General features: G+C 39.4%; 4 protein-coding genes and 2 long non-coding RNA genes across 12 annotated transcripts in view; 3 read left to right on the forward strand and 3 right to left on the reverse strand.

Moving 5' to 3' along the window:
- Positions 1-19336: 19336 nt before the first annotated feature.
- On the forward strand, positions 19337-39341 carry LOC124276216. Of its 2 annotated transcripts, none has more exons than XM_046711878.1 (2): positions 19337-19458; positions 37700-39341. In XM_046711878.1, exon 2 carries the CDS (start codon positions 37729-37731, stop codon positions 38944-38946), a length of 1218 nt encoding a protein of 405 aa, XP_046567834.1. In that variant the 5' UTR covers positions 19337-19458; positions 37700-37728; the 3' UTR covers positions 38947-39341. The 2 variants fall into 2 exon arrangements, with proteins under 2 accessions (XP_046567834.1, XP_046567833.1); XM_046711877.1 differs by lacking the exon at positions 19337-19458 and adding an exon at positions 25836-25962.
- A 6436-nt stretch (positions 39342-45777) lies between these two features.
- On the reverse strand, positions 45778-59924 carry LOC124276217 (DNA-directed RNA polymerase III subunit RPC10-like). The gene is made up of 3 exons (XM_046711880.1): positions 59726-59924; positions 55974-56061; positions 45778-46514 (listed from the first exon to the last, which is right to left on the reverse strand). The coding sequence occupies exons 1-3, from the start codon at positions 59834-59836 to the stop codon at positions 46387-46389; spliced, it is 327 nt and encodes a 108-aa protein (XP_046567836.1). The 5' UTR covers positions 59837-59924; the 3' UTR covers positions 45778-46386.
- Positions 59925-60157: 233 nt separating this feature from the next.
- LOC124276218 lies at positions 60158-81679 on the forward strand. Of its 2 annotated transcripts, XM_046711882.1 has the most exons (8): positions 60158-60301; positions 61860-62036; positions 68488-68597; positions 70409-70465; positions 72219-72329; positions 72865-73032; positions 76791-76831; positions 79800-81679. In XM_046711882.1, exons 2-7 carry the CDS (start codon positions 61877-61879, stop codon positions 76815-76817), a joined length of 633 nt encoding a protein of 210 aa, XP_046567838.1. In that variant the 5' UTR covers positions 60158-60301; positions 61860-61876; the 3' UTR covers positions 76818-76831; positions 79800-81679. The 2 variants fall into 2 exon arrangements, with proteins under 2 accessions (XP_046567838.1, XP_046567837.1); XM_046711881.1 differs by lacking the exon at positions 76791-76831.
- Positions 81680-88382: 6703 nt separating this feature from the next.
- LOC124276219 lies at positions 88383-93775 on the reverse strand. The gene is made up of 2 exons (XR_006898451.1): positions 93490-93775; positions 88383-90302 (listed from the first exon to the last, which is right to left on the reverse strand). It is a non-coding gene; the product is annotated as an uncharacterized LOC124276219 (long non-coding RNA).
- Positions 93776-104972: 11197 nt separating this feature from the next.
- On the reverse strand, positions 104973-109030 carry LOC124276220. Its single transcript, XR_006898452.1, has 2 exons — positions 108829-109030; positions 104973-106129 (listed from the first exon to the last, which is right to left on the reverse strand). It is a non-coding gene; the product is annotated as an uncharacterized LOC124276220 (long non-coding RNA).
- Positions 109031-138259: 29229 nt separating this feature from the next.
- The window catches only part of LOC124276221 (rhodopsin, GQ-coupled-like), a 21765-nt gene continuing 15845 nt past the window's right edge, over positions 138260-144179 (forward strand). For 2 of the 5 annotated variants that reach the window (XM_046711885.1, XM_046711884.1), the window contains exon 1: positions 138266-138495. The gene's annotated coding sequence lies outside the window, so the exon portion shown is untranslated. Of the gene's footprint in view, positions 138496-144179 lie in introns of all 5 variants that reach the window. The other 3 variants (XR_006898453.1, XR_006898454.1, XM_046711883.1) reach the window with 3 other exon arrangements.

The raw sequence follows: 144179 nt of genomic DNA on the forward strand, positions 1-144179 counted from the left end.
TTTCTAGGCTAGAGAAGTTCCACTATTGGGACAGAAGAACTTCAAATGATTCATATGCTAACCATGCCAATGGCCTAATTCATTACAGAGCCACAGTGTAATACAATATGTTTTCTTAACGATATTTTTTTGGGCATTAAAGTTTCAAAGCATATATACATGAGATATTCTACCTGTCAAACTGCATATTACACGGAGCATGGTTTTGTCGCGCCCCAGTGACCAACGTATGTAAACACAGACAGGTTTATCTTCAATGATCTATGTACAAGAATTCTAGCGTTTCTAAGACTCTTAAGGAGCTAACGCGTTCAAGTGGACAATCAGTCAAAAATCAATCAGTTTGATAATTAGTATACAGCGTGGTTCTAGACGAGCCATGACAGCTGATCAATCATTGGTGTTCAATACGGATCAAGGGGCCATCTCATAACGAAAAGGTAACCTTATGACAGCGTGAATTGTCAAGTTAAAAAGTAGTTTGAAATGCATTTGGCGAATTGGGATATTCCTTTGTCTCCACAAACAAACAACGTACAATGTTAGGTAACTGAGTCCTATTGAATTGATACATAACGTGGCTTATGTTGATGACTCAGCCAACATACTATTTTGAAATGTGTCTATATGTTATTGATGAAAAAGATACTATACGTTATCTCACGCCCATCAGGTTAAACAGGTGTTTTCAAGATCAAAGTACGTCTGAAACAGTTGTTTATCTCGCTCAAAGGTTCCTAAAACCTTTTTTCTGAGAAATACGACACAATAATTATGTAACAATGGAATAAGGTGCAACCAAAATTATAAAAGACTTCTTTTATCCAAATCTAATCACGTAACATTATGAAGCTTGTTGGCGAGTTACGCCCTATATGAGATTACGACAATACCTAAAGTGTAACTGTCGTGTCGTGATAACAAGCTGCGTAACTAACGCGCAAATAGAGTGTATTCACCCAGTGGATTTGAGACCATGTTGTCTATCCCGACTTTTAGATCCTATCTGCGATTACGGTCCTAGAGTGACACATGAGTATAGAACGTGACTGGGTAACGCAGGTTGCATAGTCGACCGTAGCGAGTCTAATGACAATAAACTGTATCACGAGTCCACAAACGAGTCACAAAGCTGTACGGTTGTAATGTCCGTTGGAAGGTGCAGATTGAACTGCGGTACACTGGAGCTTGCGTGTTGTCGAGCTATGTAAGAGGGTGTGTATGCGATCAGATGGTGTGCCTGTTATGTAATTAAGGCAATTAAAAATACATTAATTTGTTTTGAAGACTAGTTTTGAGTGACTATATGCCTGTGTGTATGTAATACCTACCTGGCCGAATTACTTAACAGCCATGTGTACTGGCGGTTAAAAGAAACGCTATTTCAAACTGCGGTTGGAATATATTTGTTTTGCATTCGTTGCTTAAAGATAACCGCTGGCCTGACTATTATAAGCGACTAATCCTCAAATGACATGATCAAACACATTTTTGCAATTACAATTAATTACGACATCAAGCTGCAACAACATCTAGTTTCAGTCATGATGGAATTCCGGGTTCCAATAGACTGCACTGGACAGATTCAAAGTTAACATTAAACTTGCCTTTTAAAAATCAAGGTTTGACAACACGTGTTTAAATTTATCAAAACCTGAGACAGGAACAAGGAGCGCCTAATCCCAAAGCGGAAACGATTTATCCCGACGCCACTTCTCGACCTGGCCGCTCTTTCCAGGGATAAAGAAACGCTCTATAGTTTATACCTCAGATTAACGACTTCCGGTTGATGCTAAAAGTGGGATTTCTGGTCGAAATTAGGGAGCTTTGTTGCACACTTACTTCACGTCAATCATTCCTGTCTCAGATCGTTGTCAATTGATTAATTGAATCAATGGTATAACGGCAAGACCTTTGTGCTTGCTTTCAATAAGAGGTTAATGATGTTATTCTTTTATTATAATGATGATGTGTCTCATTCAAATTACGGGGCTGAAAGTGCATATGTTCGGTTCATCTCAGTGACAGATTGTATGAAACATTACCTTTGAGGGTACGGTTGGCACACACGTCTTAGACGCCATAATTCACTGTGGAGAATTTCGACCCTTAGTTGAGCCCCAAACCTTTTGTCGGGGGTTCGAATCTCAAACTATTTTCATGTGTCCAGGGCCCCGTTCCTCAAAACGAGTGGTGCTACGACAGTCGTAAGTCTATGTTAAAGTATGGGAGTTACGATCATCTTTGAGGAACGGGACCCTGGTTTTTCAGTAACGGCCCTAGGAGTTTATCGATGTAACGTCTTGTTGGAAAGCTGATGATTTCCACGGTTATTTCTTTCATCGACATTTTAAAGATGACTTTCCCGTAGACATCTTCAAGAAACGGCACCGTTCAAATCCCATGTCGGGCTCTGTTTTGTGTAGGAACATGGGTAAACCTTCAGGGCTGGTCTAAGCGCTCATCTGATTTGCCCCGTAACATACACTCCGGATTATTTTGCAAACGTGTCCTTCAAATAGATTCCTTACTACTAGATTCCAATAATCTTATGGCAAAGGCATAAACTCCGAATCTCCATCTTTACTTTCGTTTGATTAAGCCGGTCCCGAGTTGGTCTTCATTACGTGCATGAGTGAGTTTAGTTTTACGCCGCACTGAGCAATATTCCACCTTTATGGCGGCGGTCTGTAGTGAGTGGGTGAGTGAGTTTGGTTTTACGCCGCTTTTTGCAATATTCCAGCAATATCACGGCGGGGGACACCAGAAATGGGCTTCACACATTGTACAATCCAATGATCAACAGCATGAGCATCTTACTAAGCAATTGGGATACGATGACATGTGTCAACCAAGTCAGCGAGTCGCCTGACCACGGGTTACTGAAGATCAATTCTAACCCGTTGGTCGTCCTCTCACGACAAGCACGGGTTACTGAAGATCAATTCTAAACCCGGATCTTGATCGGGTCGGTCTTCATTACAGAACGCAACATCTGATCACAATGACAAGGATGCACCAGTGTTGCACAATCCCCTCTTTTTGTTAGCGGACAGATACAACTGCTAACATCGTCGAAATATTTGTAACACACAAATGTACGGGAACTATTGATCTGTTGAAATACTCTTAACCACTGATCCAATTGCGCTAAGCACATGCTAACAAAGCCCCGAGACAGTATCTCTATAAAGACACCAAATAATGAATTGTGAATACGATAAAGTATAGGGGGCGTCAGTATTCCAAGTTTCTCACCAGTGAAGATCCGGGTTAGAATTGGTCTTCAGCAACCCATGCTTGTCGTGAGAGGTGACTAACGGTGGTCAGACTCGCTGACTTGGTTGACACATGTCATCGTATCCCAATTGCGTAGAAAGATGATCATGATGTTGATCACTGATCACTCAATCATTTACAGACCGCCTCCTTATAGCTTGGATATTGCTGAGTGCTGCCTTAAACAACATACCTACCAACTAACCCAAGGTCAAAAGTGTAATTTCTCCACAATGGTACCATCAAACGGGAGTGGTTGCAATGAGACATGGCAGGTAAACAAATCCAGACAAGATCGTCTCATTAAGTAAATGCACTACGCAGTAGAGTTTAATATGTCCTCATTATCAAAATCAGTCTAAGTAAACTTAGGCTCAGTATTATTCGTTACACTGCTATACTCAGGGATTGTAACGAATAATACTGAGTCTAAGTTTACTTAGACTGTTATAAAATTATAGTTCCGTACAATAATGGGAAGGTGAATTTCAACGGCTGTTGTTCAGCACCAGCTTTATGCAGAAAGTTTCACCAGAAAGGTGACAATGTAAGACCACATCGTGTCCTGGGCGCCACCGACTATCTGCGGTGAGAACGAACTGACGGATACAACGAACTGTTTTGTGTTGTTTTGTCCCGACCAACTTGCTGTTACGTTTATAACACGCTTATAGCAAACTGAAGGAAACAACGAACTGTTTTGTGTTGTTTTGTCCCGACCAACTGCTGTTACGTTTATAACACGCTTATAACAAACTGAAGGAAACAACGAACTGTTTTGTGTTGTTTTGTCCCGACCAACTTGCTGTTACGTTTATAACACCCTTATAACAAACTGAAGGAAACAACGAACTGTTTTGTGTTGTTTTGTCCCGACCAACTTGCTGTTACGTTTATAACACCCTTATAACAAATTGAAGGAAACAACGAACTGCTTTGTGTTGTTCTGTATCGAAAACTTGCTTTATATTAAGTCGAAGTACAATAAACTACGATATAACGAACAACGGTTATAACGAACTAACATCAGTAGTCCCTTTGTGTTTGCTATAGCCGTAGTACGTGACGTCGAAATAGGGGATTATGATCCTTGGCGTGTACATAAGTCACATCAGTTGTAGAATTACTGATATTCCCCAATAGAACTGAGTAGATGGCACGCTGTAGTGCCCATAACTCTCGTCCATGTTTGCCCGCGATGACAGCTGGCCGGGACAGTGTGTACCTTGTCCTCATGCGGCGTAATATTGGGTCAAATTCACAAACGTATAACGGTGGTTGGCGGACCTTCTACTTGATACGACACGGGACAAGAAGGCTGTTGTGGATACGAGTACCAGAGGGCACTTCACAGGAATCAAACTGAGAATTGTTCGTAGATGACGTCTCAATTACGCACAGAATGGATTTGCCTTATTGTCAATGTATCGTTATTTATGGGTGTGCTACTTCTGGAATACTTTTAAGAGCGTGTACATTATCTGACGCTTTCACTCTGAGAACATTTTAGTCAGACTGAATTGGTTTTGGTGGTTCACATCACAAATGACATCCAAATGCACAAGCAGTGGTTGAAAATAGTGTAACCCAGATAATAAAATATTTCATAATAAAAAAATATCAATAATTACAACATATATACTTTAAGAACAATGTTCGTAAAATATCGTTTAGGTTTGTTATCTTTAATGATTAATGAGAGTAGAAAATCCTCTGTCGAGAGAGAAAGTCAATACTGTCCTTGTGTTTATGAAATTCATTTTACTCTGATATGTCCTTGTTATCACGAATTAAGACAGTAATATATACCAGACCATTTTCTTGCAATACAACCTCTATCCCGCCGCCCCGAAAACTGCAGTGAGATGTAATCTGTCACAGATATGACTTTCGCACTTACACCCAACCAACACCCAACCAACCCTGTATTCATAGTTAAGTTTGAACGTGGGAAACAGATATGTCAGATGATAAATCGATGACTATTTAGTATCAACGTCCTTGCACATTGTTGTGGAGCTGATGATACATTACGAAGATTGAAACATGGGAAACAGATATGTCAGATAGATAAATCGATGACTATTTAGTATCAACGTCCTTGCACATTGTTGTGGAGCTGATGATACATTACGAAGATTGAAACATGGGAAACAGATATGTCAGACCGATAAATCGATGACTATTTAGTATCAACGTCCTTGCACATTGTTGTGGAGCTGATGATACATTACGAAGATTGAAACATGGGAAACAGATATGTCAGACCGATAAATCGATGACTATTTAGTATCAACGTCCTTGCACATTGTTGTGGAGCTGATGATACATTACGAAGATTGAAACATGGGAAACAGATATGTCAGACAGATAAATCGATGACTATTTAGTATCAACGTCCACAGTGCACATTGTTGTGGAGCTGATGATACATTACGAAGATTGAAACATGGGAAACAGATATGTCAGACCGATAAATCGATGACTATTTAGTATCAACGTCCTTGCACATTGTTGTGGAGCTGATGATACATTACGAAGATTGAAACATGGGAAACAGATATGTCAGACAGATAAATCGATGACTATTTAGTATCAACGTCCTTGCACATTGTTGTGGAGCTGATGATACATTACGAAGATTGAAACATGGGAAACAGATATGTCAGACCGATAAATCGATGACTATTTAGTATCAACGTCCTTGCACATTGTTGTGGAGCTGATGATACATTACGAAGATTGAAACATGGGAAACAGATATGTCAGACAGATAAATTGATGACTATTTAGTATCAACGTCCTTGCACATTGTTGTGGAGCTGATGATACATTACGAAGATTGAAACATGGGAAACAGATATGTCAGACAGATAAATCGATGACTATTTAGTATCAACGTCCTTGCACATTGTTGTGGAGCTGATGATACATTACGAAGATTGAAACATGGGAAACAGATATGTCAGACCGATAAATCGATGACTATTTAGTATCAACGTCCTTGCACATTGTTGTGGAGCTGATGATACATTACGAAGATTGAAACATGGGAAACAGATATGTCAGACCGATAAATCGATGACTATTTAGTATCAACGTCCCTTGCACATTGTTGTGGAGCTGATGATACATTACGAAGATTGAAACATGGGAAACAGATATGTCAGACCGATAAATCGATGACTATTTAGTATCAACGTCCTTGCACATTGTTGTGGAGCTGATGATACATTACGAAGATTGAAACATGGGAAACAGATATGTCAGACCGATAAATCGATGACTATTTAGTATCAACGTCCTTGCACATTGTTGTGGAGCTGATGATACATTACGAAGATTGAAACATGGGAAACAGATATGTCAGACCGATAAATCGATGACTATTTAGTATCAACGTCCTTGCACATTGTTGTGGAGCTGATGATACATTACGAAGATTGAAACATGGGAAACAGATATGTCAGACAGATAAATCGATGACTATTTAGTATCAACGTCCTTGCACATTGTTGTGGAGCTGATGATACATTACGAAGATTGAAACATGGGAAACAGATATGTCAGACCGATAAATCGATGACTATTTAGTATCAACGTCCTTGCACATTGTTGTGGAGCTGATGATACATTACGAAGATTGAAACATGGGAAACAGATATGTCAGACCGATAAATCGATGACTATTTAGTATCAACGTCCTTGCACATTGTTGTGGAGCTGATGATACATTACAAAGATTGAAACATGGGAAACAGACCTGTCAGATCGATAAATCGATGACTATTTAGTATCAACGTCCACAGTGCACATTGTTGTGTCCCTTGGACGTTGCAGCATCCTATAATCGAACTCACTCTCGACCTGGAGCTGAAATTACATGATCGGACAGACCCAGGTGATAGCTCATGTTTAATACACAGACCTCAAACAGACACAGTAGAGGGATATATTCACCGACATTAGACAGATTCTGTGAACTGATATATTCACCGACATAAGACAGATTCAGTGGACTGATATATTCACCGACATAAGTCAGATTCTGTGGACTGATCTATTCACCGACATTAGACAGACTCAGTGGATTGATATATTCACCGACATTAGACAGATCCAGTGGACTGATAGATTCACCGACATTAGACAGATTCTGTGGACTGATCTATTCACCGACATTAGACAGATTCAGCGGACTGATATATTCACCGATATTAGACAGATTCAGTGGACTGATATATTCACTGACATTAGACAGATTCAGTGGACTGATATATTCACCGACATTAGACAGATTCAGTGGATTGATATATTCACCAACATGAGACAGATCCAGTGGACTGATATATTTACCGATATTAGACAGATTCAGTAGACTGATATATTCACCGATATTAGACACATCAGGTGGATAGATATATTCACCAACATTAGACAGATTGAGTGGATTGATATATTCACCAACATTAGACAGATTCAGTGGATTGATATATACACCAACATTAGACTGATTCAGTGGACTGATATATTCACCAACATTAGACAGATTGAGTGGACTGATATATTCACCAACATTAGACAGATTCAGTGGATTGATATATTCACCGACATTAGACAGATTCAGTAGACTGATATCTTCACCAACATTAGACAGATCCAGTGGACTGATAGATTCACCGACATTAGACAGATTCAGTACACTGATATATTCACCGATATTAGACAGATTCAGTGGACTGATATATTCACTGACATTAGACAGATTCAGTGGACTGATATATTCACCGACATTAGACAGATTCAGTGGATTGATATATTCACCAACATTAGACAGATTCAGTGGACTGATATATTCACCGACATTAGACAGATTCAGTGGACTGATATATTCACCGACATTAGACAGATTCAGTGGACTGATATATTCACCGACATTAGACAGATTCAGTGGACTGATATATTCACCGACATTAGACAGATTCAGTGGACTGATATATTCACCGACATTAGACAGATTCAGTGGACTGATATATTCACCAACATTAGAAAGATTCAGTGGACTGATATATATACCAACATTAGACAGATTCAGTGGACTGATATATACACCACCATTTGACAGGAGAAGACTTGTTTCTCTCTCATCAGTTTGAGAAGATTATCGTCATGCCACTGCCCACGTGTTACATGGGAATATATACTGTGACACGTTTTCCACTCAGGCGCTCATTTATATGTATTCTGTCACCCTGTATTGAAAGAAAATGACTTCTGTTCGTCAATAGCAACAATTTGAAAAGTATCAAGCACGGTTCAGTGACGTCTCCGACTATGCTAACAGAGCTGATATGCACGGTGCCCACCTGTGAACAAACGTGCGTAAAATTAACATCTGTACTTCACATCTACGACTCCAGTCACACCATTGAAAACATTCCTGGACACCGTTTTGACGTTACTGTCATTTAACGCGCCCCCTGTCACGTGATTGTATGACGTTGGGCCGCCATGTTGCTAGGATGAAATAAAGATCTGATTACAACTTCTTGATACAAGGCCTTTTGCTTTTGACTGCTCCGGGAAATAAATCCACAGACCTTTGATAGGTGTTATCTTTTGGTCAATACACACCCGCTACTATCACTAAACAAACTCCCTCAAGTCACTTACGCCAATTTATATTTTTCCAATCTAGACACAAACATTAGGCAAGGAAGAAAGTGACTTGTTTGAGATTCCATTGGTCTCTAAACTGCAGATAACGAAGCGAAAGAAGTGTATTTCTGAAATACCTTAACGGCCCTAAGATTTATTTAGGCTTTGCTACTTCATGGCAATGACAAGTGGTTTCGGTAAAAGATTTTGTGTATTAACATTTAGCAGGGTGGACTGTCATCAAGACAGCCAAATCATAAGATTCGGAGAAAGAAATTTGAGGATCGAAATCAGGGTGTAAACATTTGCCCTTTTAGATTTACGACGTGGATGCAAGCTTGACCAAGTGTTAAGGAAAGCAGGACGTTTCATCATCGGGGAACTTGTGTTTATTTCTTTATAATGTTTGAAAACCAGGACGTTTTTGATATTGTAACTATGGATTCATTTCAATATCGACCCGAAGAGGAAAGGTAAAAAGTCCTACCAAGAACAGCTGGCATGAAGGTCGATGATTCAAAATATAAAGTCAAGGATCTTTTCGTAATGTTTGACGGCATTCATAGTCAACTGATAAGTATATCTCGAAGGTAACTTCAAGGAGATTTGCATACTGAAGGTAAGCTGAAAAAATATTATCTAATGCTTCTAAGGAGTTTCAATAGCACTCAGTCAGAATGGCTTGTTACTACGCATGAAGGGTATAATGGTGGTGACTTTCTGTAAAACTACATTTATCTTGTATTGCAAATGGTCTTTTATTGATCAGATTAGGAAACTGTCATGAGCATGTTACAGACATGAGTAATAACACCACAAGAAATTTAATAAATCTCCTGACAATAGCTGATTCCTTGTGAATCTGACACTGATGGAATATCAATTTTCTTGGTAGTGTACCTACTTTGAATGGCATTCTGCTAAACTGGTTATTTTTGTGTTGAACGAACTGACCCTTCATTTATCGGGTCTTTGTTTAACAGGTTTTCGTGTAGAGGGATATTGAAAGCGTATCCGAGAGAAACTCAATAGGTTTAGCTTTGAAGTGTGTAGATGTTATCGTAGAGAGAGGAAAGTAAGACTAGTTAAATAGTTACAAGTTTATTGCTATTGTCTTCAGGGTACTATTGCCAAGAGTTAAACTTTGTGGTTTTAATCATCCGGGTATATATTAAATCTAATAGTGTAGTGTGGTGTGATGTGGTGTGATATATAATAGTAAAGAAGGGGTGATGGTATGATAGAGTATGTATGGGCAGTTCAGGTGCAGGTGCGGTGCGGTCCTGTACGGTGCGGTGCGGTTCGGTGCGGTGCAGTTCGGTTCGGTTCGGTGCGGTTCGGTATAACAGATCACAGGATAATAAAGTGCCAGCTAAAATGAAGTATACTCCTGTGTTTGGCGGTGACTATAAATGACACAAACAAGGAATAATTATTTTCATGATACGGTAGTGTATTTGATATATGTATCACAGCTGTTTTGTGAACATCAAGCTTGTAGAGTTTAGTGGATGTTTTATTTTACCTTTGTAATCTTTGGGTAAATCCAATTTACACCTTATAGGTCATGGTCGGCATTCTGGGAAAGAAAAGATTACCAGTGACTTGTTTGTTGTAAGAGGCGAGTACATGGTTGGTTGGTCGAACAGCACAGCACAGCACAGCACAGCACAGCACAGCACAGCACACAGCACAGCACAGCACAGCACCGCACAGCACCGCAACACACCGCACAGCACCACACCGCACCGCACCGCACCGCACAGCACAGCACAGCGTACCCTACCCTACCCTACCCTACAACACAACTGGCGACCTGTTTTATATTGCATCGTCTTGAAAAGTATAATAGTTTTACATAGATTTACATGCTAGTTTTAAACACCATCTGTGATACTCTAGTTATATTTTACAATCCTTTCATTGCTGGATTTTTAACAACTTGCATTCATTACGTATGCAAAACCTTGCTCGTCACTATATGGCTGAAACATTGCCGAGGATGTTAAATTGTAATTCACTCACTCACTCTGGACTAAACTGTCACATCACACTCATGATCATACGCATTATTCATCTCCATTATTATCATGTAAACCACACGAAATACCATACAATGTACAGGCTTATAGCGAACTAAATCCCTTGTATATATGAGTCAGTGTGACTCCTCACAGCTCACTCACACGTACAGTCAAGGTATTTTCACACCTGCTCTGTATATCACAATAGGTGTTTTCTGCGGGTCATGGGCTGGTGTGGTACTGGGATCTGTGTCTGTGTGTCACCGACTATAATCTCTCTCGTGTAATACACTGCACAAGCTTGGAGATTATAGAATGCGTAATCTCTGTCGCCTAATCTCTGTATTCACGTCATAAGCCGTAGGTTACAAATTACAGGTGTCGTGCGTGACCTCTCGGACTGGAACGGGGACATAAACAAAGTAGTATTGATCTTATGAATGTAAGAGAAAAGCCGTTTTTCGATATACGTTCTGAAGAATTTGTTGAGCTGTATTTCATTGGCGATTAACGATATTAACTACTCCTAACTGCTGAGAATAAGAAATTCGGTGCTTGAAAACAGGTAATTTTGTACGGTTCACTTTTGCAAGCGCCTTCTATATATACTCATGGAAACAAATAAGGGAACACATAAAAGTACAAGTTTTCCTTTATTTATTTCCAGAATGTCACCTTGTGAAGAAACTTGGAAAAGAATAAAGGAACACTTGAACTTTCATGTGTTCCCTTATTTCTTTCCATGAGTATATTTTAAATATAGCTGTTGTTTGCCGTTTGCGCTCAGTGGAACCAGTTTCGGAGGATAATCGATACTCCTGGAGTTGTCATAATTTCCATAGGTACTTGGAATATATCTTTTAAAGAAACAACGAAAATGCGTGTTAACATAGGCATTCACAAGTACACAAAATATTTCCGAAAACACTTAAAGGACGAGTAGTGATACGATCCACAAAAACATATGTGTGTCTGGGCTGCGTTAGTTGCGCCCCTTAGTTGTACCAAAATCCGCTGGCTTTAAATCCAGCAACCGAGCTGACTATGACTCTTGATTCTGAGTCTAGGTCAAAAGCCCCTTGGTACAAAAGCCCCTCGACCAAAAATCCCTCTGGACAACAGCCCCTCGGAAAATGACCAAAAGCAGTGTATGAAATAAGGCCCGTCCGACCGCCATGAGACTGGCAAGATTTCTGTCGGATGGTCTGAATTTACAGCAATCCAGCCCGATGGTCTGGTAAACATTTTAGATGTTCCATACATCTGAGTAAATTCATCATATTTGGTCTGGTTAAATCTAATTTGGGCTGGTAATATTTTGAAGTTACCAGCCCTGATGTCTGGCTGGATTTTTGGCTTATTTCATACACTGCCAAAAGCCCCTCACTTTATGTATTACTGGGAAAGAAAGAGTAAAGACAAGAAATGAGTAATCATATGAACAATTTTATTGCTTCATAATTTAATGATTCTAAATAATATGGGAAAGTCGGAGTTTGGCTGTGAGAAATGTTTGTTTTGCAAAATACCAATTCAAGTATAGGATTTCTCCATTACCTTTATACTGATGAGATAAAATACTTAAAATACTTTATAAAATATATTAAGAGCAATGAGAAAAGTTCATTATACTTTTGAAAATATAAAATACCTTTTCCTACTTAAATACTTTATAAAATATATAAGCGTAGTGAGAAGTTTTCATTATTTTATGAAATACATGAATCGAGGGGCTCTTGACAGGGGTGCTCAAATAAGCGAGCGGCCTTTGGTCGAGGGACTTTTGTACCAAGGGGCTTTTGTCCTGCAGGGCCTTTGGTCGGTACCCTTGATGTTTTTATGGAAAACAACCGTACTTCCTCCCTCACTTTGTGCTTTTCACCCACGTGAAGCAGAGACATCGGACAATAACGAAAATAAACTGCCTGAAAAAGAGACCATTTCACTTGAAAATTTGATCAGGCCCAAAAAAAGTATAACCATTAGTAGAACGTCGCTTGAGTGAATCACTGTAAACCGAAACGCAAATTTAAAACACCACTGTTATATCAGTATCGAAAACCATTGAGTACCCAATTCTTCATTTTGTTTATTAAACACGTCACAATTTAATTCTGGACTGACAAAAGTCCAGAAACTCTCCGCACTGTGGGCACTTTCTAACAAGGGATTCAACAAAATTAAACATGCAGTTGTTATGAATATGTGCTAAGAATGAAAAAATGAAAAAATGTTTTTCGAAAACTCAAAATTTAAACTCGCTCGCCCATGGGCGATAATGTTTAATTTCGCTCAGAATTCATGTTTTGGAGCTTGTAAATAAATGAGTGTATGCTTAAAAGCATCATGACACAAATTTCAACTCATTTTGACTTAATTCGGCTAATTGAGAGCGATATTAAAAAAGCTCGCCCATGTGCGAAACACATTTTGGCCCATGGGCGAGAATATTTACCTTTACTCAAAATACTTGTTTTTCCAAGTTTTGAAGGTTGTAAATGAATGAGTGTATGTTTATAAGCATCATGACACAAAATTCAAGTTTTCACTTTTACCTCCAACAAACATGGGCGTATAATATCTTTAAACAACATTTCAACTTGTCTCTAAACTCCACTGAGCGAATGTTGGAGGATGGTGTTACGAAGCTTTGTGCAATATTACAGCAAAATCTCGGCGTGGAATACCAGAAATGGGTTTCACACGTTGATTCCATGTAGATACCCAACCCGGAACTTTGGCGGGACGAGCAAACGCTTTAACCACTCAGCTACCTATCACCGCTCCTCACTCACTCATGGAGTAACGAGCGGTCGCTGTTGAGAAACAGGATGTTACCTACGGCATGTACGGGGCACAAGAGGTGCTACAACAGCCAACTATTGGCTTTCACCGTACTCACAACCCGCGTTACGTGACGTCGTATGATACCCTCACATGTCACCCCAGAGCTGAGTGCACTCAACAGCTGTTGTAGTAAAGCAAGACGCAGACAAGGGGGACATTATATTTGCTCTGACATTAATCATTACTGCCGGGCCCTATTATGTAGCCTTCATGACCCCTGTCCTCAATTTGGGGACAAGTCGTGATAGTATCAGGCTGTCGACGAATTACATCGAAACTGTCCTGCAATTTCAGATCAAAGATTTCTTTGAATTTCTAATACCCTTACGATATCAATAGTGGCTAAATTCGGGTAGAGTTTACTGTAGGCTAGATACATGCTTATCTTGTTATAATGAAAGCTACATAGACACAAATATATAGATTAAATATGAGACTGTTATTTCATTAACCATGTCCTACTATTGTTCGTATCATGCCAGTTTTCAGTATAGGGATTTCTTCTGAGACACCTAAGTAACCTTTCTCCTGAGACACCACAGTAACTTTTCGTCTGAGACACTACAGTAACTTTTCTTCTGAGACACATCAGTAACCTTTCTTCTGAGACACCGCAGTAACCTTTCTTCTGAGACACCCCAGTAACCTTTCTTCTGAGACACATCAGTAACCTTTCTTCTGAGGCACCGCAGTAACCTTTCTTCTGAGACACCACAGTAATCTTTCTTCTGAGACACCACAGTAATCTTTCTTCTGAGACACCACAGTAACCTTTCTTCTGAGACACATCAGTAACCTTTCTTCTGAGAAACATCAGTAACCTTTCTTCTGAGAGACACCGCAGTAACCTTTCTTCAGTAATAACCTTTCTTCTGAGACACCACAGTAACCTTTCTTCTGAGACATCACAGTAACCTTTCTTCTGAGACATCACAGTAATCTTTCTTCTGAGGCTCATCAGTAAACTTTCTTCTGAGACATCACAGTCACCTTTCTTCTGAGACATCACAGTAACCTTTCTTCTGAGGCTCATCAGTAATCTTTCTTCTGAGACATCACAGTAACCTTTCTTCTGAGACATCACAGTAACCTTTCTTCTGAGACACATCAGTAACCTTTCTTCTGAGACACCGCAGTAACCTTTCTTCTGAGACACCACAGTAACCTTTCTTCTGAGACACCACAGTAACCTTTCTTCTGAGACATCACAGTAACCTTTCTTCTGAGACATCACAGTAACCTTTCTTCTGAGACATCACAGTAACCTTTCTTCTGAGACACCACAGTAACCTTTCTTCTGAGACATCACAGTAACCTTTCTTCTGAGACATCACAGTAACCTTTCTTCTGAGACACATCAGTAACCTTTCTTCTGAGACACCGCAGTAACTATTCTTCTGAGACACCGCAGTAACTATTCTTCTGAGACACCACAGTAACCTTTCTTCTGAGACATCACAGTAACCTTTCTTCTGAGACACCACAGTAACCTTTCTTCTGAGACACATCAGTAACCTTTCTTCTGAGACACCACAGTAACCTTTCTTCTGAGACACCACAGTAACCTTTCTTCTGAGACACCACAGTAACCTTTCTTCTGAGACACCACAGTAACCTTTCTTCTGAGACACCACAGTAACCTTTCTTCTGAGACACCACAGTAACCTTTCTTCTGAGACACCACAGTAACCTTTCTTCTGAGACACCACAGTAACCTTTCTTCTGAGACACCACAGTAACCTTTCTTCTGAGACACCACAGTAACCTTTCTTCTGAGACACCACAGTAACCTTTCTTCTGAGACACATCAGTAACCTTTCTTCTGAGACACCACAGTAACCTTTCTTCTGAGACACCACAGTAACCTTTCTTCTGAGACACCACAGTAACCTTTCTTCTGAGACACCACAGTAACCTTTCTTCTGAGACACCACAGTAACCTTTCTTCTGAGACACCACAGTAACCTTTCTTCTGAGACACCACAGTAACCTTTCTTCTGAGACACCACAGTAACCTTTCTTCTGAGAGATCACAGTAACCTTTCTTCTGAGACACCGCAGTAACCTTTCTTCTGAGACACCACAGTAACCTTTCTTCTGAGACATCACAGTAACCTTTCTTCTGAGACATCACAGTAACAATTCTTCTGAGGCACCGCAGTAACCTGTCTTCTGAGACACCCCAGTAACCTTTCTTCTGAGACACATCAGTAACCTTTCTTCTGAGGCACCGCAGTAACCTTTCTTCTGAGACACCACAGTAACCTTTTTTCTGAGACACCCCAGTAACCTTTCTTCTGAGACATCACAGTAACCTTTCTTCTGAGGCACCGCAGTAACCTTTCTTCTGAGGCACCGCAGTAACCTTTTTTCTGAGACACATCAATAACCTTTCTTCTGAGGCACCGCAGTAACCTTTCTTCTGAGACACCGCAGTAACCTTTCTTCTGAGACACCGCAGTAACCTTTCTTCTGAGACACCACAGTAACCTATCTTCTGAGGCTCATCAGTAATCTTTCTTCTGAGACACCACAGTAACCTTTCTTCTGAGGCACCGCAGTAACCTTTCTTCTGAGACACCGCAGTAACCTTTCTTCTGAGACACCGCAGTAACCTTTCTTCTGAGACACCGCAGTAACCTTTCTTCTGAGACACCGCAGTAACCTTTCTTCTGAGACATCACAGTAATCTTTCTTCTGAGGCTCATCAGTAATCTTTCTTCTGAGACACCACAGTAACCTTTCTTCTGAGGCACCGCAGTAACCTTTCTTCTGAGACACCGCAGTAACCTTTCTTCTGAGACACCGCAGTAACCTTTCTTCTGAGACACCCCAGTAACCTTTCCTCTGAGACTCCACTGTAAATTTTCTTCTGAGACACCACAGTAACTATTCTTCTGAGACACCACAGTAACTATTCTTCTGAGACACATCGGTAACCTTTCTTCTGAGGCACCGCAGTAACCTTTCTTCTGAGACACCGCAGTAACCTTTCTTCTGAGACACCACAGTAACTTTTCTTCTGAGACACATCAGTAACTTTTCTTCTGAGACACCACAGTAACCTTTCTTCTGAGGCACCGCAGTAACCTTTCTTCTGAGACACCACAGTAACCTTTCTTCTGAGACACCCCAGTAACCTTTCTTCTGAGACATCACAGTAACCTTTTCTTCTGAGACACCAACAGTAACCTTTCTTTCTGAGACACCACAGTAACCTTTTTCTGAGACACATCAGTAACCTTTCTTCTGAGACACCGCAGTAACCTTTCTTCTGAGACACCACAGTAACCTTTCTTCTGAGACACCCGCAGTAACCTTTCTTCTGAGACACCACAGTAACCTTTCTTCTGAGACACCACAGTAACCTTTCTTCTGAGACACCGCAGTAACCTTTCTTCTGAGACACCGCAGTAACCTTTCTTCTGCAGTAACCTTTTCCAGAGGCTCATCAGTAACCTTTTCTTCTGAGACACCACAGTAACCTTTCTTCTGAGACACCACAGTAACTTTTCTTCTGAGACACCGCAGTAACCTTTCTTTTCTGAGACACCGCAGTAACCTTTCTTCTGAGACACCGCAGTAACCTTTCTTCTTCTGAGACACCGCAGTAACCTTTCTTCTGAGACATCACAGTAATCTTTCTTCTGAGGCTCATCAGTAATCTTTTTCTTCTGAGACACCACAGTAACCTTTCTTCTGAGGCACCGCAGTAACCTTTCTTCTGAGACACCGCAGTAACCTTTCTTCTGAGACACCGCAGTAACCTTTCTTCTGAGACACCGCAGTAACCTTTCTTCTGAGACTCCACAGTAACTTTTCTTCTGAGACACCACAGTAACTTTTCTTCTGAGACACCACAGTAACTATTCTTCTGAGACACATCAGTAACCTTTCTTCTGAGGCACCGCAGTAACCTTGCTTCTGAGACACCTCAGTAACCTTTCTTCTGAGACACCACAGTAACTTTTCTTCTGAGACACCACAGTAACTTTTCTTCTGAGACACATCAGTAACTATTCTTCTGAGACACATCAGGAACTTTTCTTCTTAAGCAGTACAGTAACCTTTCTTCTGAGACATCACAGTAACCTTTCTTCTGAGACACCTCAGTAACCTTTCTTCTGAGACATATCAGTAACCTTTCTTCTGAGACACCATAGTAACCTTTCTTCTGAGACATCACAGTATTCTTTCTTCTGAGACAACACAGTAACTATTCTTCTGAGACACCGCAGTAACCATTCTTCTGAGACACCGCAGTAACCATTCTTCTGAGACACCGCAGTAGCCTTTCTTCTGAGACACCACAGTAACCTTTCTTCTGAGACACCACAGTAACCATTCTTCTGAGACACTGCAGTAACCTCTCTTCTGAGACACATCAGTATCCTCTCTTCTCAGACACCAGTGTAACGTTTCTTTTGAGACACCTCAGTGACAAGTTTAACTGAGACACCGCAGTAACTTTCCTCCTCGGGCACTACAGTAACCTTTCTGCAAACACAGCAGTCAATACCTAACACTTTGCAGTTACATGTTTTCTCAGCCACTGCAGTAACCTTCTTCTGAGACACTACAGTCAGTTTCTAAGATACTGCTGTTACGTTTGTTCTCAGATACTGCAACACCTTTCGTCTCAGACACTTTAAGCATAAAACCGATGACAGCTAACCTATTATAATAATAAATAAACAGATTGATTGTTGTAGGTTGAAGAGATAATTAGAAACATATTGCTTGCAGCAATGCGAAATAGTACAGTGCCACGAGGCAGCCATACAGATAACTTAACACAGGTCTAGGTTAGCGATACGGCTTATACCAATCGATCTCCGTAATTGATCGCGTTAACTCGGTCAAATGCCACTTAAACACATGGTAAGGAAACAAGTGTTTTGATGGAAGATAAGGCTTTTATATACTTTCGTTTCCATGTAACAATGCACAGCACTAAGAGAACGTTAGCCAGAGATTATATCCCTGAGAGTGTCAAGCTGATTTCAAACTCCAAGTGGAACAGGTGGTTGAAGGTTGTCACGGGTTCCAACCATTTACTGTTATACGCAGATATCGTGACGGAAAATGAAAATAATGTCAACAAAAGTTTAAAATATGACTTCCTATAAATATCATTCCTTATCAAGACGACAAGCTTAAATATCCATGCGCACACAGATAAGAACTCGAACGTCCTATGGTTGTATTCTAAAACCGGATTTAGCTACACGGCTATGTATATATAAATGATAGCACATTTTAAAAGAAACATATCGGAGTTTTCCTTTCCACGACCAACAATACTACTTTGATTTAACATGTATTATAATATAACACAACATTGTACAGCAGTATCTGTGACTACCTGGTGCTGTGCTGGTATCTTTCTATATTCTAAAGCTGGTTTTGCACGGTCGTTTAACGATCAAAGGCCTTCGCGCATACGGCCCTACCTATTGTAGTATTGTAAGAGTGTGCCGTCACTTTCTCCAGTTGACTCGGCAAATATTGCTCGCCTTGACTTCAACACGAAATATATAAGGACTTTTGTATACATGGTTGGACTACAACTCGGCGTATCAATGCTTGCATTCTTACAAGACGTAGGTTCTATCATGGACGCGAGAATAGCGGCAGCACACACTTGTGGGTAGGTAGGACGTATTTTGTTAAATGTGTGTCTTGTGTTATCGATTTGTTTGCATATTGAATACATATTTATCTTCTGTTCATGTATTTAATTTAAAATATTGGCTTATAAAGTATGGTGTATTTACGTCCTGTTGCCAAATGCCTTGAGGAACACGATACCACGTTATGAATGCTATATCATTACTGGATGTAACGATATTATGGTTATTATCTAAATGTCGTGAAATGGAAGCATATGAACACAGTGAGGGTGATTGTGTGCAAGTATTCATGAGTACCTCAATTGGTATAATCCTAAGGTATTTAAACTAGCAGGATCAAAATGAATGACGAGGTAACGCAACACGGGACATGTGGATGACATGTTGATATGAATCAATTCAAGCCAGTTAAATTATTAGTGTTTCTCTCTCTCTCTCTCTCTCTCTCTCTCTCTCTCTCTCTCTCTCTCTCTCTCTCTCTCTCTCTCTCTCTCTCTCTCTCTCTCTCTGTATGCCTATATGTATGTATGCAATTGTGTGTGTGTGTGTGTGTGTGTGTGTGTGCGTGCTTTTCTACCTCATTTGCCTTTAAGCCTTATAAAAATACCTTTAACAGAGAGTTTCAGATTTAGTCTGAATCTATACAGAGCCTAATATTCAACTTTGAGCTGTTTATGTCACGATCGCTTCTTCTCCAGTGAAAACCGCCATATCATTGCTAACACATGTCTATTATCTACACACAGGAGTGTCATTGTTGTCCAATACAACCCTGGCACACAATACAAGGTGTGTACAATGCTTAAATCGTGTCAATGCATACAATTTACAATCTCTATATACGGCCAACATGTAATGTTAATGACATATATTTTTAGCAAATACATGTACTCGTTACACTTTGTGTCGCGTTGTTACCGTCACGTAATATAATATTCAAACAGCGTTTTACGAGTTGCGCGTTCATATTTATCTGATTCCTAGCTTGATCGTATAAACACGAAAACCAAGCCATTTCACTGTGGAGTGTTTGACATTGAGACCGGTACATTACGACATCAAAGTCAAGCTGTTTGTTGAGGTTATACCCCTGATATAGGTTATATTGATATAAGTAAATAGTTACTTTGTTCACCTAGAGCCCTTATTATGCACGATTTATAGGATTACGTTAAGTGCTTTCTGATAAACTAGCATATATCGGAGTTTGAACAGACAGCGAGTAAATATAATTTTCAATAACAGCTTTTGACTGGCACATAAAATATTAATGGGTACTTCAAAAGGCGTATACTTTATAGATAAATACTCCTGGTCATTTCACTTTAAAAAACGTGGGTGAGGCAGGAACGAGTTCGTTGACAACAGTAATTATGATGAAACATCAACTGATGTTCTCCATAACAACGGGAGTTACAACCAAGTGCTGATAAGAGACTGCAGAGGTACAGATAAGCTGCGTATCTGCGTAAACTACGCAAATATTTATGTGAAAACTCAATTCCTCCTAAGTCCATTGCGTACAAGTACGCATGAATTTGTGCAAATACCCAATAAATGTGATCTTACATGTGTACACACAAAAATGTCAAATCTTAGCCTATGTACCGGTGGATAGATAAAATAGTTGAAGTATATTGAGAGGTTCTATTTCAGGGCATGAACTTGACAACTTGCAGTCTTTCGGATCGTTTCTCATATTACAGATCAAATGTAAATCACAAACACTAACATTTAAACTTTATTACATTTTTACGGTTAATGGTAAATAGCAAATACCCAATTGAGCTTGAGTGCGGTGAGTACAATTTGTTTGCTTACTCAAAGGAAAACTAGGACTGACTGACTGACTGACTGAGTTTGGTTTTACGCCGCTTTTAGCAATATTCCAGCAATATCACGGCGGGGGACACCAGAAATGGACTTCACTCATTGTACCCATGTGGGGATTCGAACCCGGGTCTTCGGCGTGACGAGCCAACGCTTTAACCACTAGGCTACCCCACCGCCCCGGAAAACTAGGATACCCAATTGAGATCAACATAAGAAAGTACATAACTCAATTATCCCAAAAGTTATTTGTGGTTCTGATGAGATCATTGTTTGATATCAATACAAAAAGCGACTAAACACTTTCGACCAACATAAGAAATTTCTGCTAGAAGTAGCATCAGTTGTACAATTCCGATGATATAATATTACACGCTGTAATCAATCTATGTAAATACCATCTTGTGGAAAGGTTGAAATGAACAATAATCAGAAAGAATCGAATTCTTGCAGCAGTTGGGTAGTCCAGTTGTTAAAGCGTTCAATCGAAAGACGAAAGAGCGAGTTCGATTCCTTACATGAGTAGGCCCGTGAAGATCCGGGGTAGAATAGGTCTTCAGCAACCCATGCTTGCCACACAAGGCGACTATGCTTGTCGTAAGAGGCGACTAACGGGATCGGGTAGTCAGGCTCGCTGACTTGGTTGACACATGTCATCGGTTCCCAATTGCGTTGATCGATGCTCATGCTGTTGATCACTGGATTGTCTGGTCCAGACTCGATTATTTACAGATCGCCGCCATATAGCTGGAATATTGCTGAGTGCAACGTAAAACTAAACTCACTCACTCACTCACCTTACATGAGTAATATGTTTGAAGCCCATTCCTGGCGTTAACTACTATTATAGATCCCTGGAATGGGACTACAAACGTTGTAAAACAATACTCACTCATTCTCAAAGTTATGCATTCATGCAATGGCTTTTAAATGACAATCTACCTATATGGCCAACTGTTGTTACCTTTTGATAAATGCTTCATATACTCAAAATGACTCATACCAGGAAGTTATTTAAACAGATACGTAATCGTACACGTACATGCACTTGAGTGGTCATAAGCGACAGGTTTATATGAAATCAATTATGGATCAAAAGATCTGGTCAACGTGTTCATGTCAACAAAAGTAGCGTCGTGTGTTTTTTAACGCATACCTCTTTGTGAGTGAGTTCAGTTTTATGCCGTTTTGTGAAGTATGTTACAGAGCACCGTGTATTTACATAGACTCACCAGCAAGTGTGACTATACATGGTACTGCAAACCAAGGCATGATATTGACGAACGAAGAATTGATCAACGCACAGTATTCTACCACGACAAAGGGACACAACAAGGAAACAGTGTCAGAATAGACAGTCCACAAATGTCCCCTTCAAGTGCCCCGAATAGCTGGAAAATTGCTGGTGCGGCGCAAAGCAATATTCATTCATTTATTTATTCCCTTTCAAGTGACGAGAGAGAGATTCAGTAGGATTTAACGCCGACTTGAACATCGTTCATGATTTATCATGATACGTCACTGTGGGGGGAAGGTAAACAATAAACCAACCCCACCCCACCCCACCCAACACCAACATCCACACAGGGCCGTAGTTAACTATTCTTAACATTGGGGGGCACTATCAACATTAAAGGAGTGTTATTTCAATACTTTGATGCATAAAAAGTAATCTGTAAAAACATTCTAGGGGGGGCAGCTGCCCCCCCCCCCGGTCTAACTACGGCCCTGCCACACCCTCGAAGAGAGAGAGAGAGAGAGAGAGAGAGAGAGAGAGAGAGAGAGAGAGAGAGAGAGATCAACACACACACCACAGACACAGACACACACACACACACACACACACACACCTTCACCACAACTGATGAAACCCACAAGCTAGAGTTGGGTATTGACACAACTGGAACTATAATCAGGACAAAACGGGATTCGAACCCACGAACCTAACTCCTGGCATACCAAAGGGAGGCAACTCATCACAGCAAACCGCTTCAAGTGATGATGTAAAATGTAAAATTGGTTATTTTCTGTTTCCTCTACATAGCTACTAAACCCCTCAGCGCAACGTGGTGCTTTTAACAACACAGCTATTAACCGGTAGCGTTTACCTAACAACTCCTTATAAGCAACTTATATCTTTTTATCGCAGCATGCCACTTGTACAAAGTATACACACACGGTCAACAAACAGCATTATTAGGTTCAATGTTAATACGTTACTTTTCTAGTTATCGGCGTTTGACAAAAGAATGTTTGTTGTCTACGTGAATAACGGGAGCCGGGATACAAGGATATGTATATCGCATTGTAATACATGCTCAACTCTCTGGTTACTGGGCCGGTTCGGAGTGGTCGTGTATAGTATGTATGATACAAGTATCGTCCATGTAAACCAAACTTGATATGGTGTACGCCATCATTGTTCAGGTATTCTTAAGTCAAAGAATACATGACTTCTTGCTGCAAACAAGTAACATTTTATTACCTGTTCCTCAGTCTGTTTTGCTGTAATCGCCTAGTATTTCAGATTAATTTGGATCGCAACCTTCCAAGTTTTTGTATTAACTGGAAGCGTTGTTTATAAGAACACTGTACATTAAAACGTCCAGAGAGATAAGACGTTGAATTAATTGTTTTCGGCAGTACACTATTACTGTAAAACAGAATCATATATAATCATGCCAATAATGGTTGTCACCCCTTCAATTTTTTTCATTGGGGAGGGGTGTGTGGGGTGGGTGGGGGTTTGGATGGGGAGGGGTGACAACCATTATTGGCATGAGTATATAATTACAGGTGGTACAAGGTTAAAAAGTAAATTTTGTTTTGCTAAGTTTTACGGTTTCTTCATTGGATTATACAGACTTGACCGCGAAATTACGTTGCTGACCTATGAATGACACATAGTGACGTTTATACGTTTTGCATGACATTGTATTCTTGAAATACCTTAATCACTAATGCTCTAGTTACACAAACCTGCGGATGGAAAGAACGAAAAAGCATGTATTTGTGTAAAATAAGACGCGGTTGAGCTGTGCGCCCGAGAGTGTTATATTTGGGAAGAAACTCTAATGGTGTTTGGTTCCTTTCAGCTAGTACTATAGAATGTGGTACAGGTAATATTTATTAAGTATATTCTAGGTATATTAAATCGCAAACTTTTCTTTTGGACTAGAGCCATCAATGTTTGTAAAAAGTGATAAGGGGATCGTGTGGACAGACACGCTGATACAAGTTGAGTAGATCGATGCTCATGATGTCAGTCACAGGATTGTTTGATTCAGGTTCGATTATTTACAGTTAGTATAGCACTGATCGTGACGTAAAACGGGAAACAAACAAAGAAACCAACAAACAAACAAACAAAAATCAAACCTTTCCTGGACTTTTGGTAGGGATGTTTCTATTTTTCTGTGATACACAAATATGACTCATTTCTTTATTTGAATAAAATAATTAATCTGATTATCCCTATCAAATGTTGAATAGTGTTGGGAGTATATGTTATTGGTACCGTCACTTGCTGCGATGTACAACAAAGGAAAATGTTTCTGATAATATGATACAGCTTAATGCAACTTGGGTGTCCTAGTCATTCAAGGGCTTGCAATTCTCTGTGCAGATTTCTGTTTCGCCCCATTATGTTTCTCTACTTTGAAAACAATACCTGTTTACGTGGGTATCATCAAAGTAGTAAATGACCCAACCTGCCTCAGTTCTGGCTTTTCCTCCACGCTGCCCAAAACGGCGTTCAACCCACTCACTCACTCACTCACTATCGACAATGCTAAGTTTTCTTATAATGACCAAAGTTTCTACCGTTCAGATTGTAGCGGTTACTATGGCAACATATGAGATGTATGTAACCAAGGAGCTAATTTGCAATCATTGTGAAATCATTACTCTGAAACATGCAGCTAATATATTTGCTGATGTCCTTTCCTGCAATTTAGACATAATAAATATCACACTAATGTCCATAGTTTCTATGTTTGGGTCGTGCAAGCAATAACATGGTGATCCTTCACCGGTTGCCAGTTTTAGTCAGACACCGTTGTGCCTTCCCGTACCTGGTTCTATTTCTGCTGGCCGTGGAACACACGATGATAAAACGTGATATGAATGGGTAGTATTGTCAATGATCCATGTTTAAAGATGACATCTATCATTCATCACTCAACATATAAGAAATCAGAACGCCCTTCGTCATATTGCATGCGGCGCTCGATCCGAACGAAGCTAATAAAGCGTAGCTCGCATAAAGAACAGAGCTATGCCGTGTTAACTCTATGCCTGTCGAGAAGTGATCGAACTCTTTTATCGATCGATTGATTCGCGGTAGGGTTTTTATTTAAGAGTGTAGCATGTCGTTCGAAAGCTGATTTTCCCCATTGCAAGATGGGTGCCATCACTAAGGGATACTGTGAAAAGAAAACATTTCAAAAAGATTAGTTTGTCAACGACGTTCTTATTGATTTGGACATACAAGAGTTAACAATGTTGTCGTCAGTGACTGACAGGCTACAGTTAAGTCTTCAATCACCCTCGTAACCGGCTTGGCTGAGAGAGGTTCACTTGAGGCTGTCAAATACAGCCTTGTGTCATAACCCGAGCATGTATACTGGCCAGTTAAAGAGGACATTTCATCGGAGGAGATAGGTCACGATGGACACGTTACAAATTAGGAGGTATGTGTTTTCTACCCACTTCCTTAATCCGGTGCTACAGTGTTGATCTGGTATCGCTATATCTTGTTATGGTTTCATGCCTTAGGGGTTCCTCAAAAGAAATTATCGCTTCATCGTAAAACGGTGCGTGCCATAATTTGCAGCTCTTTAGTTTTGACGATAAGGACAGCTAACGTGACCATGGGAAATTTAGGGTTTATTTAAAACAAAACAAAATGATAAAATCACAACCGAAATTATTGGAGATAAATACCATTATGGATTATAATGAAGCATAAATTATTATTCTTTTCTCTCGGGTCTCATTTTAAATAATAATCGTCAGGTTATGAAAGCTTACCCTTTAATTGCATGTATAATAAGGGTTTGAAATTAATAATATGATGTCAATCTGATTGTTTGTGAAATGTAGGTTTACCATAACACTTGTTCATATTGTTGTTCCTTCTATATTGGGATGAAAATATAACAGTAGTTAAGGGTGTACTTAGTTGTTGTAAGCTTGTGATCGAGGTAAGTAAAGTTAACAATATCAAAAGTCATTGGGTGACATTAAATGTCTACTATCATCTAAATATGTATATCGTCTTGATCAATATTACCTGAATGCACATGCCGTCAAATCAATATGATATGCATGTATATCTCATTGGATCAATATTATCTGAATGTATATACTATCAGGTTCAATATTATCTGAATGTGTATATCATCAGGATCAATATTATCTGAATGTGTATATCATTTGGATCAATATTAACTGAATGTATATACTATCTTGATCAATGTTTATCTGAATGTGTATATCATCTGGATCAATATTATCTGAATGTATACACTATCTTGATCAATGTTATCTGAATGTGTATATCATCAGGATCAATATTATCTGAACGGATATACTATCTTGATCAGTATTATCTAAATGTGTGTATCATTTGGATCAATAATATCTGAATGTCTATACTATCTGGATCAATATTATCTGAATGTATACACTATCTAGATCAATATTATCTAAATGTGTATATCATCTGATCAATATTATCTAAATGTGTATATCATCAGGATCAATATTATCTGAACGTATATACTATCTTGATCAAAGTTTATCTGAATGTATACACTATCTTGATCAATATTATCTGAATGTGTATATCATCTGGATCAATATTATCTGAATGTATACACAATCTTGATCAATATTATCTAAATGTGTATATCATCTGGATCAATATTATCTGAATTCATACACTATCTAGATCAATATTATCTAAATGTGTATATCATCTGGATCAATATTATCTGAATTCATACACTATCTTGATCAATATTATCTAAATGTGTATATCATCTGGATCAATATTATCTCAATTCATACACTATTTTGATCAATATTATCTGAATGTATATACTATCTAGATCAATATTATCTGAATGTGTGTATTATCTAGATCAATATTATCTGAATGTGTGTATTATCTAGATCAATAATATCTAAATGTGTATTCTATCTTGAACTATCTTTATCTGAATGCATACACTATCTTCATCAATATTATCCGGATCAATATTATTTGAATGTATGTACTATGTGTATCAATATCATCTGAATGTATATATTATCCTGATCAATAATATCTAAATGTGTAGATCATCTGGATCAATATTATCTCAATTCATACACTATTTTGATCAATATTATCTGAATGTATATACTATCTAGATCAATATTATCTGAATGTATGTACTGTCTGGATCAATTTTATCTCATTGTGTATATCATCGGAATATCAATATTATCTGACTGTATATACTATCTTCATCAATATTTATCTGAATGCATATACCATCTAGATCAATATAATATAAAGCATATATCATCTTGATCAAAGGTATCACTGAATCACTGTTGTATGAATGTATATATCATTAATATCAGTATCATTTGAACGTACAACTACATCGTCAGTATCAATGATATCTGAATGCATTATTCGTTAGTATCAATATTATTTGAAAGCATATATCATACTTATATCTGAGCGGATATATCGTATTTACTGGTTAAGGTCTTGTACTTGTAAAATGCACTTACACTGAGTACTCTACTCAAACCGACTTAAGGGCTGTTGTACTTGTGAATGCGTCATATCATGAGGTCACAAAGTCTTTAATAGTCACTTTGGTATGGAAACTAGGTCTTTGACGTGACTTGCTGACGCATTGAGTACAAGGCCACTCCACCAGCCTATCAGCCAGTTAACTTGGTAAATAGTCTCCAGTGTAATATATAGAGTAGCAAGTACTACTTTCACGATAAATTCCGATTCAGTATAACTTCTTCAACAACATTCTATTCGTTGGGCAAGGAGGGTCCACCAGCTGAACAGTTCTAAATTCTGGTTTGTCTGCACCAAACCGTATTCGCTGGTTTCACGAAAGTGGTACACATCTAGTTTATGTTTCAACTCAGGAAAGAAAAACATGTCACGGTAACACCACAGGGAAATCACAGGGAAATCACAAACACGGGAGGAGTGCAGAGAAAGGGACAGCCAGGTGTTCGAGAACGGATGGAGACGGCTAAGCACAGGTTAATGAGTAAATACTATTTGTTACGAGGAACGTGCTTCTCGAACACCTGGTGTCGAGAACGGATTCGGCACTCCTCAGGTTAATGAGTAAATAAGTGAACTGTGTCAATATTTTAATGATAGATTGTTAAACAACTTTTTTATTTTTAGGACAAAAATTCTGCAAAAACCTCACAGAGTGGGTATGATGTTTTGATTATGATCAGCGTTTCATTGAGTATTTTATGTTTATTAGTTTTCGAGTTAGATTGCAATTCATCGGTCCGCTTTTGAGCCAAACCACCTTTTTTTATAAAAGTTAGTGTCATAGTTAGTGTTATAGTTGCAGTACTGGGCAAAATAGGATGACGTGTACCCTAAACTTGCATCATTATTAAAGGGGCGTGGTGTAGCCTTGTGGTTAAAGCGTTCGCTCGTCACGTCGAAGACCCGAGTTCGATTCCCACATGGGAAAAATGTGAGAAGCCCATTACTGGTGTCCCCGCCGTGATATTGCTTGAATATTGTTAAAAGCGGCATAAAACCATATTCACTCACCCATTCGTGAAGTACAGTTTAAATGTCGTGTTCGCGATTACTGCACATGTTTTTTGCCATGTGCATGCACGTGTATGATTGTACTAGTCCGGGCTTTATAGTGTTTCCTCTCAGATACCAAACCGTATTTGAACGTACACATCCAACTAATTAATACACAGTATACTTTCTCCGAGCCGATCGTCCTTGTCCCCCAAAGACTGAACGACAGGCAGGGTACCAACAAGTACCATTCAAACATCTTTTGGTAAAGCTGTAGGGCGGTGGGGTAGCCAAGTGGTTAAAGCGTTCGCTCGTCAAGCCGAAGACCCGGTTTCGATTCCCACATGGGTAAAATGTGTGAAGCCCATTTCTGGTGTCCCCCGCCGTGATATTGCTTGAATAATACTAAAAGCGGCGTAAAACCAAACTCACTCAACTCACCAGTAAAGCTGTCAAGGTAATCGAACCTCCTTCTGTCTCTGGGCAAACGCTTTATCCACAACACCACAAAGCTGTTAAAGACACCACTGAAGAAATCTACCATGACATGGTACCTTTAAATATTCCATTACTACAAGAATACTTGGCAGTTATCAAGACACACATTCCAGGACACAATTACATTAATGTTATCACGACCCTTGAATTCTTCGTGGTAATCTGGGTGTTTGACGTCATAAAATCACAATTGATATGTTAATTCATGCCAAGATACACTGCCAGAATATTCCAGCTATGTTTCTGCATCACACTAAATATGTCGGACAAAATGGCATTACTGGCGATTTATTGTGGTTATATGAATAATTTTACACAATGAATACACAACGGTCGGTTTACCGCTAAACCTTTGTTAGTTCACTGCGATTAAATGATCGAGGCTGTTAATAAATGTTTATCTCTGGCAAACAGAACCAGTCAAATGGTGTTATAGATTCTTTACTGTCGCGTTGGGGTTTCTCTGTTACTGAGAGTCCTGGAGATTCCAAGTCCCCAGCAACCTGTGTAAAAGGCCACTGAAAGATCGGTTGACTTTATTGGTTGGCTACATGTCACCGTGTCCCGATCAGTGGATCGGCGCGTTTGGTGTTAATCACGGGAATGTCTAGTCGAGATTCGAGTATTTACAACTACTTTCTTATTGGTTGGCTGTATGTCACTGCATCCAGTTCAGTGGATCGGCACTTGTAATATCAATCACGGGATTGTCTAGTCCAGATTCGAGTATTTACAACTACTTTCTTATTGGTTGGCTGTATGTCACTGCATCCAGTTCAGTGGATCGGCACTTGTAATATCAATCACGGGATTGTCTAGTCCAGATTCGAGTATTTACAACTACTTTCTTATTGGTTGGCTGTATGTCACTGCATCCAGTTCAGTGGATCGGCACTTGTAATATCAATCACGGGATTGTCTAGTCCAGATTCGAGTATTTACAGCTACTTTCTTATTGGTTGGCTGTATGTCACTGCATCCAGTTCAGTGGATCGGCACTTGTCATATCAATCACAGGATTGTCTAGTCCAGATTATAGTATTTACAACTACTTTCTTATTGGTTGGCTGTATGTCACTGCATCCAGTTCAGTGGATCGGCACTTGTAATATCAATCACGGGATTGTCTAGTCCAGATTCGAGTATTTACAGCTACTTTCTTATTGGTTGGCTGTATGTCACTGCATCCAGTTCAGTGGATCGGCGCTGGAATGTCAATCACGGGATTGTGTAGTCCAGATTCGAGTATTTACAAACTGCTATCATACAGCTGAAATTATTATGACATAATTATAGGGTTAGCCTGTCTCACGGAAATGATAAATTGCATGAGTGAGTGAGTGAGTTTAGTTTTACGCCGCACTCAGCAATATTCCAGCTATATGGCGGTGGTCTGTAAATAATCGAGTCTGAACCAGACAATCCAGTGATCAACAGCATGAGCATCGATCGACGCAACTGGGAACCGATGACATGTGTCAACCAAGTCATCGAGCCTGACCACCCGATCCCGTTAGTCGCCTCTTATGACAAGCATGGGTTACTGAAGATCAATATTCTAACCCGGACCTTCAGGGGTCATAAATTGCATGAAATGGAAAACATATTTATCAAGACAGTACGTCTCACTGTCTGTAATAACGTATGACAAGGTAATTTTAGAAACTCAAATCCGCTGCACATATTCCCCATGAAGCGGAGATACATATCATTGGTAATTACTTACTTGCAGAAAATTCACAGCTGCTTAAAACAATATTCATGAAAATGAGACAAGTGAAACAATAAGTTACATGTCAATAAAATTTAGCAACCGATTTGAAGCCCTCCAAACTATTATGACAGATGTTAAAGGGTTGTTCAAACAAATGTTCAAATGCACAAGAAATGTTGTAATTCCGCAGTCATCTATACTACTCACACTTTGCTAAGGATCACAAAAATTCACAACTTTAATTAAACGTAGATTTATGTTTTGCAATTGCAACCTTTTAAAACTGGATAAATAATGATAAGGTAACCCCTCTTTAGGCAAACAGCCACTTTAATCTAACCTGATGCACTAGATATATGAGTAACCATAAAAATGGTTTTCATGGCACCAATCAACCATTTTGCATATCATTGAACGAGTCATTGACAAATACACAACACCTGTCAATAGCAGGTATGGGATCCACAAGATGAAATGACATACTGAAACCTAGGATACATGCTTGCAATAAGTTTAGATATTTAAACCAAATTTGACCCCACATCCTAGTTTGCTGTTGAATCCATGATTTGATCCTTAGCGAAGTGTGAATAGTAATATTATAAAAATCACCTTAGTTAGCGTGTGCACAGTCAGTTCAGAACCAGCACAAGAACCAGATGGTCTGTAGATGAACGCTGAGAAATAATCAGATCATACACGTTATCTTATAAGCAGGAACATACCTGCATATATGTGTATGGTTAAAAACAATAAAACCCTTTCCATAATACATCATAATGTCAACGCCTGAGAATCAGATGCTATCGAAACAGATTCCTCTGAGTCTAAATGATAATTTAATGTTTGTATTGTTTGTTTGTTGTTTAATGCCGCACTCTGTCAATAATCTATCTGGACCAGACAATCCAGTGATCAACAACATGGCCATGTCAGCGAATATGACCACCCGATCCCGTTAGTCACCTCTTACCCCAAGCAAGGGTTGCTGAAGACCAATTGTAACCCGGATGTTCACGGGTAAACAGGAAAAGACAGACATTAAAATATCTGCTTATATGAGACTCCGTTGTGCGATTCCTACCATATCATGATTATGTATTTATGAATCAGTATCAAATATTATCAATATTTAATCGTGTAGAAATATGCCTACCTATATAAACATGTATTTAAGAATTGACTTGTTTGCGTTTATGGAGGTACAAACATAAAATCCCTGGCACACTGTGTAAATCCGGGTACGGGATAATACTTTGATTATAACTTTGATTATATTTGATTATAAGGATGATAACCTTGGTTGTATATGAGATACAAACAAGAATGTCAAGTTCAAGTAGATATGTATACCTATATCAATATGTATTCGTGTATAGGTGTATGAGAATAGGACACGGTTCCTGAATATTACTATAACTACATTATCTTATATCGGATATGATACACGATGATATAAATCAGTCTTTTGTACCTTCGTGCGCCGGACAGGTATTGATAGTAACTGCAATCTTATCCATGAAACGTTGTTTGCACGATTAATCACAGATGTTCGTTAGTGACTGCTGTATGCTATTATCCGTTGTAGCAGGGCTCGCTACCCGTATGGAAATCAAATACGTTGCTTTGTGTTGGGAGCAAAAAGGGGCATGAGGGACGAGTTGATGATGCGACTTGAATATATGTTCCTATCACACATCTGTCGGGGGAAATGGTGCAATTAATAGACAGTTTGTCGTGCAGGAAGAAAACACGACTCGAGTTCTGGTTAAAGCTTACCGCTACACGCATCAATCTGAGGAATGTATAACGTCATTGATTATAAAGATGTAGGTATACAGTATATGGTCGTAAACATACCTTGAAACTAACATATCTGTCTGTCTGTTATTTGTGTCCCAGCTGTCAATGTGTAACAATTCGATGGACAGAGTTGCTTCCCTTTGGTATACCAGAGACCTATGATTTGGGGTTCCATTTCAGATGTACCCATGAAGATCCGGGTTACAATTAGTCTAAGCAACTAAGCAAATGCTTGTCGTAAGAGGCGACTAACAGGATCGTGTGGTAATCCTAGCTGAGTTGGTTGACACACATCATCGTATCCCAACCGTGTAGACTGATGCTCATGATGTTGATCACTGGATTGTCTTGTGCTAACTCAATTATTTACAGACCGCCGCCATATTGGAATGTTGCTGAGTGCGGCGTCAAACAACATACGATAGATAACTCCCTTGATGCGTTTCAAGGTTTGTCAGCATTATAGGCTACCCGTGTTTGCGAGTTTCACCAACTCACTCACCACCTGCTTCTATATATCATCTAACTTTACCCGTTTGTTTCTATCCTGCCGGAGGATCAAGAAACTGTATCGCATCGTTGTGTTTCCAAAATACGTTATATACATTGTGACAATGAATCACCAATTTCAAATGCCTAGGACGGAATGTTAATAATGAAATTCGTATATATCTAAGCGTTGATTTCAGTAACAGCGTCTGCGAGTGAAAAACAGTAACTGTGCAAGAACTACGTCATCAAAGAATATAAATGCATGAATCTGAATTGTATCAAACTAATTCTAAATATGTAGTCTTGTTATTACTGTTATTGGCTACTTTCAATAAAATATATTTTTCTCTTAATTTGTTTGATGATACCGGAAGAGAATAACCAACTGTCAAAACATGGGCATATCGTATTGTCTCCTCGAACAACGGGACAATCTCGACTTTGCATTAGGGTTTCTCACATGTACACCAATTATAACACTCCCAATACCGACTTAGCATTCAGGAGACCGGACAAGGAAAAAGCTCAGCGTTAATATCGCCATGTATTTTGACGACTATTATTCAATCAATCAACGCTGATATCGATTATTGATTCCCACAATAACACGAGAAAATCAGATTGTGTCGTAGAACCATTTAGCCACTCAGGGCATCAAAATCCCTTTGACTATTAACAACCGCCTCCGTTTTCTTGTGGATGGGTGGCTGTATCCTCAAGGGGGTTAAAGGACTGCAAAATTATTGTCCTCCTGAGAGGATACGTAAGTCCCAAAACATTCAAAGTCAATTAAAACTTTCCACAATTTTAATCGTAGAATATGTGTATTATTAAAGTATGGCTAAATTATTCTAAATTGCTAACAGCTGAAGGGATGATGTAAATCCAGCTAGGGTCCATGCAGGAAGCAAATGTACAGTAAGTTCCCATGATGATCTACCTTGTTGTTGGCAATATGTAGCCTGTTTTTATATTGTATTGTCTTCTATAGTTAAAAGTTTTTAGTTTTCAAATAGTTTTATATCTATATCTGTGATGCTCTAGTTATTTAACTGTCCTTCGTTGACGGGGCTTTATGATTTGACTTTGATATTACGGCTTTATTCTAATTCTACTCCTCGTCACGACATGGCTGTAATATTTTCGATGTGACGTTAAATTTAACTCACTCACTCACTCTTCCTGCCGTAATTGTAAGATGCTTTTTGTTACCATTCCTGGCATTTGACATTATGGGGTGAAACAAGTTGTGGTCGAATTAGATACGCAAATAATGCTAGTTATGCGTCGTTCTTTTGCGTCTTTTCTTTTTTGTTTGTGCGTTCTTTTTAATATTATCTGTTTATTTGTGGTATATACACCCCCTAGGAGCGGAAGGTTGTTGGTCCATACACGGGAACGCGTCATACCATAAGATGTTAAAGATAGTCTGTGTAACACTGGGGGCGCTCTGCATAAAAGGGATTAAACAAGGGCTGGTTGGTGCGGACCACTGATGCTAATTGAGTGAAAGAGACTGTTAGAAAACCTATGTTTGAACAATTCCGTGACTCAGTATGACTATTTTACCATATATGCTATATATCAAGTCTGTTCATCTCATCATGAAACCTCTAAAACCTTAACACTCTACCCATGTGTGGAACTGAACTAGGAACTTCGACACGACAAGCGAAAGCTTTAACCGCGATGCTACCCAACCACCCAAACGAAAACATCCTCAATCTCTTCCATTACTGTTCGATCGGCGGGAACACTAAAAAACACCTTTTGGCAAAACACCAGAAAAGTGATGACGTGTTTGATATTTGGCTTAACTGCGGTAACTGAACGCAATGTAGAAATACTTCATAACCTTAAACAGTAAGCCTGTTCATATTTTACATGACCTGTTATGAAGACGATAATCAGATCGAGCATGTTAGTAACTGTTTTCTGGTAATACCTGTTGCGAGAGTAAAGCTATTCCATAATAATCTAGTTAAGACCTGCCATCGAACAATGGTGCTTGAAGTCCTATTGTTGACATCAAGATATAGCAAGCACATTATGTCAACTTCAGGAACTCTTGTGTTAGTTGGCGATTTGCGGATGGGTGGTTGCACACGTAATGTAGCTCAACACACGAGCCACGTGCAGGTAATCCTCCCAGGGTATGCGAGGATTAATGCCCACCTGTTTCAGTGTAACGCATGGAAAACATTCAAACGTCGTATGGACATTATCTTGAACAGGCGTAGCGCTGATGTTAAAGAATATCTGTCATATGAAATTGTCCATGCGCGAATGACGGAAAAGATGTGTCCTTATGACTGCAAGGTACGTTTTAGAAAAGTCCTTTCGGTGAGGTTCTTGAGAGGCGTATAGAAGTTGGTATGCAAGTATAAGAAAAAATATTATGGATTTCAACTCCTTCTTTACTGTATACACAACGTTTGCTTTTCCTCGCCCCTTCGTCAGATGAATAAAGAAGAAGTTGACATCCATAATATTTTGTCTTATAGTCCTTTCGATGTTTGGAACATGTGAATGTAGTAATGTAAATTTCCTTTTTATATGGATTCAGGTGAAAGTTGAAGGTGTGTATTACCGTTCTATACAACACTGACCGAAAATGATGGTTGGCTTAACATTCTAACGAAACTGCAGTACATATTTACATATTTATTCCTATGTTGCAGTTCTTGTGCGAATGAAATACTGGGAAAAGTATGAACATGAGTGAAATGTGAATTGTTAAGGATTACACGTAATAATGATGATACGTGGTTTCTTAAATACATGTTGATCATATAGGTAGTCTTCTTGTTAGTTAATCGTGCAAACTGCCGTAATTTTGTTCTCGATTTAGTTACGCTGGATGCTGGTTAGGTATTGAAACATTGTATTACTGTGTCCTTCATGGAACATCCATCTGGAACACCTTCAGCTGTATTGTGGTTGCCATGACATCAATTACATATCTTTCACTTTTATGAACCTATCGGCGATCGGAAACTGCAATGTTGGTGTAAATCCTTCAACAGCACTTTCAAATATGTCACTAATGAGAATAGGAAGACCCTGATTATATTAGCCACTTGAACTAACTGCTACATGTATGGGTCTTAGGTTATTTTGGGTTAGTTGTAAAACTGTAGAGACTGAAACTGATAGTTCGCTATGGTCAAATAACACCACTTTTATTTGTTCACAGCACAGCTGTCTTTAATTTGGAACTGATTGGTGGTGGTGGTGGAATTGGGTTTAACGTCGTGCTTGAGAATATTTCGCTCATATGGCGACGTGCATGCGTGTGTATGTGTATGTGCGGCTGCTTGTACTAGCCCAGACTGAAGCTGGTTTTATAGTGCTAGCCCACTGTGATACCATGCCGCAGTGAAGCATGAATACCCCACTCAGACACATTATACTGACTCCGAGCCGACCATTCCTTGATGTACCCATTAATGCCGAGCGCCAGGCAGGGACCAACAAGTACCATATTTTAACGTCTTTTGGTATGACGCAGTCGGGGATCGAACCCGCGACCTTCCGCACTCCGGGCGGACGCTCTAACCACTACACCACGCGGTCTGGAACTGATTGGATATCTACTAATCCTACATACATATCTAGTCCATATAAGTTGTGAAAGGTAGACACCGACGGCAAGAGCTGCTTAGATATTGCTCGACACGTTGGGGAAATTAATGTTGAAATACTGGTCATCCTTTGGCAAAATATACAGGATAGCTTCTGATATTCTTCGGACACTTAATATCGAGTGAGTTTACGCCGCTCTCAGCAATATTCCAGCTATATGGCTGCGGTCTGTAAATAACCGAGTCTGGACCAGACAATCCAGTGATCAACAGCATGCGCATCGATCTACGCAATTGGGATACGATGACATGTGTCAACCAAATCAGCGGGTCTGACCATCCGATCCCGTTAGTCGCCTCTTACGACAAGCATGGCTTACTGAAGATCAGTTCACTTGATACAAGAATGAATAAGAGTTTTCAAGACATTGCATGATCATCTGTGGTCATTATATTAAGTTGTCTGCCGACCTTATTAATATTAGATGTGACATATCCAAATTATTCTCATCATGCTGTTTATTTTTCAGTGGTGGCGACCTTATAACAGGTCGTCACAATGGCTCCCTCCGATGACGTCATAAGGCCACGTGACACGTTTCTCCAGATGACGTCTCCAGAGATCTACAGCAGACGTTTTTCAGAATTTGTGCGCCATTTTCATGGCGATGACTTTACGGACGCGTCTCAGCTGAGAAAAAGACTTCGATACACGACAAGCTTCAAAGGCGAGCTGGCGAAGCTAAACAAACGCAAAGAGCCCCGCCCAGGGGCGGAGCCAAGCAAAAGATACCGGAAGAGAATGGTACGTATCGGAAGTGAACCGTCGATCTTTCCACCAATCAGCATCACGCGTAGTGACATTGGTCATACTTCTCCCCCTACGTCAAATGTGTTGACAGTTCGGAGTGACATGTCAACTCCCCAAGCAACAAAAGACGACGCACCATCTCCGATACCAAAAAGGGAGACCCAGAAATCTCGAAACACCAACAACCTCTCCGTAGACGTCAGTAAGTCTCAGGAGATGGTCAGACTGTCTCCAATTGCTTTCTCTGACCGGAAAAGCAAAACTGAAGGAAAACCGGAAAAACATGCAAGTCTTACGCCTCGAGGGAGCATACCTAAAATTAACGCCAAAACAGGTCTTCTGGAATCTCAGAGGCAGGAGAGATCCAACAGCCTCACCGATTCACAGAATAAAAACGAAAGGTCAACCACGGAATCGCCGCATCGACACCGAGGAAAGGGAAAGCACTCCAAATCGAAAGTTTTAGAGGAACCATTTTCTGTCCGACGTAAGATAGAGCAGTACAGGCGTTGGCACGAGGAACAATACCTGCAAAAACTAAAACGTTTAAAGCAAGACACGGACAGTGAAGAAAAGGATACTCCGAAGACAGATGTCAGTGGGAATAAAGAATCTGGAAAGAGGCCAGAAATCGATCTGGCTAAAATCCTGGAGGAAAAGTCTCTGGCTGTGACTGTTAAACCAGTCCGGACGATAAAATCTGGAGATGAAAATAACAACAACATTGATGACACAGTTATTCCAGATATTACACAGCACAAACGTTCACATAGACTAAAGTCGGGCTGTACGTGGAAAACGTGGCGTAACGTTAACGAATCCGACGCCTATTCAGACGTTAAAAAGTACATCGAAGACAACGAACTGATGAACTCAGAGAAGGAAAGTTGGATAAAGGCTTGGATTTGTGAAGTCGAGAGGGCTCTGTGCACGACAGACTCTCACAGTGAAACGGATTCTGTGTGATGAGGGCATTTACAGCCACGTTGTGTCCGAGATTTGACGTTACTGAGATAGTTACCAGCTAGAGACAACACACTACACGTCAGTGAAACCGCGTTAACCTACCGTGTCCGGATCATGATCCATGGAGTTATATCCAAATATTTCTATATTTGTTCCCCTGACCGAAACTGTCCGGAATGTGGTTTCCCGATTTTACAGGGTTCAGATTAACGAGGTTTCACTGAATCCTGGTTTCAGGAAATGTGTGTTGTCAGTCAGCATGGAGAACAGATTCAAGTATGTGTTATGATCTCATCTTGCAGAGAAGGTGACTTGGTTGTTGAAAGAGATATTTTACGAGTATGTATAAATTATATTATTTATTTTCAATAAATGCGTGATGGATAGACTACATATACCCTTCTTTGTCCAGCCAGTTTACAGATTAGGATTATCCTTCCTTTTCCCGAATATTACGAAGGGGTAGTATAGGGCGAACTGTGACGTCAGTCTGGAATTAAAGTCTGGAATTATTCTCACGGTTCTGCTGCTCAATTTGTTACTCAGACTAGGACATATATACAATAGTCGATGTATAAAGCCCCATGGAATTAACGTTTTGAAATGGGACTTATGGTTAACGAAAAAATTCTTTGCTTGACATGCTGATCTCTTAAAAAATACAATGACCTAAAAAGTACATTGGCCGAAACAAAATTTAATGTGCCCTGTCCCCAATGAAAAATCGTCGACCCCATAGAAGATGTATCCAGTTGAAACGAAAAAGAATATCTGATGAAGACGTTTAATACTTCGACGAGGTGAAGACTCTAATAATTCTAGCTAAGCTATGAGTAAAAGTATGAAATCAAATTCTGCTCATAACTCATGCCATAAACGAGAATAACATAATTTTAATTATAGGGCTTACTCTGACGTGAAGATCAGAGGACACCTCCAAATGCCGTAGGGTCAGTTGAACTTTCTGCTGAACTTTCAGTTAAACTGCGTCAAGGCTTCCGTATTCCGCATTCAGACAAAATACTGATTTTGGGTATTTTGCAAACGAAGATAATCGAGCAGTTCCGAATAACAAAGACAATAGAGCGTTACGCTTTACACATCATGTCGCTTCTGAGAGTGATTTCAACAACAACACGAGTGAACTATAGGGGGGGTATTTGTGATTTGTGGCGGTTTTCTTTCGCTAAGATCGAAATTCCCGATGGATGCGGTTGAGAAATGCAGCCAAATCGTTCCCCATAGCTGATATCTGATTGGTTCAGGAACCTATATTTTGACTGAACGACCGACGTTCTTTGACAGTTTACCTGACGCGAGCACTTGTAGGGATGTTCTCATATCTTGACGCAGAGGCGTTCTAATGGGGTCTAAGATCTGATTTTAGAGATTGCAAGCGAGATAGGCTGAAGGAGATATTTTGTCGTGTTAGTTCCATGGTACCGTTTGTACAAAGAGCAATAAAATATCGACTCAAATTTTAGGAATCAACCCAATTTCATTTTCATCCATGACTATGATACGTATCTGGTTGCTCAACAGGCTTTCCACAAACTTTCGAAACTTGCCCATATTGCAGTTGAGATAAGTTGAGATTTCTGATGGTATCGAACTCGCTTGTGACAAGATAAAAGAAAAACCCGTAAAGTCTTTCAAAGCATAAAGCCAGCTTTTCGTGAAAGTTGGGTTTTTTCGTATCCGAGGTCAAGTGTACCATGGAAGATGATCTTAGTATTTGGTAACCTCGATGTACACTTCCAGCTAAGAATTACCACTTACATGACGTCGGGAAGTGAGTTTTAATCCACCTGTTTTACAACTTGTTAATATGTCCTGTGTTGAGATGAAAACAGAAATAGAAGCTTTCACGAAAATGAGTTTGTGTTGTTATTGTCTACATTGCAAATGTTTGTTGTTGTTGTTGTGGTAGCCTAGTGGTTATAGTGTTCGCTCGTCACGCCTAAGGCCCGGGTTCAATTCCCCATATGGGTACGAAGCCCACTCACTCACTCATTTTGTTTTTGGGGTGCTGTTTTTAAATTAATACCTTGCTTCACACATTGTACCCTTGTGGGGATTCGAACCCGGGTCTTCGGTGTGACGAGCCAACGCTTTAACTACTAGGCTACTCCACCGCCCCCCTTGCACTTTGAGCCTTTGGCACACGTAGTCAAAAATACACAGTAATAGTTCCCTATCTGGTAAGATATGACACTCTCGCAAATCAATCAGAGGTATAAGTGGTCGAATCTGGACGAGGAAAACCAGTGGTCGACAGGATGACGAGCAATCAGCCACAAAGCCGACGACCCTTCTATCGTCCAGAACCATCAGCACTGGAACATCGAATATGAGGACCATGTTCGGCTTGGAATCCTCAGGGGAAAGAAGCAGAGGCAGGCCCCAAAACACATGGAGACGTGACCTCGATGGTGATAGAAAGAAACCAGCTGGAGAGGAAAACCCAGGACGGGGGGGGATCTGGAGATCTGTAGTATACGGCCTATGCCCCACGAGGGGTGTCAGGTCTAAGTAAGTAAGTAAGTAATTTCAAGATAATATGGGAGAATACCCTGAAGTGACACAAATCACAGACGAGCACAAGAATCAAGGGCGGGAGTACATTCTGTCAGGGGACACAACTCTGGGTTTCGGCGCCTAATGCCACTCGACCGGTCGTGGCCCTCTTCAAACGATAGGGGTATATTTAGATGAACGTGTGATAGAAAACAGGTCTTAACGCTACGACTATCTAAATGTCTATAAATCAATGCAGGCTTAGATAGACGAAGATAGGATTGCTTTGTGGCACGAGACTCGGATTATCTGTCAACCAGAATCGCTACTCGTAGATCCTCTTGCTGGGCACACCTTTCATATATTGGAGGCTCTTGTGATAACTTTTTCACTGGTACAAGTACAGATAACACCAGCACCAACAACGACACTTGCCACTTGTAAATCTTCAAACTCCAAAACGAGCAATGTCAATGAATGCATGGATAGACAGATAGATAGTTGAGTGAGTGCGTTTAGTTTTACGCCGCACTCAGCAATATTCCATCTATATGGCAGAGGTCTGTAAATAATCGAGTCTGGACCAGACAATCCAGTGATCAACAGCATGAGCATCGATCTGCGCAATTGGGAACCGATGACATGTGTCAACCAAGCCAGCGAGCCTGACCACCCGATCCCGAGATAGATGATAGATAGATAGATAGTCCTGCTGAATGATATGAGGGCGGTCTGGACCAAGCAATCCAGTGATTGATATATGATGTTCCCAATGTGCCTATAGTTCATTCTGCCTACAGTCTTATCAAAACAACTTTATTGATAAGTGGTTTTGAAGTTCAACCATCAACAGTAATGAACTAGTCCACTATGCTAAGTGACTGTGCTTTAATTAATCTGATACATAGAATAACAAACAGGACTGGTGTTATATTGTTTTATTTATTTCGGGGATGCGTGTAACATTAACAATGTCAATTAAATAAATATTAATGTTTTGCACATTCTTAAGCACACTGACAATAAGTTGAGAAATTGTCGAGAATTTAACACATTTCACAGAGAAATTAGCTTAAAGCTTTTGACACAGTTGTTAGAGGTTTCACAGAGTGAGTGAGTTCAGTTTTACGCCGCTTTTGGCAATATTCCAGCAACATCACGGCGGGAGACACCAGAAATGGGCTTCACACATTGTACCCATGTGGGGAATCGAACCCGGGTCTTCGGCGTGACGAGCGAACGCTTTAACCACTAGGCAATCCCATCGCCCAGAGGTTTCACAGAGTCTTAAGCCAGCTTGAGCAGGTGTCCAGCTGCATCCAGGAACTGCAGAGGAGATTTTCTTCCTTTGACGAAGTGTTGCTTCAGTCTATGGATAGATAGATAGACTGACCAGTTCACGGTAGATTCGTGGACGGCGACGGACTGCAGCTCCATGGTCGGACTGGGTGCGTTTCTCTCGATTAACCTTCTCGATCTTCTTGATCTGGGACGCAAACTCATACATACGTTCGGATGAGCTTTCTGGATTCTGTGTTTCATTCTGCTGTGGAAGCACTCTAAGTACTTCTCGGTCCTTGGACCTTGGACCCATGAGCCAGGTCAAAGCCGTCGAGACACAATAAACACCACCAACCAAGCTATTCTAATCTGGAATCGCCCAAGTCATTTGAATGCATAGGGATTATCATTTTCCTCTGCAATCCATCTTGATAGAACCAGGTGATCTTTAGCCAAATCCCGTTGTTGTATGTTAAATATTTGATGAGGTGAAATAAAGTCATGACATGTCGTGATTCAAGATGCTCACTGTTTGAGGTTCAGCGTTTTTTTACCAACTGCTTAAAGACGCAGTGTTCAAACCGTTCATGTTTACAATTTGGGTGTTCTTTAACCCACACTGAATATTCCAGGTATGTGAGCGCTACCTGGAAATAATCCATCGCGGACCAGACAACCAATGGAATGAACACAGACATGAAACACCCGATGTATTCAGTTATCTCTGGGGCGGTGATGTAGCCTAGTGGTTAAAGCGTCGTCACGCCGAAGACCGTCGAATACCCCGCATGGGTACAATGTGTGAAGAAGGTGTCCCCGCCGTGATGTTCGAAATTGCTAAAAGCGGCGTGAAACAAACTGGGTACAAGTTGTGTTGCCTGGGGGCGGTGGGGTTTCTAGGTTAAATCCCACACCAAAGACCCGGTTCGTCATGGGCCCAAAGTGTGTGAAGCTGCGCCGTCATACTGCTGAAATGTTGCTCGAAGCAGCGTTAAACCATACTCACAAAATCATAGGTTGTCCGAGATCTATTATTATCCCATTTGGCAGGTTAACCCATTGTCAGGCCGCTTAACGGGTGCAGCTGTAGCTTTGTTTATGAGCTGAAGAGTTATCTGCCTTTGTCTGTAAAATGATTTGCCACTTAGCCGGTACATTATATCTCTTGTTGGACGTATTTGCAGTCAACTCGTTGGTGTAGGGTAGCTACACAGGTGATTATACCTCACGGTCTGGTGCTTCGTCTCCTTCAAGGCTATGTGGGCTGAGATAAATTATCTGTGACATTTGATTCAAAACCCTTTACCATGATTACTTGAAGACACCATAACATGGTCCCTGTTAACTGCAAGGCTAACTTACATGGTATATGAGTAATGACATCATGTTACTTCATTTGGGTATGGATGGGTGTCTAAAATATAATCAAATGGAAATACATCATGTTGCCTTGTAGGGTAAATTAAAATGTGCTCAATCATTGAAGTCTCCAAAGATCATTTTTCTATTTGAAATAACATAAGCACTTGTTTGTGTATGAATAAAAATAATTGACCTGAACATGAAATAAAATTGCTGATCTGAAATTATTATTCTTTTCACTACAAATTATTGCTGCACATCAAGCCTGTTAAACAAACAGTTATTAATTGGTTCAAGATATGAAGCAATGTAATGTTTTTCCGGTACTGTTTTTGTAAAATGTAATTCTTGTCCATATTTATTCTATACCAGTCTTTTTACACAATTGAATAATCTAAATATTGAATACTATAGGTTAAGGACTTTACACCTGCACTTGTGAAAACAATCATTTCGAAGTAAGAATATATAAAAACTCTTGTGATGGGACAAAACAGAGCAAATGGTCATTTCCTACTGTGCTTGAGAGGGTGTAGTTGTCTGGATTGATTGGTTGGTTTGTTGTTTAACGCCATACTCACCAATATCTCAGCTATATGGCAGCAGTCTGGATAATAAGTCTCGACCAGACAATCCAGTGATCAACAGTATGTGCATCAATCTACACAATTAGGATACGATGACATGTGTCAACCAAGACAAGGAGCCTGACCATCCGATCCCATTAGTCACCTCTTACGACAAGCATGGGATACTGAAGACCAATTCTAACCCGGATCTTCATGGGTATGGTTGTTCTGGAAGATCAGCTTCAGCATGTACATGGGAGGTTACAACAATCAGCACTGTGGGATATACTTTTAGGGAGGCTGCGTGGTATGGCTGAACGATGGTTAAAATGTTATATCTGGGACTGCACTTTCTTAGTAAAACACAAAGTACTAATCCCTTTTTGGCTGGAGTCTCATCTGGGACTCTAACACACACTCTTTGAGTGGGACACCAGGCTCCGATTTCTCGAAAAAAAACTTAAGTTTTTACTCAGATTTAAAACTGAGTTTGACAATTTGAAACAGCTGAATTTTTAACTCAACTGCATTTTTAAAATACAAAAGCCCAAAAAATTAAGTAATCTATCCACCAAACACAAATTGTCTACTAAGTTCTGAGTTTAATATCGACTTCAGTTCATTCTGGGAAATGCATTTTGATGCGTTTTCTCAAATTTGAGTAAAAACTCAGACTTAAGTTTGTTTCGAGAAATCGGGGCCTGATCACCAGCATATAAAGTCAACTATCTAACCCACAGTGGGACTGAGGATTCAACAAAAACAGGGAATAAGACGACAGTTAATGTAAACCATATACTGTGTACCCCTCATACAAGAGTAAGATGGCACTGCTCCCAGATTCACAGGCTCTGTCATCTGACTTAATCCTTTGTAGCTGCATAGAGGCAATGCTATTAAATCAGTGTTCACACTCAGCCACTCAGGTTGTTTATATGCTCCAGACTTGATCTCACATCTTAAAAAAACATGTGTGAAAGGCTCTACTCTTTAAACCCTGCTTTATAAAACTATCCCAACAGACTGAAACTAACAATGGTGAACATTAATGATTGCAACTTCTCTCTCATTCAAAGTACACTTTAACAGAAAACAAAAGGTGTCCTTTGTATACCTTTTAATACAGAAATATACACAGTAAAGACTCCATTTTGATACTCTTAAAATATAAATGCAGATAAGGTAAAGCTTCAAGTCAGCATTCACACGCAATATTAACACTGTACAGAGAGTGCCATAAAACCAACATTCAAAGTGACTGAGATAGTTTGGAATAAATCCACAGCCATATCATGTCAGCTTGATGCTTGAGTAAACACCAGACTGATTCAGATCTTCAGACCTTTCACACACATACATTTGAGTTGGTGCTCACAAACCTGGACACAATCATGGCAAGTCTCTGGAGTCAACGCATCTTTCTGGTACACCTGAGGGATGCAACCTGCACAGTCACCTTCAATGAGGCGGACACCAATATATGAATACGTGGAAATTCTCTGATGGTAAACAGTGGTCTCATTAGTGGCCCCAAACATCAATTCAGGCAAATCTGTAACATCACATAAGTCTCCATGTATTCTGGTAAGCCCATCTCTGTGTGTTTGTGCTAAGTCAGCATTATTCCAGCTATCTCCTAGCCTCAAACAGACCAAGCTGGCTGGTGTACCACTTTAGCCATACTATGACATCTTCCTGTCCACATCCTGTCTCAGTCTCTCCACCGATGGCCACACTGCATGTTGCAGCACTTGTAGAACGTTGTCATCGGCTCATCAGCTGACCTGGTTTGTATCTGCATGAAGAATGCCCGAGGATGGTCACACTTTGGACATTTTTCTGAAAGACAAGAGATGGAAATTTGATGGGACTCTATTATGAATGATCATAACTACCATACTTGAAATCTGACTTATGAAGGTCATAATACTAAAATCGCTAAATGAATGCTACCTCTTGGTGCCATTTATGCACGTGGTATGATATGGTCATTTTATGGTCATTTCAGCTGGGGGTACATAAGAGTTGACATTTCGATGATATAGAGTGTGAGATAATGATCTGACAATACAGAATCAAAGAGAAAACTTAAACACAAATAACTAAAAGGCCATGAAAACTGAAGAAGACAAAACATTTTCTTGTCAACATAGTTACAGTTATGGGGATATTCAAACAGGAAAGCATATGCATAGAGGTAACTATGGTTTCTGAAAATATATTGTTTTCTTTACCTAGTTTTTATCATATAAAGCAGAATATTTTAAGCTGCACAAATTCAAGGAAATTTTTATGTAACTGATAATTTTACATCAATAATAAGTAAACAATTGTAAAACATAAATAAATAAAAACATAACTGTACTATATAGCAAAAATATCGCCAACTTCAGAATATTTGAAGAGGCGTATCAGTTCTTTAATGATCTACATGAGAACTTCATGAAAATGTGTTTATTAAAAACAAAATTAAAAATCAGTGAATCTTTAAAGTGGTGCTTTATAATCCTGTAATTCAATGATTTATGAATTCATATTAATATGTTTGCATTTATGAAGGTACAATACTAAAGTGGTATGCATAATGTAAAAATCTGCATTATGCAACAACATGGTGAAGTGAAATCATCAGAATACTTATGTCAATGACTTCACTGAATGCTTATTTAATCATTAAAAAACAAAAACGTAGAACAAACAAATTTACACCAAACATGGAACTAAATCTTGATTGTTCTCTATGCTCCTACCCTTTTTAGACAAAACACTGAGTCGCAACGGTAGAGAAACTTTGCCAGCAGTCCGTGCACGACGTCGAGATGTGCCATACTTTTCCTCAATAGATGCCAGAAACTTGTCCATCAACTCCGACATTGTTGATGAGAAGATTCCCTCGTTCAAAACAACACACTGATCTGATCACAAGCTGGACTGCTCATAAACACACTTCACGTCCTTCTAACTGTTTGATATCACAGTGCACAATCTCCATCAAAACTTAGCATGCTATCTTCTTTGGAACCAGATCAAAATAGAACAACAACACTGACTTCAAGAACACAGGAGGACCACCTCAGAGGGAAATTCCTGGTTCAGCATACAGGACATAGCAAACAGATTCCAGGCGAATAGCTACACAATCCCATACACACCTCAATATATCCAGAGTTTCAGATCCTCCATAAAGTTTTTGCCTTTAAGACCTGTTTCTGTCACTTCAGCATGAAAGCAATTCCTAAGCCGGTCCATACAACACATTCTTCTGTTGTTTCTGTTCAGCCCAGCAATATTCCATATATCAAATCGCAATTCTCAATCTAAACGTCAACCATATGAATACTCCTACAAAAACGTCAGCCTCATTTACATATCATATTACTCATAATCGATCCAAGTTCAATGTAGCCATTAAATAAATTCACAGCCATACACCCTTTGTATATTTGTAACAATGCTCAAAGAAACCGAAATGCTAAGATGTACGGAACACTTTGTAGCAGAGATCTGCTGTGTTTGCCTTCTGTAGAGGGTATTAGTCTGGATTATACTTCTTGTAAACCTGTATTATCTACCTATTTCCTGTGAAATGTTAAGCCGATTGTACTCCAAGTGATCGAGATCAATATACAACTGACAACTCTAATCAGTTAGCCATTACTCTGTCGTCTGCTGAAAGGCCGCCATTGTGCCAGAGTGTACAGACGTCTGCTTTTTCAGACGCTTTTCAGATTATATAAAGCAGCTTTGGAAATAATGAGTGACATTTATGATCAATGATAAGTCTTTTCCAACTATGTCTACCAACAAATCATCAACACACATACATTTGTGACCTCAAGCATTACCAAGTTACAGGTAGAGGTCAGACGTTTCTGTTCAGCTCAAGCAATGTGCGAAATATTCTTCAATGGGGTATTGTAATCACTGGGTAGTGTCACATGTATCTCATGAAGCCTGAGAGCATCACTTGATCTTTATAAAACAGTCTACCGAACATGTCAAACATAATAAAATGAACATTCTCCACATTTCAATGAATAAATGGTTCAGCTAATACAACTGCTGTGTCTTAATTGGGGTAAATTACAAAAGTTATCATAGCCAAATACTAACAAGTGTCCAACGTTATATTTACTTTTATACACTTTTGAGCATTACCATCTTATTCAATCAATTATTGTCAATAACCATTTAGTCAATTATGAAACCCATTATGTGCCGCACTCTGATGGGACACAGGTCATGCCATTGTTGTAATATTTGAACAGTGGAAACTGAAAATCATTTTCTTTTTGCAGGTTACTTTTTAAGATACTGTTTTATGTATTTTATTGGCACCAGAATCCTCCTTGTTACCTTAATGTATTCAGAAATAATTACTCCAGCCTTACTAAAATTATACTTTTGCAGGAAAAAAAGTTTATATTTGAAAATCATCTTGTCCTTTTATTGTTTCTTACCCATTTTCTCACCATGTGTGTACTGTCAATTTATTTGGGTGTATAAATTTGTTTATTGATGTAATGTGGGGCGGTGGGGTAGCCTAGTGGTTAAGGAGTTCGCTCGTCACGCCAAAGACCCCTGTTCGATTCTCCACATGGGCATATTGTGTGAAGCCCATTTCTGGTGTTCCCCGCCATGATATTGCTGGAATATTGCTAAAAGCGGCGTCAGACCAAACTCACTCACTCACTCATTGATGTATTGATAGTGGCTCAGAACTTTGTCCAAGACATTTAAGATATGCCTTTTTAAAACATATTCAATGATTTCCAAGATCACCTTCGTATGTTCAAAGGTGTGACACTTTAATAATCTACTTCTACTTAACATTCACGCTCTGGTCTTATACCTTTACTTTCAGCCCCTCCAAAAATCTGGCGGCAGAATCATTTTAGGAATGATTTAATCCTTGTCATGTGTCTTGGCTACATAAGCCTTGATCGAGACTGACTTAGAAGGTCAGAGAGTCATGTCTTACCTTCAGCCATGTAGGGTTAGGTTCCGTAGACTATTTTCATCTATTTTACTTAAAAAACACATCAATATATGGTCTCAGATTGTTGACATGGAAATGTATGTTTGAGTTACTAGTGAGTGAGGCAATCTTATAGTAAGTGAGTTTGGTTTAACACCAACAAGCATGGAATAATGTGCATATATTCCCCCAAAGAATCTTCACAGTGGCAGAGATCTATACATGGCTGGCATTTATCTAACACACTGTATGTAAAGCGCACCCACCATACCAACCCAACCTAACCACACACACACACACAAGTTCTCATTTACAAAAATGTGTACCCATATTTTACATTTGTTTTGGATTGTCTGGTCCAGACTAGATTAAATATAGACTGACGCCATATAGCAGGAATATTGCTGAGTGCACCGTTAAACAAACGAACCAACTATAACTGTAATACAGTAGACTGTATTTTGATACTACATGCTAATGCACCCAATCCTATCCCCAAGTACCACACCGTCTGGTCAACACTTGATTTTTTACACACCACCAACATATAGCTGGAATATTGCCGGTTGCAGCGTTAAACAACAAACAAACAACACCAAGTATCACAACAGTCTGCAGTCCAATGTATCGTTACACCAGCCCGCTATTTATTCTTTGAACAATTTTTCTGAGATAGCAACCTGAAGCCCTTATGTAATTGTAGGTTAATTCTCAACTACCATACGTCAGGCGACCCTCTTCACTTCTGTCTGCGTTTACATAATATTCCTTATCTCAAATACTAAACAACTTGCTTGAATGCTTTTAAGCCTACTTCAAAGAAATGACTCACAGACCATAGCATTTGATACTGATATGTTTTCATGCAATACAGCCATAAATACGGGCAATAAACACTGTATACTGCACACCGGAAGCCTATGCCTAGTTATACATGAATGCAGGGCAAAGAAGTGTTGGTATACTGGCTGTGGCAAGCGTAAAGTACTTATAATGACAGCACTTGGTTTTACAAAGAGTTAGATACATGTAAAGATACGCTTGAATGAGTGAGTGAGTTGTGTTTGATGCTGCTTTAACCAGAATGTCAGTTATGTGGAAGGGCTAAGGTGACCGTGACTCCCATACCTTAACATAGTAAGTAAGTGTGTTTAGTTCTACGCTGCACTCAGCAATATTCCAGCTATATGGCGGTGCTCTGTAAATAATCGAGTCTGGACCAGACAATCCAGTGATCAACAGCATGAGCATCGATCAACGCAATTGGGAACCGATGACATGTGTCAACCAAGTCAGCGAGCCTGACCACCCGATCCCGTTAGTCGCTCTTACGACAAGTATGGGTTACTGAAGATCAATATTCTAACCCGGATCTTCACAGGTAACCATAAACTTTAGGCAGTCTTAGAGCTAAGGTTGATTTATACAAAGGCACCATGGTGTTTATCCAAGATTCTCATATAAGATGCTCAGGTGTAAGGGAAAAAATGGTTATTTCTTACAAAATTGGATTGCATCTAGTTCATATTTTTGTGAATTTAGGAGTGATTTAAAATTGAATTTTCAGATTTCAATCGATGTAATAAATTTACTCTAAGTATTAATACATTATTATTGTTGTTGTTTTTGGTCTTGTTTTCAGTTATCAGTGAAATACAGCTTATCATAACAGAGCCATACAACTGTCATCAGAAGATGACATATCCCCTGGCCACCACATATTTGAAAGAACAAATCATCTGACAGTTACTTAAAGTCCAACTTGATGAGAAAATTTCTGTCTGATCTGTCCATCCATTTCTAAGAGTAGTTATAGGGCTATCAATACAATAACATGGAATTAGCTTCGTAACTTTGTACGTCTGTGACAGGAGTGAATTGAGGCATTTTTAATTACAATTTGACAATATTTACTGACATCCATAAAAAACATAGGGTTGAATTCGGACCTCAGGTCCTGATAAATCCCTGTATATTGAGTGAGGTCAATGTGAGGTGAAAACCAACACAGGCAGGTCTCATACGTTTAGTGAATCAAGGGATCATAATCAGAATGGATATGGTATTAGGAGCCTAACCTGACATAAAAATAACTGTGGTTCCAATCACCAAATCAACCCTATAAAATGTGTCGGACCCAAAAGTATATACACTAAGAATTAACTTGAGCAACATTTGCTCTGCTTTTTCTCGATTGCCAGTTTCCTAACTGCAGTGGAACTTGTATAAATGCACATGAACATTGGACACTTTGAAAGTGTCATGCAACAGTTTTTCAAAATTTTCAAAATCTACCATTCATGAGGTTTGGAACTTCTAACATGTGTTTTACGATCGTACCACCTAAAGTCGTGACTGACAACAACTAGGACTGGAACTAATAATAGTAATGATGAACGTGATTATGACCTGATACCAGCAAAGGAAGATACCTATTAATCAGCCACACTAGCAGCAGTGTAATGTAAATCTAAATGTGTTTTTATGAAAAGAAAAATAGAAAAATTAATGGTTTACCAAAGCATGCATGTCTAAAATTTAATTCCAAGACTAACACTTTGACTTTCTTGTGTTGTTCTACACAACCTGCACATGTCAGACAGACTTTGCAGATAATACTTCAAATTTTAAACAGAAATGCCTGCCTACACATTATCTAAATGTGGGACTTACGTATTTCAGAGAAATTCAACCAGACAATACAAATTCTAAAACATATTATTAATATATATATAATATTAAATGGCTTGGGCTCCTTAAATATTGGGTTGGCTTTTTGCTTTTACCAATGGCTACCTAGAAAATAAGACTTACTGAGCAAATGACAGTTTGGTCAAATATTAACTTTGAGGGCTATATTTCCAAAGAAAATATAAAAAGGTGAGAACTTTTAAAATTTCATAAGTGCAAAGTTATAAAATACGAACATATAATTCTCAAATAAAAAACAGGAAATGATAACATACAAATTTTATGAATTTAATGCAGTAGTTTGTTAAATGAAGACATTTACCTGTCTCGCATGTCAATATACATCAGATGTTCTTGTAATGTTCTAATAAGTAACCTCATCAAAGATGTTCTCCCAAATATGTTAATGCCCAATTTGAACAAAATGTTGTTCAAGTTTTTAATAGGTGATCACTTTTTCAAACAGTCTGCAAGCATTTTGTCATCTTGTACATAATAGGACTTAAATTCAGCCACTTCCAAATCAGTTAGATCTGTTCTATTAAGTGTTTGTAAAACAATCATGGTTATGATACCTCTGTTTATTATTTCTTACTAATTATTAATAAAAATAAAGAAAGTGATATGCTGAACCATGTGTTAGACAGCAAGAGCTGACAAGTTGTCAAGAGTTATCTCCCTTATGTCATCTTTCCCATTTCCATCATGGGGGTGATGATGATTGTTACATTATTATTGAGAAGCATGTTCAATGTGAATGCCCCCTCCCCTCCATAAAATATTATGTACAAAGTAAGTGACCCCCCTGCATGTCATGCACAAAATCAATGACGACCCCCTGGTACGATTGACGATGCCCCTATCTCCCAAGAACAAAATGGGAGACCCCCCCTTAAAATCATCATCAACCCCACTAGCCATTAATTATGAGCGGACCCTAATCATGCTGCCCATAATTTTTAACTACATGTATACATTAATGACTTTTCAATTTCTGTATCCATGAATCATAAACCTAAAAACTGGATAAACCTAAATCACATGTACATGAATCAAATGTCAACAAATGGTTTCTTATCTAGGACAATCGAGAGTGGTTGAGTGTTTTAAGGCCACATTACGGAAGTGATCAGGTTGGGTCAGCAAAGCGGGAACAAGGAATTCTATGAGAAGGAAAACCCTGGACACTTATGGCAGTCTGTTGCATAGTAACCAAAACAGGCTGTAAATAACATAGCCATATTTTCCCTAGGTGGAGGTGAGAGTTGTCATGGAACTATCATATTTTCCTTGTTGGACAACCAGGCAATACTGACACGACTCAAAATTATATTCAGACAAGATATGCACTAACGTAAATCTGTTGTACAAAGTAAATCTGAACTGAATGGGGTGCAATGGTAAGGAATCAAGGGTTGTTTTACAGAGGCCCAGATAAGCTGCGTATCCGGGTAAAATATGCATAGAAAATTTCCAATTACGCATTGAAAAATAATTGTTGCGTACCAATTACGCATTTAAAATGTTAGATACGCAAAAAGTTTAAAACAAATGCGTACGGAATATATTTATAAAAATAGCTTGCGTAATGAAAAAGACATTGATTGCTTTCAAGTTGTACTGTTAGTATAGGACAAGTGTTGTACTGTCAGTACAGGATGAGTGATTTTTTTATGAAATCATTTCCATTATATTTAAGTTGGTTTTGATTAGGTATGACATAAGGCAGAACATACCTGCTTAGTAAACTTACTCAATGACATAATACTTAGGTGAGTAAAATGACTGAAATACTCACATATTTGAAAGCAGTGGGTAACGGAAAATGAAATACCCACTCAACATTCATAATACCCACTCCAAAAAATACATTGGGTACAGTACCCACATGAGCTAAATCTTATCTGGAGCTCTGGTTTTACTTGACAGTAGAGCGAGGTGGAATAAACTTCACCTAGCCCAACAGAAATGTTACCAGCCACAGGACACTGGACAAGGAGCTTTCAGAGACTTGTAGTATCTGTTTATTGTTCTCATAGAGCCATCTAATACACGAAGACAAAGCCATCAGACAAACAAAATTAAACACAATAGACATCTGGTAGGACTCTCTGAAGAACAATGGTAGTACAAGAGATATGGTCCAGACAAAGAAAACAATATGAACAGGATCAAAGTCAAACTCGTTGCCAAGGAAACACAAAATAAACCCTACAAATCTGTTAAGACTGACTGACTGAGTTTGGTTTTACGACGCTTTTAGCAATACTCCAGCAACATCATGGCGGGGGACACCAGAAATGGGCTTCACACACTGTGCCCATGTGGGGAGAACCGGGTCTTCGGCGTGATGAGCGAACGCTTTAACCATTAGGCTACCCCACCGCCCCAAATCTGTTAAGAGCAATGGGCACCAGTTTAGAGCATGGTCTTTGTGAGTGCAAATGTTCAAGAACATAATGAAAGAATAGCAGGAAGTCTCAGAAATATACATGACATAGTGTGGACAAACATACCAATATGAACTGAATCAACATTAAACGTCTTGCCATGGAGGGGCAGGGGGGTAGCCTACTGGTTAAAGCATCCGTTCGTCAAGCTGAAGACCCAGGTTCAATTCCCCACATAGGTACTAGGGCTGTAACGATGCATTGAGCTATCGATGGATTGGAATTGTTGAGCCTCCGATAGCAATTAATCAGTGGTGGAAACGAAAAACTATTGATGCATTGATAGTACGTGTGACTATCAATAGTTTAGTAATTGACTTCCTTTAATAAATGCACAGTGCAAAATACAGGATATTTGGGTGCAGACTTGCAGCTTCACTGAGTTTATGCTTTAACTGTTTACTTGATCTGTGTTTCAAGTTTCTTGTCAGTTATTAGAAGAGACTGAAACTACTTCAAATTGTTTTTATTTCATATAAACTATACATTCATTTGAGAAATTACTTCAAATGAGACAATTCAAGGAGAGAAAAACTATTGCAATAGTATTACAATAGTTGGTCACAATTGACTATCACTATCGCAATAGTATGTTGCAATAGACTATGGCTATCGCAGTAGTTGTTCCCCCCTCAATAGTCACCCCTAATAGGTACAATGTGTGTATCCCATTTCTGGTGTCCCCTGCTGTGATATTGTTGGAATATTGCTAAAAGCTGCATAAAACCATACTCACTCACTCACTCTTGCCATGGAAGCAAAATAAAAACAATATACACATCCCTAAATGGCAGAAGGTACCAGTTTTCAACCCAGTCTCTGTGTGTGCTAAGTATCATTTACGGACAACCCATTTCAGGATATGACAAAAGATTATTACAGATGGACAGACTAATGGATGACTGACTGACTGACTGACTGAGTTTGGTTTTACACCGCTTTTAGCAATATTCCAGCAATATCACGGCGGGGGACACCAGAAATGGGCTTCACTCATTGCACCCATGTGAGGATTTGAACCCGGGTCTTCGGCGTGACGAGCCAATGCTTTAGCCACTAGACTACCCCACCGCCCCGACTACCCCACTGCCCCGACTAATGGATGAACAGACGGACAAGCTAATTAATTATGACAACCTATATTACACAACAGGAGACAAACACAATTTGAGGCCCTACCTGCTGTAGAGTCAACATTCTCCCAGGCCTCAGCTCCACCAAGTACATCATCCACCTCCTTCAACTTGGGGTACTTCTTGTGAGATATCTGAAACACAGGACGATGAAATACACAGTTAGTATCATCAACTGTTGATCCAAAAACACAGGTCTCAAGACAAAAGCAGTGATTGATTAATTCACTTACAGATACACCATGGACAGCATACTGACTCTCAGTCAACGTCCTTGCCTGATCCCTTTCAAGCCAAGTACCAAGCAGACAAGGCATTCATGTATACACAGGGGTGGAAATAACTTTGAAATTGCTAGTGAACTCCGGTACAGTGGAACATGTAAAATCACTTGCCCTGATAACTTTTCCACCATACCGTCCATTTTCTTGTTGATTTTTTAAATAAACAACATAATTAACATTGGAAAGTCAACTGGACACCAGTACAGTGTGATATACAAATTTGCTTGCCCGACAGAAAAAAACACTGGATGATACATATACCATCTTTTACTATCTTTTGGCATGGCATGGCCAAGAGATAAAGCCATCAACCTGCTGCTAGATGGGCAGACACTCAAAGAATATCATCATATAAGTGTTGAGGCACTTAAATACGCTGGAAACAAAAGAATCTGGGCAACGCTGCTTAGGTTTCTCTAGAAGACAGAAGATGGAACACTGATTCAAGGTGTCTGAAGCAGGTTTTTTTTACACAGACTTTTAAAAATGGGAGTCATGGTGACTCACAATATTTATTTTTGGGAGTCATTTTCAATATTTGGGAGTCATAAAATCCTTATGTTAATCATTCTCAGTATGTAACTGTGTATGTCACACCACCAAATGAAACTACAGCATTGTTCAATTCAAACAGCCAGGATTACTGTCTCCTCTGAGTTCTCTGGAACAATCTGACAGCTCTGTGAAAGTCAAACTTCATCGAACAATATCTTTTTTTTGCTTATCAAATCGATTTTATTGAACTGAATTGTGAGGGCCACCCATAAAACTTGCGTCAAACTTGACTCGTATGATAATATTTTGAGAGTCATTTACAAAATTGTTGCGTCAAATACGCAGGAATCACGCGTCATGTTAAACCCTGCTGAAGCACACAAATTCTGCAGATTCTACTTTATGCAGCCACTGGCTTTGGATCTTGAGTCCTGTTGTTTTGTCTATTGTGAGTCAAGAGATTAATCAGTTCCCAGATCAGGGTTTTCAAAACAATCAGATTAACACATACTCTGAATATAATCCCTGATTTGGTTGCACAAACTTATTCATTCAGATTAATGTATTATGATGTTTAATCTTTGATCGAAGGGAAGGTAATGAAAACTGCAATACATAACAAAGGTATGTCACTAAGTATGATATCAAAAGTGTAAGGCTACTTTACAATGAATTATCATTTGCAGAAGCCCTAGCACTGCCATTGGTAGCCCGATGAAGGATGAAAGGTGAACAGACTGAGGACATCTGTGAGTGATAATGGCCAGAAAAATAGTTTCGCATTTATTATTATTACAGGGGTGGAAATAACTTTAAAATTGCTAGTGTACTCCGGTACAGTGTCACATGTAAAATCACTTGCCCTGATAATTTTTCCACTATACTGGCCGATTTTCTTGTTGATTTTTTAATTAAACAACATAATTAACATTGGAAAGTCAACTGGACACCGGTACAGTGTGATATGCGAATTTGCTTGCCCGGCAGAAAAAAACACTTGACTGGGGCGTCGGGCAATGGGTTATGTCCACCCCTGTATTATTATATTTATGGATAGAATTTGTCCTCAGCATGACAATACATTGTATCTCAAACCATCCCAACCCAAACAAACAGAAACAAAATTGTTTTTTGAGCTTTTTGAACGTCAGATTTGGTATTTCCATAGATACTGATACCTAAAAATTAGTAATATACTGAGACTGTGCAATGATAAATATTCGTACTTGCTAGGAAGATCAGACTACCATACAACAGACTAAACATTGCACCTCCCAAATCTGGCAAATGTTTATTCATCTAATCACTACTGTATTGTTTTCTGTTTAAAAATAAACATATAAATATATGTACAGGACATAACTGATCTGTATGTCATCAATCATGTAAGATGAGACAGTCATTCAACTACAGATGGGTGCCACGTTTGTTTACATTTTTATGCAGATTATCTTTGATGTCATCTAGCAACCAGCATGACTGACCCCGGAGAGCGGAAGGTCGCGGGTTCGATCCCCGACTGCGCCATACCAAAAGACGTTAAAATATGGTACTTGTTGGTCCCTGCCTGGCGTTCGGCATTAATGGGTACAACAAGGACTGGTATAATGTGTCTGAGTGGGGTATTCATGCTTCACTGCGGCATGGTATCTCAGTGGGCTAGCACTATAAAACCAGCTTAAGTCTGGGCTAGTACAAGCAGCCGCACATACACATACTCACACATGCATGTCGTCATATGAGCGAAATATTCTCAAGCACGACGTAAAACCCAGTTTCACTTCACACCTCACATGACTGACATTGTGACAACTGTCAGTCACTAGGCAAAATGAGGGCATCATCATGAAGAAGTTACAGTGGCATGCACTTTTCTTGTCACTTTAAGATAATTCTGTCTATTTTAGTTTTATTAAGAGTAAACTGCACATTTTAATGAAGGCTGAGGCTATATCAGCTGATCATTGAGAATTGTACGGAAACCTGTTGGGGTCAAAACCTCTCAGACAGATCTATCTAATCTACCAATGTGTTCAAGAAATAGTGTCACACATATATTTAGACTCCTAGTATATATCTTACAAGTTGGACTTGTTCTGGGTTAGAATTGGTCTTCATCAACTCTTGCTTGTCATAAGAGGTGACCCGTGAAGGTCGAGGGCCCTTATTCTCGAAACGTTCATAGCCCTAAGAATTCTTAACTTTGATCATAGCCAATGTGTTAAGAATGGGCTTAAGAAGTTCGTAGGGCTACGAACCTTTCGAGAATAGCTAGCCAGGTTAGAATGAATCTTCATTAGCCCATGCTTGTCGCAAGAGGTGACTAACAGGATCAGGTGGTCCGGCTCACTGGCTTGGTTGACTCATGTCATCGGTTCCCATTTGCGCAGATCGATGCGCATGCTGTTGATCACTGGATTGTCTGGTCCAGACTCGATTATTTACAGACCGCCGCCATATAGCTGGAATATTGCTGAGTGCGGCATAAAACTCAACTCACTCACTCACTCATAAGAGGCAACTTAAGGGATCGAGTGGACAGGCACGCTGACTTGGTTAACACATGTCATCATATCCCAATTGCGTAGAAAGATGCTCATGCTGTTGATCACTAGACTGTCTGGTTCAGACTCGATTATTTACATACAGCTGAAATATTGCTGAGTGCCGGCTTAAACAAGAATCAATCAATATGTCTTTCAAGTTGAATCGCTACTATATCGCCATCAAGATGAGACACACATCATGAGTGTAATGTTTAGATATCCCTTTCATAAAGAAATTTTACTAAATCTTCTGTTCTCATGATTGAAACATTTTTTTTATTGTTTTTAAATCACATACTACTCCCAGCATCAAACAGTCAAAGACACTTACACGTCATTAAAACTATAGTTTGGTAATAACGACTTTAGGTGATATTTGCGTCTGATACATCAGACACCATCTAAAACATATATGGTCTCTGGATACATTTTAAGTCACTTATGTACAATACAGATTACAGTGAATACTGCACCTTTCTTGTAATGTTCTGTATGTACGGACACGTATTGCACGCAAAACGTAAACACTTCGGCCCCTCTTCCACAACCAAAACGTTGGCACATATTGGACAAAATGTCAACATGTTTGTAACTGGCTGATCACTCTACTAATCCAGATATGGCGTGACGAAATGTTCACGTTGATTTGAGTAAACTGAAGTAAACAGTGCATGTCAGTATATGATAATGAAATGACAACTCATCTTAGATGTGACTACTGTCAGAGATACGTTTGGATGTGATATATTTTACTGATGTATTAATTATTTTTGTAATTATTATCGAATTAATCTTTCATCTTCACATTATCAAAAAGCAGTAAATAGATATCGTTTCAATCATACAATTATCGTCATCAATATTTCATGAAAGCAGTTGTTCCTATAGTAGTCGTATCATGTCATGTGATTTCAAGATGGCAGCCCCCGTTGTAAACACACGAGATATGGGTGTGACAAGTGATGTTTCTTAGCGTGTCTTTGATAATTATTGTCTGAAACACGTTATTTCTGAAACTGAGGACATACTACCCGTGGTTGGCGAACAATGTGAGTACATTTATAGTGATTTTTGTTTAAAACATTCCGGATAACTGTAAACTGATCAAAGCTCGAGCTCGTATGTCACTGTCAGTGTCAGTGATATTTCAGGGTTTATAATAGTTGTTGTTTGAAAACTGCTTGAATTGCGTAGGAAAACCTCAATGATTTACATCCTTCGGTGAACTCCGGTTTATTGTCCCGAATCGTTGACAGTTGAGTTCAATGACTTACAGGCAAAGGCTTGTAGACGAATTCGTAACCAAACTAATTCGTAGTCATGGAGAATTCTTAGTTCAGCCAGCTAAACGCGTCTTGTTCCTACCAAGGTATACATAATACACCGACGTTGGTGTATACCTTGGTATGAACAAGACGTTAGCTGGTTGAATAATGAAGAAAAAGGTTTAAAAGTCTGAAGAAAACGAATTTTCATAAAACTGTCAAACAGTAACTATTTGCATTTATTTACTTACCTTAAGTGATTAAAAGCCAGTCCATTGTAGAAATGTCCCAATTTCAAGCGTAATTGTGGTAGTAGACAATGTTCACCTTCGATACGGAAGCACGCTAAATTTTCAAATGATACAACCTTTTAATCATGAAAGAAAAACGCTATTGCGCAGAATTACCGGACTCGCTTGTATACATAATATGTAACATATTGAACTAATGAAGTATTTTGTGACAAATGTATGCAAGATCTCAATTCTTAAATGACTAAGTATTAATAACATTAAGTTTTACATTAGGGCTGGGATGGTTCCAAATTTTCTATCCAGGGACCCCACCCCTTATTACCCTACCCTACCCGGATACCCGTTATGTTAATTCCTGACATCCAATTTGTAACAAATGGCAATATATTCTTCAGGTCAGAGGCTAAAATTGCGAGTTTTCAATATCTTAACCGTGTATTATATTCAAAAGAAGTGACTGTAAATTATGGCTAAATTTTCAAATGATACAACCTTTTAATCATGAAAGAAAAACATATTATATTGTTTAAATCTATTAGTCACATGATCATAACGGGTCCGGGTATTGAGACGGGTACCTGGGTCCAACTCATTACCCACCCGTCCCAGCCCTATATTACATAGTATTGTTACATCCCAAATTGAAATATATATGCCTACAAATTCAGTCGGGTTTTGTTTACTAATTCACAGTGGTCAGTGGTGCCTGCGAATTCACTGCATACCCAGACAAATATACCACCGCCAACTAGGCCAAGAAAGTCTGGCAGCAACTCATTAGACAATTTACAAAGGAAAGACATTTTCTAAACCTAGGAGGAAAGCAATGTAGAGATATGTTATCTGTAAATTATAGGGTGATGAACTGAAATTGGGTCGAGATGGACCATGTGATGCAAACTGGATTAAAACGGAAAATATGAGGGTGAATGATATATGGATATTATAATCAAATACACTGGATATTGCCAAAGAGGAATTAAACCCACCTTACTGAATTACCGACATTGTATCTGTGTAAAGTAGAGGAACACCAGGACAGAGATTTGACCATTCATATGATCAGATATTTAATGTCTTAATTGCAGATTTGTGAGTGGACAAGATGAATGTCCAGTATGAGAGGATTGATGAGATCGCAGGGGAGGAACTGCGACCTGACCACTACTACCAGATGGAAAGAGATCCTACTGGGCCAGAAAGAAGATGGCCTAAAGTTATTGGAGTTGTAGAAATCATTAGTGGATTTGTTACAGCTTTCTTAGGTAAGCTTGGATATGTTGGGACACTGTAGATGAAGTGTAAACAGTTGAAATCATACCTTCAGTACCCAAAATATTTGAACTGGTTCTTGAAAAGAATGATTGATATTAATGATAATTTTGGTATCATGAATCAATTGAATATGGTTTCATCAATCCCTGTTTTCATCCTTTAGTCATGTCATGAAGAAACAGTAAGCTATCGCAGGGGTGGAAATAACCCATTGCCCGGCGTCCGAGTCATCGGACAAGCACATTTGTATATCACGCTGTACCGGTGTCTGGTTGACATTTCAACCTTAATTATGTTGCTTATATAAAAAAATCGGCCAGTATAGTGGAAAATTATCAGGGCAAGTGATTTTACATGTGCCACTGTACTGGAGTACACTAGCAATTTTAAAGTTATTTCCACCCCTGTATCGTCATAACCAGTTCAAATTTTAGTTTGTTATTACTATAGTCCTTTATGCACTTTCCAACTAAAATATGCAGCAAGTGGCAAGCCCTAATAGCTGTAATAAAATACAAAAGCTGTATACAACTGAAGTTTACTGTAATTTCCAAATACTGTTGTAGACTTAAGTTTGTAATTGCATGAAAAAGTATTATGACATCTTTTGGTAAAAATGGTGGGGAAGCATATGTAGAATTTAATGTTGGAAGTAAGCATCTAAACTTCTGGCTTAAATAAATATTATGTTTGTTTGTCATTTTGATCATGGGTTAATTTAATCAGCATCTATATGTTTAAAACAAGGATGCTTTTTATGATATATCATATGTACTACTCACAAGAACTTAACAAGGCAAGAGATCACTCACTCACTCACTCATCGTCACGATATGGCTGAGATGTTGCTGATGTGACGTTAAATATTAACTCACTCACTCACTCACTCAAGTTTGAGACATTCAATAATGCCAATAATTAAACTGCTTTCGTCTTTTAAGTTTCAACTAATGCAAGCACTACTTTCATCAGTGTTATAACATTTTGCACGACACTGTAATCAGATATTAAACATGTACAATTGAAAAATCCAAGATTTAGTAAGAAAGGTGTGAAAAATAGTTCAAGTGATTGTCATTATACTTGTGTCAGGTATTCTGGTGTGGGATGTTGATACAGAATAATGGAAAACTTGCTGGAGTATGAATAGCAGTCTACAATCAAAGTTACTGCAACACAATGTTGCAATGATGATGACACTAGTGAGACAGAAATGCAGATAATTCTATTGTAATAGCGATAAGTTCTTTAAAAATATCATGTCTGCTATCTCTGGTTATCACTATCAGTGTTGACTATAGCTGAACATGTCCACTACACAGATAGTCATCAGCCAGGGTTTTCCGGTTTGCATGACTTGATCACTGGGGTGGAAATAACCCATTGCCCGACGCCCGAGTCCAGTGGTTTTTTCTGTCGGGCAAGCAAATTTGTATATCACACTGTACCGGTGTCCAGTTGACTTTCCAATATTAATTATGTTGTTTATTTAAAAAATCAACAAGAAAACGGCCGGTATAGTGGAAAAATTATCAGGGCAAGTGATTTTACATGTGCCACTGTACCAGAGTACACTAGCAATTTTAAAGTTATTTCAACCTCTGGATCATCAGTTCAGTGTCACACTGAACATGAGGAAGGGCAATGTTTATAGTTTCCACAGACAAATGATATCAGTCATATCATGCATATTCATATGTTGTAACCATAGTAACATTTGTGAACTTTTCATATCCTAAAGCAGTCATTATCCAGACCTGTTCAGGGGTCGACACTTTTCCTTAGTCTGAAAGAAATGTCATTAAAAATTCAGAATTTAGAGTTAAAAGCTGGATAAATCCCTTTGAGACATCCATTGTCTTTATCATGATTATATCTCTGTGTTATTACTACAAGATAAGTTTGCTGACAGAGCTTAATTTTGACACTGACATCAGTATCTCGACTGTCACTAACAATGATAGTTATGTTCAGAGTTTAGCTCACACTGACTAGATGGGTATTTCTATCATTGTTTCTTTGAAATCAGGGACATACTGAAGCTGTGGTAGAAAATAGGCCCAGGGTATTGGTCATAAGAGAACAGAAATAAGACGCGCAGGATAGTGGAAGATGGTTAAAATTTGATCCAATGTGTATATTCATACCGATACTGTCTTGCTCACCCTTTGTATCTCCAGGACTGGTACATGTATTTATGAAAACCGTCACTGAATTCTGAATCCATTCCTAGTGGTTTTCACGACCTCAAATTACCCGCTCTTGAGTTTTGCCTTATTGATTTTCAATGTTACTAAGTCTAGCGGACCAATTAGAACACAACTTAAATAAGTTATAAACCAGCCTCACAGTTGGGTTGGCGATGTCAACAACACAACGACTTGTCCTAAGTGTGAGAAAATCAACATTGTAAAAACTGACATCCAAAAGAAAGCCTTAAACATGTTAAATAATCAATTTGATGGAAAGGATGTTTTCGTGTCCACCCATCGACATGATTAACCATTTCCTTTCTTTTTATCTCAACATTTGATTTGTCTGTAATTTGTTATACAAAATCAAAGGTTTATTGTTTGTGGTCAGAAGAACCACAGGAATGGATCCCAGGGGTTAGTGTAGGTTTGACCCATGAAGGTCCAGGTTAGAATTGATCTTCAGTGATCCATGCTTGCTTCTCACTCACAAGTGTAGGTTTACTAAAGTAATATGGAGGAAGTGTCTTGGTATGAGGTGAGGTGAAATTGGGTTTAACGTCGTGCTTGAGAATATTTCGCTCATATGACGACGTGCATGCGTGTGTATGTGTATGTGTGGCTGCTTGTACTAGCCCAGACTTAAGCTGGTTTTATAGTGCTAGCCCACTGAGATACCATGCAGCAGTGAAGCATGAATACCCCACTCAGACACATTATACTGACTCCGAGCCGACCAGTCCTTGTTGTACCCATGAATGCCGAGCGTCAGGCAGGGACCAACAAGTACCATATTTTAACGTCTTTTGGTATGACACGGTCGGGGATCGAACCCGCGACCTTCCGCTCCCCGGGCGGACGCTCTAACCACTACACCATGGAGGCGGTCCTTGGTATGAGGTGTGAGGAGGTGTGTCATGAGATTTTGGCTTACACATGATATGCATGATATAGGTGAAACAATCCTATATCTATATGTAATACTCCTGTCACAATTCAGTAGCATATTTACTGAATTGAACTGTAACCCTGTATGAATTTGAGTTGTTCAGAGCACACCAATTTGTTTTAAATTGAGGAAATGCTAACTTGAAATGACAGTCAAATCATCATTCCTATAATCACGAGTATGTTCTGTGTGTCCATGTCATTTCATGTTGAACATTTAGTCACAGCAAGTAATATGGGCATATTCATACGATCTCTTTTATTATGCTTTTATTGTATAAATTGTTTTCGTCACGATATGGCTGATATATTGCCGATGTGGCGTTAAATATTAACTCACTCACTCTTTTATTATGCAGGATTCAATTCTGTCCAAGAAAGCAAACCACGTAGTTGAAATGTTTTTACTTTTTTATGCACACTTACATTTCCTTACTTGTACATCTTCAGAAAAATGTTTTTTGACATTTAAAGGGTGTTATGAAAAACAAGGTGTTTTTGTGTAAATTCATGTTGATTTTTGAGGTATCAAATGGTATTTTGTATTTGATTTTGACATGTAAGAATCAGGCTGTTTTTAGTTTTATGGTAGAAATATTTGAAATCATAACTGTTAAACCATTTAATAGTTAACAAAGCTCACTCGTTTCAAGTGTTCACATTACGGAACAAAAGATTGATTTCAGTGTGTCCTCTTATGTGAAATGTGATATACTTCTGGTAGTGCACAGTTAAATATTTGTTAAACATGTTAACTGCCATAGAGTTCAGAGAAGATCGGATTTATGAATTTCCACAGCTCTATATTTTCACATTCAAAATTCCCAAATTATGTTACTTTTCTAAATAATGAACACAGATAAGATCATTTGTCTGAAAGCTTGGCTCAACCGAACCATGAATTTGAAACCATCAGTGCTGATTGGTTGATTAGAAAGTTTAGCTGTTTTGAAATATTTGCTGTGATTTCACTGAGACATAAGAAAATATATCAATAAATGTAAGGTATGTAACCTTGTAAACAAAACAGAGCCATGTGAATATAAGTTATACATGTAAAAATGTATTTAACTATTAATCTCTGGAATGCAACCATATTGCAATACAATTTTTAAAAATTTTCATCACATATATATATATATATATATCTGACATCTGCATGATATACAAGTGCTGATATTAGGCTGAATCAGCCAATGTATTGAAACTGGTAGAGTGTTCCATCATCAGCCAATGTGAAATGATATGATTATGTAACTTATACTGGGACAGATCACATTTCACATGTTTATAATGATTCATACAACAGTCCAGTCATTAAGTGAGCTGCTGATCATGAGACACATCCATTCAAAATGCATGCCTGCCCTGATGATGACCTCAATCTATGTAGTGTCACATCGTGCCCTGTGTACCCTGGGGATGACCCTTAGTTGAATCCCCCATGGGGGCAATATGTGAAGCCAATCTGGTAAAACCAAACTCATGTAGTGTCACATCGCCCTGTGCCCTGTGTACCATCAGTGCAGTATAGTATAGTGGACACATGTAGTGTCACATCGTGTTCTGTGTACCATGTATAGTGGACACATGTTGTGTCACATGCGTATTCCTGTGTACCATCAGTATAGTAGTGGACACATGTGTGTCACATTGTACCCCTGTGTACCATCAGTATAGTAGTCATGTAGTGTCACATCGTGCCCTGTGTACCATCAGTATAGTATAGTGGACACATGTAGTGTCACATCGTGCCCTGTGTACCATCAGTATAGTATAGTGGACACATGTTGTGTCACATCGTGCCCTGTGTACCATCAGTGCAGTATAGTGGACACATGTAGTGTCACATCGTGCCCTGTGTACCATCAGTATAGTATAGTGGACACATGTTGTGTCACATCGTGCCCTGTGTACCATCAGTATAGTATAGTGGACACATGTAGTGTCACAGTGGACAAATGTTGTGCATCCCTGTGTACCATCAGTATAGTATAGTGGACACATGTAGTGTCACATCGTGCCCTGTGTACCATCAGTATAGTATAGTGGACACATGTAGTGTCACATCGTGCCCTGTGTACCATCAGTATAGTATAGTGGACACATGTAGTGTCACATCGTGCCCTGTGTACCATCAGTATAGTATAGTGGACACATGTTGTGTCACAGTGTACCATCAGTATAGTATAGTGGACATATAGCCCTGTGTACCATCAGTATAGTATAGTGGACACATGTAGTGTCACATCGTGCCCTGTGTACCATCAGTGCAGTATAGTGGACACATGTTTTGTCACATCGTTCCCTGTGTACCATCAGTATAGTATAGTGGACACATGTAGTGTCACATCGTGTCCTGTGTACCATCAGTATAGTATAGTGGACATATGTAGTGTCACATCGTGCCCTGTGTACCATCAGTATAGTATAGTGGACACATGTAGTGTCACATTAAGGCCTGTCCCAAGTTCAGTACTGCCTATCACAGCATCAGCGTGGTCAGACACTCAACACTTATCAGTTTTCCCCTCCTGGTACAGATGTACTGGCTGCTGATGATAAACCTGTATCACGTGTACATCACTCTTGGTGCATAGTGTATGGTGTTACTAAGTACACAAGTTATACTGCAGTCATATAAACACTACCAAATGAAGTTTATGGTCAGGCTTGTTGACTTGGTAACACTGCATGCCATTATTGCAGGGAACTTCGCTCACAAACTCTATGATTGGATTGGCATACCCACCACCCTCTATTATTCACTCAAAGTGATGCTTGCCAGTCCTAGCTGGCTGTTTCCAAACTATTGTCCTGTAACCTGTTACTTTTGTATCACTTACTTTCAACATTTTCTGTTAGGACAAAAATGCCATTTTCTTAAGTTAACAAAATGACCGACAATTTACATTAAAAAACATATTGATATCCTTGGATGCAACTTAGCCATGTTCTTACCAAAATTGTGATGACAAATAAAGTACCCTCACAAAATGTGAAATTGTCCTCACAATGTCACATTAATTAGATGCAGTTAATGTGAGGTAAACTGACGCAATCTAGCATGCTAAGTACTGCCAAGATATTTTCTGTGTACCGAACCGCTTTGTGGTGTGTTGCACATGCACATACAATGTATCATATATTTTAGTCAAAATGTTTTAACAAGCTATAGTTAAAACAGACTAAAATTAGTGACCCTTCAAGTGAGTCATAACCATTGTTTACTGTGTATCTGTTTAAGTCAGTTATTTGCAATTACGTATGAAGATAATGGTGTATGTTTTATGTCTTTCAGGTGCAATGGAGGTGTTTATAGTGCCAATGACAGACAACATCCGTGATTCAGATGTGATTTACTTGAATAAAACTAACTGCTATGGTGCAGGCATTCTGGCAGGAATAATGGTAAGTGTGATATGCTCAAAATATGTGAATGAGTAAGTTGCATTTTACGCCGCTTTGCAACTGAGTTTTAGCAATATCTGAGCAATGTCATGGGACTGCAGAACTGGGCGTCACACATTGTACCCATGTGTGGGATTGAACCCGGTTCTTTGGTGTGACAAGCAAATGCTTTCACCACTAGGCTACCTCACCTCCCTTCAGAGTAAGTTTGGGATAATGATCATGAATAATTTTGGATGGATGGGAATAAACAAGCCTCATTGGCCTATAAAATCTCCCTCCTTAATGAAGTGTATTCTGGATTAGGATAGATCTCCAGCAACCTGTGCTGGTTATGCTCACTGACTGAGTTTGGTTTTACTTTTTTAGCCGTTTTTAGCAATATTCCAGCAATATCAAATTGGCTGGGGACACCAGAAATGGGCTTCTCAAATTGGTTCCCCCACCCATGTGGGGAATCTAAAACCCTAGCTTTCAGTCCCATGTGGGGAATCGAACCCTAGGCGTGACGAGCGTAGCTTTAACCACTAGGCTACCCCACCGCCCCTGTGCTGGTTATGAATAGTGACAAAGTGGATTGGGTGGATCAGTCTCTGTGACTTGGTTGATGGATTCATTGACCACCAAAGCTTCATTTCATCACTATCTCATCTCTCTTATCTGTAGTAGAATACAGATTTTCTGTTACTCGTGTGATTGTAATAAACAACCATTTCAAAGACTCTCCTTAACAAGAGTCCGGCCTTGTACATGTGAACTTATGATTCATTTAATCTGGAAAAGGAAAACATGATTAAGGTAAGGAGAGGGAAGTCCTCATGCTGTCAGGCATGGCTAGTTGTGTGTGGTACTGGCATTTGTTTCAGTCAAACAAATAAGTGAATTTGAGTGGACATCCATATTTGGCAACATTGGCTGGACTCAAAATGAAGCCTTTGTTGTTATTTAAACTGGTAAAGGTGGAAAAGAATCCAGGACAGAAAAAGTCACTTATAATGAGCCCATGGTTTAGGTTCAGACTTTTGGGTAACATTAAGCAGGAGGTTGGTAAGCTAATAAATTATTGAATGTCAAAGTAATTATATCACCATAACAATTCTAGATAGTTATGGCAGTTTTCTGTAGAATAGACAGATACATCTTTTCAAGGAGGGTACACTTAGGTCACCATCGTTGGTGACAGCAAAAGTGGCTGCATTCACATTTCTGTCTCATCCTACCAGTTACCCGTTGACTGCTGGTGAACCGGGGCAGATTTCTAACAGACACAAAGCAGGCAACGCTTTTGTCATTTTTTAATTAGCTGATATGAACCCTCACATTCACCACCAGCACTATCCAGTTGCTCCTGAAGTGAGTTCTAGTGAGTTTAGTTTTACACCACACTCAGCAATATTCCAGCTATATGGGGGCAATCTGGAACAAATCGAGTCTGGAACAGACAATGCAGTGATCAACAGCATAAGCATCGGTCTACGCAATTGGGATATGATGTGTCAACCAAGTCAGCGAGCCTCACCACCCGATCCTGATAGTCACCTCTTACGAAAGCGTGGGTTACTGAAGATCAGTTCTAACCCGGATCTTCACGGATCAGTTGATCCTGGAGCTACGGTGTTAGTTCGTGCTACACTCCTGCCAACTAGTTCATTCCTCCAATGGGATGTGTACCAAACGTCAATAAGTACTGCAACATGCTTGACACATGGGATGAGTTTGAAGTTGATGATGTTGATGAAAGTTATTTCACTTTTCTCTAACTTTCTATGTGTGATATAGTATTTTGTTATCTAATGTTGTCACTGTTTCAGATGATATTAACAGGAAGCACAGCCATACGGGCATCGATCAGCAAACGAGCTTCAACGGTAAGGAGTACAATTCCCCACAAGCCTGGATAATGGTCACTCAATGTCCAGTGAAAAACATTCAAAGCAATATCTCTCAGATTTTGCAAACAGGACATGACATCAAGTCATAAGGAAAGAGACCGCCTCCGTGGTGTAGTGGTTAGAGCGTCCGCCCGGAGAGCGGAAGGTCGCGGGTTCGATCCCCGGCCGCGTCATACCAAAAGACGTTAAAATATGGTACTTGTTGGTCCCTGCCTGGCGCTCGGCATTAATGGGTACAACAAGGACTGGTCGGCTCGGAGTCAGTATAATGTGTCTGAGTGGGATCTTCATGCTTCACTGCGGCATGGTATCTCAGTGGGCTAGCACTATAAAACCAGCTTCAGTCTGGGCTAGTACAAGCAGCCGCACATACACATACACACACATGCACGTTGTCATATGAGCGAAATATTCTCAAGCACGACGTTAAACCCAATTTCACCTCACCTCATAAGGAAAGATCTGGAAGGAGTCTAAGTTACTTTATTGATCTTTTTATTGTTAAACCTGAACAATATTATTCAAATACAGGTTTTGAAATTTGATATCACCAGGGCAACATAGCTCGACTCCTCCAAAGGAAGTCAAATTCAGGATGAATGACATTTCCTTGTTGACTTCCATGGATGTTAACACTCTACAGAACATTTATGTGGAAAAATCATTTCTGACAGAGAGTAAGGTGAATTTATTGGTTAGTCATGGCATTGTTAATATATTTAGTTTTATGTGGGTATCCCCTGGGTTCATTCTTTTTGGGTATGTTTAAACAAATGAGTATCGGGTAATCATTCTTTAAACAGAGGCCCAGATAAGCTGCGTATCCGGGTAAAATACGCATAGAAAATTTCCAATTACGCATTGAAAATAATTGTTGAGTACTAATTACGCATTTAAAATGTTAGATACGCAAAAAGTTGAAAACAAATGCGTACGGAATATATTTATAAAAATCGCTCGTGTAGTGAAAATAAGACTATCAAGTTGTACTGTTAGTATAGGACAAGTGTTGTACTGTCAGTATAGGATGAGTGATTTTTTATGAAATCATTTCCATTATATTTAAGTTGGTTTTGATTAGGTATGACATAAGGCAGAACATACCTGCTTAGTAAACTTACTCAATGACGTAATACTTAGGTGAGTAAAATGACTGAAATACTCACATATTTGAAAGCAGTGGGTAACGGAAAATGAAATACCCACTCAACATTCATAATACCCACTCCCAAAAAATACAGTGGGTACAGTACCCACATGAGCTAAATCTTATATGGAGCTCTGCTTTAAATGTGAAACTCTGAAATGACTACCATTTCACATTTGTCCATGTCAAGTCCCAGGTGTGTCGCCTATAGAATAAGTTCCTAACAGCAATACATATCTGTGTTGTAGCTTGCTCCAGCCAGTACTTCACTGATAAGAACACTCATTGTTATTTTGCTGATCATGCAGATAATTACACTGAAACAGATAGGCTTCACCACGTTACAGACAAAAGGCATGATGACATCTCATATGTGCTTCCTAGCAATAACACACCTTAAATTTCTAGTTACTATCAAACAATTTGCCTGTTTAGGTTATTAGGATTCCCTAATCCATCAAAATTGTGATCTGAAAAATAAGAAAATAGAAACAATCCTTGATTAAATCCTACCATAGGTCTGATGTTAGCATCTAGACAGTCTTATGAACAGCTGTATACAATAGTCTGTATGTTTCTCAGGTGTACCGCTTCTACAACCTGACCATGCTGACTCTGGTTCTCTATGTGGCCATAACTATCTTCCTCATCACAGGCTACGGACTTGGCTGGACGGTCAAGTCAAACTACCCAGTGAGTACTCGGCCACATCATAGAGAAGGGCAAATGAACCATTATTGTAAATCATCATGATACAGAGTGCTCTCCCTTTAATTATTGAACATAATTGCATTAGTCTGTGTACCTATGCTAGTAATTTTATGCTGTTTCGGTCAAATACTCCCTTTCATGAAATTGAGATCTTCATGACAATTTTGTTCCACTGAATACACAATACCATTTAGAAAGTGGTCAAATTTAACACATTTCTAAATGGCATTGTGTATTCATATCTTTCTGCCATGGGAGCCATGCCAATGTACACTTGTCAGAGGGGTACACAAAGTCTGTGGTCTGGTCTACCAGTGTTCCGACTTCCATCTTTGTGGAAGGTGCGGTGGCTGAGTGGGTTAGACGGCTGACTTTGTGTGCTGGTGATTAAGTGCCTGACTTTAAGAGTGTGGGTTTGAATCCCAGATGGGACTCAACCCAACAATATACTAGAATCTGTACTTTACTGAGAAAGTGTAATCCCAAATATAACGAGTTGACTTTCATTCCATTTCAGCCAAATACTCACATCCATGAAGTCCACATCTTCGTGACAGTCAGCACAGTGCTGGGTCTGATGTTTGTTACATCGGCATTTGTCAAGTACTATGACCTTGTGTTCTATGGCGAGATGCAGCTCGCCAAGAAATGGCTGGAGTGTCTAACTTGCTGCTTCAGCAGGAGGGTACGTCAACGATTCTTCCATGGGGCACATCAACACACAATCTTCGGGGCACATCAGTAACTGTTTGATGGGGCACTGTTGACCAGCTAATCCATAGACTGACTAAACACCTCAAAGTTTATTCATCAGTTGTGCCCTTTGATCATTCAGTTTCTGTGATGTATTTTTGTTAAGGCCAGACCAATTTTATTTCTTGTTTTACAGATTTTTGTCCTCAGAAAACCTAAAGGCAGGAGGGATAAAAAATAAAAATAAAATCACCAGTCAAAGTAATATTCCTTCTCAATACTCAAAGTATTTACTTTTGGCAATTTATGAAGTGTGATTGGGGCAAAACAATCTAAATTTCTTGTAAGTTTACATTTTTGGCCAATAAAAACATTAGGATTTTATTTTGTGAGCAGGGAAAACTCTCTTCTTTTTTTTTTCTTATTCTTGAAAAATTATGACAGGCAGATCCGTAAAACAAGAAATAAAATTGGTCTGGCCTAAGTTGTGAAGTCTCCGTTGATCTTCCCATAGTTTTGATCATTGGATCATAACCAGATATGTTTCACATAAAACCACACTAACTCCTACACTGAAACATGCATGTACAGGGTGTAATTTTGCTATTTTCAGTTTGTAGTGATGCAGTTCACATGCATCTAAAATCAAAGCATGTGCATTCCTTGTTTCTCAACTCAGTCGCATGGTTTTATGGGAAGGTAAAATTTCTGTCTGTTCCAAATGAAATATCAGGACATCATATACTGACTTGTATAAAACATTAAAATAACTTGCACTAAAGCTCCAAATTTATCTGAAAAGTGCCCTGGTCATCTGGTACCACATTGCCTGGAGTCTTCTGATTTGGTTTGCTTTTGAATCAGGACATGTGAACATCCGGGTTAGAATTGGTCTTCTGCAGCCCTTGCTTGTCGTAAGAGGCGACTAAAGGAATCAGGTGGTCAGGGTTGATGCATGTCATCATATCACAATTGCATAGATTGATGGTCATGCTGTTGCAGCAGTGAGGTAGCCTAGTGGTTAAAGTGTTCGCTCATCACGCCGAAGACCCCATTTCGATTTCCCACATGGGTACAATGTGTGAAGCCCATTTCTGGTGTCCCCCGCCGTGATATTGCTGGAATTTTGCTAAAAGCAGCGTAAAAGTCACTCACCCATTCATTCGTGCTGTTGACCAAACCAAACTTTTGGATCAGAGAGCAAGAGTGCTTTTCAACATATCAATTCATTTCACGTCAGATGTCAAAAACAAAGTCGTGCCAGCCAAAAAATAAAACCATTATTACCACTACTTAAATGAAAATTCATAATTCTAGCGATACTAGTTTCTGCATTGTCCAGTTGTTTAGAAGACAGCAGTTGTCAGCTAGGTATTCCCAAGGGACATAGAACATCTGCTGGGGAAGGTTTGCTGTTGTTTCCTAGCAGTTGCCATGGTGATGGAGCAGCCTGGTTTGGTGGGAAGCATCCTGCAGGTTGGAAACAGGCAAACTTACACCCTGGTGTACCATTTTTTTTAATATATACATATATCTGTGTGGTTTCATCCTCTATAGCTTCAGGACTTCTACAATAACCCCTGGATCCATCCTTGCCTTCTCACAATTTCAAATTAGTGAGTCCTCATAATTTATTGCTAGGGGCTGGTGATTTTTATGGAGAAGCATGTACAATGTGAATGACACTACCACCACCACCACCACCACCCCTAAAATTTATGTACAAAGTAAGTGACCCTCCCTGCTTGTCAATGTCATGTATTAATTACACCCTCCCTGGTACATCACCCTTCCTAGCTATGAATTATGAACGGTCCCTTACCTGCTGTTGATTTTTTTACCGACCAATCAAATGTCCAGGTACCTGAAAATTAAAAGGAAATGTTTAAGGGGTTAAGGGACTTGCCACACCCAGTTTTAATTGACATGGAGATATTGTTTCCATCAGGTGAAGGCTTCCTTTTTGAGTCAGCCTGTGTTTCTAATATTGAGATTCTCCTAAACTCTGTTGTTATCAAGTGGACTGGTCACCATATTGTTTGGATTGCTATGCCATCATTCAGATTGGTTGATAACTCACATTCTGATTGGTCTATTTGACTTTGAGTAGAATAGCAAATCATATTGTCTCATATAGATCAAGGGCAGGTGCTTTGAGATCAGGAGACCCACAGGAATCGATCCAGGAGTTAGTAAAAATGGAATCCCTGGAGGTACAGAGGATGTATGTTTTGTGTATTAGGATAATGTTTTTTTCTGTAGATATTGTTTTTAACGTAAATGCTTTTACATTTGTCCACACTGGAACCATGCCCCTTTTGATTTTGTGAATATGCATTTACAATGTGTGTGTTATTCATGCCGTGGCAATATCCTCCTGCTGGCTTGTAATGGTACCTCCACAAACACCTGGTAGTCACCCGCAGCCTTCGATCTTCATCCCAGTCCACTAGCCTGACGCAACTACATGTGCTAAAGCCATTGACAATATATATGATTCTGAACCAGTTCTGTTTCAGTTTTTCTGCATATTAAGATGATGTAGTAAGCATTTTTGTCTTGTTCATGCAGGATTAGATGCACACTCTGAGGACTAGTGACATTACATTTACACTCATTCTCTGGACTTGTCTTAAAACAGATGAATATCTCATATACACATCCAAGAAGCATCCATCCATGTTCCACCCACCAGTGAAGATCCGGGTTAGAACTGATCTTCAACAACCCATGCTTGTCGTAAGAGGCGACTAACGGGATCGGGTAGTCAGGTTTGCTGACTTGATTGACACATGTCAACGTATCAAAATTCTGTAGATTGATGCTCATGCTGTTGATCACTGGATTGTCTGATCAAGACTCTATATACATGTATTTATTTACCATCATATGGATAGAATATTTCTGAGTGTAACATTAAACGACAACAAACCAACTACAAACATGCCCCACCCCTCCACATCTGACCAGCTGAATGCAATCCAAGTCAGTATATGAATGATCTGATTCACCCCTTCACACATTTAAACTGTTCTTAAATGTTCAAGGTGTCCACCAAAAGGATAGATGTACATGGATGAAATGTAGCATGAAGATGATGGCAAATGGTGATGCCTTCGGTGAACGAGTACTATGTTTACTGTTAAAATTTACAAGGATGCAATCTTTGTGTAGACTTGATTCAGCTTATGATACCCATTTCTGGTGTCCCCTGCCGTCATGTTGCTGGAATATTGCTAAAAGCGGCGTAAAACCAAACTCACTCACTCAGCTAATGATATAGTAGGACTTTAAATCAGTGATGGATAATGTTACTCAGTTCCGAGTCTTGTTAACCTTTTTAACGGATGGTTATTTTAATTAACTTTTTATTGACTTCCTGCTTTTATTAATATTTTGGAGTATTTTTCATCATTGATGCAGATTCCTTGAATGTGAATGTCACAGCAAACTGACTTGAGTGACAAATGTGACATATTTTATATATTGTATATAATTAACACAGATCGCTGAACATACTGACAGCTGGCTATGGTAAAGAGCAATATGCTTAATGTGATTTATATCTTAAAATGTTCCTTTATCTATCAAAATATTTATAATTTTAGGTTATATATTACAAGTTATGCATGCACCAACTGCACTATCCCACTCAAACTTTGCTTCACCAAATCTGGCTCTTGCAAAATGTTATATGATTTAAGACAAGCATCTGTGTAAAATGTCATGAAAAGGCTGTTTGTTTTACAGTTACAGCAAACCGAGTATCAACATTGATAGAAAGTTTTTTAGTAAGTAGCAGCTTTTTTGTGGCAGTATTATAAGATGATTGGCAGTTTCCTGTCTCAAGCTATTGAAGATGAGACGCTATTCAAACCATCCTAGAAGCTTTTGTTAGAGCTGGTTTTTTAATTAATATTTGCACTTTAACACAAACTCATTACTGTTCTGGGCACATTGCACTTACATTCTAGTGATAAATATTATTGTGGTTGTGGTAACATTAATGTGAATCATAAGTTCATATTTATATTTGCAATGCAGAGCATAGATGTTGTAGATTAACAGCTTTTTCAAGTGAACTGTTTAAAAATACCTAACTGCTGTACAATAATTGTCAGAACTTCTATTGCAATGTTAATGCTGGATTCTGATTGGTTGAGATTCAATCAAGTATTTTCAAATGGCTGCTAAGAAGAACATTCTTATGTTCCCTGTTTGAATTGCCAAACAGTTGACATCACATTTGATACACGAAAACTGCAATTTTGTGTCTTCAATTAATGGTATAAGATGCCATTCCTAGGGGATTGATGATATTTTCCAAGTGAAATAGGGGGCGCAGTTGGTGAGCGATCTAGTCGCCAGGCTAGAGATCCAGTGAGCTTAAGGTGCCGGGATCGAGCCCACCTGTGACCAGATTGTAAAACCCTTGGAGTCAACTTTGTGTGCAGACTCTTTCAGTGTTGTCACAACCCCTAGTGTACAGTACACAGCCCTGTGTTTGTAAATGACCAGTAGGTGGCCACATGAATATGTGCAAACACCTAGTTGTGGGTACAGCAACGTGCAGTAAACTTGGAAAAGTACTGTGACTATATGTCCCAGTCAACCCACATGTGAATGGGTACCTCGTAAGGATGGGAAAGCCACATTAACTTGGTGCGCCTAAATGGCTGCAAGAGTTGTATGCTCCCCAGGGAGTTGAGATTGAAAATATTATGTGCCGTTGAGATTGACATCCTATGATCAAGGGAAAAACAAAGCGCCTTTGGGCACTATACAAATATTATATAGAATAAATAGATCCAGGGGGAATAACTCTGCTGTAAATGCCTAACTGTGATATTCTTACCAATTTGGACCAAAGCATGCTTGCATATGGCCTACCTGCAATAAAATTAGAGGTATGTAAATTTCTTGGAGTGGCATCTTAGAAGTTGGGATGTACATTACTGATCAAACTTTAAGGATAACAAGATCTTTTATGTCATGAGAGTGACATTTCAATACAGATTCTTGTACCATTGTCAAGCAGGAATGACAACGGTACAAGAATATTTATCGAAATGTTGTTATTTAAAGAAGTTGTTATCCATAAAGTTTGTTCATTATTGTAGGTAAGCTCTGTTGTCTAATGGACCCTTGCAGGACATAAACTAAGAGGGATTTCATCTACCCATGTTGTCCTAAAGACCAGTGTATGATATAAAGTTAGTGCAAGTATGCATTCAACAAGTATTCTCTTATATGAGTAACAAACTGGTCTATGTAGTCATCCGATTGATATTCCAAAAGGTCCTAAAGATTCCTGAACATATAAGAATATCTTATCAAAAGTTAAAATCAATCAAATATTTTAACAGTTCATATCTTCTTATAGACTAACAACTAGTCTCTGAAATGAACATATTTTACTGAAAAAAACGTTCATAGTAAAAACATATATATATAATGAAAAGGAGCCCTGAGACTTTCTTCATCTAGACTTGCCACATTTTCTAGACTTGCGTGGGCTTTCTTGGATATATTTGCTTCAGGGTCTGTACGAGAGACTAATCTTCTTAGAAAGTATAATTAACCAGCTTTTAAGTCTTGCTTGCAGGATAATCTCATTAATATCAGATCCCAGTTCTAACTATTACTGCCTGAAGTTGTAGGCAGAATAAAGATGAAGGAATAATGCTAGCTTACCACCTATTATATATGTGGCCATGGCATCTATGATCATCTCAGGTGACAAGTGGTTGACATATACTCAGAGGCAAAAGTTACTGAGACAGGGAATTCTTTCATTGGTAATCTTATGAATGAATTTTTTATTTGAACCAGAGAAAGTGTATGTTAAAATGTTTGAAGAAATGCAACCAAACAGTTTTGTTGATATTGCATGAAATTTGTAAGAAGCAAGATATATTTGAGAAAAACCAACATCTAACTATTCCAACAGGAGACCTTTTTGAAATGCTTTGAATTTTTTCTCTGTGTAAATTCCTATGTAGATTTAAAGGTAATAGACTTCATTTAAGGGGAGTAGCTCTACTTGACCATCATTAAGCATAGTTTTGCTTTCACTTCTTTCTGAACATGAAGTGTATTTGTTTGGCACTATGCTGTGTATAGTCACGAATAATGAGAGGTGTTTGATATGACATGTCAGTCAGGTTTTATTTATATTTATCTGTAATTTTAATGAATATGATTGATGATCTTGGTCATTTTAAGAAAACTGAACTTTTACACTTGTGCAAAATTGTGTTTGTAGCCCATCAGGGCTGTTGCTGAAATGTCAAATGCCCCTGGTGTGATATAGTCCCCATTACCGTAGTTAGGCCCAATGATATGACTGCCCACGTCTCATAGTGCCCAGAAAATGGTTGCTCAGGTTCCCCTTACTAGTTGGAGTGGTTGAGACCGAAGTGGTAACATGCTGCTCAATAAAAGATAAGATATTGCATACCAAATAAATATAACAGTAGGCGAACGTTCACTCACTCATTTATTCCCAAGAACACTGAACTCACATTGTGGCCCCTTCATATTATAGATGTTTAAAGGGAGACAACTCTGTAGTGAGAAATAAATAAGGCAGTGGCTGCATAGGCACTTTTAGGCCCAAAGTCGCCTTAAAACCTTACCTACCTACATAAATGAGACAAGATAAGTCATTATTTACCTATATACTTATGTTTTGTTTAACTACAAATGCTTGAAATATCCATACCTCAAGGGAAATAACCTCTTTGTTTCTCTTTACAGCAAGGGGGGTCGCAAACATATTCCAGAATGGCTACAAGAGGAAGCCAACCGGCAGGCTTACCCATATAGATCTCTCGCACGTGGTCATCAGTGCTTCTGTTGCCAGTCTGTCCACTGTTGTGTTCCGTACTCAAGAACATGATTTAGAACTCTGACACACAGCAATGACAAAGGAGAGTTATCTGCCCTGAACTGGATGTAAAGTGATATACCGGTTTGTTAAGTGTTTAGAGTCATTTCGAGATGAAATATTCCCAAAGGAGCAGTATAACAGTCTTTGTATATATTATGTTCATCCTGGTGAAATATATCCATACCTTTAGTTTAAAATGATTTATAAAATGAATCAGGGTGTATGGTGAAAGGGGCAGTAGGGCAGCCTAGTGGTCAAAGCGTTCGTTCGTCACGCCGAAGACCTGGGTTTGATTCCCCACATGAGTACAATGGGAGAAGTCCATTTCTTGTGTCCCCCACCGTGATATTGCTGGAATATTGCTAAAAGCAGCGTGAAACCATACTCACTCGAGGGTGAAAGTGGATTGTTGAAATGTCATCCTGACCAATTTAACTGAATTTATTTTTTCTTTTCAAACTTGATTCTCAGTTTCAGCTTTAAAAGAACATCCAATTTAGATTTGTATTGAAATTTGTGCATGTGAAAGATGTGTTGGATGTTTTCTGTTTATTGATCTCCAATTATCTCAAGGTTATAGAAATACAGTAGTGCTGTTTACGTATGATGGTATGTCTGTTTCATGTGTGAACCACAAAAACAATGCTGAAGGATACAGGTGACCTGCTCTTGTGCTGATTGATTGTCTATGCTGTCATCCATTGCATCTTAGATGGAGACTAATAGAAATCCAAATGCTGAGTTTTCTTTAACAAATATGTAATTCTTTTATGACGTCATATACCTTTGAAAAGTCATTTAGCAACGTTTGATGTACCAGTATGCTAGTGTAGGAATGTAATGTTGCACCAGATTAATATCAGCATTTTTGTGACAAGTGGTTATAAGCGCAGTGTACTTTTACTGAGGATTATGCCTGAGAATAGTATCAGATGCATCAAACAAACAAACAAACAAATAAACATGTCTTCAAGAGCAGATTATCACCTGGGATCTCAGTTAGTCTTTACATGAGCATTCTCATATTTAGCCAGGATTTTGGATTTTGAATTTTGTAAGAAAAGAAATTGTGATGTAAGCTTTTGGTTGGAAGTCAGGCCAAAATATTATTAGTTGTAGTTTATTTGTATGTGTCATTTCATTCAATATATTTCAATAAAACCCATGCAAAATTTATCAAGAAACACTGAAAACATTGGCAATTCAAAGCACAGCATTATGATTATTCCATTGTTTGGTATATTTCTCCTCATCGTATCACAAAATTGGAAGCAACTGATAGAAGTCTTCCAGTTCAAGATAAGTAAAATTCTCCATGTGGATGACTTCATTTACCAGAAGCTGGATGGCATCCTTGAAGCAGACACTTTTTGTGGTGTACTGAAAACACTTAATTTCCTGTTTTCACATGTCATTCCGCTGTGGTGCAGAGCAGTGCTCATATTTAAGAGTGTTCCTGGATCCTTGATGTGTGCTGCTGTAGAATTTGAATTTGCGACCCACTTTAATCTGTAACTTTTAACTTTAGTTTACCCCTTGATTTTTATGCAAAATTTTAAACACTGCAAATGCACTCACAGATAATCTCCACGCCACAAAATGCAATGTATATACATATACCAGTAGGTATAAGCTCTTGTACTGAGTATAAATGAACTTTGATGAAAAGATTCTGTCTGAGAAATAATTTGTTGAAGTACTTGATGTTTGTAAATTATGGTTTTTCGAATAAATGAATGTAGTAATGTAGCTCACTTTAATTTAGCAAACAGGATGATTAACTTTGGCATTTATCCCTTGTAATTTAGTTTTTGGTTTAATTTATATTTTTGTGTATTGTGCTTCTTGGTTTGCATCATGTTTTTACAGGCAATTATTTAATTTTGATTTACAGTTTCGTTTGTGTTCAGCGCATAGAATTTGTATGTGTCATGTGTCAGTCTTTGTTTATCAAAGTCGGGACTCTTTGGGGATTCCCAGTTTTCAAGAGCTGTCTGTGAAGATAGGGTGATGCTGCTTGACCAGACTGTGTGCAAGGACTCTAAACTAATGTCCTTTATAAACATGTGGACCACTGGTTTTGCCTGGCCTATAGAATGATAGTTAGTCAGGACTAGTTTGTGTTTATTTATCAAGTAGAAAAGTGAAAAGGTATAGCCTTTTCTTTGTCGATGGTGGGAGACAATAAAACGTTTGGCTCCAAATGTTGTTTTGGGGTTTGGGGTAAGTGATGAAAATACTTCTGTGTATTTCGGCAGACCAGCCATACTGAATATACCTGAAAGGTGAACATTCTGCCATATTAGATCCCCAAGCTATTTTGGATGTGTTGAATATTCATATTCTGATAAGAACAAATGCACATCCCTGCTCCATCCTGAGGGTGGGCTAGTCCGTTGGTTCGATTCCCCACATTGGTACAATCACTTGGCAAAATAGCCACTGGCCCGTGGCTAGTAAAAATCCAGTCGTGCCAGTAAATCTCCACAGTCACTGGCCCGACTGGCTAGTGAATTTTCATGGGGTCATTCCTTAAATATATCACTCTCTCAGACTTGTTAAGATATAATACAATTTTAAATCATGCTAGATTATGGCCTGATAAATGATGGTATTTTACTTTTTGTAAATCTTTTGCTTAGTTACTTACTTTCTACATTCAAATTTGGGCTAGTGAATTATTTTGTGGGCTTCTAACTTTCAGGCATAGCTAGCCCGACTGGCAAGCAAAATTTGGAAACTATGTCGCACACTGGGTACAATATGTGAAGCCTCTTTCTGGTGTTCCATGATATTGCTGAAATATAGCTAAAAGGGGGCTAAAACATTACGCACTTGTCAGAGCAGGCCTTGAGTTTATGTCTCGCACTGATTGTATATAGTCAGCTTCATTTGGCTTATTCTGCGTTTCACATATAAGTTGGGTAGCAATTGTGTGTGAATATTGCATGAATACACTGGACAGCACGTAACGCAATATCCCACCTCGAAATTACGTGCATACTTGACAGTTTATGTTAGACTGCACTCATTCTTTGCTTATCAGAGATTACTTGTACACGTTGATTTGAAGATACGATCAAATGGAAACACTTTCAATCTGTATATAAGGCTTCATAACTGCTGCTAGGCTATGGTGTGTTGTGATAATCACGTGCACAAAACTATTTCTAATTTGGCCAGTGTTGACTTGGAATAGTATTACATCAGTTGCCTCCCTTTGACCAGTTCACTGATTTTGCTGGCGCGCGCTTGGTTCACAACCGGTCTTGAAAAAAACAGGATGTCTCCTTCAAACTGGATGAATTCCTAGCTTTTCTATGGAAGGTGTAAAACAATAGCATATAAACATTGCTTTCACTTAAGTATTAATGCTAAATTAACTAGTCAGTATATTCAGGAAATATTTTAAGGAAAACAATTGGCAAGTAAACTGGCATTTTGCGTATATTGATATTATTGTGACATAAACTATGTAACATTTATGTATAATGTGATTAGTTGTGTTTCAAGCATTATAGTTCAGTATTATACGAAATTATTTATCTAAGGCCAGATATGTGATATTCTCTGCAAAAGTATTGTTATCAAGTATATTTCACATTAAATTAAACACCACATTCTATGCCATGTAGGTTGAAGCAACTAAAAATGACAGTCAGAAATGTGTAATAAAATCAGGTGATGGAAGTCACGTGACAGATTTGTCATGGCCGTGAGAAGTTTTCTTAGCACTCTGTCGTAAGTAGATCAACATACTTATCCAATACCCTAATTCATCAAAGTTTGTAAGTTTCATCAACAAGTTGTTAAGAATATAAGACTTCTTTACAGTGAACTTTGTTTTGTTTATACTAGTACAATGGTGTTTGTTTGAACACATTTGTTTTGATGGTATGTAAGATGATGCAACAATAAACTTCTTGTACAGTACTTATCATTTACAGTTTTTTGTTATCTTTTGTTTTGTATGCATTGCATCATATTAAGGTATACATTTGGTTGGTTGGCTGGTTGATTGGTTTGTTGTTTAACGCTGCACTCAGCAATATTCCAACTATATGGCTGAAAATAATCGGGTCTGGACAAGACAATCCAGTGATCAACAGCATGAGCATCGATCTACGCAATTGGGATGCGATGACACGTGTCAACCAATTCACCAAAGGTGACCACCCATTTCCGATCCCTTTAATCGCCTTTTAGGACAAGAATGGGTTGTTTGTTATATCCATAATCATGTAATCATGTTAGCCCAATATCTAAAAGCATTTAGGGGCGGTGGGGTAGCCTGGTGGTTAAAGCGTTCGATCGTCACGCCGAAGACCCGGGTTCGAATCTCCACATGGGCACCATGTGTGAAGCCCATTTCTGGTTTCACCCGCCGTGATATTGCTGGAATATTGCTAAAAGCGGCGTAAAACCATACTCACTCACTCACTCACTCTAAAAGCATTTCAAGAACTTCGGAATTAAGAAGGCATTTGGAGCTAGGAGGACTTTTCCAGAGAGCGGAATAACACATCTTCCGCTCTACTTATCCCAGAATATACGGGAAAAGACATAACTGCTTAGATGAAGCAATGTTGCATGTTCCCCTTGGCACTGTGTTTCAGAGGTCTTAAGAAAGCTACCCTCACTGACGTTTCCAGCTTTACCAACACCATACCCGTGCTCATTGATCTCACCCAAGTGAGTCACACCTAACATATTATCAATGTAGGCTTTTCCCCAACCTTCAACTGTTAAAAGGCTCTGGTATTACTGACCCGTGAAGGTCCGGGTTAGAATGAACCTTCAGTAACCGATGCTTGTCGTAAGAGGCGACTAACGGGATCGGGTGGTCAGGCTCGCTGACTTGGTTGACACATGTCATCGGTTCCCAATTGCGCAGATCGATGCTCATGATGTTGATCACTGGATTGTCTGGTCCAGACTTGATTATTTACAGACCGCCACCATATAGCTGGAATATTGCTGAGTGCAGCGTAAAAGTAAACTCATTCATTCACTCTGGTATTACTGAGAACTTGTCAAAACGGCGTTAAAAAGGCTGTTTGGGACATAACCACAACTGCACCGTCCATATCATATCGTGCATAATTGCGTTGGGAATTGTGAAACTGGACTTACTTACTCGTTCAAGATGCTCTGTTGACATATTTTCCATACTTGGACGCCATTTCTCATGGCATTGGCGTTTCTCTGATTCTTCCATAATCCCCAGACATCACTGGAGCGGCGATGAAGCTTAATTCTAACGTAAAGGTTATTGTCTCATTAACGTTTATTATGCATAATACCTTGATATAAAGCGAACAAGAACATTATTGTATATATACACAAAGAACTTAGTTAAGCACCCCCGACATATCTCACGATTGAATTAGCCCCGATCTTAACCCTTTGGAACATATCTGGTACATGACTGGTCGTCGTGTGCAACAAAGGGATCCTGTACAGAACCTGGCCCAAATGGAAGCTGATTTACTCGAGGAATGGCGTAAACTGCCCCTTCAGAGGATCAGGAGGCTGGCAGGGGGTATGAGGAGGAGAGTGCTGGCTGTCAAAAAGTCACATGGAGGTTACACTCGTTAATGACCTTGAATGTTCACGTTCACCAATAGATTCAACATTAAACATTTCAGGGCCACACCTGTTCTGAAAGTATATTAATTGACCATTGAAAAATGAAAATGAACTCTGTGTGTGTGCGCGCACGCACGCACGCACGCACACACGCACCTCAAAAAGCTGTATCTGCCCCTGTTATCATCATCAAATCAACATGGAATCTAATCATTTTATCGTTTTTTTATGAGTCAAACGATCATACGGGTCAGAAAAACTCACGTTATTTCATCGTGGTCACCACGAGAAGTTTTATGTACGTGTTGAAAACATATCAGTGCAAAAATACAGGGGGTGCTTAATTAAATTCTTTGTGTATATGTACAGTTAACAATTGCCAGTTCGTGTTTTTTATAGTCACGTGCACGAAAATATCTCCAATATTGCTTCCTGCAAGTGCTGCCTGCATGAGGTCCTGTTGGTTGAGAAGAGACCCCAGAAGTATCCGTGAACCTACACGGTGTCAGTGTCAGTGGCAGTGGGTAGGTTACGGTAGGAACATATCTTATATTTTGGATACACGTTCTCTGTAAAAAACAGAGTCTAGTACATGTTGGGATCGAGTCCAATGCAGGATTCGAACCCACACAAAGTCAGCAGTCAAAGCTGTGATTTAATCCACTCTTCCACCTGGGCTTCCACAAAAATGGAGGTCTTACAACTGCTAGTTTCGAACACTTATGTGTCGACTAACGCTTAGTCTCTGAGTATACATGGTTTGACAAAAACAAATAATTCCTTTTAAATTGAAAAAGAGCCCCAGTGAGATGAGAGGCTCAGAGCCTGAGGAAATCTAGACTTGCTTCGTTTAGGGTTTTATCATTGCAGAAAGGGTTGATTCATGGACTGTGATAATACTTAATAGATATACCTCTCTGACAAGTATAAATTGTCATGGCTCCCGTAGTCGAAGATATGGATACACAAAGTCTTGGTAAAGCTGGAAACGTCAGTGAGGATAGCTTTCTTAAATACTCTGAAACACGAACATTGCTTCATCTAAGCAGTTATTATGTCTTTACCGTATATTCTGGGATAAGTAGAGCGGAAGATGTGTTATTCCGCTCGCTGGAAAAGTCCTCCTAGCTCCAAATGCCTTCTTAATTCCGAAGTTCTTGAAATGCTTTTAGAGTGAGTGAGTGAGTGAGTTTGGTTTTACGCCGTTTTTAGCAATATTCCAGCAACATCACGGCGGGGTACACCAGAAATGGGCTTCACACATTGTACCCATGTGGGCAATCGAACCCCGGCCTACGGCGTGACGAGCGAACGTTTAACCACTAGGCTACCCCACCGCCCCCTTTTAGAAATAACATATTTGACATTTGAGCACTTTCTACATTATGTATCCTGGTGGGTAGTGAGTTTATATTTGTACGCTATATATAGACTCTCGTACCCGCGCCAATGGTCAACTGATCGCACGGTTTGTAAAGACGTCCTACTTTCAATGTTCAGGTATGAGTCGCGTTTCTTTGTGAAGGCAATGTATTCTTCATAATGACGAGATTAGGCTGGGTCCTTGAGGACACACCCATATACAACTGAGCTGTTGTACCCATTTCGAAAACACGTGTTTTCGGCAGCTCGGACTTTCTCTGTCCTTTATGTCCGGGAGTCTAATCGTATACTCCCGAACAGAGAAGGTATTGTTGGCGCCTCAGACCTGTCACATAAAACTCCCAGACAATGTTAACCCTGTTAGGAGACACCCTTATTACTCCATGTTAATACACACGTCTTAGTGTTGCCTTCATTGAGATGTACTATCCTATCTCCGGGTTTATAGTCAGTTATTTTTGTTGTAAACATACACCGAAGTGTGTATCCATGTATAGGTTATTGTGGCCATTGGTAATTATCCCTGTCCTATTCAGAAACGGATATGTTCTGGTCCATAAAAGCTGGGACACAAATGTTTTCCGAACTAAACCAGTGTCATCTGCAAACAGCTCATCGCATTCAAGATTGTTTGTTCGATTGCTTGTTGTTTTACGCCGCATTCAGCAATATTCCAGCTATATTGTGACGATCTGTAAATAATAGACTCCTTAGAAGACACTCCAGTGATCAACAGGATCTACGGAATTGGGATACGATGACATGTGTCAACCAAGTCAGCGAGCCTGACCACCCAATCCCGTTAGTCGCCTCTTACGACAAGCATGGGTTGCGGAAGATCAATTCTAACCCGGATCTTCACGGGTGTATAAAGTAGAGTCATGGGTAGTCCAATGAGGATAATCAGAGTCAGTCTAATCCGGAACGTAACAGGTTAAAAAGAATCTTGTAGTACCATATGGCACTCTTAAGTTATTGTGTTTTCATTCCATCGTGTTCGTTACTACATTATACAATCATACCTGTTGTATTAATTAATCCAAAGAAATAATATAAATATATAAATAACTATATTGGTGGTGTGCGGTCCTGTGCACAGAGCTCAGGTCACAAATGAGTTGAAGTTGAGCAAAGTTGAGCGCGGAAAGTCCTTGGATGGATGACCGTGTTTGGCAGCTTGACTCCTGAGTTTCTTGGACTTGAGTCCTGCTCCACAACGAAGCACATGTGATACATGTGGTCTCTCCTTAGGCAAGTGAGTTTGTTCAAGCTTGCCTCTGCTTGGGTTATCCAGGGTAATAATGTGCTGTGCTATTGATTGTTAGCGCTATGAGCATACCTAGCGTTGAGTTTGGTGCTATATAGATGGACAAATTATTATTATATTGAGGGTGAACTGTTTGAATACATGCCAATATATTACGTATATACCCAGCCTTCTCAGGGGTGCATCGCATTTAAGAACTACAACTCGTGTATATTTCTTCATAAATATATAATTTCATATGCATATTGAAGTTAATAAATATAAAAATCAACATATGAATGATGATTAGTTCATACAGTTAAATTATACATCAGTACGAAACTGGCTACGTCCAACCAATTCCAAATATTTTCATCCACTTAACAGACCAGCTGTAGAAAACATTGAACACACATAATGGCATGGTATGGTTAGACACTCACACAGACGTGATGCCACTGTCAGACAATAAGGTACAGATAGAACAAGAACACGTCCAACAACAAGGGTTGGTGGTTGGGAGATCGTTGGTACCTCCGGGTTTGAGAACCAAAGACAAACACCGTGATACTCAAATACCGTGCATATAGTTTCATATTAATGGTCAGTTATAACAAGCGCCACTAAAGTGTAAAGTATATGGAACCGGGATCGAGAAAGCAAAATCTAGCTACATCAGTGCATCCGTTAACACAGTGCCTTTCATGTGTCAGTCTCTTGCTAATGGCTTATGGCATAAAGTGTACAGCGAATATGTTAAAAATATAATAGACACAACATGTGTTTAATATACTCATGCCAATAATGGTTGTCACCCCTTCAATTATTTTAATTGGAGAGGGTGTGATGTGTGTGTGGTGTTGGGGTGGGGGAGGGGGTGACAACCATTATTGGCATGAGTATATATTATACGAGGCCATTTTCAAACACAAGAACTGTCAAATTTCACATTTAGAGAGGTTATAACATTTTCCGCCAACACTTTTCACGCCGACATATGACCATATTAGGTAAGTGATTTTCAGATAGCATTTTTCTTTTCTTCAAAGGTTATACATGCTAATATGTAAACAAAATATTTTTCCAAAATTTGTGCTCGTGTGTCTTTCTTGAAAGTAGAACAGGGCTAATATTCTAACTGAAGTATAAATGAGAAAGTAGAATGGCTATGAAGACCAATCATTACACCAGCAATGTAAAAGGGGAAAGCCTGTTGCAAATGTGATGGCGAAAAAGAGTCTAAATACACAATTCGGTAAAAGCAATGTTGTTGGTTGTGTATTTGAATTATGTCGCACGTTTTTTCAGTTCAAGTTGGCAAAAAGGCTTCTTGTCATAACTCATACTGAAACACCACCTCCTGACACAATCACGTTGTTCAATATAACGCGCCCTGCTGCTTGTATTTCATGATGTGCCCATTTGTAATTTGATTCTGTACCAGGGCGTCGCTGTTTAATTAGCTAATTAAGTATCGACAGGAGGTAGGGATTGGTATGGTTTTGATTGAGTATAATGATTCCAAATTACCGAGGTTGACTATTTTCCAGTCGTCCTCTCCAAATTTGTGAAATCTCCCTCCAAGAATACTGGTCACCCAGTAACGTCTTCAGCACTGTTCCATTGTCTTTAGTCTGATAGTCCGACCAAACACAGGTTGCACTAACCACAGAATCTTCACACAGTGCATGTCAGAAAAAGACACATCCGGATGGTTTCTGTCATGTTTTACATCTGTTTCTTTAAGGCCCACATAGGATACAGAATTATGCATCCATAATGGCGATGCTTCGATATTTCCTGAAGGTGAAGGTCATACAGGTCACTCAGGTCAAGGTGTGTATGGAGGTGGTGGCTCTGGTTTATATGTCTCAGAGTAGGGAGGGAGTGTGACCAGACCTGGGGAGCTTATAAAAAACACATTTTGCGACATTGGATCTGAATCCACCGGATATCCGGTTGTGCCCGGAAGTGAGTTACAGACTACATTCTGTTGATAAATATTGTTTGCAGCTGTCTGATGTGCGCGCCTCCTTCGAAGTTTCCGTCTCTTATAGCATCTTAAAAAGGAAAACACGATGCAGGCAAAGATCGAGAATACTGCAAAAAGGGTCATAATAAGACCCATGATATAGGCGGTGCTCTCCATTGTCTGAAAACAGAAAAAAAAAATCTTTTGCTAATTAATATGCATTGTGTGGGGCAATTGTTGGCAAAGTAATTGTATCTTAGTTCTAGCGCCCGCTAAACAGAGATCTGAGGATATCATTTTACGGGACATGTCATAATGACCTTTTCAACCACATCATGGCTTATCAGATGTGAAACGTTACAGTCGGAATGTGCTTGCAATCAATTCCCGGGGAGGACTGCCATACGGCCTTGCCCATCTCTCTGATATTCCAGAATAGTTTAATTTTCAGATTTTTAATCGAGAACCTTATCTAAACGTTTCCAAAACTTGTCTGGAACTGACTATTATTCTCTTTAAACGCCTCTTTGTGGCGCAGCTTTTACACCCTTAACACTCTCAGTTTGCACATCCGTGTCAGCATATGAACCACTTTGTATATTCCTTACGCTGTTGTGTTCATTTACGTCAGCAATTAAAGCTTTATAGTTCATGGTTGAGTAGACCTGAATGAAAGCAGAGATCACAACAACTGCACACTGAAATTTCTACAGATACAAGGACCATATTGCCTTCACTGACACGCGGACTAGTACACTGTAAATCATGCCTCTTGTACTATCATATGACACCATATATAAACAAAGTCTTTGAATGGCATCTAGAGGTGATACACATAACGAGGACATACATGTGTATAATGATGTCAATTTACTTGTGTAACAAGAGGAACATACCTGATGAGGGAGTTAAAATATCATATCATATCATATCATATCATATCATATCTTATTACGAGGTCAACGTATGGGTAGTTGCATACTAATCTCGTACGTCACGAGTGTCGTATCGCGTTGACCTGTGTCGTAACGACTTGACCTGAGATTCTAACGATTTGATTGGATAACCGATGACCTCTCAATTAGGTCACATTCTGACGTAACTATTTTTTCATTCATAACAAACACGTGAATTCATTCATTCTACAACTTAAATGCATTGTGGGAATGTAAACATTGCGAACGTTGCCGTGTCGCTGTTTAATTGTGAGTCGAACTGAGACATTATATCCTTCTAAAAACATAAACGCAATGTTTCCACCAGTGATGTTAGCCAAATGAAGCAACTGGAAACCAAGAAACGAGGTGCTACGGAGTAGTTTACTGTAGGAGGCTGTACGAGGCGATGACAACTGACATGCATCGTGACGTCGGTTACCAAGGCTGTGACGTCATGCAAATATTGTACTACAGTACAAAACTCTTCTGCAACCTCTTTATGAAACCGGTTTCGGTTTGAAACCAAAAACATAACAAAAATACGCTAAATATTTTGTCAATTTCATGCATGTAAGACGTGGGTAATAAATAAAATACCACACTCGGTCTCATTACATACGAATTATACGAAACTCGTGACCTTCCTATGTTATCTGACCTCGCTTTCGCTCGGTCAGATACCACAGGAAGGACACTCGTTTCGTATAATTCGTATGTAATGAGACCGAGTGTAGTATTCTCTATATCATATCGCACCACATCATACCATATCATATCAAATAACAATATAAGTACATACATTCTATGAATTATTATGTATATTTCTTAGAGACAATGCCTGATAGATAAAGGTTGACAACTTACGGATAAGAACGGATATGATGTAATATGGTGTGTTATGATATGATGTGATACGACAAAGTATGTGTAATGCGATGTTATATGATGTGATACATTTTGATGTGATATGACATATTGTGATGTGACTATATTATTCTTTTCTATGATATTATGTACTATGTTCTTGTATACTATGGGCCTGTGACCTTCAGTATGAATAAAGATTGAATAAAGATTGACAACGCAACGATTCGGCATGTCTTCGTTGACGTCAAGAGTAAAAATATACCAGAAACGCCCTCGTATGTTCCTCATATTACAGAAGTTGACGTCTATATATTGCTCATTGAATACAAACGCAATACGTTAGGTGTATGTGTGAGTGGGTAAGGGTTTTTGTAGCTCTTAGCAATGTTCCAGCATTATCACAAGGGACACTGTAGAATTAGCATTAAACTTTGTTCCCGAGTGTCGAATGGAATCATGACTCTGTCCAAGAACATATCTCTGTCGCCTCTTACAACTTAGTATGTATTATTGGTGTACTTTGAATACAACTTCCTCTATGCCACTTCCTTGTACGTTTATAACGTGAGCCCTGTGACCCATTTAACAGTGCAATCTAGCCGACCAAGATGAAATCCTTTACCTTTTATACCCTCTCAACAGTACGTCTCAATGGTCGTAACGCTCTGATCGAGAGAGCACGAGACGGTAATTCCCAAGAAAGAAAAATTATATGACTCTCCCGGAGATAAAATGTAACTCAAAGCACATATATAATCATCCCCTTACCACAAAACCACCCGACTGGAACGACCAGAATATAGATACATTGATAGCTTAGTATACATGCACCTGAGTCATGACAGACCCTCGGTAAGCAATGGTGACCTAAATCGACTTTGAATGTGGGTTTTATATGGCGCATTGCTTTTGTGTAAGCAATATGATATCCTTTGTGTCAAAGGTGTTTCAACTAAACATAGTATTTAAGGAAGAGGTTTACCTCTGGCTATCTATGTATTGTGTAATTGTGTTTTGCTGGTCGGGCGAGATGACTCGGCGGATGTTCTGCTCTGTTTACAGTGAAAATTAAGCCTCTGTACACGGTTTCCAACATATCTTTGACACTTCAGTCTTTGCATATCCTGTCAAACACATGTCTGCATTTAGATAACGTGCAATATGAATATTTAAACTCACAAAACTTATATTTAAAAAATAGAAACATATTTGCTGTTATATGGATGTAAAACAAATCATTATCTTAAAATTTGATTCTTTGACAAAGAGCCAATAAGTGGTTAAATTGGATTCGTTGTCAAAGAACCTATGCATGTTAAATTGGATTCCTTGTCAGGGAGCCTATACGTGTTAAATTGGATTCCTTTGTCAAATAATCTGAATATATTAAAAATAGACTGTGATATGATATTCAAGAGTCAATGTCCAAACGTCGCCTCCACAAAATAAAATAAGTTGTATATCCATAAAACTTGTCATGATTCTTCCTCAACTCAACTTCTAATATGCCCATTAAAGAATTCAAGAGTTACATAACACTCATACATGATTAGTGTACATACCTATGGATGGAACCATAAGGTTACGTGATCGGTCACGGCAAAATGCAAATAGATTCCTTGTGAGTCACAGGTCCCGTGTCTTTATCATTCGTGATCGACTTGGCATGTTCCGATTTAGACCTATCTGGGGTAAATATGTTGTTGAGAGAGCTCAAGTAGTCACGTTTCTGTCTCGCACCACCCGAGTCATGTGACCCGCCAAAAGGAAACTAGCCGGGTGGAACATATGAAATATGGGCCCTCAGTGAAGCCGTATATAGAGCGTTCGGAGGTACATCTGTCCGACGCTCAGTGAAATGAGCGCTGACGTGTTGAAGTTATAAACACCTTAACAGGAGGGACATACTACTGAAATATGGCTTCATTGAACAATTCACTCTCACTCACATTGCCATTGGTGTATGGGTGAACATTCGGAAAAGCAAAGTGTACTTACTTCGCCTCAATAATGTTTTAATTAGCGTTTGTAACATCACGGGTAATACGTTTACAGTATATGACAATTGGTCAGACTTCGACGTTTCGACATAGTAATGCAGACATTGTTTTCTTGTTTGGTCGCCCGCTACAGGGGAAGTTCATCCTATTGTCTCTGCATATAGCTAAGTGTTGGCAATTATATATTTACGTCAAGGCAACGAGGCATACTAGAAATGGGCTCTACACATTGTACTCTTGTGGCGAACCCTGGGATTCGGCATGATGAGCGAACGCTTTAACACTAGGCCAACACCACACACGCACGCAGGCACACATGCACAGAGACACACACACACGCACGCACACACACATACACACACATGCACAGACACGCACACACACACACACACACACACACACAAAAACACTCACACACACAAACACACATTTTTTGCCAACTATGCTATGCGTGCCTGATTGAATCACCCACCTCACGTTCATTATGCATCGTTACACACACGTAAATTAAGATGTGACACGAATGGTAGTTGAAATACACGCCATGGGGCATACAATCTGTATTCCATAGGACCAGCATAGACTTTGTCTTTGTTTATGTTTACCCTTGACAATCTCTTCTGATCCAGATGATCCCTAGAGTTCGTAAATCCTTCCTTTGATTGGTCAGTCAGATACAATGTCCACTCACTGTGGATCATGGATTAACAGTACTTGCACACTATCTCACGTAATACGTATATAATATAAGTTAAACTTGCCTCTTTTGCACCTATTTGCATTAGTCAAATGACTAAAACGATCAGTCATTTGACCAAAGGACTAAAATTATCATCAAATGCTAGGTATGTTTTGAATGTTGTCTCACAAGTCAAAACATTACTTATACAACAGTCTCGTTTCCTGTTGACTGGGTTCCGTTCTATTGTGCAAGTTAGTACAATAACCAGTTCAGAATTTTGAGACCAATTCATTTAATTGGATGCATAAATATTAATCAGTATTATTTCATACATCTAAGCACTTGTATATTGCAACACTACGCTCCTTATAATCCTTGCAAACATGTCGTGCAGCGTGCTCTGCCGTACAGCGAGCTCTGACAAACAGACACCTGGAAATCGTGGAAATCTCAAAACGAGGCTCTGCCGCTAGAAATGTTTAGCGATCTGGTACGGACTTGATGTTATATCACTCACATTGTGCGTTAAGGAACTACACTGAATAAGCCCAAAAACACATAATAGGTGTAACCAGTGAGCCAGATGCATTGTGAATCATTTTACGACCTCATCAAACAGGGGCAGTCTGTGACGTCTTAGTTAAGGTCATGCTGCCTAAACCTCGCCATAAAATATAGAATTTACGATGCTATTAAAGATTGAAATTACATTTGTAAATACCATTTTCTTATGAAACAAGGAATAAGAATTCAGTGTAACCATAGTTGTTTGTGATGTCCATTTTCACTTTCACACGAGAAAATTCGGATCGGCTGAAAAGTAGGTCATTGTCTAAATAGGTTAATGAGACTCATGTTTCCGTTTGAGAAAACACACGGTGCACATGGTTTCAAATACCTTGCATTTGATGCATTGACGGTCAAACTGTTCAGGCAATCAGTCTAAGTAGAACTCTAATTCAGTCTTACTAGGACTAAATCAGTCTAAGTAGAACTATAATTCAGTCTAACTAGAACTAAATCAGTCTAACTAGAACTCTAATGTTTTAGTCATTTGACCAAACGACTGAAACTTTTAAGTCATTTGGACAAATGACTGGTTTTACAGATTGACTGTAACATGTACATGCTATACCTGATACACCTGCTACAGATACGAGATATACATGTATAACATCAGATATACCTGCAATATCAGAGGCACCACTGTGGTTTAATGCATAAATAACATCAAAACGCAATTGATTAGATGATGCACAAAGAAAAGAAAAGTATACACTTGATTTAAACATATTTTTATTCATGAAGATGAATTGGGATTGGTGAACAAGCATTACTGCTTATATTAACACCGCTCCCATGCAACATATAATACATGAAAATGGGGGATTTGACGTCATCGATACTGACCATTGCATAAATATAATATTTTTAAAATATATAAATATATACAGATTACATGAAATACAACTATTCTCTAAGTAGTCATAAGTTAGAGAGTTACAGTTGTGTGTGTCTCACAAGCCATTGTAGAAATATAAATCAACCATGAGAAGGTTCTTGAGTAAATTAAATTATTTTCCTGAGAAAAATTTAAAGCGTTGAAAATTTAAAGCGTATTTAAAGTATACACTTGAAAACTGTACAGGCTAAAGTGAGTGAGTGATTTTAGTTTTACACCGCACTCGGCAATATTCCAGCTATATGGCGGCGTATAGGCTAAAGGGACATAGACACACTGTAAACGTACACTGTAGGTTCTAAAACACAACTTTCATATCACCATCACTATCTTCAGTGACTCGAGTCAAAAAAGACCATGATTCACTTTGTGTGAGTATATTTTACGCCGCTTTTAGCAATATTACAGCAGTATCAAAGCGGGGGGACACCAGAAATGGGAATCACACTTATACCCATGTCGGGAAACGAACCCTGGTCTTCGGTGTGACGCGCTAACGCTTTAGCCACTAGGCTACCCCACCGCCCCTACACTATCGAATAACCGTTTCGTGATTGTGTCATGTTTGGCCACCATCAGCGTTTGTTGGATAGCTGTTGTTACCTTGTAGTTGACTTACTATACAACATTATCGTCTGTTCAGAGTTGCGTCCCTTAGGCGTGGCTGGATTCTGATTGTGTTTCATATTCCTCACCACGACATCATGCACTGGTCGTATTGCCAAAAGCTAAAGAGTGGCATTATTTTGGACTTTTATCCGAAATCACGTTGGATCCTGTGTTAAGAATGGAATACTGTTCAAAGTAGTTTTGAACTGGACCCCAATTTATGAGAAATTGACAAATCTTCTACCCGACAAGCCTTTGGAAATTTACTAACTTATATTTAAGAGGGGGTAGACGGTAAGTAAACAACAAATTTATCTTCCTGTCTGGTAGATAGCACCCTCCAGTAACAAGGCTATAATATTTTATTTTTGTTATAAACATATTTTATTCATGAAATATTAACATGACATGAAGATGGATTGGCACAACAAGCCAAACAAAGGCTTATGTGAGTGCCGCTCCATAAAATATAATACAATACAATCAATAATTAATTTCAACCAAACTGCAGAAGCAATTATTTCCACAAAGGCATATGAAATGCGCAATAACAGCAAAAAATCTACAAAATTACATTAAATGATTCGCTAGTTACAGTTTGGAATAATTTGAATCTATTTGAAAGTAGTATGTATTTATGAACAGAGTTGAGAATAAGCTAATTTTTGAAGATGTTGCTTGAAGTTTGATTTCCATGGAGAATTGAATTTAAGTCAAAACCATTAGTGTAGAAATATTATCTGATCTTATTAAGTCATAACAAGGACATGAAAAGAAGTAATGGAGAGAATCTTCCCACGGATAGCCACATGCGCAAATCGGATTATTTGAAATATGTCTATCAAAACAATGAGCGTTCAAGTCACTACAACCCAACCTGAGGCGAGCATGGATTATTTGACAAAATCTAGATCCAAAGTTTATCAAAGAGAATATTTCCTTGTTTCGCCTGTAATCGTGTTTTGAACGAATTTACTGATTGTGAGTTAATTATTTCGGTTGATAAATTGTTCCATAAACGTATGGTGTCTGGTGAAAAGGAACGTGCATACGAGTCTGTATGGCAACGAATTGTGTGAATACTATCAGTATTTCTCAAATTGTCAGAACTTAAAACTGAAACATGTTCTGGAATTAAATCAGTAGTTTTGAGTTAGGTTATTATTCATTTTGTAGAATAAAGTAAGTTTTTAACTAATGGTATGAAATTGGTCTCCTTGTAGATTTTTTCATGACTAGTTCCTCACAAATCGTTCTTAGAGCGTCTAATTGTAAATCTTCTAGAATCATAGACTGTTCTTTCGTACAGTTGTCCCATATGTGACAACAATACTCGAAGTGTGGAAGAATATAATAGGCATACATACATTCTAATGTATGTCTAGTTAATTCTAGTATTTCATTTTTGGTCCCAAAACCTGATCACATTGTTCTCTTGAGCCATTGTAACGATCGCAATTTTAGGAAACCAAGAAGATAATGAATCTGCTGACATTTATCAGTTTATCATAATCGAAATATGTACAAGATATTGCAGCTATTTACGAGCCGCTGAAATGTGTTTAGCGGGGCACTTGCTGGCAGGTTAATCTATTACGTCGTGTAGACAAAGCGTCCGACATCAGTTCATTAGGTATAAAGGATTAACCTGTCTATCCCTTAATATTACTTCGTATCCGTTTTAATACTGATTACCATTTTCTGTAGAATTGGATAGCCACCTTACGTCACTTATTTTGATCCAGTTCAAGGGCTGTGATTAATATATGTCCCGATATACAATGTATGTACAAACGACATGACTGGTTGAATCTAACGGTAAATTATACTGTTACAAGGAGTGTTTAAGCTTACTTATGTTGTTGATTTGTGAGAAAAGTCAGGTTTAAGGGAGGTACCAATTCATTGTGTTCTAACTGCTTACAGAATTCAGACTTCTCGGACCGAACACAACTTACCAGAACATGGGAGATGGTGTGCGTGGCTTCAGCAAGTTTTTGTTTGTTTCTTGTTTAACACTGCAGTCAACAATATCCCAACTATATGGCGGCGGTCTGTAAATAATCGCGTCTGGACAAGACAATCCAGCCGTCCACGGCAGGAGCATCGATCTACGTAATGGGAATACGATGAAATGTGTTAACCGGGTCAGCGTACACTGATTCAGTCACTTGTTTGGAAGATGAATTTGGGCAGTGGCGTGATGAGAGTAAATATATTATCAAGATTGTGTACATGTTTTTGTTTTCATTTTAACAAGGTCATCAACCCGGATCTTCGCGGGTTGTGATTATATGTGTAATTGGTTAAGTTTCCTACTTCGAAGTTATTTAGGCCAAGTGGTTGTGCAGTGTTCTGCACAGTTTAACTCACTTTGTCACAGATCTGAATGTTGGATCAGTAGATGTTTGATTTTCCCTGACGTCGAGTGTAATAGTGTGTAATAGTTGACACATGTTATATCAATAATATCTGAACACACACACACTCACTTCACACACACCTCACACTCACACACCTCACACACACCTCACACTCTCATGCACATCTCACACTCACACTCACACACCATTCACCACACAATCCTCACTCACACACACAAAAACCTCACTCTCACACACATCACACCCACGTCACACAAACACACAACACCTCACTCATCACACACACCTCACTTACACACAAACACACCTCACTAACACACACCTCATACTCACACAAACACACACACACGCCTCTCACATAAACACACACACACACACACACACACACACACAACACTCACACACAAACACACACTTTTTTCGCTAACTATGCTATGCGTGCCTGATTGAATCACCCACCTCACGTTCATTATGCATCGTTACACACACGTAAATTAAGATGTGACACGAATGGTAGTTGAAATACACGCCATGGGGCTTACAATCTGTATTCCATAGGACCAGCATAGACTTTGTCTTTGTTTCTGTTTACCGAGTATCTGACCACGACTGAAATCGATTCCTTTTGTCGAGAAACCAAAGTAGTTACGGAAAAGTGTAGGGACGGATCGCTGAAAAAGATTGATGTCGCGAATATGACAACGTATTACTTCAAGTGGGATACGTGCAGGTAATTTGATATTATTCGGTCGCTTGTAAAAACAGGGAAATAGATTATTAACAAGGAAGAAAATGCACCGCTTCATTTAATTATAATTCAAATAATCATCCGTTTGCAGAGTAACACATGATCGGGATCCACATGCTCTGTTTTGTGTGTGTCCAACTCATCTGTATGATGAGGGGTGCTCGTGGAAACACAATTACGTAGAACTTGGATTCGAATCCTGGGATAGCTTTCTATACCGTTAAAGGGCCATAACTCGATCTTCATATTAGATAGCGGTCCCATGCAGAACTAAGCCACTCTGACAACCACGGCGACTCGAGGTTACTGGGATGCTGGGGAGTAAGGACTTTGGGTTTACGGTCGCTATTTCACTTAAATGGAGGAAGAGAAAATAGACATGGCTGAATAGTTGATGTCTATCAGTTTAAGGAAACCCACGGACACGGCGCTAACAGAATAATGATGGCAATTGGGATTCGAATCAACGACAAGCAGATCCCGGCACGTCCAAGCGAAGCTACTCTTTTAATCAACCAGTTAATCTGTTTAATTTGTACGAACGAAAAACTGCTATCACTTTCGTGTCACACTCGGCTGAGAGGCACTGGTCTATATTAAGACTGACTGAGTTTAGTTTTACGCCGCTTTTAGCAATATTCCAGCAATATCACGGCGGGGTACACTAGAAATGGGCTTCACACATTGTGCCCATGTGGGGAATCGAACCCGGGTCTTCGGCGTGACGAGCCAACGCTTTAACCACTAGGCTACCCCACCGCCCCCTATATTAAGACGTCAGCTACAAGTGTTATAAATTTAGTGTATAAGTATGGTCTTAATGTGCTTTGGGTGAACTGGCTGAACACCGTTTTGAACAGCATTAAAGTCCCATCACTGCATGTTATGATCGGGTTGATGATTGAAATGAAGCACGTTTTAGGTGTTTTATTCACGTGGGTCGTGGTGCTGAAATAACCTGGAATCTTGGACTCATGCTTGTCGTAAGAGGCGACTTACGGGATCGGCTGGTCAGATTCGCTGACTTGGTTGACACATGTCATCGGTTCCCAGTTGCACGAGTCCAGAATGACCTCCAACCTTCCATTCCAGGTTTGTCGTAAGAGGCGACAAACGGGATCGGGTGGTCAGGCTTATTTGACACATGTCATCGTATCTCAGTTGGGTAGATCGATGCTCATACTGTTGATGACTGGATTGTCTGGTCCAGACTCGATTACTAACAGACCGCCGCCACATAGGTGGAATATTACTGAGTGCGGCGTAAAAATAACTCAGTCATGACTTTATAATTTAGCATTTGTCTGTTTGTTGTTTTTTACACGACCCACAACAATGATCCAGCTACATGACAGAAGTCTCTCATTAAACGAGTCTGTGAGTAAACGTATGAGGATTTTAGTACTACGTAATTTGGACACAATGACATGCATCAAACTGTTTAACGGGCCTGACCACCCGATCCCGTTAGTCTTCCTCAACGAGAAACATCAACAGGAGCATGACCAATTCTAACAGGGGAGAATTTTAGTAAGGCAGAGTACAAGTGAGTGCACATGGGATTTGTTAATTTGGACTCGCATTTTGTTGACGGAGTTGCTGTGATCTTTGATTCGTACATTATATACGTGCCCTTGTGTGGTAGATAGTGTCGAATACGCTTGGATCTTTTTAAGTCGGGTCAAGTTACGAAACAATTTCTTTTAATTGAATAATCGTGAAATGATGTTGATATAAATGAAATAAAAGAAATTGGCAGCACGATTCTTTCAAATGATAACGATAGAAATTCTAAGATTTTCTTGATTACGAAAGACAATGCCACAGTTTGAAACAATCGGAGACGGTTTGCAAATCAGGCAATTGTCGATCTAAGAAAATGTTTTGTTCGTTTTTTAACACTGCTTTCAGAAGTATTCGAGGGTATGATTATCGTCTGTAAATATGCGAGTCTGGAACAGCATATCCAGTGAGTGACATCATGAGCATGGATCCAAGCTTGCGGGATATGATCACAAGCATCAACCAAACCAGGTAGCCTGACCACCAGATTCCGCTAAGCGCTTCATACGAAACGCATTGTCGCCTTTTACGACATTCAGAATTAGTTACGACCAATACGATAGTGGATCTTCACAGGTCCAAGAATACAAAGGTCACGGTGTCACAAGACCTTAGTGCATGTGACCTGTCAACATTTACCAGGATTGCTGACATCACGCGCGATCATCAGCCGGAAGTACTGTTTGGTTATGCGTCAACATCCGGTGACGGACATTTGTCACTGACAGTAATCGGTTGTTTCCGTCACTGTGATTATGCCTGGAACCGCAAGGTCACATAAAGGGAATGCGATATTCTTGTGTCCATTATCTATTGTTGTTTTTAAATCCGGATTTTCACATGCGTAATAGATTGTCTGTCTGTAGTGGTGCTGGTCCTGGCTTATTGTAGGAGGGGACACAGTGAGGATCGAGTGTTCATAATGTATGTACACTTGAAGATCCGGGATAGAATTGGTCTTCAGCAACCTATGCTTGTCGGAAGATGCGACTAACGGGATCGGGTGGTCAGACTCGCTGACTTCGTCAATGTTGATGGTGTCTGACTTGCTCCAAAGCTGTACTGAATGTTAAGCCCATGGGTGTAAAGCAATTCTATCCTTTAAAGAGGCAGGTCAATGTGTTCTTGTCATGTCATTGTATCCCAATCGCGTAGATCGATGCTCATGGTGTTGATCACGGGATTGTCTGGTCCAGACTAGATTATTTACAGATAGCGGCAATATCGCTGAGTGCGGCGTTGAAGAACAAACCAACAAATTCACTCATTCTTATAACTCTTCTATTCATGTGTTCTTGACTGAGGCTCTCGAAGAAGCAAAACACATATCATTTAACAAACTTTATTCGTATAAAACAAAACAATATATTTTAAAGGATGTTGTAGATGAGGTGTGTGTATAGCGGCTGAAAGAATACATTTCAACATGACATTTGTATATAAAGGAACTATTTATCAGGACAATGTAAAATGTTATATAAATGGGATGATATCAATGTTCATGTACAGCGCCACATATACAAAGTTAACAGTTCCATTTACACAGCAAATTTTCTTCCGACATAACGGTACATTTCAATGTCGACCATCACGCGTTGATCACAGGGAAGCCCGATTATGCCAAGCGATTATGTCATCAATAGCTATAACTGTCTACAGTATCTCTGGGACAGTGTGACACCCGTTAAACCGGATATCCCCGTGAAAGGAACATAATAACAGGATAAATTTCCAAATTGACGAAATCACAAGGAAATGCTTAAGGAAATGCTCCCAAGTATACTACTCCAACCAAGATAAAGAATACCCATAATTGGAAAGACGTGGGTAGTAATACACATCAACAAAGACAGCCAAATTACAGTCATATAAAAACAACGGGTGTTCTTTCATAAAGAACTATTATGTAGACATTGCCACAGAAGTGTCCACAAAGAGGGGTTTCCGTATTAACGAGGTCCGGTCTAACAAGGTTTCACATTCTGGACCTTTATACGAACAACATAATACCGATTGCACTGTTCATGTAATTATGTACTCAGTCTGAGGTATCGGTTATGAGGTTATTTCTCGTTAGCTGGTGAAGCTTGTTCATCCGTCACTAGTGATAGGACACGCCCATTGAAACATATAGCACGAATGAGTGAATCTTTATATATTGTTTGTTGGGTGAATGGGTTTGGATGAACGCTTCGGTTTTAGTCACATCACGATGTGTCAGCACGATGTAAGGGGACGACCAAACACGGGTACAGTCCCACCAACCTATAAAGATAAAAATGACGAATCTTGGATTCGATTCCATGATCATAAGTTCCTCCCATGCCAAAGAGACGTAACCCTCTAACATCGTGACACTTTAAAGTACACGCAGCATGTCAGGAAACCAGCCAGCATGTCTGGTTATACCTCTAACGGAATAATTCGTACATCTATTCCGAATCTGAATCAGAACTTGTTTATTTCCAGCTACGTGACTCCATGCGTGTGTTTAGCGTCAGTGTGGGATGAGATCTCGAACTGATATAATCCTACAATGGCGATCACTTACACCAAGTGCATGGGGTGCTGGTCCCTAAGGTCTTAATCCGAGACAATCTGGTATTCGAAACCACTACCAGCAAATAAGTGCATGCTTTCAGACGCAACCATACGCAGCGATAAAATATAAATGAATCACCAGTGCCTATGGCACATATAAAATATTAACAAAACAATGAAAGACTGTACATTGTACCATACAAGCATTCGCGTACACAAACATTAACGAACTTTACCATTTACATGTTAAGGACCCCGATTACATAAATATTTCATATTATACGTGTTAACCAAGAGTTAATAAATTTATACTTGAATAAATGACGTATATGGCACCAGCTTTTACACACGTAATGAACATTCTGATTACCACATGAATATGTTATCACTATGACCCTTTACACGATGATGTGACCTTCTAGATGATGATATTAAGATCATGACCTTCTAAACGGCGATGGCAAACGCAACTTTGTGACATAAATATTTCATATTATACGTGTTAACCAAGAGTTAATAAATTTATACTTGAATACATGACGTATATGGCACCAGCTTTTACACACGTAACGAACATTCTGATTACCACATGAATATGTTATCACTATGACCCTTTACACGATGATGTGACCTTCTAGATGATGATATTAAGATCATGACCTCCTACACGATTATGTTAACGCCATGACCTTCAACTTGCACCACGACCTTCAATGTAACTGACCACACAGAGACACCACATACACAACCACTTGCGCACGCACGCACGCGCACACACATTTTGATGTCAAAAGTACATTTCGGGATTGTACAGTATTGTACGTGGTCATACCTGTCAAACCGTGCTGTCTTTGCTCGCTGTCCTTGTTATCGACCGTACGTGATATCAGACGGAAATGACGTGGGTAAGATATTGCTGACAGCGGCGTAAATCAACCACTCACTCAGTGACCTGTATGGTAGAACTTCTCATAAACAATGCATAAATGACGTAAGTTCTGCAGCTTCAACTGACGTTAAACTGTGACCCAAGTTATTTAGAAAATAACATATTCACAAGGAAGAGGCATACGCCAACCAGTTAATTCGGAGCTCGTAACAAGAACAATACCCTACACCCCGGCAGACACAGTGGCTTACTTCTGCCGATGTGAGGGATAAGGGTCAGACAGGTTTATGACTTAGGTGAAATAGACGGGACTGGGTCACACGTTTAGTGTGTACACGTACATACTCGACAATCGTCTCACAAAACAAATATTGACATTCTTTTTGCCATCACTATGCTGCCTTGGGTATGTGTGAAAAAACGCTTTTGTCACTCAAGTTGAACAATTCGCAGGTGAGTATTGTTTACAGTCAATATTCCATCCATGTCACGTCACGCTGTTAATAATCAAATCTGGATCAAACAACCCAGTTGTAACAAAGGAACGAAACGTGTTTCAGACTAGGTCATACAATGAGCTGTTGTGACGACTTTAACTTGACATATATCGCCATTTAAAAGCATCGGTAATGAAATCCAATTATGCTCCAGAATTACCTGGGAGTCACACTTTATCGCTAGATACTGATTCTTCATGTAGTGTAAAATTTGGAAGTACAACTATGTGCACAGAATACATTATATCTGTATACTGACACACAGCTATGAACACAATTGCAAAATACCAGACTCCAGTCGATCACGTTCATCAAATAGTCTTGGTGCCCCTCTCGGATCAATCAGTCGAAAACTGGACGATTCAGTTAATGACGTGTCACTTTAACAGAAACTCGTTGCACATGTCCATGAAGTTCACGGAGCATACGGTGGAGGCGGGTCTGGCTCTGCCGTCCTTGTATACGGTGGAGGGGGCGGGAGTACATTTTGTGATATAATAAACACATTGTCAGAGTTTGCGGGATCGTAGTACGCGGCGGGGTTTCGTGTCATCGAAATGTCCCCAGAGTTGAAATTTTGCCCATTTCCGGTTACAACCGGAAACGACTCACAATGCACATCCTGTTGATATACGTGACTTGTTTCTGGACCTCCTGCTGGGTGTCGAGGAACAGGTGGAGCTGGGCGGTTTCTCCAGTCTCTTCTTGTCCATTTACCATCCTTCCAAACACCGCATCGTCTCAGTAGCCCCCAGAACATACATCCTAGCATGAAGATGGCAACTAGGATAGCCGTGGACACCCCTCCAAAATAGCCGTCAACCATTCTGGAAAATAATAGTGTTTATATTTATGTATTATAAATTTGCGTAATGTGTATTAAAACATCCTGTTATCATTACAAGTACAAACACTGTACAACTATCACAAGTTTATACCCGTACATCAAGTTTGTTTTTTCACTAACTCAACGCATTTACAGGATGTATGTAGCCTTTCCGATTAACACTACCTTACAGGCGAACCGAGTGAGGTTTCTCAAGCCCAAAACACCTGCAACGTTTTCTTATTACATAATCGAAATAAAACCATTAAACCTCTATTGAAGTCTTATTTTGAACCCGGGGGGCATATGTACAATTTACTTACTCATCAGTGACGCAATCAGGCTGTCGACAAGTCGCCCTACAGGTTTTGTTCCACAAAGCGATCTTAGCGGTACTTCAGTGGTAAGTCTGACTTAGTCTGTGCGCTAACAAGGCTATGGAGAACGCGGCCTTGACGCAACCAAGCATGAAACCAACATTATGTCATATTGCGTTGAGATTTCCTCAGGTATAGCCCCGTATGGGGTCACCATGTGAACGTAGTATACTTTGGCTTGGTACGGACTTGATGGGTTTATTTGAACCAAAATCCGATTGCAGATCCATTTAGGATATAATACTGACACTCACTTTATATATATTTAATACATATATGACATATTTATCCTGGAGAAAACTTAACTTATATTTAGTGTGAAAGTACTAAAGCTTTACAAAAAAATTAATCCTTTTACTGCCATACGACTAATGGAATAGCAACTCATTTTTTTTCTAAAACTATATATCTATATATCTACCAGTAAGTTGATCGATATATTAAACATGTTTAGATGACCACATCCATCAAATCCTTCTTCTTCATCACATTATGTTCATATTAGTTTTCCTCCGTGGTGTATTGGTTAGAACGTCCGCCCGGAGAGCGGAAGGACGCGGGTTCGATCCCCGACCGCGTCATACCAAAAGACGTTAAGATATGGTACCTGTTGGTCCCTGACTGGTGCTTGGCATTAATGGGTACAACAAGGACTGGTCGGCTCGGAGTCAGTTGAATGTGTCTGAGTGGGGTATTCATGCTTCACTGCGGCATGGTATCTCAGTGGGCTAGCACTATAAAACCAGCTTAAGTCTGGGCTAGTACAAGCAGCCGCACATACACATACACACACATGCACGTCGTCATATGAGCGAAATATTCTCAAGCACGACGTTAAACCCAATTTCACCTCACCTCACCTCATATTAGTTTTCAAATGGTGGTTACTGAACATACCTACAAGTAAATCACACTCCACATTGTTTGAGCTATGGAGTGACTGAGTATGGTTTTACCCCGCTTTTAGCAATATTCCAGCAATATCACGGCGGGGGACACCAGAAATGGGCTTGTACACATGTCGGGAATCGAACCCGGGTCTTCGGCATGGCGAACAAACGCTTTAACCACTAGGCTACCCCACCGCCCCTTGAGCTACGGAGGCCACACTGAAATTATACAGTATATCAATAAACATGACACTCCATATTGACAGGTTCACTTACGATTTGAATAATGGATACAGCGTGATCATGCATATATAGAGTTGTGCAATGCATCACCAGACACTGTTGACAATGCATTAAATTACAAAAAATATATATAGACGAGACGCCGTCAGAGAGATGTAACCCACTTGTCTCACCTATGTCCTTTTGTACATAGATTTCAATCACTAACCTTGAGAAAACATATAAGAAAGCTATAACTTACGGAGTAGTCGAAATATCACATGGGTCACTTGATAACGATGTAAGAATCTACATGAAACGTCATTTTAAAGTTGTATGTTTCATTCTTGACTCGCCAACTTCTAGACTGCTGACTAAACAATGGGCACACGAAGACGCACAGTCCCATATGCATATACACACACACACACACACACACACACACACACACACACACACACACACACACACACACACACATCTCAACAGGAGCACACAGAGACACGGAGACATTCAGCACCCATAATCAGCACCCATAATCACCCACCCACTCCTCTCACCCCAACCCCCAACCCCAACCCCAACCCCCACACACTAGACTTACACACCTACTGTGTCGTAGGGCTATAGTCAGTCCCTTGAATCAGTCGGGTCTTCTGTGCTTGTAAGCAGTGTGGCCGGTTTTTATGCCCCGTTCACACCTGTTCAATACACCCAGTTCCTCTTTATATTGTATCCATAGCACCTTGCGAAACTCCCGTCCGCCTGGGGGTATTTACAGATGGATCTAGTTACTCCGGGGAACGTGTTCTTTTATGCACAGCATTCACATACAGCAAATATTTAAATATGCAAGTATGGCATTCGATATTTCTCCGCACGACCACACGACTGTCCCGTTCTTACACAGCAAATATTTCTTTAGGGATACATGCCGATGACTAGGCTTTCGTTCTGCGCTATTTCTTTCCAATACGTAGCGTACGAGCATAGACGCTTCTGTTTACATGAACACTTCTGTAGCCTCTCTGCATGAACGGATTTCGAGCCGGCTTACGACACACACACATCATCAAAGTTTTACAAATACAGTGAGAACAAACATTTAAATTAAACAAAATCTCACTCTATAAATGACCATACAAAGACTCACCGACCCTCAAACAGTGCTCCACAGAAATGTTTTTCCAATAGGTTTCACTCTTACTCACCTGTACACGGAAACACTATAGGGGAACTGAGGCTTATATATGATGACCACAACAACATGTGTCGGTCAAAAGGTTTAAGACCGGTAAACGGTCACCCTTTGTCCACTGGTCTTATCTGGTCACGTAGGTTCTCTGTTGACCGGCGAGCCACTGACGACCTCGCTGGTTGTTAGACCTGCTGGTCTGGCGTTCGTCTCATAGCCTGCACGTCACGTGATACATTGTAAGTTACCCATCGGGTGGAACGTGTGGGATCTATTTATCACCCTACATGGATATAAGTACCCACTGTCTACTTTGATAATTCAGTATGTCGTGATATTTTGGAAGTTACCTATCAGGTGTAATTCATGAGTTTGGGGATCTATTTATCACTTTAAAAGGATATTTAGTACCCTTCTACTTTGATTATTCGGGATTTATTCGTCTCTATACGTGGATATTAGTACCCACTGTCTACTTTGATAATTCAGTATGTCGAGATATTTCGTAAGATATCCATCAGGTGGAACTTATGACGATGGGTATCTATTTAAATGGATATTCAGTACCCACCTTTCTACTTTGATAATTCAGGTTTAATTCATCACTGTATTTAGTACCCACCTTTGGTTTAATTCATCACTGTATTTAGTACCCACCTCTCTACTTTGATAATTCAAGTTTAATTCATCACTGTATTTAGTACCCACCTTTTTACTTTGATAATTCAGGTTTAATTCATCACTGTATTTAGTACCCACCTTTTTACTTTGATAATTCAGGTTTAATTCATCACCATATTTAGTAGCCACATCTATACTTTGATAATTCATGTTTAATGCATCCCCATATTTAGTACCCACCTTTTTACTTTGGTAATTCAGGTTTAATTCATCACTGTATTTAGTACCCACCTTTTTACTTTGATAATTCAGGTTTAATTCATCACTGTATTTAGTACCCACCTTTTTACTTTGATAATTCAGGTTTAATTCATGACTATATTTAGTACCCACCTTTTTACTTTGATAATTCACGTTTAATTCATCACCATATTTAGTATCCACATCTCTACTTTGATAACCCACGTGGATTTATACATCACATAATTCAAGGTTTAATTCATCACCATATTTAGTAGCCACATCTCTACTTCTACTTTGATAATTCAGGTTTAATTCATCACCATATTTAGTAGCCACATCTCTACTTTGATAATTCAGGTTTAATTCATCACCATATTTAGTAGCCACATCTCTACTTTGATAATTCAGGTTTAATTCATCACCATATTTAGTACCCACCTTTTTACTTTGATAATTCAGGTTTAATTCATCACCATATTTAGTAGCCACATCTCTACTTTGATAATTCAGGTTTAATTCATCACCATATTTAGTAGCCACATCTCTACTTTGATAATTCAGGTTTAATTCATCACCATATTTAGTAGCCACATCTCTACTTTGATAATTCAGGTTTAATTCATCACCATATACACAGATATTTAGTAGCCAGCTTTCTACTTTGATAATTCTGTTTGTTCTGATATTTTGTAAGATATCCATCAGGTGGAACGTCTGACGTTGGGAATTATTTATCGCCATAAATGGATATTATGCACACACCATTCTATTTTGATATTTCAGGAAGTATTCAGGTATTAACTCACTGGGATTTACCTGGATAATGTCATGGGCTGAGGCGGCTGGAATATGAATTACATAACAAGGAGCAAAATTGCTCTACAGGGATTACAAATAAGATCCCAAAGCATTTAACGATACATGTATTTGAAACCTGAATTCCTCAGAATTATCTCGAACAGTAATCCTGTTTTGTGAATAATCAGCGTCACATTGTGTGAAGCTGTAGGCCAAGTCCCTCCTAATACCCCTCTCAACGACTTGATCATAGAGGCGTCAGCAAACAGTCTCAACACTGGAACATATGATGTGGCTAATCAGTTGTGAGATTGACTGTTTCACATTTGATACGTATATATCATTGTTAATCTGATACCTCGGTATTGCATTTTAAGCTTCACGTAATTCATGTCATGAGACGTTAGCTTATGTTCACAGGAGATGATAGGAAGAACTATCAAGGTAGCAGCGTAGTCGAATGTCGCATATTCTCAAACAATAGCCTTCAACATAAGTCGCACAACTAGTTTGTATTCATAAAACATTTCTGGTGTCCCCGCAGTGATATTGCTGGTATATTCCTAAAAGAGGTGTAAAAGTAAACTCACTCACTCATTGTAATCCGAAAAGGAAAAGGTTCAGCTAAACCGACCTGTGCAAAATACGCTGTTGAGCGCCTCACACTACAGTGAACTACGGTTATAACGAACTCAAAGGTACCACTAATTTTAGTTCGTAATAAGCGTAGTTCGACTGGTGGTCTAATAATGACGATGTCTTTTATGCTTGGAGGTGTACCCGACTGTTTCTCGGATGTTCCATTTTAAACATGGAGAGACTGTATGTTCCTGGTAGCACGATATTTTAAGAAATGGTATAATCTTTGCAACCTCATTTCATTGTACAGATATTATGTACACACCTATCACTACCATTTACATCATACGGGTGTCCATGTACAATGTTATTCAATAACCTGTAACTTCAGGAAATAAAGACAATCCATTTCTGCTAAAATATACAGCAAGTGGCCGGGGGAAAAACAAAGGTTTGTTATAGCCAACAGTTCGTTATAACCGTTTTCGTTATAACCGAAGTTTACTGTAATTTATCATTTTCTGTTTCTAGGTGTAGGGATTTGTGTAAATATTCCAGCTGGTCAGTAGACCAGAAGTGTTGTTTCAACCGGTCTCATTGTTTAAACTTGTGCATGTTGCAAGCGAAAACTGGTTCACATGTAGCCTTTGGTAGAATGGGGCGGTGGGGTAGCCTAGTGGTCAAACCGTTCGCTCGTCATGTCGAAGACATGGGTTCGATTCCCCTCATGGGTATAATGTGTAAAGCCCATTTCTGGTTCCAGTCTCGATTATTTACAGACCGCCGCCATATAGCTGGAATATTGCTGAGTGCGGCGTAAAACTAAACTCACTCACTCACCCATTTCTGGTGTCCCCCCGCCGAGATATTGCTAAAAGCGGCGTAAAAGTGAACTCACTCACTCACTTCGGTAGAATGACAAACGCTGTTTTTAATATATACTTTCCACTTTTCATCTTTCTGTTTGGTAAGAACCGTAAATATATATTATAAAACCCTTATTTGTCAATTAAACTCTCCACAAAAGTCCTCATATACTCGTTGTTCCAGTACGGATAACATAACTTGGTGTATTTTAATTAATATTAATTCCTTCAATGCCAGTATTGCTATGGAAGGATCGGGAAATATCTGTTTTGTATTGTGGTATTAAGGAAAACTATGTGTATCACGTATAGTAAATACGGGTTACGAGTGAGTGAGTGAGTAAGTTTCGTTTTACGCCGATTTTAGCAATATTCCATTAATATCGCAGAGGGGGACACCAGAAATGGGCTTCACACTATGTACCTATGTGGGGAATCGAACCCGGGTCTTCGGCGTGAGAGCGCTTTAACCACGTAAAAAAGCGGCGTAAACCGAAACTCGCTCACTCATCAATATCAGGACAAAGAAAACCAGAAATGAGTTTCTCATATTGTTTTCATTTTGAGATTTAAACCGGGTTTTCGGCGTGACGAGCGAACGCTTTAACCACAAGGCTACCCCAACCCACGAGACTGTACATATACATTGATCGGAGCATAGTTACAATGAATGAAACTGTGTGCTACTGTTTCAACATTACCTTAGAAAATCAGGGTCAAACTGTTGCTCATGATGAACGCGCCCTCAAAAACCTCATCTATGCCTTGACAATTCATTGTGTGGTTTTAAGTCATTTAAGTCATTAGCAGGCAATAACTGTTGGATAATTCTCTCTCTAACAAACCCATCTGATTATTTTCGTAACATTTGTAAAGGTTTTATTGATCTAGTCATATTCCATGGGGTGAAAGAGGACCTTATGATCTCTTGTATTAAATTCCGGAGGAATTTAAACGGAACTGTTCCGTGTAACCAGTTCGCGGTGTATTTGTCGGGAAGAGCTCCTTTCAGGCCTGGGGCACCGAGGGAATAGGAAAGTACATGTCTTATCATGAACAAATAATAACCATTTTCAGTGGAGTGAGTGAGTGAGTTAGCTTTTATTAATATTCCAGCAATATCAGGCGGGAGACCCCTCAAAGCGCTTCACGCACTGTGTCCAAATTGGGAATCGAACCCGGCCCTTCGGCGTGACGAGCGAACGCCTTAACTACTAGGCTACCCCGGCGCCCTCTTTTCAGTGGAGACTGGTAAGAAATTAATTTGCAGGCACATGACCACTACCATGTTTGCATTAATTAAACATCAGATTTTATTGGTTTTTATTGCAGTTAACACGACTTTTTTTTTAATAAAAGTATTGTGTTAAATCATAATTCCAAAAATTAAACCATGTACAAGTTTTCTTTGAGTGCTAATTTAACGCTAGTATAAGTTGTGTTTTAGATATGAATATCAATTAAAGACATCTTCAATTGAAAATATAACAAATGGTAAAATCTTTTGTTCATCTGTATATATAGTATCAGTTCGTAGTTCGTGGGAACATCAACATAACATATCCGTTTGTATTTATATTTTCTTCCGCCTCGGATCTTACACCAGTCCGGTTCTCACCACATCACAAATCAGTCAAGAAGTGATGCTGTTTGTGGTTTTAAGCAAATGTCTTTTCTAAAGAAAACATCGAAACCGTAACCATTTAGCTTCAGTGCATTGTTTGCGGTCGAGGAAACACTTCTATTGTCATATGACGTCATTACTGCCGAAAGTGGGCTGCGTGGAAATGATGATGATGATGATGATGATGATGATGACAATGATGGTGATGATTGATTGGCGCACCCATCAGCGTCATCAGGAAATCCTGTTGGAGAAGGCTGACCTCGGATTATATCTGTCTGTGTCCTGTTATGAAATTCGTTCCCCTTTGATCTATACTTGATCCAAGTGCTGGTCCCTTAAGGGACTAAAACAGGTCAACCGAGTGCATTTAAAGTTGGCGACTAATGGAATCGGGTGGTCAGGCTCGCTGACATGGTTGATGCACCTCATTTTACCCCAGCTGCGTTGATCGATGCTCACGATGCTATTCACTGAAGACCCGTGAAGATCCGGGTTAGAATTGATCTTCAACAAACCATGCTTGTCGTGAAAGGCTATTAACGGGATCGGGTGGTCAGGCTCGCTGACTTCGTTGACACATGCTATCGTATCTTAATAATATAGATCGATGTTCATGCTGTTGATCACTGGAATCGAATCAAACTCGGGTCTTCGGCCTTTAAACATTGTACCCATGTGGAGATTCGAACCCGGGTCTTCGGCGTGACGAGCGAACGTTTTAACCACTAGGCCACCCAACCGCCCTCACATCCATTACAGGTCAAGGTATCGATGATATGTACAGGTCAGTGCCCCTTCCAAGGTGACATGAACTTATAAGCCCCGAGGTGCCAACTGTCCATATCGCCTGACAATGGGCGCCACTTCGGCTTCGACCACGACATGACGCCGCCAAACCTTTAGTCTGTCTCACAGTCCCTGAACCATATTATTTTCCCTACAGCCTCTCTCCCTCTGCAGCCTAGCCCTCCCTGCAGCGCTCAAGTCCCAACTGTAGCAAGTCTCGATTTCCCCCATGTTCTGGTCTCCCTGGGGCTCCTTTTCAATTAAAATGAGTTTATTAGTAACAGTCAAAATTATATATCCAGAGACTAAGCGTTAGTCTACCAAACCGTGTTCCAAGTGCCCCTCTCTTCTCCTCTCCTCCGATTGCGCCGTGTTAATACACGTGTTTGAGTCGTTCCGAAGAAATCAGCGACCAGTTGAAGCAAATGCGATTGCGCTGCCTGCTGTTGCATACGAAGAGAGCTAGACTGACGCTTAGCCTCAGAAAATATCGTTGGAAGGAGCCCCAGTGAGATTGGTAACCAGAAAAAAATCAAGACTTGCTTGAGGGCTTTAGCATTGCAGGGATTGCTAGACAGAAGGGAAACTATAGTATGACCAGAAATTATTGAGAATTTTAGGAATATGTTTAATTGGATTTCTAGTATAAACAACCTTGACCAGCTATCAAGTGCTTGGTTTCATTCAAGAGAGACAACTCCGTTAATCCTTTTTCATTAGTTTGTGAAGAGTTACCCCCCTTTGTTTACTTGCTATCAGACGACAGTTTCAGTGATCCTCAGTATGGATGATTTAGAGAAGAGGAAGTTGATTTTAGAGGATTATAACAAGGACATCAGATCAGCTAAAGTGATTTCAAGTAGAACAGGCATCCCCCCTTTGTCCACTGTATATCGTGTTTTGAAAAATATTGCAAATGGATATGGCATTGAGCACCAGGGAGGCGAAGGTAGGCCCAGAAAATTGACTGTCGGTGACAGGAGGCGGCTTGGTATTCTTGTTTCTAAAAACAAACGAAGGAATTTAGAAAACTTAAGGCTGGATATGATTGATAGAGGAATAGTGGCTGTCTGTAAGGAGACAATTAGAACTGAGCTGCATGCAATGGGTTGGCAGAAAAGTCGAGGAATTCCATCACCTGAACAAAAGGAGCGAAGGTTGAACTGGTGCTTACAGCATAGAAATTTGGACTGGGACAATGTGATTTTCTCAGATGAAAGTTCTGTGTTAAGCTGTTTCCTAACACAGTGAAATTCTGGACCAAACAAACTGAAAAACCTTTGTATCAGCGCCCAAAGTACAGTCCGAAATTAAACGTGTGGGGTGGCATATCTGTGTTAGGGGTAACGCCCCTCTGTGTATTTGAAGGGAATATGAACAGTGAGCGGTACACAGATATTCTCGAGGGACATTTACTTCCATCTGCTCACGTTTTCTATGGACACTTTTGGATTTTCTAGCAGGACAACGACCCAAAACATCGTTCAGAGCATTCACAGGCCTGGTTTCGGACCCAAAATATGACATTATTAGATTTGCCAAGCAATAGCCCTGACCTAAATCCACTAGAAAATGTTTGGGGACTTATGAAGGAAAGTGTCAATAAGAAAAATCTGACAAATATTGCTGAAATGAAAGAAGAAGTGGTCCGATATTGGAACAGCATGGACCACGGCTTTCTAACTTCTTAGATCAGTAGTATGCCCCGCCGCATTGAAGCCTGCATTGCTGCCCATGGTGACTTGACAAAATACTAACTGTTCACCTGTCTTTGAATCTGGAGTTATGTTCTGTTAATATTCACATTTAATACGTGAGTAATGAGTGAAAAAATTAAAAATTACAATCTTTAAATTCTCAATAATTTCTGGTTGTACTGTATATGTGGTTCAGGGACTGTGAGACTGACTAGAAGAGAGCCAGTGTTTGACATATTCAGAGAACTTGACTGTCAGGAAAGCGCTATTCTAGTGGCACAAACTTGCAACGCCTTGCGGAAGTAGCTTACTTCCTATCTCCCGCTCTCTCATTGTCGATTTAGGGGAAAACTTTAGCCGAGTCATATATCATTTCTCCCTGCTATAAGGAAGAGCAATTATAATTCCTTTACGATGTTAAGATATGCCTCGATCGTTTCCATGGACGATGAGATTAGTTGCTTGGTTGGTTGTGTGTTGTTTGACAGCGCACTCAGCAATATTCCAGCTAAATTTATATGGTCAGCAAATAATTGAGTGTGGACCATACAATCCATTGACCAACATGAGCATCGATCTACCCAACTGTGATACGATGACATGTGTCAAACTCAGTCTGACCTCCCGACCACCCGATCCCGTTAGTCGCCTCTTGCGACAAACATGGAATGGAAGATGGGAAGTCATTCTGGACGCATGTGCGAGACAATTTGAGGTATTACTTTGTGAGATGAGAGAGTGAGTTTAGTTTTACGCCGCACTCAGCAATATTCCAGCTATATGGCGGCAGTCTGTAAATAATCGAGCCTGGCCCAGACAATCTAGTGATCAACAACCTGAGCATCAATCTACGCAAATGGGAACCGATGACATGTGTCAACAAAGTCAGCGAGCCTGACCACAAGATCCCGTTAGTCGCCTCTTACGACACGCATGGGTTGCTGAAGATCAAATTTATCTATCCGACCTTCTCACCGTGTACACGCCTTCCCGATCTCTTCGCTCACAGGATAAGAACTTGCTTGTTGTACCCAAAGTAAATATAACGCAGTATGGAAACAGGTCCTTTGTCCATGGAGGATCAATGGCCTGGAACAGTCTCCCACAGAGTCTCAGAGACCGTTCTGACTTTCATACCTTTAAATCCAATCTAAAAACACACATGTTCAAGATAGCCTTTGAACTGTAGCTCTTTGCCTTACTTGCATTTTTACTTGTGGGCTTTGAGCATGCATAAGCATGGATATATGCGCGTTACAAATATGCTATTAGGTTAAGTTATTATTAATTCAAACCCGGATCTTCATGGATATTTGTGAGATGAGGTGAAGTGGGGTATAACGTTTAAGATGATTGCACAAGGCTGGAATAATGCTGATTTATAGTACCACTCTAAGTAAACTTAGGCTCAGTATTATTCGTTACACTGCTATACTGAGTCTAACAAAACCTAGTAGAAGGTCGCATCAGCTAAAAGGCGTTCTTTTACATCGTGAAAATCTGCATATAGTGTTGCATTTTACTGAGTTCATTTTGTATCAATACCACCCGTGAAAGTAATAACTTGTATACAGAGGAAAATACATCTACAGAGGAAAAAGACCATGATTAACTTTGTTTACGAATTGTGTGAGTTCGTGAGTGAGTATGTTTTATGCCGCTTTTAGCAAATCCCAGCAATATCACAACGGGGGACACCAGAAATAGGCTTCACACATTGTACCCATGTGGGGAATCAAACCCGGGTCTTCGGCGTGACGAGCGAACGCTTTAACCACTATACCGGACACCAGAAATAGGCTTCACACATTGTACCCATGTGGGGAATCGAACCCGGGTCTTCGGCGTGACGAGCGAACGCTTTAACCACTATGCAACCCCCACGCCCCTGCTACTTGTGTGAATCAAGATGCTGTTATATATATAATGTCATGATTTCAGTGTTCTGGCTTGACTCAATTCGTCTTACGTATCACGAATGGTGAAAGTCTAGAATTACAAAAAGGGTTAACCAAGGATATGAACTCTGTAAAAAGAGTTGCACGCCATAGATGAGTGTGACGCCCGTACATCCTCATTGTTATGAAGTAACGTCCTTTGGAGATTTAGCCCACAATACAGGATTTCCGGGTTAGAGTGAACGAGTGAGTGAGTATGGTTTTACGCCGCTTTTAACACTATCCCAGCAATATCACGGCGCGGGACACCAGAAATGGCCATCAAACATTGTACCCATGTGGGGAATCGAACCCGGGTCTTCGGCGAGAGGAGCGAACGCTTTAACCACTAGGCTACCTCACCACCCCATATACGGATTAAAAAAGAGAGGTTTCTCTGTAAATCAAACAAAGTGGGGTCTTTTTTAGAGTTTTTAGTGTTTTATAGATCATTGTTTTGTGTAGAAAAACACAAAATAACCAAAAAATGGGGACCATGTTTACAGTGGAACTAAAACCTGTATTCATGTATACTTTAATGAACGGAAACAGACAATATAGAAAAATACAGGTAACGTTTATTCATATGATATTTTCGGTACACAGGATGTTCTTTCTATTTCTCTGCTTCATCGTTGTTTGCAGCCGAGTAAGTTTGGGATTGACTCGTGTCGGAGTTATCTCCCTTTTGTAACTTATGCTGTAATTTTTGTATTATTGCTATCTCCAGCAACTCCTTTTTGAATCGCTCGTTACAATATCCATAAATATATGGGTTTAGTACAGGGCTGAACATGAATGATTTCAAACTTAAATGAAAGAACACTTCCCCAGTTTCCGATAGATATAAGTCAATGTCTTTAATGAGAAATCTGCAGATGGCGACTATGACGTAAGGGAGACAACTGGTGATGAAAACGGATGTAATAGCCACCATGATTAAAGTAGTTCGTCTGCGACTGTATTCCTTCGCCTTGTGTACGAAGAAAGAAGAAGATCTTTTCAGGGAATCACATGGGAAGTCAAAAGGGTCTGAGGTATTATTGAGGGCCACGTTCACGGTATCTCTGCCCAGCGCTGATATAGAAGAACACCGTTTAGTTCGAATTTTCCTTCCTTTCCAAATCTGAACTCCGACAAAGGCGTACAAAACGCACAAAGAAATAAACGTCCCAAAAAACAAGAAAATAAGTAACGAATAAAACATCACGGGGAAAAATGATCCCTTATACCCATCAGCAATAGAACATTCTGTTCCGTTCCAACCATCCTGAAGCGTCACACTCCTTGATCCAAATAACACAAGAGACGGGGTTGATATTACCATTGCTGCCACGAAAATGCCGCCACATGTTTTCCACGCCTGGCTTGTGGACATATGGGACTTCTTGTATTTACAAATTAGGCGATATCTCTCTGTTGCGATGGCAATCAGCAAGAACCCGGAAGAAGTTGTACACAATGTTCTTGCAAATCGAAGAAGTTTGCATAGTCCAGGCAAAGGGAAATCGTACGGGTAACGAAGTTCGAGAATGTCTAGAGGGGAACATGCCACGCAGCTGATCAGGTCGAACAGGGCCAATGTAAGAATAAAAGAGTTGATGGCCTTTTTTAGGCATTCTTGTCCAAATGACAATTACGACGGCTGTGTTACCCACAATTCCCAGTATCATCAAGATGGCGGACAGTATTGATACCGGAAGTAAAAGGATGGCCTTGTCGTTGTTCGCATCCGTTAAGTTGTATTGATTATCGTTGTCCATGGTTGAACGTCCTCTTGAAGACGGTTGGCTCGTTTCTTTAACCTGAAACATATTTGTATGATGTGGGGTATAAGTCGTATATATTCAAGTAAAAATCCAGTTCAGTAGAGTAGTACATGATCTGTTAGAACTGATCTTCAGTAACCCATGCTTGTAAGAGGCGACTAACGGGATCGGGTTCTCAGGCTCGCTGACTTGGTTGACACATGTCATCGTCTCCCAGTTGCGTACATCGATGTTCATGCTGTTGATTGTCTGGTGCAGACTCGATTATTTACAAACCGCCGTCATATAGCTGGAATATTGCTGAGTGCGTCATTAAACAACCAACCAACCAACAACCAACTATAGGTCAGGTGAATTCTTAATGGATTCGACAACAGAAAAAGTCCCGGAACTCTCGTCATAAGAAATGGTTGAACACCGGGTGGTTCAGTGAGATGAACGGGTGGTTCAGTCATGAACATGCTATCAACATTACTCTAGCAGCAGTCGTGCCATTTACGAAGTAAAATAACATTTACATACTGAGCGGATGTGTTGTATTCGTTGGGAATCGTTCAAGAAGTCGGAAGATACAGTTTAAGCGATCTTTGCAGGCAATTCGCTATACGAGCGAGTGAGTTTTTATACGCCGCTTTTAGCAGTATTCCAGCAATATCACGGCGGGAAACCAGAAATGGGCTTCACACATTGTACCCATGTGGGGAATCGAACCCGGGTCTTCAGCGTGACGAGCGAACGCTTTAACCACTAGACTACCCACCGCCCCTTGTTATCAGATCGTACAACAGGCCCATTGGGTTCATGTCATGCGTTGTTGATAGCCCCAGGGGGTACATATACCACAGATGGTAACAAGGGCATTTGTACAAAGGCTCTCACACAGCCTACTTCAAATCTGATACCCCGAGGGACCTCTTGACAAATGATAATTGACCCGGATAGGATTCAACCGTTTACGCGAAATGAATCCATCAGTATGGCAAGAGAACTGTTATCTGGACAGCTAGCAGACAACGTAATTACATGAGTTATCCCCCTTACATAACAATAGGATATGCTCGGATAAGTTCAATATGTTTGTTGAACGCCGCTCTTGACTTATTTCATGCATATAACGATGCTGGTCTGGGAATATGGACCAGTCAATGCATTGATGGGCATCGATCTGAGCAATTTGGATACGATGACATGCTTCATTACAGACAGCGAGACTGATTATCCAATACTGTAAGCACATCAGGTCAATTTTAAGAATAATGGGTTTTCTTTATTTTTTATTACAAAAAAACCAGTTATATATTGTCGCAATCGTTTCTAATCTTAACTGTATGATTATGAGCCATTAGGAAACCTGAACGAAGTTAGACCATTATCAAGAACAATATTGATATGCCCAGAAATTGGCGCAATGCTTATGAATCATTTCTCTATATGTTAACTGAACGATAAGGAGCAAGGGTAGTCCAGTGGTTTAGTGGGCCGCTGTACAGAGTTACATCCCTTGGGCAGGCCAGAATACTATGATTGTGGGTTGGAATCCCTGTCCGATTATGCAATACCCGTGCTCGTGGGTTTTACCAAAAAGGTAAATGCCTGAGGCCTTAATTAATTAATTCGGGTTTTCCACCTGCGTTAAACTGATGTGATATAGCTGGAATACTGTTCAAAATGACGTTAACGCACATCAGTCAGTCTCTTACTATATAGACAAAAACATCAACCACTTATGCCTTTAGAAACTTAACATGTTTCGTTTTGTTTCTGTTTGTTGTTTAATTCTTATCATTAATATTATTATTTTTATACCAACATTTGTATAGCGCCAATATCCAGCTCAGCTGCTCAAATGTGCTTTGATTTTCCCTCGATCATTGGATGTCAATCTCAAACGGCACATCGTATTATCAATCTCAACTCCCTTGGGACCATACAACTCTTGCAGTCACTTGGCGTACCGAGTTAATGTAGCTTTCCCATCCTTACGAGGTACCCATTCACTGCTGGGTGGACTGGGGCACACAGTAACAGTATTTTGTCCACATAAATATCATTATTTTCGGTAACCGTCGTTTAGTGTTTACATCATCAAGACACTTAACCCATTTGTGAAACTATGCTGTATATTCAAGTGGGAAACGACACATGTTGGTATTAGAGCCGGATAACACTGAAGTAATCCCAGAAACAAACATCATTGTATCATTAGAAAATAGCGGAAATACAATACTAGATACACATTGTTTGCAAATTAGGGAAACAGCACTTGTATGATAGCAGATTGTGCAACGTACTGTCGATTGTTGCAGTGTAGATACTTGAATTAGATAATTATAATAACAAATCCGTATATCTGAATATACCTCACAGGGATATTGGTTATATAATATCATTTGATATATATGAAAAGTCGTTAACTTGATACATGATAAAGCCTTCATTTGATATCGTTTAAATAATCTGTTACGATTTGTACATCCTGGTTCCGGTAAATGTTCTAACGCAGTTATTTTATGTTCCAGAATATTTTGAGCTATATAATTGAGTCTGTGTTTTTATTTTATTTTTTGAAAAATAACGTGTGCCCTAAATTTTATTGTAGCTCTCGGTATAAAGGTATATTTTGAAAACCTGACTGAACATTTAACATCATGTCACAAAGAACATTATCGATTAGCAAAAATACAGGGGAATTTTTCTATTAAATGCGTCTTATTAATTGCTGTAAAATACGTATATTGGAGGGATATTGATATTAAATATGTGTAATGAAGAGGCCTTTGTGTTAAACAACTATTACAGTTGGCAGTGATGTAAAATGTTTGTTTGAGTGGCATTTTGGAAGTTGAGACGTACAATATAGAACAAGTTTTATGGATAACAACTTCTTTATTTCGTGAGTGCGACGTTTCGATACAGATTCTTGTACCGTTGTCAAGCAAGAGTGATACATGAAGTGTAGGCGCTGCATATATATACTGTATATAACAATGAAACAACATAATAGACAAAGGAAACAACATAATTGCCATGATTGGCTAAGCAGTAAGCTGAAGAAGCCAGTGAGTACACAAAGGATAGTGAATGGAAGCCAGAGATGTAGTTACAATGAGATGTTTAAACAATAGATTGGGCTTGGTGGAGGAGTGGATCATAAGCTGATGGAATGAAGTATCCTTGGTCACGGTTGATGGTGGGCTTGTGGCGTTTGATGTGAATGGCTTCTGTGAGCTTGCGTTTAGTGAAGTCCGTTTGGTTGTTGGCGAGAATGGTGATGTCGGACCACTCTATTTGATGATTGGGGTTACAGTATATATATGCAGCGCCTACAGTTCTATGATGTAAAATGTGTTATAAATGAGAATTTATGTTAAACGTAATTGTACATCACTGTCAATACGTATTTTGCTAACTGAATAAATAAAAATGCCAACATAAAAGGGAAATTATTAAAACATACTTTCCATATAGGGCCATTGCTGTAAACTATGTGTGAGAAAGGGATATCACTGTTAAATATATATCAGGATATACTGTTAATAATATGAGGATAATAACTGTTAAATGTGTACAACAAATTGACATTACTCTTTAATACATATCATAGAGTATCATTGTGTTTATGTTTGATCATTTTATTGTTGAACATGAGAATTATAGAGACATTACAGTTTAATACGTATCATGAAGGATCATTACAGTTAAACATGAGTAATCAAAGGACATCACGGTTAATACGTATTCTATAGGGGCACCTGTTAAAGATATGTATTATATATTGGTATTACTGTTAAAATACGTATTATAAAGGGACATTGCATGAACAGTTAAATTCGATAAGGGACATTACTGTTAAATACTTATAAGGATCATTAATGTTAAAATACGTAATATAAAGGAACGTTACATTTACTGTTACATTTGTGAAGGGGCATTACTAAGTTCCAATAAATAATTGATCCGGAGATGTATTTTTATACCAAAGATTTCATTGTCAATGACATCGATTTATGTTAATGTTGTGCAAGCTAAAGGTCACTTATCTCGGATCTCGCTAGCACTTAGTAATCATTGTAATAATGATACCACGTGTATCGACCGCACAGTAAGATAACGATCTGTTCCTCTAAGAGTCGGAACTATTCAGCCCAGGAAAGACAGGCCTCCGCTGACTATATTAATACATCTGCGTGACCGACTGGGATTTATCATACGTGTGGACAGTCATATGCAAGATGGACTTTAAATTCAAACGTGATCCGGCCCTGGATGTGTATTTCCTTGCAGTATTAATAACCTTGCAGCATGTGGGTCAGCTGTTCCTACATATTACTGGCAAGGAAACTGCACGGGGAACATATACCTCACGTATACTCTCAATCTTCCTCGGCTTATTAGAACTGAATTTACATAAGATTGGTTAGATAATAACATAGATTGAAACTGTAATATTACATATTTGTTATCACTAGCGTTAGTCAATATGGTTATTAGGTGTCGTGGATAATTTAATACAGTACAGTACCTAGTGAAAAATCGCTGAATGCTTTATTAACGTTTAATATTCGGAGAGTTTTGTGTGCAAAATAAATACTTTTTTCTATTTTTCAACACTACTAAATTAAAAAACATAAGCTTGTAAGAACCAAAATGTTGGCATAAGTTTACAGTTTACACAAGCAAAATATACCAGTTGTTCACTACACTTGCATCATACTAAAGATTCATATTATAGTAAAGTATTCGTAAAGATACATCTACAATGGTTTCTCCTCACATAGTATTCAGGTAGGTAAAGAGCACCTTAATAGGTTAATGTATAATTGATACACAGGTTTCACATGTACGATAGTTATATGCATTTGTAAATGTAAGTTTGTGTTCAATAGTATCATTTTAGATCATACGGGTCAGATATTTCATGTTTTAACATTAGTGAGTGAGTGAGTTTAGTTTTCGACGCACTCAGCAATATTCCAGCTATATGGCGGCGGTCTGTAAATAATCGAGTCTGGACCAGACAATCCAGTGATCAACAGCATGAGCATCGATCTGCGCAACTGGGAACCGATGACATGTGTCAACCAAGTCAGCGAGCCTGACCACCTCTTACGACAAGCATGGGTTACTGAAGATCATTATTCTAACCCGGACCCTCACGGGTATGTTTTAGCATTAACTATCACATGAACCTCGGATATGTGTAATAAAAGGCACTTGAATTAACCTTTTCTATAACTACTCTTGCTTGTCCTCCCTCCCCCATCCACCTCCACCCCCACCCCTACCAACACTTCCTTGTCACCTTATGTTGATTAAACAAATACAATTTTTAGTTCCCTTCAAACACGATCCTACAAAAGATCGATACTTGATGTGGACACAGTTAGGTCATGTAACAGACTAAACCAAAACGTGTAATTGACACCGTCATACAGAGCCTAACGAATTCGTTTTTCCTTGATTCTTTTCAAATTAGTATGCAGCTTTGTCAACGTTCAAAGGAGAATACACGCTGGGTGAACGTGCGTTCTTCCTTGTATGATCAGTTTTCGGGCACTGGCGGGAAATAAAAACCGCGCAGTTAACGTTCAAATCGATATTCAAATTCTGACCAAAGGACGAATGTACAATAATGTGCATGTGCAGATATAAAAGTGATGGTTGTTTTGTTGTAATAAAAATATTTCTAGACATATCCAACGTCTTACCCCGTCAGCAGAATATGAGCCAGTGAGTGAGTTTGGTTTTACGCCACTTTTAGCAATATTCCAGCAATACCACGATGGGGGACACCAGAAATAGGCTTCACACATTGTACCCATGTTGGGAATCGAACCCGGGTCTTCGGCCGTAGAATATGACACACGCCCTACGTTACAAGTTTTCCAAACAGAGTGTGTAGTTTTACGCTGCTTCAGCCCCAGACCAGTAATATTATATCATTTTACCCTAGTGGGGAATCGAACCCGGGGCTCAGCCGTGACGATCGAATGCATTAACTACAAGGCTAACCCACCAACCGTTTACCTTACAGTTTTGTTGTGCATTTATGTCTTTATTCGAAATCAGTTTAAAATCAGTAAGTTGTTGAATATATGACATAGATTTGATGACGGATTGTTGAAATTTAATACAGTTCAGTCATTATTCTCAGCAAACAATGTAGCGATAGAATGTTAAACCATTTATTTTCATACAGCAGTGTCGTGATTCATGTAACGCTCTGCAGATTGCAGTACAGGCTAGGGCGATATATAACATAAAGCATATCTATGAAGAATATAAATGAACATTAAATTGGGAGTATTGTCCCTGGCTTTGTATTTAACAATAACTTAACTGATGATAATCACAGGGAAATGTATGGATATAAAAACTTATTACTTAACAGGGCCTGTGTGTATTATAAGATGATGTAACCGTTCACTACTCACGTTTATCGCTGTCAAACACGTCGCGGTGTCTCTAACACATTTGCTTTGTTAAGCGTTATGTATTCCCGAACAGGAAGGATAGAGTTTTCGTGCATGCGCAGACTGTGACCATTCACGTGCGATCCGTTTCGAAAACTAGGAAGTAATTTATGGGTTTACAATTGAAAAACTGACTGAGTTTTGCGATAAAATTACCGACTCGCCGATGTGCACGTACCGCTGATAGATTTGATATGGCCGAGGAAGTTAAAGTTTTTGACCTGATTGTTTTCGCACTATCCATCAGCGACATTGCAAGTGACCTTCCTTCTCATGGAAGGTTGTTGCTAATGCGGGGGAAAACACGTGGAAAATGTGTGGGGATGGAGTCGGGTTGTAGTGGGTGGTGGCTTGCTCTATATACATGCATAGGTTTTCTGATGCAATGATGGCATCAATGCTAATACACACACACACACACACGCATATATATATATATATATATATATACTTCATTTGCCTTTAAGAGTGAGTGACTGGGTGAGTGAGTGAGTGAGTGGGTGGGTGAGTTGAGTTTTACGCCGCTTTTAGCAATATTCCAGCAATATCACGGCGGGAGACACCATAAATGGGCTTCACACATTGTGCCCATGTGGGGATTCGAACCTGGGTCTTCGGCGTGACGAGCCGACGTTTTAACCACTAGGCTACCCAACCGCCCCCTGGGTGAGTGACAGACTGGGTGTGAGTGAGTGAGTTTAGTTTTACGCCACACTCAACAATATTCAAGCTGTGTGGCGGCGGTCTGTATCTGAAAGAGTGTGTGTGGGTGTGTGGGTGTGTGTGTGTTTAGGTTTGTGTGAGTGAGTTGGAGTGAGTGAGTGGGTTTGTGTGGGTGAGTGAGAATGAAGTGGGTCTAAGGTATGGCATGTATACTGTTCCGATGAAAACGACACATGTCGATGTTTCTGAGAGTACTTATAACAGTTATCACATTGTGTGTCAGCTTAATGTGGGAGAAAAGCCGGACTTGATGCAGGTCACACGCGTACACTGCTTTGATGAAACTCACAAATACGGATATGGTGCTGACAAATATCATAACATTATCCAGGCCAACCGGGATTCCAAACCACAGTCATAGTATTCTGGCCAGCCTAAGGGAAGCAATTCTGCTCAACTCTGCACAGTGACCCCTTAAACGACTGAACCACACTTTCTCCTTATGGTAACATATGGAGAAAGATTTTTTGTGCATTACACTGACGCAAACCTGTTTATAACGCAAACCTGGTTATAACACTATATTTTTCCGGAACGGATTAATGCCATGGATATAGGGGCGGTGGAGTAGCCTAGTGGTTAAAGCGTTGGGTCGTCACACCGAAAACCCGGGTTCGATTCCACACATGGGTATAATGTGTGAAGCCCATTTCTGGTATTCCCCGCCGTGATATTGCTGAAGTATTGCTATAAGCGGCGTAAAACCACACTCACTCATTCATTGGATATAACGCCAAACTGGTTATAACACCACTTTCACAACACATTTTCCAATTCCCTTGTTATAATACCAACTTTTATGCCAAAAGGCCAACCTGGCAAATTAGATGATTTGATCAATTAAATAGTTAATATGTGTACATATACTCATGCCAATAATGGTTGTCACCCCCATCCCCACCCAAACCCCACCCAAACCCCACACACCCACCCCACACACCCTCTCCAATAAAAAAAATTGAAGGGGGTGACAACCATTATTGGCATGAATATAGTTATATGAGGGGCGGTGGGGTACCCTTGTGGTTAAAGCGTTCGCTCGTCACGTCGAAGACCCGGGTTCGATTCCCCACATGGGTACAATGTGTGAAGCCCATTTCTGGTGTCCCCCGCCGTGATATTGCTGGAATATTGCTAAAAGCGGCGTAAAACTAAACTCACTCACTCACTCACTAGTTATATGAGATTGTTATGAATGGTTAAGCCTATCGATAGTTAATCCTTAGGGGCTTCTCGCTGACAATGATTTCTATACCTGACTGTCATAATTCAAGATGAATAATTAAACTTATTACCTACAGAAGTTTCATTGCTTGATATTTGAGATGGTTATGACCGACAGATGTGGCTTCCCTGTTATAACGCAATACTCTGTTTAACGAAATAAATCTTCCTGTACAAATCGTGGCGTTATAACCAAGGTAGACCATAATCTGGACTTTGTATGAAAATCAACAGTGATTTGAATTTCAACTTGCGCTGTTGTGTATCCGTTGTGAAACTAAATGTGGAGTGAACTCACAGAAGAAATCAAAGTAAGCGTCGCATTCCGAGGTTATCAAATTTACAGATAAAACTTACAAAAAATGAATGAGTGAGTTAAGTTCTACGCCTCTTTTTGCAATATTCCAACAATATCACGGCGGGGGACGCCAGAAATGGGCTTCACATATTGTGTCCATGTGAGGAATCAAACCCGGGTTTTCAGGTCTGACGAGCGAACGCTTTAACCACTGGGCTACCAGCCGTCCCTATAGAGACCGCGTATACGCATATCATCTTATATGGACACTGTTTATTTCAAGAGAATTGGGACAAACACGCGGTGTCCAATCTATGGGCCGTTGAGGAAGAGTCGCACTGGTGTCTAAAGGAAAGCCATTCCTGGGACGACGTTTGTTCCTTATGCACCGCTACACATGGACATACCTTTCTGAAATAATTTTGCATGGTCGTTCCAAAGCATTTAACAATAATTTATGAAAGAGCTTTAGTTTTATTAAATGAAAGAGAGTTTATGTTTGTGGTTTTTGGTTTTTTTTGTTGTTGTTTTTTATTTTATTTTATTTATTTATTTATTTATTATTATTTTTATTTTTTTTATTTTATTTTTTTTGTGGGGGTGGGGGTGTTCAAATATGATGGTGAGGAATATATTGTTGTCAAATACCTTACAGATGATAAAATTTCTGGCTTTAGACGTAAGCACTTACTGAACTGTGTTTGTGTATTGCTGAGTGGAGGACCCGATGCACAAAATCCGGTACTGCACATGTGGTGGCGATAAGGAAGTTACAAGACAAAGGTCATTTAAAATCTGTAGTCCACAAGTTGGTGTGTAAATATCACCGACACACTGATTGCGTTCATGTTGACGCTCGGCCAACAGACTCCTTTATCATACAGGGGCACAATTAGTGTGATTGTCAGTTAAAACAAGTTAGAAAGGCAGGCATCCGGTTGATAGAGAACGACTATATTAACAGAAGGACAAATATTTGAAATTATTTTGACAAACATAACGGAGCAAACAACGTAACGATAAATAGTAATATTAATAATGATAATAAACATAATTGTGATGATGATGATGATGATGATGATTTTTAAAGGTACATTTACTGCAATTACTGCAGGCAATGAGCACTCACTTACGTCTATATATACTCATGCCAATAATGGTTGTCACCCCCTCCCCACCCCAACCCCCACACACCTCACACCCCACCCTACACCCCTCTCCAATTAAAAAAATTGAAGGGGTGACAACCATTATTGGCATGAGCATATTTTCGGCATTGTGGTGTTAAAATACTATGTTAGTTTCTGATCAATGCCCAAACAATTTGTTTATTTATCACGGCTGGTGACACCAGAATGGACTTCTCACTTTGCACGCATGTAGAAATTTGAACCCGGCTGTTTAAACCTGAAAAGGTTTTAAACTCAAACGTATATGCCACTCTAGTTATTGAAAAGGTAAACAAGAATTTGTTTTGTAGGTGTATATATTACCCAGATCGAAATATTACTTTTTATTAATTGATAAAGTATAAGGTTTAGTAGTATCTAATGACCAAAAAATTATTTTTGGGTGTACAATATGAATAACGAATATATAAATTATGTATAATGTATTTAATTCTGTCCTTTTCATATGCAGTCGAAATGTGGCATGATAGCACTCTGCCAACGATATTGTTTGGAAAGTCCTTCCGTGCGGGAAATTATATCATACGGAAACTAAGTTAACGACACATTCACGTGCATTTCCAAAGCAGTTTTAGTTTTAATTTCCTTAATATCGGACGATTAGTCCGACACAAAAGGGGACGTTTTATCAACCATTCGAAGCGTCTGTAAAATCATCATTATCCCGTGGTAGGAGGACAAAAAAGTGACGCTAAAACGTAATTATTGTGTTAGTAAGACTGGGTTTCTGGATTATATTGTGTTAGTAAGACTGGGTTTCTGGATTATATTGTGTTAGTAAGACTGGGTTTCTGGATTATATTGTGTTTCCCTTCTCCAGCCCGCTCTGAGTTTTCACTGGTTCCCAGCCGATGTGGATACTTATGCACTGATGTGATAAACAATATTCCTCCCTACACTCACGGAAATATCAGGTCAGCCTGATCTTTCTTCTATGGAAGCGTATTGGTGCCTCAGTCTAACTTTATATAACGTCTAAGTATCTTCCACGTTGATGGAAAAAGACTGTGGTCCGTATACGCTTCCATATTTTCAGAGACATTCGTCAAATGCTTGTTTCGAAAGGAGAGCGACTCGATCTACAAAATGATTAATAATTATTATACACACTATCAGCAATAGTTCACAATCTTACAGTTTCATAAAATAAGTTACACAAGTAGTGTAAAACACATTTTTCCATTTTTAAAAAATTGTTTTTGTCGTCCGCCCGCTGTGTTGCTGTTTGAGGTTGAAGATATAAAATACGGACGACCTCGCGGTGTCTGGATCAGCAGCAAATATGATCACAGGCCCTCGTATCTGCGAGGTTTAAAGATTTAAAAAAATGAAATGAGATCTCAATTCATTTCAATCTTCAATCCTCGCAAAGACACGAGGGCCTGTGATATTGACTGCACTAAAATAATGGCATCTTGAGATCACTCATTTTAATAATGATATAATTTCCTCAGTCGGGGCTGGTTGGTTGGTTGCCTGTTGAACACAGCTATATGGCGAAGGTCTATAAATAATCGAGTCTGGACCAGACAATCCAGTGATCTACAGCATGAGCATCGATCTGCGCAATTGGGATGCGATGACATGTGTCAACAAAGTCAGCGAGTCTGACCACCCGATCCCGTTAGTCGCCTCTTACGACAAGCATGGATCATTAATGGGTACAACTAGGACTGGTCGGCTAGGAGTCAGTATAATGTGTCTGAGTGGGATATTCATGCTTCACTGCGGCATGGTATCTCAGTGGGCTAGCACTATAAAACCAGCTGAAGTCTGGGCTAGTACAAGCAGCCGCACATACACATACACACGCATGCACGTCGTCATATGAGCGAAATATTCTCAAGCACGACGTTAAACCCAATTCCACCACCACCACCAAAGGTTAGGGGAAAATGATCCACAGGGAATCTTTTTCGGGGGAAAGGGGGCTGCGCACCCCACCCCCACCCGTCTGGATCCGCACCTGCATGGTCACCATCTTGACACTGTCGGCATGTCCCGACACTGAATGTATTTCATCAACTTATTATTACGTAAATTCTTGACATTTCTGACCCTGTTTGGCCTTGTCTCCTGTTTGTCAAACTAAAAGTATCCCAAGGACAAGTTATTGTTCAAGACCGATGGGACCAAGGTCATTATCAGTATTTATAGTCCAGTGACGCAAGACAGCTAAGGCGTTTCGGCGGCTGATTGTACACTGTGGCAAAGTCACCATGTCACAATCAGCGACACGCCAATATTAAAATCTCACACCACACAGTGCCTATGTTGCAAAGGCGTACTTGTGGTTTCGGTTCGAGTGGATCTTCAGCTACCCGTACGATTTTGGTTATTTTGTTGTTTAACGCCCCATTCAGCAATATTCCAGCTATATGGCGCCGGTCTGTAAATAATCGAGTCTGGACCAGACAATCCAGTGATCAACAGCATGAGGATCAATCTACGTAACTGGGATACGATGACATGTGTCAACCAAGTCAGCGAGTCTGACCACTCGATCCCGATCGTCGCCTCTTACGACAAGCATGGGTTGTTGATGACCAACTCTAACCCGGATCTTATGGGGTTGCAAGAGTAAGAGTCTTTTATGCTGTCGTACAAGGCGATTAAGGCGATTGGGTGGCCGGCCAGGCGACTTGGTTGAAGCATATAAAATAATCCCAATTAGTGGATCGATGCTCATCATGTCAATCACTGGGTCTTCTGGTCCGATTGTCATGACAACTACAGATCGCCGTCATATTGCTCGGAAGCGGAAAGTGAAGTGTTATCGGACCGTGTCATAGCAGGTCAGTGCCAAAATATCAAACACAAACCACTGTGGCACGAAAATGTGAACATATGTAATAATACATTTTTCCTTTAGGGATTTAGAAATAGTTACATTGATCACCATAGATATATGTTCACTCTTTTTGACACTACTAGTATTATGTGCTGTGGGGAAATTGTTTGCTGTTTTACACAATAATATCAAGAATACTCACGCTGTAGTAATAAATTGGACATAGTTATTACATTTAATGTTAGGACAGATCTACTTTTAAATTTAGAATGAAAGAGAATAAATGTAACGCATGCCTATAGGCTCATAACAGATGAATAACAATAAAGCTGATGATACCTGTGTATCCGAAATGGGTACCGACTCAACGTTAGGCATCCATTCGTTGCAAATGACGTTAGTGCCAGACTTGCACATGCAGTCGATCACGTGATCTCGCATCGAAGTTTCTTCATATGCACGTGTTTGCATTTGGCCTCAAGAATTGAAAAAGCACTTTTAAACCACAGTTCTAACGGTACTTGAAATGCCACGATTGTCAAATGTGCAACGTGAACGTGCCGTTGGCATGTTGCAAGCGGGAAGATCAGTTATTGACGTCGCAAGAGCAATTGGATGCAGCCGTCGTACCGTGTATGACTTGCGAGGTCGTCTACAACAAACTGGCACCACTTCTGATCGCCCAAGGTCGGGTCGTCCACGTGTGACGTCACAAGCAGAAGACCGTCAAATCGTCCCACGTCACCTACGTGACAGATTTCGCCGGCTACACGAACCAGGGCGTTGCGGGCTGCCAATCTCCATTCTCGACGTCCATATCGTGGGCCAATATTGACGCCGTTTCATCAACGTCAACGTCTGCTGTGGGCCCAACGTCACCTCCGATGGACCCAGAGAGGCTGGAATCGAGTCGTCTTTAGCGATGAATCCAGGTTTACCCTCAGATTCGCTGACGGCAGGCATAGAGTCTGGAGACGACGTCGTGAACGATATGCCCAATGTTGTGTACAGGAAGTCGACAGATTCGGGGGCGGAAGTTGCATGGTGTGGGGTGCTTTCTGTGGGAACAACCGTTCCCGACTTCTGGTCATCCCCGGAAACCTCACAGCTGCTGCTTACCGCGACCAGGTGCTTCACCCCTGAACTCGTTCCTTTCATGGCGGCTCATGGCCCAGGTCTACAGTTCCAGCATGATAATGCTCGGCCGCATACCGCGATGTTGACACGAAATTTCCTTCAAAACGCTGGAATCAACGTCATGGACTGGCCATCGAGGTCCCCTGACCTTTGAAGTAGCTGCCTAAAGCTGGCTACTGAATCCATCTCAGTATTTCAAGATAATAATAGACAAATAAGATTGTAAACATTCCGATATTGTAGCTTTCTAATAAAAATGATTTAAGCTTATCTGAAGACTGACAGATTGTTTGGATTATTGTACTTTTGTTTGGTATTGTGACATAATTCCCGTACACCAGCTGAACATGACATGCCTATTTACTAATACTTATACAGTTATACAATTTTACCTTCTAACCCTTGTTTATTATTCGTAAAGATTTATTTGTTTGTTGTTTAACGCCGCACTCAACAATATTCCGGCTAGATGGCAGCGGTTCTTAAATAACTTAGTCTGGACCAGACAAGCCAGTGATCAACAGCATGAATATCGATCTATGCAATTTGAACACAATGGCATGTGTCACCCAAGTCATCGAGCCTTACCACCCGATCCTGTTAGTCGCCCCTTACGACGGGCATGGGTTGCTGAACACCAATTCTAACCTGGATCATCACGAGCCGAAACACCTGAACCAACGTCAATCACATATTTGTACAGATTGTTTACAGTTGCTGAGATGTTAATATCGATATATATGTGAATGGTAGATTTTCAGACGCTTCAGGCGATTATATACATTTGTGTTATCGACGTATTATTACGTTAATTCTTGACGAGGGCCCGCGTCTGATCAAATGTCTGTGTTGGTAGTACTCTGATGGAAGCGAAATAAAATTTGGAGTGCTACAGGGATATGTCTTTGGTCCAATACCTCTCACTATGTACACTCTATCATTTGGGAATAATTGCAACATCTCATGATCTTATTCATTTGCATGCTGATGATACACAGCTTTACCAAGGATTCACACACACACACGCACGCACGCACGCACACACACACACACACATACATACATACATGCATGCATAAATACGCATGAATTATACACATATACCACACCTAAACATACACATGCATTATAATCATACATTACATACGCACGTACATACAGATACCCTTACATCATTCCGCCAATGTGCACACCGAATATCAGACAAATCATTAGATCTAAACATTTGTACACAGTCACATCTATCTGGGCAAGCTGCAGCGTGTGGTAAGTACAAATACTGGTTCATTAAACATGCTGGATGTTCGACATCATAGTATGGTCCTGAAAGAGGTTTGTTTATCTTTTTTAACTACTGAACGCCACCCTAATCGTCATTTCCAGCTATATGACGGCGGCCTGTTTATAATCGGACCAGACAATCCAGTGGTTTTGTATGCTTATTTCAGTACTTAATAAGGCCACAGGCCTATAGTACATTACAATACAAAATATACAATCAGACATAGTATTAAAATCATAAAAGAATTGTAAAAGCTCATCCAGCTAGATTGCAGACTCATTTTGCAATTATGTTAAATCTGTACATGGAGGCATGATGAATGAACATAGCTAAATCTTGCAGAACTTTACCATTTGTATTTGACAAAAAATAAAATTTAGTTAAATTTGGGTATGTAAAGTAATAGGGTTGCAGATATCTTTCTCTAAGTTGTAAGTAAACAGGACATACAAGCAGAAAATGATACTCATCTTCAACTGAACTTAAGTTACAAACATTACAAATTCTTTGGTCCCGACAATCGTTTTTATAACGTCCCATTTCAATAAAAAGATCATGAGAGGAACATCTAAAACGTGAAAGAGCAGTTCGGAACTTTTTAACAGTAATCTTATGGAGGTAATCTTCCTGAATTATTTGTGATTTAAATAGTTTGTAATAAAAACACTTATTTGATAAAGCCAGTGAAGCAGTCCATGTCTGTATATACATATCTTTTAGCCTTTGTGTTAATGACAATACAAAATTTGATTTTGAATACACATTCTGATTTTGCCAAATTTGTCCATAACCACTACTGAAAAGTAACTTTCTAACTCCAGTAACCAGTTTCTCTTTCTATTTTTATCTTAAAGTAACATCATATTATAACATGTTTGGGGGAGTCTGTATGAAGGCATATCAAGAAGTGTTAACCAGTATTTGATAACCCTAATATTTGAGTGTAGATAAAGTGGAAACCGACCACACTCACCATATACGATCAGGCTAGATGTACATATATTCACACCTAAGAAAGTTTTACAGGCCTATAACTGATTTTTTTCTGTCACATCAAACTTTTGTAAACCCCACACTTATGAACCATATAATAAAATTGGGAGTATTTTAACATCAAATATTTTGAAAAATGATTGGTATGAAGCATTTCCCAACAAACTCAAATGAAAATACTGACAAAAGCCTTTTTTGCTTGGATTGCTGCCTGATTTGAATGTTTCTCCATAACAGATCCCTACTGAAGTAAACACCTAGATATTTATAAAAACTTTTTCTCCTTTAAAGAACTAATACTCACTACGTGATAACTGCCCCCCAGAACTTTTGTTTTATTTCGAACTGTTAATTTCCATTCCTCACAGTAAGTTTCATGTTCATTGATTTGTCTCTGTAAGTCATTGACTGTGGATGAAAACAGAATAATATCATCTGCAAACAGCAGTTAGAATAACTGGGTTATATCTGGATGAAGCTGGATACCGTGATTGTAGTTCTCATTAATTTGAGTAGCTAATTCATTAATGAAAAAGGTAAATAGGAACGGACTTAAAATGCACCCTTGTCAAACTCCTAACTGGCTGATAAAAGTTTTTGAAATTTCATTATTGTTACGTACACACACCTTTAGATTGTCATAAATACTACATAAAAGTTTATTCATCTTGATACTTAGACCATGAGTTTTTAAAAGATTCCATAGCTTATGCCTCTGCACTGAGTCAAATGCCTTGGCAAAATCAACGAAGAGTACATAAGATTTCCCTCCTTTGACACTAAGGTATTTTCTTACTATGGCTTGAAGGATAAAAACATTATCAGTTGTTGAATAACCTTCTCTAAAACCTGCTTGTTCCTCAGTAATTTTATTGAGAGTATTTTCCCAGAAAACTAACCTTTAGTTGATTATATAGGTAAATATTTTGCCAAATACACTAAGTAGTCCAGTGGTTAACGTCATTTCCAGTGATTGGCGTCATTTGCGTTGATCTACGCAGCCATATAATCATGCACACATATAAATTATGGTAAACACTTGTCGAAGCTTTTTACAATCTAGAGGTAACAGTAGAATTCATATTATTTCACTGTCAAAAATATCTGTCAGCCAGTATCTGCTGAATGTTACTATTATGCAGACCACCTCATGTTGATAAAATCAAACTGCGCATGTTGTGTTTCTGGTCCAGATTAGTATCAGGAAAATGTAATTCTACGTTAACAGCATTATATCAAATATCATTAACAACTTCAATGAAATACAACTACAACTATAAATGGCTCAACTAAATTAAAACCATATTGGTTATAATATTGGTATGTCCAGTATATGGCATTCTCAAGATATAGTTTCCGATTCTTGGTTCAAAAATGCTGTCCAACTTAGAATTTCAGATCAATCGCTTCAATTGATTAACAACTCCATAACATCTTCCTCTAAAGCTGTTATCTATTAATGAATGAAATCTCATTATGATATATCTTTACTGGAACGTAAATTAGGAACAAAGCACATTGTAATATTTTAATCAAATTTAAAACAGCCAACCATAAATTACCTATTAAAACAGGTCGCTGGGAAATTATTCCCTCAAGTAAACGATTCTGTCCATTATATGTCCCTCCCAAGTAGGAGATGAGTTTCATCACTTATTTCAATGTAATAAATTGACTGCTTCCAGAAATATGTATTTAAAGAATTACATTGTAAACAATCCTAACTGTTATAAAATGTCAGCCCTATTTGAAACTCATAATATGAAGCAATCCAGAAACCTATGTAAATTTCTTTCCATCATAATGTCTGTCAACATGACATGATAAGTGTATCTGTACATAATTGCTGGATTTGTTTCAAGCCATAGCCTAAAAGTGATATATCTTTGAAAAATACCCCCATGATGCTTTGCATAAAAACGACGATTGATTGCATATGATAGACAACCATTTCGCAGGAGAGGTTACCGTTGTGCACACAATGGAAGCAATAACAAGCTGCAGTCACGGTCGATATTAAACCATTCTCAAGGTAAAACAATACATCACTGTATACCTGGATGCTAACGTCAGCAAACGCCTCCATTAAATATTAAATGACATTGTAAATATATAGTTTTCTTACTCGTGGCATTGCTTGAGAATTGTGTACTTTTACTCCACTTTCCTCCATAAGGTGAAGCCCATTTCTTGTGTCCCCCACCGTGATATTGCTGGATTATTATGAAACGATACACTCACTCCTCCATAATACAAACCCATATATTGGACGATGAGAGCTGTGTGTGTGAGAGATGGCTTTAGAACAAGGGAAGTAACTCTGTACGGCATATGTTGTACTCTATTTCTCTTTATCGTTTATCATAGGGTAGTATATTTCGGGAGGCGCGGCCCCTTAAACCCGTTGTGACGTAGGTAGTATATATATAGCGCGGCTACTTCCTCCCCACAACGAATGGAGACTTGCGCATGAATGTGTCTCTACCTCAAACATTCAGGGCAGTGTCGAGAGTTCAGTTCCGGGAGTCGCCAATCCCAGTGATAAGCAGCGGGTGATTGACAGATCTGAACACGCTTGAGATAGCTTTCGATCGTTGTATGTGAGCTGGATGATTCGGGATACACGGAAATGTGAACTCCACGATAACGGTAAGGACGTGAACTTTGATAACCATCCAGTGGTCGTATTATCTAAACCACAACGTTCTTTTACAGAGAGAATTAACTGACATAAAACTGCTCGTAGAATTATATTCATTAGAAGATCCAACAGTAGAACGTGTAGCCAGAAACGTGATGTTTTATGACAAATGCGGATGTGGAATATGTAACTTCATACCCTCAGCCTCGTAATAATCCACCCTTGTTTATCTAAGCGATATAAAACAGCTGTCATAGCAGATTCAGTTTGATCGTGAATCATACTCTAATTATTAAATATTATTCATCAAATATGAATATTAATTACATGAATGTTAGATATCAGTTGAAAATTAGAGACAATAGTCTAGTATCACATTACGTGATATGATTTATTGGATTAATTGTTGAAAGATTTTGTTTTAATTAACTATTTTTGTGACTGAAAGACATTATTTTTGTCACATTGCCATATTACCAAGAGAATTTAACGAGCTGTATTTGTGTCCGTTTATATGACGTAACCGTTTGTCCGTTCTGTATAAACGTTAAATAGCATTTAGACTAAACATGTCGACAGCTGTTATACGAGAAGAGATATGTGTGCCGCTAGCTACCCCGGTATGGCTGCAATGTGTACACAAGCATGGCGACGACATACTGTAAACAACCTTCGGGTATGAAACTGTACGCCCTATGTGTACACTCACATTACGTTATTGCACATCGTGCACCATTCATGCTGGTAGAGTTCACCGTTCACCCTGTATAGGATCGTCCACTGATTACAGTGTACTGTATAGTGATATTGGCACAGATAACCTAAACTGCGTTGTAAACGGCTTGTACACAACGATGTTTAATTGTTGTAAAAATCAAACATCGAGAAATCAATCGCCGATCTGAATGTATTGAATGTATTTAATACATGCAGGTATTGTATAGCAGCTGTATTTTTACTTTACGTTTCCAGTGTTTCGGCGAGTTTAAAGCTTATCAATTTTGTAATTTATTGATCTAATCCAAATTCAAGTGTATGTTTTAGCTTAGCAAGGTTTGTAATGTCTTGAACAAATTCAAATTTCAAGCGTATACTTTCTTTGCTCGGCAGTTTTGTAAGAACAGTCTGACTCACCTTTCCTGCAATCCGAAGGTAGCACATGTTGGCTCGTCGTTTGTATCATCATTATCTTGTCCTGACCGAACTGACCGATGAAGCTTCGGGATGACGCGAATGTTTGTTTGTTTGTTTGTTTGTTTGTTTGTTTTAGGCTGCAATCAGCAATTTCTCACCTACATGACGACGGTTTGTAAATAATCGAGTCTTAACCAGCCAGTTCAGTGATTTACCATGATGATAATATGTGCAAGGGTTGACTAAGATATAGTCTCTAAAATGAGCATATCAATATATATTTAACTATTCAAGGGGCTGCATTTAAGTTTTCAGTATGACTGCCTCGTTTTGAAAAACACTTTGCTGGCCATAAGGCTAGTTACGTTCGCTCGTCACTCCGAAGTCCCGGGTTCGATTCCCCACATGGGCACAAAGTGTGAAGCCTATTTCTGGTGTCCCCTGCCGTGATATTGCTGGAATATTGCGAAAAAGCTGCGCAAAACTAAACTCACTCACGCACTCACCATAAGTCTAGTATTTGATACTCAAGATATGTAGTTACAATTTGCTAGGTTACATTAATGTTGACTTCGTTTCGCCCTTTAAGGGACGTTGGGGTAGCCTAGTAGGTAAATCGGTCGCTCGTCACGTCGAAGACCCGGGTTCGATTCCTCACATGGGTTCAATGTGTGACTACCATTTCTGGTGCCCCCCTCTGTCATATTGCTGGAATATTGCTAAAGGCCGCGTAAAACTAAACTCACTCACTCACGCACGCACGTTTTGACCGTGTCCTGAAAGAAAGTTTCTTACACTAAGGTTATGTTTCCCATGTTCTTAGAACAGGTCAGCTTCTCTGCACCAACCCTACCCCACTCCCCACTTCACGTGCTTGGTACGGCTGTGTGTGCTGGCTGAGTGTAGGGATAGCTACGGTAACTACATGTATTAACATATCTCCATTGCATGTAACTATCCCACCTGTATCTGATTTCTCTATACGGGAAATGAACTGACACCTCTACCCCTTCGTATAATCTACGCTCTTAACACTCTTAGCGTTTATCTGTAAATATCAAAGTAGATCTATCAATGTCTTGTAATTGGTTAATTGGTTGAAATGTGCATGCACAACAACCGGATGTCATGTGTGGTAATGTGTTTTGAGCTGTAAATGTAAATTACCCCCTACCTAATCTACGCTGACTCACGAAAACGTGCTAAAAGTTTAATTTCGGGTTTAAAAATAGTTGGAAATATAACCCTAAATATTTCAGCAATGACTAGCAAGATGTCTAAAAAAATCTGTTAAACTCACGTCTGGATATTCGTGCTCTACACCTCATCTGGATAGTTGGTTGTTATGGGATATGTACACATGAAGGTTATGGTAGTATTAGTTTTAGTGGTTAAGACAGAGTTGCGTCCCTTATGTGTGCCAGGATCTGCTGTATGCATCCACACGCCAGTTGGTTTCAGGTAAAAGATGAATCATCAAAGTTCATCACTTTTGGATTTTCCAGCACAGAAGGGCGTAGAGATCAATGGGGTCCGATTCTCTCGGTTACAATATGAGAATTCCCAAGATACCCCTTAAATGGTTATACTTGGTGACAAAGGTCACGTGTTACACAGATCGTCCAATCAGAAACGTAACCTGAATACATGTACTTCCCCTATCGAACAATCTCGCAGTATCAAGTTAATTTTTTTTCAAAACTGCACTGGCTGCTTTAGAAAGCCGCTAATTGTCCCCACCTTATTACTATTTGCATCTGTCTCAAAATTAAATTTTTGTTTGTGTGCATCAGATTACAGACCGAGACAGAATTGCGACACAATATAGGTTGAACTAAACATCAATCAATCCGCCCTACATTGTGCACATGGATGATTAATCCTAAACCCGCTACATCAAACGAGCCAAAAAAACCTGCATCTTTTAGTCGCCTAGCAACGAGATAAATGATGACAGACAGGACCCAGTTGTTAAACCGTAATGAATTAAACCGTAACCAGACAACTGTGAACGTCCAGCATTCGTCATCCCGACATTGCTATGTTCCACAAAGAATTATTTTTCCTAGTGGGTGTTCGGATAGAAGCTTCGCGGCACGTAAACAGGAATGCAGCGGAATAACTGCTGTACATATCTTCCCTTTATATAAAATACTTGAATGGTAAAATACAGTTATTTTGGGGGGTTAGATTTCCCTGTTACCTATTACAACGATGTTGAAATATACAAAAATATACCTGCCTTCAAGGCAACATACATTTTGCCGATTCCTGTTATCTCTGCAATTCAAGTACGTTATAGTGAATCAGCGTCGCGTTTATCATGTTATTTGTGCAACTCTGTAGGCTAGAGCAATCAGCAAAATTTTGGATTTTCACCCAAAGAGCACCAGCACAGATCTATGAATTCTGGATAGTTGCTTAGTGCCGACTGTTATATTTCAGCCAAATGACGGTACTTGTAAGGAGTATTTCAGCCAAGTGGTTGCCCTTTGAGAAGCATATGATCCAAATGACTGCGCTTTCAGCAGTAACTCCGCCAGCTTCAGACGCTTTGAACAAAGTTTTTCACAGTAACGACGTTGCTGGAAACAGCGTTTCAGTCCAATGACGGCGCTTGTAAATGGTGACTCTTTTGGCAGTCTATCAGCCAAATGAAGGGGACTGTGGCTGTATTTCTCTCTTGTCATAGAGAATATGGGAATATGACAAATGGGATTCAAGCTGTACCTTGGTATTCGGCAATAAAGACTGTTACGGAGTAATGAGTGAATATGATTTTACCGTACGTTTAGCAATACCCCAATATGTAGGTACGGCCGCCAGAAATGGACTTTACACATTGTATATGTGGGGAATTGAACCCGAGAGTTTGGTGTAACGAACAAACGCCTTTAAATACTACTGGTCTACCTTTCCTTGCGCAGTACGGATTTCAAATAAGATCACAACATTTTAATGTCTATTGGGCCCGTAATAATAATAATAATGTGTCCATTTATATAGCGCCAAACTCCACACTAGGTATGCTCATAGCGCTAACAATCAAGGCACAGCACAGCACGTACCGTTTCTATTGTTAATTATTTCTTTGACTATAGGTATGATTCGAGCAGACCTAATCTAGTCATACACTCACTAACAACTTTAGTCAATTCTCAATCACAGCCAGGACGGGGTATTAGGAGCGTATATGTCCATTGAATCCCCAGGGAGAGCCACTAGATCTATATTTGTAGGGTTCCTAGAAAATGCAAATGGGTTGAATTGTAAACGCGCTTCATATTTCCGGCATATTTATGGCTATTGTCTTCACATTCATCTACAAGATGTGACTTTTTCCGTTTGGGTTTTGGTTTACACATGTGCACTGTCAATTTGTCACGTACACCCACTTGGCTTCACACGTCACGTTGGACCCTACGCGCAAACTAACTCGAGTCTCGGGCGTGATTATATACCGCCACCTACTCCTACATTGAAACATTTCTGAAAAGCGCCATCGCATCTTGATCAAGGTATGAGGCACTGATACCATGAATTACACACCTGTACATATCGATGATATATACTAGCCACAAGAAATTAAGAACCACTCAATTTTTTTCATATTTTAATCAGTTTAACTGTAGTAATATTAACGAACCTGGTGATCCTTAAAATCTTTTGAGTAGTATAATTTGACTTGAAAGACAACACGTAAGCAGGTACCATATGTACCTCATCAAACGAGCTACATGTATCAATGATTTGCTGTTCCTATTGGTATTTCTGGGCAGAAATTGTCCTGAACATACCCCTGTCCACACAAGTTCCTAAAATGAAGATGTTTCGTATACAACCTTTGATCAAGTGAATTGTTCCCACCCACTAAGCACAATCTACAGGGCTGAGGCACATCATATTTCATCATGTCAACTTGTGTATTGATCGTGCAATGGTGTATTGCAAATCACATTTTATGTCGTGCGTGGAAATTCCAGTTTTAAACATAGGTTCCTAGAAACCAGTGCATGTCGTACAGGGAAGCTGAATGCTTGCTGTGGTCGACTCGGTGGCCTTGTTAATAGCGAGTTATCGTACCCCGACGTCGTGGAACGGTGTTCATAATATCAACCTGGTCAAGGATTGATTATTAACGGGTGAAAATATTATAGGGAAAGACTTCCGCCTGTATCTCCCCTTAACCTTAACCCTAACCCTGATAATTTAATGTATGTATGCACATTGCCATTTTGAAACGTATCTTATGGCCTCTATTCAAGTCATAAGGGGGATACGGGCGGAAGTCTTACCTATTATAGCTGTCATCCTGCTGATGTCGATTTTAAACAAGCAAACAAACAACACTATTTGTCGGTAGCGTGTCATATAATTGCTCCCAGTACAAGTCTTATGTGTGTTGCAATGGCCTGTGATTCCTAGATCAATAAAAGAACTTTAACCGATCAACAGTGGCAGGGCGGATCCAGATTTTTTTCAATATTTAAAAGCTGAGTATATGTGAGTCATGATCATAACAGCCAGATGGACTGGTTAACCTGGCCACCACGTTACA

This window comes from Haliotis rubra, unplaced genomic scaffold (genome assembly GCF_003918875.1).
Source record: "Haliotis rubra isolate DU_JTF1 unplaced genomic scaffold, ASM391887v1 Scf207, whole genome shotgun sequence".
Classification (NCBI taxonomy): domain Eukaryota; kingdom Metazoa; phylum Mollusca; class Gastropoda; order Lepetellida; family Haliotidae; genus Haliotis; species Haliotis rubra.

What these genes read in the sequence shown, in the direction of transcription:
- LOC124276216 (XM_046711878.1), top strand. Translation starts at nt 37,729, where the DNA reads ATGGCTCCCTCCGATGACGTCATAAGGCCACGTGACACGTTTCTCCAG.
- LOC124276217 (XM_046711880.1), bottom strand. Translation starts at nt 59,836, where the DNA reads ATGTTGACATTTTGTCCAATATGTGCCAACGTTTTGGTTGTGGAAGAG. An exon ending in TACAGAACATTACAAGAAAG is followed by an intron (nt 56,062 to 59,725) that starts GTGCAGTATTCA and finishes CCTGTGTTTCAG; the next exon opens with ATATCTCACAAGAAGTACCC. An exon ending in GAATGTTGACTCTACAGCAG is followed by an intron (nt 46,515 to 55,973) that starts GTAGGGCCTCAA and finishes CTTGTCTTTCAG; the next exon opens with AAAAATGTCCAAAGTGTGAC.
- LOC124276218 (XM_046711881.1), top strand. Translation starts at nt 61,877, where the DNA reads ATGAATGTCCAGTATGAGAGGATTGATGAGATCGCAGGGGAGGAACTG. An exon ending in GCATTCTGGCAGGAATAATG is followed by an intron (nt 68,598 to 70,408) that starts GTAAGTGTGATA and finishes TCACTGTTTCAG; the next exon opens with ATGATATTAACAGGAAGCAC. An exon ending in CGGTCAAGTCAAACTACCCA is followed by an intron (nt 72,330 to 72,864) that starts GTGAGTACTCGG and finishes ATTCCATTTCAG; the next exon opens with CCAAATACTCACATCCATGA.